This window comes from Tachyglossus aculeatus, chromosome 14 (assembly GCF_015852505.1).
Source record: "Tachyglossus aculeatus isolate mTacAcu1 chromosome 14, mTacAcu1.pri, whole genome shotgun sequence".
NCBI classification, from domain to species: Eukaryota; Metazoa; Chordata; class Mammalia; order Monotremata; family Tachyglossidae; genus Tachyglossus; species Tachyglossus aculeatus.
The window spans coordinates 4,016,795-4,160,973 of NC_052079.1; the positions used below are offsets into that span (position 1 = coordinate 4,016,795).

The 144,179-nt window shown below is 46.9% G+C and overlaps 1 protein-coding gene across 3 annotated transcripts; it reads right to left on the minus strand.

Annotated features, from left to right (window-relative positions):
• Positions 1-984: 984 nt before the first annotated feature.
• Positions 985-61,159, minus strand: FRMD6 (FERM domain containing 6). 3 transcript variants are annotated; one of them, XM_038756318.1, is made up of 14 exons: positions 61,091-61,159; positions 28,048-28,296; positions 25,925-26,015; positions 24,367-24,446; positions 23,254-23,330; positions 21,038-21,224; positions 19,131-19,286; positions 15,707-15,772; positions 14,204-14,272; positions 12,567-12,741; positions 11,372-11,686; positions 9,293-9,424; positions 8,765-8,856; positions 985-3,777 (listed from the first exon to the last, which is right to left on the minus strand). In XM_038756318.1, exons 2-14 carry the CDS (start codon positions 28,144-28,146, stop codon positions 3,493-3,495), a joined length of 1,824 nt encoding a protein of 607 aa, XP_038612246.1. In that variant the 5' UTR covers positions 28,147-28,296; positions 61,091-61,159; the 3' UTR covers positions 985-3,492. The 3 variants fall into 3 exon arrangements, with proteins under 3 accessions (XP_038612246.1, XP_038612244.1, XP_038612245.1); XM_038756316.1 differs by having other exon boundaries at positions 24,343-24,446; XM_038756317.1 differs by lacking the exon at positions 61,091-61,159 and adding an exon at positions 53,415-53,522 and having other exon boundaries at positions 24,343-24,446.
• Positions 61,160-144,179: the final 83,020 nt, after the last annotated feature.

A 144,179-nucleotide genomic window follows, 5' to 3' on the forward strand; every position in this document is an offset into this window, starting at 1 on the left:
TAAACACTTACCATCAACTTCCTTCCTGTCCTCCTCTCCATCCCCCCCATCTTACCTCCTTCCCTTCCCCACAGCACCTGTATATATGTTTGTACATATTTATTACTCTATTTATTTTACTGGTACATATCTATTCTATTTATTTTATTTTGTTAGGATGTTTGGTTTTGTTCTCTGTCTCCCCCTTTTAGTCTGTGAGCCCACTGCTGGGTAGGGACTGTCTCTATATGTTGCCAATTTGTACTTCCCAAGCGCTTAGTACAGTGCTCTGCACCTAGTAAGCGCTCAATAAATACGATTGATGATGATGATCACAGTTATTACAACAAATGGACCAACACCAACCGTGCGCTGAGCACTGACCTAAGCACCGTGGGAGACCAAGCCCGCTCAGGCCGAGCCTACCTTCGAGGCGATTCCGAGCGATAAAGCGTTTTAAAGCAGTGCGATCCAGTGCCACGTCAGCAACCGGGAGCTGACGGGGTGAGAAGTGGTGTGGCTCAGTGGGAAAAGCCCGGGCTTTGGAGTCAGAGGTCATGGGTTCGAATCCCGGCTCCGCCACATGTCGGCTGTGTGACCTTGGGCAAGTCACTTCACTTCTCTGAGCCTCAGGGACCTCATCTGCAAAATGGGGATGAAGACTGTGAGCCCCATGTGGGACAACCTGATCACCTTGTATCCCCCCCAGCGCTTAGAACAGTGCTTTGCACACAGTAAGCGCTCAATAAATACGACAATGAATGAATGAATGATATTTTCCTGATGGCCAAGAAGGGTTTTACTGAAAATACGTACTACAACCCTGATTCGACTCGCGTACCGTCTCTGACTTGACTTGGCTGTTAAAAATACTACGGTAGGCGCCCGAGGTCGTCGCGGAGTTTGCTTTGCAAGCCCCAGTATTTTCCAGAGTCATCTGGTAAGAGATCAGATGGGAAGGCAACGTTCCCCACCGCTCCAGGAAGGCCGCGAACAGAAACCAAATGCCAACAAACGTTAACTTTATTGTCATTTTGAACCGTACCATCAAAGGCACCCGACAAACTCTGTTACAAAATAATTCAGCTATGCTTTTTTTTACACACTCTTTCGTTATCCCGATATGATGATCCTTTCACAGAAAGGATGACTTGCAGTTTGTGCAGGCGTAAAGCTCACTGTTGCAAATGTATTAGTGTAGATGCAAAAAAAAGGCAACAAATCCGTATAATGACCAGCCGGGGATATGTGTCAGATGCAGCATAAATAACAGTTGAATATGTTTTGTACAATTTTCAAATACAAAAGTATAGAATACTAGGTTGCTTTTTTTTTTTTTTTAACAGGACATCACTCGGTTCAACAGTGCTGTTTACGAGAACTTTAAGCGGGTCGGATCAGAAAGCGGCACGCTTTCTTTGATGTGGGCCGGGCTGCAAACGCACCTGACGCTCAGACGGCCGGAGAAGCCGAATTGGAAATCTGGTGAGTCCAGCCCACGACACGGCTGAGAGGAACCACCCGAAGAAGGGCGATCGGGGTCCAATTCTAGAGCGATGGCCCGTTCCAATCACTGCTTGAATAATTTACCACTTAATTCCACCTTGCCCTTCTATCGAACAACGCCGCCCACCCCCGTCCCCCCACCCCGGGAATTAACGGGATTTTAATTCCCCACCTAATGTCACGGGGCTTTCCCAATTTTAGTTCTGTCACGTTTCTTTCCTTAAGCCACCTAGAATAAAGAAAACAGATGGTAACCTCTCCATATTGCACGCCGCCACTTGGGGATAAACCCCAAGGCCTCTAGATGCCCTTGTCCGATCTGATACCTGAAACTTGGGTTCGACGAAGCGTTTGGCAGCAGGAAAAGATAGTCCGATTTTGGAGCAGTTTTTCCTTCTTCGATTCAAAAAATGAGCCTCAGACGTACGCATTACGTATACACATACTGATGTACGTGTGTGGGTCCCTGGGCCCCCGACCTTGAAGGGACAGCAGTGCTGGAAACTTTAGGGCTGGCCATCTGTTCCGTAATACTGACTCCCTTCGACTGGAAACACTGATTGAGTTTTGCTGAGCCTAAGAGTCCGTCCTTTAGTTCCCCCCAACCAAGTTTTATACAAAAATAGCACTCTTCTTCTTTAGAAAATAATATAGTTAAGAAAACCTGCCGGATAGAAAAAGGATGGTATATCAAAATACGGGCGTAGGATACTAGGGTAATCGATTAAAAATACTTTCTAAAAAAGGCATTGTGCTGGGAGTTCTGCAGCTTCGGTGATGTTGTCAGAGCATGCTGGAGCGATGACCTCACTCCACTGGCTTGCTTTGATTTCGTTATGACAGCTACATAGCGGGTTCGGTCGAGACCTGCACCTGTTCTATTGACCAGAATAACATTCTCCAGGCGTCAGCTCTATTTAAAGAGAAAAATACGTCACGATTCACGGAAGGTCATCGTCTAGATGGGGGCGGCCGTCGGAAAACAGCCATGCTGACAGTGTCCCCCTGTCTCCGTGCTGCCCCACACCTTCGGACGTTAGTGCCTGGGAAGATGATTGTCTGTATGTGTCATTAAACAGAGGAGGCAGGGTCTACAAAAATATGTAGGGAAACCAAAATAAGAAGGGTCAGTAAGCTCGTACATGTATAAACATACACAGCTCTCTATATATTTATACATGTATCATAGATGCATACAGTTAAGGTACTTTGGTTGAGCAAACATTATTGCTACATCAAAATGACGTCTCGCTGTTCAACTGAAGAAGCACCGCAATAGCCCCCGCGCTTTTCTTCAGTTTTCCCCGTTCCGCTGAACCGAAGGGTGTGTTGTAAACGTCACAAGAGGAAAGGTCTGATGATCGCCGAAGGGCAAGGATCACGGGGCCTGTCCGCGGACGGCAACTGGCTTCCCGGGGCATTTAAACATGCATAGTTTTCTCGTTATTGCTGTCTTCTCGATACTGGCATTTACGACACGGATCTTTGGCTTGCCAGGACGGTCCTGGTCGTTCCTTGCCTACGCCGAGTTAGCAGAAGCCGCAGAGCTGCGATGGATAAATCGAGAGTCAATGGCATCTTCACTGGGGGCGCGGAGGGGGGAGGGAATCTCTCTGTCTTTCTCGAGGCAGCTGTAGGAACGACAAAAATGTCTAAAGACCGTCTTTTTCAGGGGGATAAACGAAGGAATCAGGCTGCGTGACGACGAACGGAAACAAAGTCGATATTCTCCGTGGAGTCTCTGTGGAGGAGAGGCAGTTTCTTTTGGTTCACTCTCAGGAACTCGGGTCCTACTGCGCTGCCTCTGTACCGACTCTACCGCGGTAGAAGCCAGACTTAAAGTGCGATGGTTTGTTTCCCGGGCCTGGACTCCCACTTAAAATCGGTATAATGTTAAAAACGGGCCGGGTGGGGAAAACAGGAGGAGGTGCGGAAGAGGAAGCAGGCCTCGGCGGTCTCTCTCACCCGGGGAAGCCGCCCCGTCCGTCCCCCTCGGCCGGCGTCGACTTAGACGACAAACTCCGGGACCTCGTCGTGGGTCAGATCCAGAGAGAAGTATTTGCTGGTTCTTTTGACGGGGAAAGCGTCTTGGATGTTGATGCACTGCTGAGCCAGGCAGCTGTTGCAATAGAGGCCCTCCTCGTCGAGCTCGTGGCCGCACCCGAACGTGAAGCTCTGAGCGGTGTCCTGACACAGGCCCGCCAGCCTCAGGAAGTCCTTCTGGTTGACCCGGATGTCATCGAGGCTCAGGCTGTGGCGGTCAGTGGAGGTCTTCGACTTGCGACATATCGTCTGCAACAACAAACGCAGATGGTGACGCCGGGGGCGAGCCCGCCGGAATTGGCGGGAGGCCAGCGAGAGGCGTGAGGTGGGTGGTCCTCATAACCGCGGCATTTGTTAAGCGCGTACTCTGCGCCGGGCGCTGTACTAAGCGCTGGGGGGCGGGGGGAGGGAAGCACAAGCAAATCAGGTTGGACACAGACCCTGTCCCCCGTGGGGCTCACAGTCAATCAATCAATCGTATTGAGCGCTTACTGTGTGCAGAGCACTGGACTGAACGCTTGGGAAGTACAAGCTGGCAACATAGAGAGACGGTCCCTACCCAACAGTGGGCTCACAGTCTAGAAGGGGGAGACGGAGAACAAAACCAAACGTACTAACAAAATAAAATAAATAGAATAAATAAATAAATAAATAAATAGAATAGAATAGAATAGAATAAAATAAATAGTCTTCATCTCCACCTTACGGATGAACTAACTGAAGCACGGAGAAGTGACTTGCCCAAAGCAGACAAGTGGCAGAGCTGGGATTAGAACCCATGACCTCCTGACTCCTGGGCCCCGGCTTTATCCACTAGGCCACGCTGCTAATGTACAGTGCCTGGCACGTAAGTGCTTAACGAATACCATAAAAAATAAAAATAAGAAAATCAAATACTATACTAAGTGCTTGGGAGAGTACGGACAACAGTTCAAGGCTTACGTTCCCTGCCCTCAGGGGGCTTAGAATTTAATAATTTTAATTTAATTTAAATTAAATTTAATTTTAGACTGTGAGCCCACTGTTGGGTAGGGACTGTATATGTTGCCAACTTGTACTTCCCAAGAGCTTAGTACAGGGCTCTGCACGCAGTAAGCACTCAATAAATACGATTGATGATGATGAATAAAGGAAGACTCTAGACTGTCAGCTCGTCGTGTGCCGGGAACGTGTCTATCAACTCTGCGGTACTGTATTCTCCCAGGCGCTTAATACAGTGCTCTGCAGACAGTAAGCACTCAATAAGTATGATTGGTCGATTGAACATAAACATAAATTAATTACAGATGCAAAAGTTACTTCCAGAACGCCAGTGGTAAATTCCAGCAAGTTCGGCTTTCCTGAGTAACTAGAAGCCGGCGAGGCATGAAAATTCTTAGAAATTCTGCTAATGCAGAAAGAGAGGCTGGGTGGCTATAGCCTAGCCTGTGTTTTGTGTGTGTGTGTGGCTGTATTGGTGATTTTATCTAACATCCGATCCCCTTTGAATCAGCTCAGGATTCAGCAGAGATGAAGTGACTTGCCAACGATAGTCTGAGGACAAGAAATTAGAAAATACATTCAAAGGATGTGCACAGTCACCAATTCCACTGTTTGACGGTCCTCTCTTTCTCAGCTCTAACAGAGGATTGAAAATCCACACTGTTAAAATCGTTAAAACATCCAGAGTTGGCTGACGGCCTACTGAGTGGTATGCCCTCCATTCTGCGTTCCTTTCCTCCTAATTCGGTACCCAAATCTCTGTTCATTTTCCCCATTTGTCACAGCAACCTATATCGCTATTGTTATTATTGTTGTTATTCTGATCTTTCACAAACCATCCTTCAGGATTTCAGATGTATTCGGTGTTTTGGTTTTTTTTTTTAGCAAAATCATCCTTAATTCTGTAGCCTCTGCTTGTATTTCTGCCGTAGTTGCTCTAAGTTCTTGTAGTTCTTACACGAGCACATATAAATATTTGTGCTTTCTTTAAACCTATTCAAAAAACCCTCCTTGCGACAGATCTTCCACAACAAACTCTCCCAAAGATCTCCTTCAATGAGAACGATCCCCTGATCTTGACCCTTTTCTGATGCAGAAGATGACAGCATTATAGAATAATCACCTCATAGGCTTTGTACCCCTACCCCGATGCTAAGCAATTCATAAGTACTTAATAAATGCTATAATCATGAATACTTTAATCTGTGCCCTAAGTCGATTTTAATAACATGTATGATTGTGGGTGGTGTTCCTGGTTTGAATAATGCCTAAGGGGATTCATTCAAAATCTTTCAGGGGCAATAAGTAGGAAAAATGGAATTCTCAATTCTGCTTTTCTGTCAGTGGTTTGATGGCATGTTCCTTGCAGAATATTTAAATTGACTCCCATGAACATCTGTACACTTGTGACAAGCCGAATGACCTAGAGTTTTTCCAAATCTACTGTTAGAATCGTTTTAGACAACTTCCAGCTTTTGATGAGTTCTATAAAATGGTGAGGTCATTCTTCCCGTAGTTTAAGGGCTTCCCTTTTCACTCTTCCACCAGGATTTCATCTAATTGCCTTCAGGATCTGGCCCAATCTAGACTGTGAGCCCGTTGGGCGGTAGGGACTGCCTCTATTTGTTGCTGAACTGTACTTTCCAAGTGCATGGTACAGTGCTCTGCACACGGTAAGCGTTCAATAAATACGACTGAATGAATGAATCATTTTCCATTTTCCCTCCCAGCCTCGACATGGCAAATCCCACTTTTGCAATCCCATCGGAAATACCATTTTAAACACAGGTGCCTGGTCCTTTCCCCAAATTTTGTACTGAAACATATCCCGGCCAGACAACTGGTATACTCTCACTCCACTTCAGTCCTGTTAGTTGAGCTTCTTTTCCTATCTGTCCATAAATGCAACTGGCCTCGACTGTTTCAATGACATTTCTTTATTCATCCTCCTTGCACTTTATCCCTCTAACTGCTCTCCTTATCTTTTCTCCTCGGGACTGCCTAGTCTTCCAGAATTATTAATTCTCCCCTTCTTGGCTACCACAAATTAGATTCCTCTTCTGGATCATTCATCTTTGTTCTCCTCAATTTCTTAATGCTCCAGTAAACAACCTCTGTCCTTCTAGTCGCTTCTAGTCGCCTTCCTGTTCTACTCTTATCTCTGATAACACTCTTAAATAATCTTCACTCACATATACATGTTCCCCCTTTCAGTTTTTTGTTTCAACTGCAGATCAGAATGGCTCAGTGTTGGCCTCAAAACTCGTTCTCCTGATGTAACTTATTGCTGTAATTCTTTCCTTGCTGCCGATTACGATGTGTGACTGGAGACATTTATGGTCGGAATGTACCTTGGGAATTGAATCTCCCATTCCGGATACCTCACGTATTCTGTGGGGGAACAGTAAAGAGTCCGGCAGTCCACAGGCAACCGAGGAATGAACCAGGGACACTGGTCCATTGAAGGGGAGGCCATTAAGGATCGACTGATTGACAGGCTTAAGCAGGAGACTGTCTGGCTTTTAGACTGTGAGCCCACCTTTTAGACTGTGAGCCCACTGTTGGGTAGGGACTGTCTCTATGTGTTGCCAATTTGTACTTCCCAAGCGCTTAGTACAGTGCTCTGCACATAGTAAGTGCTCAATAAATACGATTGATGATGATGATGATGATGAGAGAAATAACATGAGGTTGGGCTTTGTTGGCCAGAGAAATTAGAAAGTTACTGTACAATAGAAAGGAGGAGAGGGCCACTGAGGCAGCACTGGGACGATTTCAGGAAGACAGCTGTCTCGGGCACTGCATTATAGGAAATCATTCCCAGAACACTATGTCAAAGCTGCCATGTTTTTCGCTTAGCGTGGTATGCTCTGACAGACTGTTCTCCCTCTCTAGACTGTAAGCTCGTTGTGGGCAGGGAATATCATCAATCGCATTTATTGAGCGCTTACTGTGTGCAGAGTACTGTACTAAGCGCTTGGGAAGTACAAGTGGGCAGCATATAGAGACAGTCCCTACCCAACAGTGGGCTCACAGTCTAAAAGTTGTATGGTTATATTGTACTCTCCTCAGTTCTTAGTATAGTGCTCTGCACACAGTAAGCACTCTATAAATACAGATAACTTACTATCGCTGGGCATGTGCCAATTACTTTGCTTTAAAAGGCACCAGGGCAGAAAAAGGACAAGACAGTTGTCCACTGGGTCCGAGAACTGAAACCCTAGTACAGTCAGTTCTGTCCTCACATGCTCTGCACATAGTAAGCGCTCGATAAATACGATTGATGATGATGATGATGTGGCTTCACTGCCCGTTTTGGCGAGGACGCTACTGGGAATTAAGGAACGTTCTTCCAACAACCCCTGTCTACTTAACGTCAAACACAGTAGCCGGTGGGAAGACCCAGTAACGTGTGTAGCATCGATCGAGGTGCGGGTCCGACAGCGCGAGTATTTCTTATCATTAGTCAGAAATATACCCCCTGCGTTCTCGGAGAACTGAGAGATAAGATTTTGCTCCTCTTTTTTCTCAGTCATGAGGAATCGCTATGCTAGTGAAGTGCTTTCTGTAGTTTTTTTGTGGGTGCAGTGGGGGGGTTAATGGTACTTGCTAAGCTCTTACGATATGCCAGGCACTGTACCAAGTGCTGGGGTAGATATAAGCTAAGAAGTTCGGACAAAGTCCATGTCCCATGTGGGGCTCACAGGCTTAATGCCCATTTTACAGATCCCTGGGGTAGCTGAGGCACAGTAGTGAAGGGAGTGATTAGAACCTAGGTCCCGTGGTGTAGCCATGAGAAGCAGCGTGGCTTACTGCAAAGAGCCCGGGCTTGGGACTCAGAGGTCATGGGTTCTAATCCCGACTCCACCACTCATCAGCTGTGCGACTCTGGGCAAGTCACTTCACTTCTCTGGGCCTCAGTTACCTCATCTGGAAAATGGGGATTAAGGCTGTGAGCCCCACCGTGGGACAACCTGACAACCTTGTATCTACCCCAGCGCTTAGAACAGTGCTCGGCACATAGAAAGTGCTGAACAAATGCCATCATTTATTTAATTTTATTTCTTTACATTACAAACACGGATTACTTAGAATTTGCAGTACTTACTCAAAATACATTCTGAACAAACCCCAAATTCCCAAAGATGCAAAAACCTCAAAGCCATGCATTCCTAAGCCTCAAGGATTGAGGCATTTTGGCCTACGGCAAAGTCTCCCAGTCTGTTTCTTAGTCTTAAAGCCCCGGAACACTTACCTGGGGGAGGGAATCAGTGCTTTGGCCCCGCAGTTTGACCACCGTTTCCGAAGAGCTGGACGTGGAAGAACTGATTTCTTTTACAATTAAGCCTGAAGTAAAACACACAGAGAAGGGCAAGGTTTAAGCCTTCAAATCATTCAGCCTCCAACCAGCCACCTCTCCACCCACTAATTCTGTTGCACTTTTCCAAGTCTTTAGAGCAGTGCACAGCACGGTTTGCCAGATTTCCCCGGGGCGGTTTGTACATATTTATTACTCTATTTATTTTACTTGTACATATTTATTCTATTTATTTTATTTTGTTAATATGTTTTATTTTATCGTCTGTCTCCCCCTTCTAGACTGTGAGCCCGCGGTTGGGTAGGGACCGTCTCTATATGTTGCCAACTTGTACTTCCCAAGCGCTTAGTACAGTGCTCTGCACACAGTAAGCTCTCAATAAATACGATTGAATGAATGAATGGGAACTCAACACAGACACTCTGGCAGGACCAGGGTGGAGTTGGAGGTGGACTGTGCGTTTACCCGAGTGCCCGTTGAGCTTCCGTGACATCAGCATATCCTCGGTGATGTAGATGCACATGTCCGGGCTGACGTCCAAGGCCTCTTCGTTCAACTGCTCCAGGTCCCTGGGGTCGTCCACCAGCATTTCTATTTCTGACCCAGAAGAGGAAAAGGACCCATTTACTTGCATGGGAAAAGGCGCCATATTATTTCTACTTCAGAACAGATCCGCCCTCAAAGCCCTCTGGCAGAATTAAAACAAAATGAAAATGGGGGGCAGCTCTCACACGCACGAGGCAATGGATGCAGTTTGGAGATGACACGGGGAGATGACACTTCCCCAGGAGTAAAATGGACGTGTGGACCCTCCCTGGTGACTCCTCCAGGCATCTGGTTATCCTCTGCAGAATGGAGAAGCAGAGAAGCAGCGTGGCTCAGTGGAAAGAGCACGGGCTTTGGAGTCAGAGATCATGGGTTCAAATCCCGGCTCTGCCAACTGTCAGCTGTGTGACTTTGGGCAAGTCACTTCACTTCTCTGTGCCTCAGTTACCTCAGCTGTGAAATGGGGATTAAAACTGTGAGCCCCCTGTGGGACAACTTGATCACCTTGTAACCTCCCCCAGTGCTTAGAACAGTGCTTTGCACATAGTAAGCGCTTAACAAATGCCATCATCATCTGCCACTTCTGGCCTCTCTTGTTCTACCTCCATCCTGCCCTCCTTCAACTGCCCAACCTCTTGTTCACTCCCCCCCAACAGCTTTTCCAATTATTTCCTCATTTCTCTGCAGCTCCTGCACACTCTCCCTACTGTCCCCAGCCCTGTACCAGGACCCGGTGCCACAAAGAGGGTCGGTTTTGCAAAGCCAAGTCAACGAAAAGCCGAGGCCGAGGTGTCGTAAAGCTGAAAGAGGGTGTAAATTGAGAAGCGGCGTGGCCTCGTGGCCTCAGACAAGCAGAATGGCGCAGCGGATGGAGCATTTGGGAGTCAGAAGATCATAGGTTCTGATCACAGCTCCTCCACATGTCTGCTGTGTGACTTTGGGCAAGTCGTTTCCCTTCTCTGTGCCTCGGTTACCTCATCATAAAATGGGGATCGAGACGGTGAGCCCCATGGGAAGCAGCATGGCTCAGTGGCAAGAGCCCGGGCTTTGGAGTTCAAATCCCAGTTTCGCCAATTGTCAGCTGTGTGACTTTGGGCAAGTCACTTCACTTCTCTGGGCCTCAGTTCCCTCATCTGGAAAATGGGGATTAAGGTGAGCCCCCCGTGGGACAACCTGATCACCACTTGTAACCTCCCCCAGCGCTTAGAACAGTGCTTGGCATACAGTAAGTGCTTAATAAATGCCATCATTATTATTATTATAGGGACTGTGCTCAATCTGATTTGCTTGCATCCACCCCAGCGCTTAGTACAGTGCTTGGCACATACAAATACAAATTAATACAAATACAAATTGATATTAACAAATACAACAATTACTATTAGTAGTACTGGAGAGAGCCCGGGCTTGGGAGTCAGAGGACCTGGGTTCTAATTCTGGCTAGGCTACATGCCTGCTGTGTGACCTTGGACAAGTCACTTCACTTGCTCTGTGCCTCAGGAAGTTAGAGAAGCAGCATGGCTCAGTGGAAAAGAGCCTGGGCTTTGGAGTCAGAGGTTATGGGTTCAAATCCCGGCTCCGCCAGCTGCCAGCTGTGTCACTTTGGGCAAGTCACTTCACTTCTCTGGGCCTCAGTTCCCTCATCTGTAAAATGGGGATTAAGACAGTGAGCCCCCCGAGGGACAACCTGATCAGCTTGTAACCTCCCCTGCGCTTTGAACAGTGCTTTGCACATAGTAAGCGCTTAATAAATGCCATTATTATTATTGGGGATGAAGACTGTGAACCTCCTGTGGGACAGCGACTGTGTCCAACCCGATTAGCTTGGATCTACCCCAGGTGTGCTTAGTACAGCGCCCAGAACATAACAGTTGCCATATAAAAAAAATTGTCAAATTGTAATAATTTGTCCCAGATGGGCGGTGTGCCCTCCCTTCCCCTCGCCCCCCGGACGATCACTACCACCACGGCGCGGGCCGGGGAGCCGAGGCCGGTTACCGTCATCCTGGGAGTCCTCCTCCAGCCGGTCCTTGCCGCCGCTCTCCACGCCGGAGGTGTGCGAGCTTCCGCGGCTGGTCATGGAGCTGCAGGTTCTCAGCTTGCGGTGGCCGTCCGGGCCCGCCTCCCGCGGCTTGGGGTCCGCCTCGATGCCCGAGGTGTGAGAGCTGCCGTGGCTGGCGGTGGAGTGGCGAGACAGGCGCTTGTGCTTCACGCTGCCGGCGCTGCTCCCGCTGGCCCGGGATCGCTTCTCCAGCTGCTCCGTGTCCAGGTCCAGGGTGTCGCTGATGTACGATTCCCGGTACTGCTTCTTCTCTGAAAGTCCGGCATGGTCACCCGTCAGTCCGCCCGCCAGTCAATCTACCTCTCTACCGGCACTAGCCGAGAGGGCACCTCCTGGGCACGGGCACCCGGGAGTGGGCCACGGAAATAGATAAGCGTGCCCTCTGCCCTCGAGGACCTCCCGAAGGACCGAGGCAGGTTATTTGGCCAAATAAAGGATTCAGGATTTGAGGGAGCAATCCGCACTTGAAAAGAAGGCACGGTCGCCAGAGGCCCAGGCGGGGTGACTTGCCACGGCCGCAGAGCCGTGATTCCCTGATTCTCCCGATTCCCAGTCCCACGCTCTTTGCCCCGACGCCACCGCTTTTCCCTGGATGAGCCAGGCTTCCTCCCGAGACTGTATCAATCAATCAATCAATCAATCGTATTTATTGAGCGCTTACTATGTGCAGAGCACTGTACTAGGCGCTTGGGAAGTACAGATTGGCAATGCATAGAGACAGTCCCTACCCAACAGTGGGCTCACAGTCTGAAAGGGGGAGACAGGGAACAGAACCAAACATACCAACAAAATAAAATAAGTAGGATAGAAATGTACAAGTAAAATAAATAAATAAATAAAAATAAACAGAGTAATAAATATGTACAACCATATATACGGACTGTATGCTCTGTACGGGAAGGGGACGTGTCTGCTTATTATTCTATTGAACTCTCCCGTCTGTTTACCGTTCTGTCGCACCCTCCCGAGCACTCAGTACAGTGCCCCGCACACAGTAGGCGCTCACTAAACACGACTGACCGACTGGCATTCCCCCCGTCCATCTGGCAGACGAACAGGCCACGGCGCCCCGCCGCCGGGGACTCCCGGGTGAACCGACACGCTCGGGTAAGCAGCGGGCACGTGGCGTACCTTCGTTCTCTTCGAGCTTGCGGATGTGGCGCAGCACGGGCTGCAGGTTCATGTACAGGCGGTGACTGTTGCTCAGGAGCTGCAGGAGGTGTCTGGAACGCATGGGGCAGCCCGTGTAGTAGATGAGTTTCCTGGCCGACGGCAAACCGTCCGGCAAAATCTCAAATTTCTTCCCCTGCACGGATGTAAGCGCACAACCCGGATTCAGAGGGAGAGGCAGAGGGGGAGGCCCTGCTCTGGGGTCTCCGCAAGCCCTATTGGGCCCTGGGCCCTTCTAGACTGTGAGCCCACTGTTGGGTAGGGACTATCTCTATACGTTGCCAACTTGGACTTTCCAAGCGCTTAGTACAGTGCTCTGCACACAGTAAGCACTCAATAAATACGACTGATTGACTGATTGATTGATTGGGAACTCCCCTCGGCGGCGTCGACGCTGAAGCCCCCGATGGGAGGGAGGAGCTCGGCGAGAGAAGTCCCAAAGCCCCCAGTGAACATCCTCAGGCCCCAGAATGTGGGAGGGGAAGCCAACGAGCAGGAATTATAGGAACCAAGGGTTGGGGTAGGGGGAAAGGGTTGGACTGAAATTTCGGTCAGAAGGATGGGGGTTAGACACCCTGGTAAAACTTCCTCACAATGAGTAAGACTGGGAAATCTACTAAGAGACCAAGCCTAATGGTCCAAGGTCTAAAGTTTCTCCCTGGTCTTAAGTTAGGCGGGAGAAGAATGAACTTTCAGACAAACGGGAGCTCGTTGAGAGCATTACTTAAGCGTACCAACCTTTGGGAATAACTGTAGGCCTTGGGGGATTTTGGCTCGTTATTGTTAAAGACAGTTAGTCATCTGTCTGGGATTGTTTTGCCCTCACTCTTCTGCTGTTAAGTTTGGCTTCTTAAGGGTTTCTTTAGAAAGGAGGGAGGTGGTGCTCTCTCAATCTGTGGTCTGTTCCCCTCTACTGTGATATGTCTTAAGCACTTACTATGTCGTAGGCACTGTATTAAGCGCTGGGGTGGATACAAGTAGATCGGGTTGGACACGGTCCCTGTCCCACATGGGGCTCACAGAAGCTCCTCTAGACTGTAACCATTGACGGCAGGGAATGTGTCTGTTTACTGTGGCACCCTCTCAAGCGCTTAGTACAGTGTTCCGCACACAGTGAGCGCCCAATAAAGTCATCATCATCAATCGTATTTATTGAGTGCTTACTGTGTGCAGAGTCAACTGAATTGAATTAAAGTCAACTGAATTGAACTGAATGAATCCCCATTTTACAGACGAGAGAACTGAGGCACAGAGAAGTGAAGTGACTTGCCCAAGGTCACGCACCAGACACGTGGCGGAGCCGGGATTAAAAAGCGGGTCCTTTTGACTCCCAGGCACGGGCTCTATCCACTAGACCACACTGTGGGAGTCTCAGAGAGGGAGGCGGTGAGGACCACAGCCCCAGTAGACCACATCAACCCTTTCCTTTACCTATGGGGAGGGACGATCCACTGAAAACACACATGCAGAGCATGAACACGTGTGGATGTGGGCCCCCGGGAAGCTAACCAAAGAGATGTTTAGGGGAAAAACAAAGGTCGGCTCTAGTGTCTCTGACCGGTACTCTGACCCACTAATGGCGATAACACGGGACTCACCACAAACACCAGTTTTCCAACATTGGTCCATGGGAAGTCATAAAGTAACTGCCTTTCCTCCCCTGAGTTCTGTGGAAAGAGTACATGGAAACTAAGGAAAGCGAGATTGGGCCGGGGACAGGTCACACCTCACCCTTCCCAACTCCGGGGTGGGTTCTGCAGGATGTCACCCACAGACACAGAACCTCCCATCCCCCAAGCACACCAGAAAATACAATTTTCACTGACCATTCAGGGCCACCAACAACAATAAGGTATTTCTGAAGCGCTTACTATGTGTCAGTCATACTATGTGCAAAGCACTGTTCTAAGCCTTCCCCACAGCACCTGTATATATGTATATATGTTTGTACATATTTATTACTCTATTCATTTATTTATTTATTTTACTTGTATATATCTATTCTATTTATTTCATTTTGTATGTTTGGTTTTGTTCTCCATCACCCCCTTTTAGACTGTGAGCCCACTGTTGGGTAGGGACTGTCTCTATATGTTGCCAATTTGTACTTCCCAAGCGCTTAGTACAGTGCTCTGCACATAGTAAGCGCTCAATAAATACGATTGATGATGATGATGATGATAGTACCAAGCACTGGGGTAAATACAAGATAACCAGGTCGGACTCTGTCCCCCGTCCCATGTGGGGCTCACACAATCTATGTGGGAGGGAAAACGGGTCGTGAATTCCCATTTGACGGATAACGAGACCGAGGCATGGAGACGTGAAGTTCTAGGTTATCCAGCAGGTAAATGGCAAGGTCACGATTAGAACCCATTGGTCTCAGATTCCCAAGCCTGTGCTCTTTCCACCAGATGGATGCGGCAGGAGGGCAAGTCTTACACCAGTCCTTCAAGGAGCCTGTAGCCACTGGGCAAGACATATCCTGGACCATCGGTAGCCTCACATTCATCCACTACTGGTTGGATTATGCCTCCAGGAAACAATATTGAAAAATAGGTATGCACTTCACAGATGAAATTCTGAAAAAATCTGGTTCCAGCACTTCACAGATGAAATTCTGAAAAAATCTGGTTCCAGCACTTCACAGATGAAATTCTGAAAAAATCTGGTTCCAGCAACCTCCATGGATCTTGTTCACAATCATTCGGCTTACATCATATTCTGCCCCTCTTTCTCTCGTGTCGGTGAGTCTGCCTTCAAGGATTCCAAAATGATCTAAATTGTTTCTCGACTTTTTGATGGCGATACTTCTGATTTAAAAGACTTTTTCTGCCGAATGCTTTTCTCCTTTAAAATTCAGACAGCCTTCTGGTTCCTTTCTGATTCGATACGTGAACTGAAGCTCTCAGAGGAGCAGAGCAGACGGATACTCAACCTCTTGGAGGAGGGTGGTAAGTGAAGGGGAAAGGGCAGTGTGTGTCCCTTTCTCTGTGCAATTCTCTCAGGTTTTGCACATCACCCCTGGAGTTGCGGGAGTGGGGAAGAAGCGGGGCTGAATTCCGGGGAACGTGAAAGGCGATTCATTTCTTTCTACCTACCTGAAAGACTTGTATTCCCCGAGTTGTCAGTCCCAGGGTCAGCGAGGCTTCAATTTCCCTTTTATCCTAAAAAAAGGGAACAACGTTTGAGAAAAGACTTCTAATATAAGGTGCACGGTGGGCCCAGATACACACACACTCACACACACATTTCTCCCCACTAGCATGCAAATTCTGGAAGGGCCCTGGTTCCAGATAACTGTGTGTATGGTTACTGTTGGTGTGAAGGTCAGCCTGAACACCCTGAAAAGCACACCCAGGAGTAGTCTGAGGTGATTATACTGTGGATATTGGGGGATACTTGGTGTAGTGGTTAGTCAGGGCATACTGAGATACACCCAATAATCTGCATCGTATCATGGGTATTGGGGGAAAAGGCCTCCCCAGAAGTGGCAATTTTTCATAGCAGGCACGGGGGCAAAAAGAAGACACAGATTGACGATGGAAAGGGGCAGGTTTCAAAGAGTTCATAGCCAAAGCCACCATTTTGGGTCTCCAATCGGCTCTGACTGGAATTGCTCAATGGAGACCTGGGATGAGGAAGTCTCAAGAGTTCTGCTCAAACAGCTGGTGGGGACGAGGGGAGCTGCCATCGAGCCCCTCGCCCCTGTGGAGTGGATGCCTATGTTCCCTGTCGTGTTCCCGCTTAGATGTGATCTTACTTGCCATCGAAGACAGAAATCGGGCTAGACCATGAGCCCGACCAAGCGATGTCTCTGTTATGTTCGTGTGAGATAAAAGGAATGGAGGATGAAGGACATATATACATATATGTGTATACGTTTGTACATATTTTTTACTCTATTTATTTATTTATTTTATTTGTACATATCTATTCTATTTAATTTATTTTGTTAGTATGTTTGGTTTTGTTCTCTGTCTCCCCCTTTTAGACTGTGAGCCCACTGTTGGGTAGGGACTGTCTCTATATGTTGCCAATTTGTACTTCCCAAGTGCTTAGTCCAGTGCTCTGCACATAGTAAGCGCTCAATAAATACGATTGATGATGATGATGATGACCCCTCTTCTGACCTCTGGGAGAGGTCCGAGGGACGTCTCTTGACCTCAGTCTCTGAGAGACTCTGAGAGAGAAGCAGGCTAAAAACAACCCACTCCACTCAGACGGGGCTGTGACAGGCAGAGGATTGACACCTGATTCTGTGGTTGTTGGAGGGCTTGTGGGGGAATGGTGGGGACAAGAAACTGGGCCAATATGGGGATCAGATGGTCCCTTGAGCCTCCTGGAGTTAGAAAAAACCAGGAACCTGTCACAGTCTAAGCTCACAGTGTTACAGAGCCCCATTCCTTGAGCTCGCCAAACTTAGGACAACCTACTGGATGCTCATATGGAGACGTGAATGCAGATATTTAGGAGTTGATGATACATTTCTCCCAAACACTAAACCTTGCAGATGGGATTTCCATAACAGACCAAAAAAGACATCTGTTCTGCATTTCTGAACCAATTCTTCAACATTCCATCGCCAGTTTAAAAGCCTTTGCGGTACAGGCGCATTTGCTGGGCAAACCTATCGGATCACTTAAGCCAACTTAGAATATTCTAAATATTTGATAAGTTATTAAGGGTTCGGGTAAACAAATTACTCCACCCTCCTAGGGATCTATGCTAATCACTCCCAGCTGCTGCACTAGGACCGGGCATGTTCAGATGACACAAACTCAACTTTGTGCTTGTTTTCTTAGACATATTCTGCTTCATTTTCTATGTCCCAAGCCAGGCAAATCTCCCAACTCTGAACCAAACTTTTAGTCGAGTGACTCTAGATGCTGGAGAAATCTTATGAAAAGAATAATAAAGGGCTAAAAAGCTTTGCAGTAAGTTGATTTTGGAGCTAGGAGTTTTTTTTTTTAAAAAAAAGGAGTTCAATTATCACTTGGCAATATGACCTACTTTCTGCTAGTAAATCCTAACTCTTAGTGACTGTCTGAAGCAAAACAAAAAGTGTGCGTGGGGGGAAGCAAGATTAAGGATGTGCCCCCCCAAAATCAGAATATTCTGAACCAGAAGAGATCATCCAAAATCTCTTTCAGTCAAGGATAACTCTAAACAACCAATGACTAGAGAACCACTGCCAAAACTATTTACACAAAAAACAAATGAAAATGAGTTATTGTTCTGAAAATACCAGAGGACCATCAAACCACAGTCCTCCAAAAGTGCCAAATATAATCATGGATCTGAAAATATTGAACTGCAATTATTCAATTTGCTCAGAACCGCCCAGAGTTGGACAATAAGTAATCAGGATTTTTCAGAGACACCCGAATGGGTTTTAATTCTACTGAAGAAAAAAATACAGAAGGCGTAACAGAATCGAGGAGTGACAATGCAAGCAGCAAGTATTTTCCAGGCATCCCAGCCCTACCTCCACGTAAAACAACCTGAAATGGTGCAGAAATTATGACTACACGTGAATCAATCAATCAACAGTATTTACTGAACTGCGGCTGAGCATTTTGGGGAGTATGACAGAGTTAAGAAGACACAATCCCTGCCCTCATGGAGTTTTTAATCTAGGGGGTTCACCAGATGCAGAAACCACAGATGAAGGAGCTGGGCAAATAAAGCAGTTCCATTCTGTGAAATGTCCTTTCAGGGCTTCTATTATGTGAATCAACTAAAGACGCTAAAGCAATGGGCCCAGGTTGGTTTTGGCCAGGCCACTTCGTAAAACAAACACCACAGTGATTTTCCCACAAAAGAGGTCGATTCTTTTCTCATTTTTTGGCTTTTTAGTCATTCCTCAATCTCTTTAATGCAGAGAGGCTAGCTATTATTCAATATCACTAGATCCCTGAAAGTGTGGTTTTGCGTCTCCACTTCAGATCTACTCGATAACTATTTAGGTCCCTTTAGATGATTACTTAGGAGATTGTAAACAATTATATTGTAGGGAGGCAGCTTGGTGTAGTCTCTTAGACTGTGAGCCCACTGTTGGGTAGGGACTGTCTCTATATGTTGCCAACTTGTACTTCCCAAGTGCTTAGTACAGTGCTCTGCACACAGTAAGCACTCAATAAATATGGTTGATGATGGTGATGATGAAAAAGGATGGGCTTGGGCATCAGATGCCCTGAATTCTAGTTCTGACCTGGCCACTGGCCTACTGTGTGGCTTTGGGCCGGTTGCCTAGCCTCTCTGGGCCTCACATTTCACATCTGTAACACGGGGCTAAGATATCACTCTCTCCCTGTTGGAGTATGAGCCCCAGATGGGACGGAGACTGCGTCTTGATTTATTTTCCACTGTCATCTTCTCCGGGCCTGGGCTCGGTGCTCTGCCCGCCTCAGTAAATACGACCGAATGATTGAAGGCAGAAGACGACGTGATGGCCATCATTTCCTCCCCAGAGGAGAGGGTCCTGCCCGGTGGACCCTGCGGGTTTCCCGGCCCTCCATTTACCTTGTACAGTCGGTAGTAATGAACAGCCACGTCGTCCAGGCGCACCGCTTCCTTGATGTACTTCAGGTGGGCTTCCGAGGCCGTCAGGGCAAACTGGTCTTTGTGCATGTTGGGGATGTGCTTGAGGATGTAGTCCTTGCCACGCTTGGTAACCACCTGTTGCGACAAAGACCACGACTGTTCAGTGCCAGGCTCCGGGGCGAACCGCAGATGCCCAAAAAGGACTCCCCTTACCCCCCACCTCAGAGATGATGAAAAGGAAAGGGCAAGAGCAAGACACAGGGGACCAATTCCCATTTAAAAACCAAAACTTCTCCACTGATACTACCTTCCTGCCATGTGTGCCTGGATTACACTAATTCATTTATTCAATCGTATTTATTGAGTGCTTACTGTGTGCCGAGCACTGTACTAAGCGCTTGGGAGAGTACAATATGATAATAATCAGACACATTCCCTGCTCATAACATGCTTACAATCTAGAGGACTCAATGGATTCAAAAGACAAAGAACCAGTATTGGTACAATGCTGGGAATCACGGAAAATCCCAAGTTCGGGGGGGAAAAAAAAACATTCTAGTGAGGCAGCATGGCCCAGAAGGAAGAGGGGAAACAGGGGACCTGGGTTCAAATTCTATTTTAGCCACTGGCCCACTGTGTGACACTGAGCAGGTCACTGAGCCTCACTGGGCTTCAGTTTCCTCACAGGTAAAATGGGGACAAAATCCAGGCTCTTAGACCGTGAGTTCTGAGTGGGAAGGGGGCTGTGTCCGATCAATCAATCAATCAATTGTATTTATTGAGCACTTACTGTGTGCAGAGCACTGTACTAAGTGCTTGGGAAGTACAAGTTGGCAACATAACAATCCCATTACTTGTCTCAAGGACAGGGCTTGGTGCACAGTAAGAGCTGAATAAACACTATAACTACCCCAACTAGAGTTAATGCTACTTAGTTGCCTTTAAGCCCTATAGCTTTGAAACCAAAGGAGAAAAAAAAAATCAAGCCCTACGAAATCTGAGCAAAACTTTCCTGAGTCATGGTGTATTTAGACCATGCCAGCACATTTTCAGAACTGGTGTGTCACCTGGTCTCCCAAAATTCCTTTCAGAGAAGATGGGAGATGGAGAAATAACACCCAAAAAGAAATCCCTTCAAAGACTTGGCGCCTGAACTGGTAAATTTAGTCATTACCTTTCATTGCCAACAAAGCAGCCGAGTTGAACTGAGAGCATTACCTCTGTCTGCTTTGGCCACAGGGCCGAACCTGCTCCAGAGGGAGAAACTTGCCCTAACGCTTTAAAGGAGATTGAAGGGGCAGAAGGATGTGACAATTGAGTGATCTTTCAGCCCGGGTTCCCGGAGCCACAGCCTGTCGGGGAAGATGGCGAGCTTCCACTTTAGTTGATGTTTGGAAACCCCAAAAGCACTCAGGTGACAACACATTTCCATTTCACAGTGGAGTGTAAGCTCCTTGAGGGCAGGGTATGTGCATCTGTGCTTCTGATGTACTCCTCCAAGTGCGTAGTACGGTGCTATGCAGTAGTAGCAGTGCTCAGCTACTACACAGCACCATACTGTTTGAGAAGTACCAAAGATGTGACTTGTTTCTTGCCCACAGGGAGCTTACTTTCACGCCTAGAACACTTTACACACACACACCCTCGCCTCTAGACTGTAAGCTTGTTGTTTCCCAAGTGCACAGTACAGTGCTCTGCACACAATAAGCACTCAATAAATACGACTGACCGACTGACTGACCCATCAGATCCTTACAGAGGCACTTAGGGAGTTGGACAGACTCCATCTCCAAACTGCTTTCCCCACACGGAGAAAGAGAAGCAGCTCCCGGCTCCGATCCACCGTCCAGGGTCCAATCCACCTGGAGTTTGAAGAGTGAACCTACCCAGGGTGGGAAATAATCCTCGGGCTCGAAGTATTTTCCGCAGTGCTTGTTCCTTTTGAAGTTCCCAAGATCCGCCTGGAGCGCGAAGGCTGCCAGGAGGAAATAGGCCTCCTCACGCAGCACACACTGGGAATGGAGGACTTGTTTCCTCAGGTGCCAGTAATAGTAGTATCTGGCTGTTCTGTCACTACAAGAAGGGGAGAAATACAGAATGATGTCAAACGGGTCACCTCCTTCCCCTCCCCACAGCACCTGTATATATGTATATATGTTAGTACGTATTTATTACTCTATTTATTTATTTATTTTACTTGTGCATAGTTATTCTATTTATTTTATTTTGTTAATATGTTTTGTTTTGTTCTCTGTCTCCCTCTTCTAGACTGTGAGCCCACTGTTGGGTAGGGACCGTCTCTATATGTTGCCAACTTGTACTTCCCAAGCGCTTAGCACAGTGCTCTGTACACAGTAAGCGCTCAATAAATACGATTGAATGAATGAATGAATGAATGACCACAGATAAAAACAGTCCAGCACCAAAAACACCACTTCTTGCACTAATGCACTTCTTCCAGGAACTTATTCCCTACGTTCCCCCCAATCCGAGAACGAGTCGGAAGGTAATGGATGAGGGCACCTGTAACTGGCATGGTGCCACTCGTACCCTCTCATCCCTGCCTGCTCTATAACCACTCTTGATGCTGACGATGGCATGGAGGGTGACGAAGTGCAGCGGAGAAGTGGACTCCTGTTTCACGCTGCCTCCCTTGGTTTCTCCGTTACCCGAGTTTATCTTTATCTTTAGATTTACAAAATGCTCATGGAGCCGGACTGAGTAAGCTGATTTTAATCAAAGCCACGGTTACGTTTGGCATGCTGAAAAGACAGTGTCCCTATCATTTTTCCTTTTGGGGCCGAGAACGCTTTGAGTGGTTTCTCTTTCTAATGCTGACTCCTCGATGTTTGGCCTTGTGCGGCCCTGGGGAGATGTATAGGAATGGGTTAACCATTTGTGAACTGTAGGGGGTTAATTAGGGGCTAATAACATTCCTTCCTTGTTTTCAAGCATGCCACATTCCCCTCATGAACTCAGTTGCTGAAACTGAGGAAAACCGATTAGGGTTCTTAGCCAATACTGACTTGGCACACTTTTCTTTCCCGCCTTCGATTTCATCTGGATGTGACAACCATCGAAAGCGAATCCCATCTGTTTGTACAGCCTAAGTCAAATTACCTTTCTCCTCTACCTTCCCGTGTTCCTCGTCCCTCAGATATTTAATGAGCATGCCACACGGGGAAGAAAAACACTTGGGAAGGGAAGGAAGTGAAACTCCACTATTCCAATCAGAAAGGAGTTCATTCATTCATTCAATCGTATTTATTGAGCGCTTACTGTGTGCAGAGCACTGTACTAAGCGCTTGGGAAATACAAGTTGGCAACATATAGAGACGGTCCCTACCCAACAGTGGGCTCACAGTCTAGAAGGGGGAGACAGAGAACAAAACAAAACATATTAACAAAATAAAATAAACAGAATAACTATGTACAACTAAAATAAATAGAGTAATACATACGTACAAACACATATACATATATACAGGTGCTGTGGGGAAGGGAAGGGGGGGGATGGAGAGGGGGAGGAGTGAAATCCTTACTCCTCCCCTATGGGACAAATCGTTTTGGCCTCCATGGTAAACTTTACCGCTATTAACAAAAAGAGCCAAGAATTCGCCTTCTGCATTTCTAGCGCATTCCGAGTCGTGCATCACGACTTTCTGCATGAAAAACGAACAGCTCAGTTCAGCAAGCCGAATGCCCTTAATATCCTCATCCGAATCTATCACTGGGCTATCACGTAGTAGATGCTACCCAGGACAGAGGGTTTTCCAGGTAGAAAAGGGAGGTACCAAGATGAAAGGAAAGGGTATTTTGTTTTCATTTCTCGCCCCTTAGAAAATATTCTAAAAAGAAAAAAATCAACCCTCATCTACACCTACTTTAAACTTCCTGAATCGTTAAAGAAACCTAAGTTCGAGAACAGCCTTGACCAGGACCCAGTAAATCTCAGTGAAGTGGGGATGGTGAGACATAGCAATGATGGGTAGGGCCAGATAACTGGCCCAAAATGGTGCTGCCAGCCGCAACCCAACTGATTGGAGAGCTGGAGTTGGAGAGTTGGGTCTGAACTGGAGAGTTGGAGAGCTCCTTCTCTTACCTGATCAGTCGGCCGTTTTCCACGTAATATTGCACCCGGAAGTGGATGATCATCGGGGGGCCAAACTGATCGATGCCCTAAAGCAAAGACAATTCACATCACCCAGCCGGCAGCCAGCACAGAGTGAAAAGACACCAGCAGGGAACTGAAGTTACTCAAAGCGGGCTTTCTCCAGTCCCTACATTATAAGGAGAGAGCTCACACGTCCATCATTCTAAAGGGAAATCAGGTGCCCATCATACCAGAACCTCGGCGACGGCACAAATCTCGCCCTCCGAAACCATCCCTAATGTGTCCCGGGTGAACTCCCGGGATGACACGAGGAGATATAAAAACAAACACCGATGGAGGCTTCTAGCTGAGATCCCCTGCGGTGACCATTTGCTTCTTCCTGCGAGCGTCCGTTTACTGCTTGTTAACCTCCCGCGGCCCAAACGCCATACACCGATACACCGTTCGTCACTCTGACACCCAGGCCTCGGAGACTCAGGTGAGAATCCCCCTCCTTTTCCCGTCAGGGTTTGAGCTCTGACCCGGAATGGTGTTCAGAGCATCCCGGTTCGATTTCAGGGCCCCTCTGGGGAAACCACTTTGCTTCCCAGTGAATCTCTGCAGAGTGGGAAGGCCCAGCAGTCAGTCCTCGGCTGCTCTGAAGTCACGCTGGGCCTCTTGGCGTGAGACCCCCAAAAGGACTCAGAACTCACTGGAAAGAGAGCGCTTTGTCAAGAACATCCCAACAATGATATTCAAAAATATCATTGACTTCGAGTAGCAAGTCTTGCATGTGGCACCGTCAGCTTACAGATGGGAATCAATCATTCTATCCTGTTTTGTCTCCTGTAGTGAGAATCACTACAGACAGATCAATAAAGTGCTGTTAGAATTCATATCCATCATCATGACTGTCCCATCGAACATCGTACGCATCATTAATATTGAATTTACTTAGCATTTTTCATAATTCACTTCCCATTCCTCAATCGCCCCAACATAAACCATCACTTCAGCTTTTTCTCTAATGAACAGCGGCTACAATGAAACGCTACATTCTTAAAGGGGAAATAATTTGGCTTAGGAACGTAATCTCACCCAAACGATTCTGTATTCGCGTACCTTGCTGGCTTCTTTCTTCCATTCTTTGGGGCAATATTTATAAAGCTTCTGGGATAATTCCATATACACATGTTCATTATCTACAGCAAAAGGATGAAGGACAAGGTCGGGGCAGGGAGGGGAAGAGAGAAAGACAGAAAGAGGATATGAATGAGCAACTTCCAATGATTTTTCAAGTTTCTGAATGTACAATAATTCCCCCTTGCATAAAACAAAGCTAGAGACTAATCTAGGCATCCAGGGATGAATTTTTCCACCCGACGAACATGTAGGTCTTCTTTCCAGTTTCGGGCAACTGGACTCACCCAAGAGGGCAGGATTTCTTCTTTACATAGGAAATCAGGCTGTTAAACTTTCAAAGCGATTTCGCTGTTCTACGAGTCAACTCTTCTTGGCTTCCACCCACAATTTAGTCCTCTCAGCAGTTCTTAGCAATAGACAGGCCTCGAAGAAAACATCTTTTCACCCTGCCCGGAGCCCTCACAGGGGTGAAATCCGGAAAGTAGGAATCATGGGGTGGCAGCAGCACCGTTTTCCACCGTTAACAGGACGGGCCTCACATTACAAGTAAGTGTTCGTTTCCAAATGAGCAGTAGTGGGAATAGCATTTTAATGAGTGCCCAAGTGCTTAACAGGGCACAGCACTCTGTGCTCAATAAATTCAACCACTACTAATACTCTGGGAAAAAAAACCCTGCAATTTTGTGCCCTGTGTAGAGAAGTGGCGTCTTTATTCTGGAGGTGTCTGTTTAGACATGTCTGAGGGGGAAATGCAACTGTTGCATTGGGCTCCAGGGAAGGTAAGGGCTCGGGTGACTTCTTCTGGTTGATGTTACTTATTGCTACTAATTATTATTATGGTGTTAGGCACTAACTCTTTGCCACACATTGCACTAAACACTAGGTCTGAGACAAGAAAATCAGACTGGACACAGACCCTGTTTCACAGGGGGCTCACAACCTAATGGAGAGTGGGTAAGCAGCGTGGCTCGGTGGAAAGAGCACAGGCTTGGGAGTCGGAGATCATCAGTTCTAATCCCGGCTCCCCCACGTCTGCTGTGTGACCTTGGGCAAGTCAACTTCTCTGAGCCTCAGTTACCTCATCTGCAAAATGGGGATGAAGACTGTAAGCCCTATGTGGGACAACGTGATCACCTTGTATCCTCCCCAGCACTTAGAACAGTGCTTCGCACATGGTAAGCACTTAACAAATGCCCTCATTATCATTATTATTATTATTTTACCCCCATTTACAGAGGAGGAAACTGAGACCTATAGAGTTAAGTGTCACCCAAGGACACCCCAAGGCACCCACAGTCATAGCAGTTGACAGGGTTGAAAATGAAAATAAGCTACATTACCTTCATCTTTAACTGTCGGGAACCGACTCAAAGCTGCAGAGCGCTAGCAGCTTGGGCCAACAAGAGGCAACGGAGTGCTGAATATTTCCAACACCGATAGTTTAAAGGATACGTCAGATGATTTAAAACAATGCAATTTCCAATGCCCTGATGCCCGCTAACTGTTCCTCGGAGGATTGGCTCTGTCTGACACTTACTTTGTATGACACTGAGTCCGAAGAGATGGCAGTCTTTCAGCCTCAACAGGTCACACACCTGCACCAATAACTGATGACACAGGACTTTCACCTGCAGGATGATATGCGATTTGAGATCTAAGAAACACGTAGAAAAGCAACCCCACAAAAATTTGATCCTTTAGCCTAAACTGGCCCATCCAAGCTTTATTCCCTTGCAAAGAGATCCACTGTCTGTTGGAAATCGCCTTTTATTTGCTGCAGTGTCTTAATGATGGATATCACTCAAGACCGAATCTTATAGAGAGTAACATAAACCCACACAAAGTTAATACATCTGCAATGCGTAGGCTGGGCCTCACTCTCAAATCATGCGGGACAGCAAGAGAATGCCTTACAGATGAACATCTTAAATAAGCTGCTATGTTGTACTGTCCCAAGCACTTAACATATGGCTCTGCAAACGGTGCACGTTCAATAAATACTATCGATCAACAGAGGAAATTCCAAAAGATCCTCTTTCCTAGTCACTGGGACCCCAATAAACTCTGTTTTCTGTACTCATCCAGGAGACTTCCCTCTCTTCTAAAAACCACCAGAATTTATAGCCACGGAGTACACTCGGTTTTGTCAAAACATGTTTCCGCTCCGAAGCAGCGTGGCTCAGTGGAAAGAACCCGGGCTTTGGAGTCAGAGGTCATGGGTTCAAACCCCGACTCTGCCACTTGTCAGCTGTGTGATTTGGGGCAAGTCACTTTACTTCTCTGTGCCTCAGTTACCTCATCTGTAAAATAGGGGTTGAGACTGTGAGCCCCACGTGGGATAACCTGATCACCTTGTATCTACTTCAGCGCTTAGAACAGTGCTTTGCACATAGTAAGCGTTTAATAAATCCTATTATTATTATTATTATAGGCTGCGGGACTGAGAATCTGCAGGGAGGAATAGATTCTAGCCCTAGTTTGGGAGTGCTACTCAAATTTTCTGGTCCCTGCTGATCCTGTTTTCACTGTGACAAAGAAGGCACGAGTGAGCAGGCGGGCAGAGGGGGTGGAGGGGCAGCACAGAACAAAGTGCACGAAAGGACTTCACCCATGTTAGCCAATGCCAGGCAGAACCGGCACTACGGCTTAGGTCTCCTGTTTCCCAAGGCCGAGCTCTTTCCCATGGACCGACAGCACAGAGACAGAGAAACCCTACAGGCAATCCAAGTTTCTCAAAGGCTGAGTTACTGTTACCGAATTCAGCTTCTGAGACATCTCACTATCCAAAAATGCACAGGTAGGGATGGAAGCTGATTCACAACGACATGCGCTACTGCTGGAATACTGACAGTCACAAAATCTAAATCAATCGACGACATTTATTGAGGACTTATGACGTGTATTGAGTGCTTAGGAAAATGAATTACAAAAGAATTGGTAGGTGCAATCCCTGCCCACGAGGAGCTTAGTGACTACAGAGGGAGACCCAAAAAGGAGAAATAGTAGAGTGTAAAATGATGGGCGGGGCCAGCCAACTGGCTTAAAATGGCACTGACAATCCAACTCAACTGGGGTTGTCAAAGAAAAGCCCTAGAGCTCCTTCTCTTACCTGATCAATCTGCTGTTTTCTACATAATATTGCACTCATGAGTGGATGATTATTGACTGTTAGGATGGGACACATACGAAACAACTGGGTGTCAAATGTCACTCCAGATTGTAGTTCTATAAAGCGGTGATGGAGTCCGACTGGCTCTATGGGATAGCGCTGGGATCCGGCACAAACAGCGGCTCCGGCAGTGTCATCTAAGGGGCACGAAGGGCACCAAAAGGCCACTCTAACAAGATCGTCAACAATGACATGCTGGGAATACAGTCGATCTGCTCAAGCAACTCAGCTGCACTGGGTGGCCCGTCTGAGGAGATGGGAGAGATAATTAATAATAACTGGGGCATTTGTTAAGCGCTTACTACGTGTCAAGCAAGTTAATCAGGTCAGACATGGTCTCCGTCCCAGTTGGGGCTCACAGCCTAAGTAGGAAGACGAACAGGTCTCTAATCCCCATTTTACAGACGAGTAGACTGAGGCACAGAGAAGCGAAGTGACTTGCCCCAAGTCACGCGGCTGACAAGTGGCGGAGCTGGGATGGGCTTACTCACGTTTATGATGATATTCAGCGATTCGTCATTGGGGAGGAAGATACACACACTCCGGCGGTCTTGCATGACTCTATTATTATGGAAGTTCAATTTGTTCATCGTGTTGTGGGCTCCCTCTGGTTAGCTCAACGTGGAGAGCTGAGGCCTCGCAGACTCCCCCGGCTCACAGCCCTCAGCCGCCAAGCGCCCCTCTTCATCCCACACGTCACAGGAGAGACCGGGGAGCATCCGTCTCCACACGATTCATAGCTGAGAGTGAGGAGAGAAGATGTTAGGGTCAGATCCACTGCGGTACTTTCAATCAATCGTATTTATTGAGCGCTTACTGTGTGCAGAGCACTGTACTAAGCTTTGTGGGGGGAGGCATGGGAACGAAAATGGAAAGCCCGATCCATGGGCATACGGAGTTACATCTGGATCACCTGCCTGGAGTGCTTCACATCAATCAATCAATCAATCAATCAATTGCATTTATTGAGCACATCAGACTAGAGTCTAATTGCCACCCACCTCTTACCACTCATACGGTAAGACGGTACTATAATCGGTCAAGGTCCTTTCTGAGAGGGATACGAGGAACGACTTCAAACACGCGCCATTAAAACCGCAAGAGGTGAATCGTCCCTTAAATTCAAAACGTCATCACAGGCTACTAAGCCGCTGGCCCGCTGAGAGCACCGGGCAGTCAGGGAATGTGGAGACCATCTGTCTCTTACAGGATTAACAAGAGATCGACTTCCGAATGCTATTTATATCATTTCTACTCAGGTCTAATGGTGGAGTGGCAGCAACCACCGTGCAACACACACTTCATTAACCGGCATTTTGTAGCACGACAATGGATGTTTCAAATAAGCTGGCTCTCGGAGAGCGCTGCAACAGATTTAGCGAGACTTCAGAGCTGGTCCTTTGGTGGACTAAGTATCAATCAGTCAGTAGTACGTGCACAGGACTTCACTGAACACCTGCGAACGTACATTAATCAGTCAGCCAATGGTATTTCCTGAGTATTTACAGTGTCCAGAGCACTGTACTAAGTGCTTGGGAGAGTATGGTATATCAGAGTTGGTAGACACATTACCTGCCCCCCCCCAAAAAAAAAAAATGTTTTGCACACATCTCACTGTTACCCTTCTTCTCCGCATCAAGCAGAAGCTCTTCACTCTTGACTTTTAAGGCACTCAATCAATGAGTGCTAACCTTTGCTCCTAGAGACCCTCGCCTTTCCTCTCCTGACCCTCCATCCGGACCCTCATGGAGACCTGAGACCCTCCCACCCCGATCCCACCCATCCTTCTAGACTGGTAGCCCATTGTTGGGTAGGGACTGTATATTTGGCCGATTTGTACTTCCCAAGCGCTTAGTACAGTGCTCTGCACACAGTAAGTGCTCAATAAATACGATTGAATGAATGAATGAATGAATGCCCAAAGTGAGCTTACAGTCTAGATGGAGGAAGGGCCAAAATCCACGCCCTCAAGGACTTATGATCCAACCAATTTACGGTTGAAGCAGGGAGAAGGAGGTGGGAAATGTGCTCTTGAATGGCAGAGTGGAAGGAGATCTGGCCCTGTAGCTCCCCTTCTTCCTCTCGGCCCCCTAAAAACCAAGTGACTAATGTGTATGTCTAATAAAAAATGATAAAAACAGGTCAATTGTATCTTACTCTTCACTACAAAAAGGCCAGAAATTCTACTTAGGGGTGATTGTGCTTCTTCAAGAGAAATAGAGTCTGTTTCTCCATTTTAAAGATTTAATTGAGCAATAGTCTAACCAGATAGTTTTGATGTAAGTGTTTCGGTGCTTTGCTGAAAGCGGATGCACAATAAAAAACGAGAGTGGCCATGAGTAGTCAAATGCAGATCTCAGTCCTGATCTCCCCTAACCACTGGATCTGTGTGCTTGCTTCCTAAAATGCTGTCCAGAAACTATTTGCATTTATGAGTCAAAGTCTCATATTTAAATTCAAATCTTTAAATGATAATAATCGCGCACAACTCTTCTTCTGTAAATCCACGCTTTGAAATGAAAGAGGGCCTGAACTTCCTGTCCTGTAATTCTCCATGGGTAATTATTAAAATGATGGCTGTTTCCAGTGACCTAGTTTCTATTCCTTACTTCTAGCAAGATGAAGACAAAGAAAAAAAAAGTCACCTATCCCATTCATCAACTCATAATGGTCTTCAGAGCTACCCCTGGTGCAAACGTTGTGCTCATAAGGAGTCGTTTTTATTGATGATGATGATGATGATGATGATGATGGCCGGGGGAAGGAAAAAGGTGGGAGAGGGAGAGTATCCCTTCAGGAATGGCAGAGAAGCCTCGGTCCTAAAACCCTGTGCAAGGGTATTGTCTATAGACCTAATGGTTTCTGCAGTACCACTCCCATTTCTCACCCCTGTTTCTTGGGTTCTTGCAACAATAGCAAATGCAGTGAGTGAGTATGTGCTCAAGGATGTAGCAAATTGTGAAGTATCTGTGTGGTCTTTTTTATGTTCAGTAAATCGTATTGATTGAGCACTTACTGTGTGCAGAGCACTGTACTAAGCGCTTGGGAGAGAACACTAGAACACCAGGAGAGACACATTCCCTGCCCACAATGACCTTTCAGTTTATTTCTGCTATTGTACTTTCCAAAAGATGACCCCGGAACTGCCCAGCCTGTACCAGTCCCAAATTATAAATACAAATAGACTAAAAGGAAAGACTTCTCCATATTTTTTTAACAGATGATTTGAGCTTTTTTCTTTGGGGATCCCAACAAATAACCAGCCATATTGAGCTGCGTGGCTCAAAATAAGCCTCGTAAGTTCAAGGGTTATATCCCGGTTGACTTCCGGACATGTTCATACCCAGCCACACTCTACATGGCATGATGAGATAAAAACCAAAATAATGGGGGTGGGGGGGTTTTGGCTGAGCAGGTGTGTGTGCACATGTAAAGTGTGTGTGCACACATGTAAACAATGCCCCCTCCTGCACTATTGCTCTGCCCAATCAATCAATCAATCGTATTTATTGAGCGCTTACTGTGTGCAGAGCACTGTACTAAGTGCTTGGGAAGTCCAAGTTGGCAACATATAGAGACAGTCCCTACCCAACAGTGGGCTCACAGTCTAAAAGGGGGAGACAGAGAACAAAACCAAACATAACAAAATAAAAGAAATAGAATAGATATGTACAAGTAGAGTAATAAATATGTACAATCATATATACATATATACAGATGCTGTGGGGAAGGGAAGGAGGTAAGATGAGGGGATGGAGAGGGGGACGAGGGGGAGAGGAAGGAAGGGGCTCAGTCTGGGAAGGCCTCCTGGAGGAGGCCCACCACACCTACGTGCCTGATGCTGTTTCCACTTCTCCCATGTTGGTGATAATGATGATGGTTCCTCTGTTGGGAATGACTGGTTGAGCCTTTTTTGTGTTTGGGTATTTGTTAAGCACTATGTGCCAGGCACTCTTCTAAGCACTGGGGTTACAAGCTAATCAGGTTGGACACAGCCCTTGTCCCCCATGGGGCCCCCAGTCTTAAACCCCATTTTACAGATGAGGGAACTGGGGCACAGAAAAGTCAAGTGACTTGTCCAAGGTCACGCAGAAGACAAGTGCCCCGAGACTTCAGGACCGACAACCCGTACAGAGGAATTGACTGTACAGATGGTGGTTGGCGCGGTGCCCCTTGGGCCTGCTGAGGCGCTGAGTATATCGAGTGAGTAGGCAGGACCCATTTATGGCCAAAGACACTGCGGCACAATGCTAATGCTAATGGAGAAGCAGTGTGGCTCAGTGGAAAGAGCCCGGGCTTTGGAGTCAGAGGTCATGGGTTCAAATCCCGGCTCTGCCAATTGTCAGCTGGGTGACTTTGGGCAAGTCACTTCACTTCTCTGGGCCTCAGTGACCTCCTCTGTAAAATGGGGATGAAGACTGTGAGGCCCGCGTGGGACAACCCGATCACCCTGTAACTTCCCCGGCGCTTAGAACAGTGCTTTGCACATAGTAAGCGCTTAACAAATACCATCATTATTATTATTAATGCTGTGCCAGGGCTCTGGGGCCTGGCAACCTGTTGCTTTGCTAGCCACTTGAGCATTCGCTGCCCAGGCTGGTCGGCTATTTTTCAGAATTCCCAAACAGGGCTGTCCATCTCACGGTCCAGCCCAGGCCGTCTGGCGGTCATGCGCCTTCGCCTCTGTCGTTGCCTCAGGAATGGCCCAACAACGGCAGAGCTGTCCAATTACGCTAACACTCGATAAATACCACGGATTGATGAATACCGTGGGGTGATTGATCCGTATTCATATTGACTACCTGTTTGTCTCTCCTCCCCTATTAGACGATCGATTCCTTGGATATGCTCCCCGAGCACTAACTCTGACCGATGAATATCACCTTGCACCCTCTGGGGCTTGATGCCCTCCAGGCATTTCTGACCCTCCCTCTCAGGATGGCTTGAGAAACGGCCAGAGCAAGAGACACTCTCCATTTTGCCTCCACTGTACACGACAGGGGCAGACCGTGCCACGGAGAAAGAAAAACTCCCGAAAGCGAAAACGTTTAGTGTGGCTGAACGGCTTTGCCCCCACAGCCCCTTCCTCTAGCCGCGAACACCACAGAAAATAATTCAGAAATTCACGTACCGCAAACGGGGCTTATTAAGCAATTTGTCTACAACAGTAAGTTTTTCAGCTGAGATGAAACCTCTCTGCTTGAATACTAATTTGTGGGTGCACAGCATCGCATCTGCTAAGGAGATTCCAGGAGCACGCTGAATGCGCTTTTATTTGCTCTCCATTTGCAATAAATTACAAAGCTTGGTTAAAAATGCTTTCTCCGCAAACTAGGCATGTGGAAAATCCAGTTGGTCTCACTTGGGAATTTGATGTTCTGCTGCACTGGGTTGGTAACCCCAGAGACATATGAATATGTTTTTAATTTTCTACCCCCGTTCCAAGGGTGATCTGGGGGAGCTTTTATCTTGTCAGGGAGAATAAACTACTGAGTGGAAAAATGTCTTTATCCAATTCTGTATCTTGATTTCGTCTATCTCACCACCGACCTCTTGCCCATGTCCTGACTCTGGCCTGGAATGCCCTACCTCTTCATATCCGACAGACGATCACTCTCCCCACCTTCAAAGCCTTATTAAAAGAGCGTCTCCTCCAAGAAGTCTTCCCTGACTAAGCTCTCATTTCCTTTACTCCTACTCCTTTCTGTGTCATCCTGATTTGCTTCCTTTATTCACCCCGCCATCTCAGCCCCACAGCACTTGTGTACATATCCATAATTTATCTATTTATATTAATGTCTGTGCCCTCCCCCCAGACAGTAAGCTCGCTGTGGGCAGGAAATGTATCTTCCAACTCTATTACATGGTACTTTCCCAAGCGCTTAGTACATTCATTCATTCATTCAATTGTATTTATTGAGCGCTTACTGTGTGCAGAGCACTGTACTAAGCACTTAGGAAGTACAAGTTGGCAACATATAGAGACGGTCCCTACTCAACAGTGGGCTCACAGTCTAGTAATAATAATAATAATAATAATGATGGCATTTATTAAGCGCTTACTATGTGCAAAGCACTGTTCTAAGCTCTGGGGAGGTTACAAGGTGATCAGGTTGTCCCACGGGGGGCTCACAGTCTTAATCCCCATTTTACAGATGAGGGAACTGAGGCCCAGAGAAGTGAAGTCACTTGCCCAAAGTCACACAGCTGACAATTGGCAGAGCCAGGATTTGAACCTGTGACCTCTGACTCCAAAGCCCGGGCTCTTTCCATTGAGCCACGCTGCTTCTCAATAGCCACGCTGCTCCTCAATACAGTCTAGTACAGTGCTCTGTACACAGTAAGCACTCAAAAAATATGACTGATTGATTGATTGATTCTAAGCCTACTGACATAATCATTTTAGAAGGATCATTATTATTTCGGCCCTGGAGTGTGGGTTTAAAAAAAATCTCATCTGCAACATGGCTGGTAAATAAGACAAACAGAAGAAACAGGGTTTGACATGAGGGGGAAGATCACCATATCAGTCAATCAATGGTATTTATTCATTCATTCAATTGTATTTATTGAGCGCTTACTGTGTGCAGAGCACTGGACTAAGCGCTTGGGAATTACAAGTTGGCAACACATAGAGACGGTCCCTACCCAACAGTGGGCTCACAGTCTAGAAGGGGGAGACAGAGAACAAAACAAAACATATTAACAAAATAAAATAAATAAATAGAATAGGTACAAGTAAAATAAATAGAGTAATAAATACACACAAACATATATACATGTGCTGTGGGGAAGGGAAGGAGGTAAGGCCGGGGGGGATGGAGAGGGGGTGGAGGGGGAGAGGCTACTGGCTAGTTGACTACTTTCCTAGGAATGGCATTAAATTGGCCTTTTAGGAAAGGCTTTGAAGATGAGTAGGGCTTGTGGATTGGATTTTAAAGGGGAGGGAGCTCAAGTAAGGGAGAAGAGTGTGAGCAGGGCCTAGAAACTAGGACGGATGAAAGCAGCTTCTCCACTTACTATGTGCAGAGCACTGTACTAAGCACTTGGAGAGTACGATACAACAGAATTAGCAGACACGTTCCCTGCCCACAACGAGCTTTCAGTCTAGAGACATCGATACGTCATCATCCACCTCCACATCCCATCATCCATCTTCTCTTAGGGTAAGGATACAGAATGATTCACCTCTCTGGCTTAGCAAGTCCCGCCTTCGAGGTAAGGAAGCGTAGCCGGCCCTCTGCCCACTGACGGCCACTGCCCCGCATTCTGGGCCAGCACTGAGCCGATGGGCAAAAGCGCCATTGGAATGTGTGGGGTACGGCGAGGCCAGAGAACCCTCCTCCCCCCAGGATACCCACATAAGGCCATCAACTGTGTAGACAGGGGATACACATTTTGCTGACCCGAAATCAGCAACCCATCAGTAACAGCTACAGAAGGATAAGCCACCCGAGTCTCCTGTAACGCAGGGTGTCCCACTGTTTCACTAGCAAACAAGCACACTATCTTCCCATGCCTTTCTGGCTGAAAACTGGAGGCCTCTTCCCTTCACTCCTGCTCAATAAGAACACAAAACGGAGGGATGAGAAATTAGACGGTCAAACAGCTCGAATACCTCAGCAACCAGGACTGTCGGAGTTACAACCCAACCCTTCTGATAGCACAGATGCGCTATTAGAACAAATCCAGTTTGCTTTCAGATAAATTCAGCCTGACTGTCTGTCTGGGCTTTCTCGCTCTCTCTCCCACCTTCCAGAGAAGCTGCTGCTGAAACCCGGCTCAGTTCATTCACTCGTTGACCAAAAGGACGGAAGGGAATTCTAAAACTAGGATCATGCTAGACAGGAAGCTCCTTGAGGACAGGGATCAATCAATCAATCAACCATATTTATTGAGCGCTTACTGTGTGCGGAGCACTGTACGAAGCGCTTGGGAAGTACAAGTTGGCAACATATAGAGACGGTCCCTACCCAACAGTGGGCTCACAGTTTATTAACTCTATTGCACTCTCCCAAGTGCTAAGTAACAGTGCCCTGCACTTAGTGCATACTATTGATTTATTTGGGCAGCAATGAGTGCGGAAATTTTCAACAACTCCCAGGTTGCAGTTTATTTTGTAAGGCCGGGTGAGCTTGAGAGCATCGTGATTTTCAAAGCAGAGGAGCTTCACATTTTCATGGCTTCCTGCTCTCTGAAACCAGCTCAGATTTAACAAGAGGACACAAAATTCCTTTTCATTCTGTTGAATTCCGAGGGGTGATGCGGCCAAGAGAAAGTGCCGGACTCGGGGAAAAAAAAATCTTCTGCTTGGAAGCATCTGCTTCTAATTCCTACAATGAAATCTTTGATTCCGTCACGCACAGAGTTCCCTCTGGCAAAGGAACGATGCCGTTTTCTAGAGAATGATTCTACTGTGAGCGTCTAATCTGGGAGGGAAGAACCCTTCAAGTTCTTCTTTCCCTAAAATAAGTCTTTCCATTACAGCTAAGATGAAGCTGGAAGAAATGCCACCACGGCCTCACAACTTGAGTAAAAGACATGCTAAAAGGCGAAGGAAACGTTCATTCTTCCTCTGACTGGACTTGTAATGTTTCTTAAGTAAAACAGAAGCTCAAGGTGTGTTGGTGGAAAGCTTAATTGCGGAAGAACCTTGCCTTTATGCGTCACAATCCAAGTGGAAACTGACGTTTCCCCAGTGCCGACGGCACCCCATTATTGACGGTGTTCCTCCTTGGATTATTTACTAAGGTGAAGCCTAGCAAACTGTCATCAACCCCACCCTGTCACCCATCCATGTCCCGGTGGGGTGAGGGCAGCCCCAGTGAGGAAGTCGGAAGGAGTGAGGACGCAAACTAGAGCCCTGAGATTGGTTAGATGAAACTGAGGCAGATTAAAAAGCTACGTGCAGCAAAGCAAGAAATATGCCGGCACCTTGCAGTTCAAAAACAGGGATGGAGGGAGGGCGGCCTACTAAACCCTGTGCCGGAACAAGCAGACCGAATTAAGGATGCTGTGGTCCCTGGAAGCACTGTGGCCTAATGGATGGAGCACTGACCTGGGAGTGAAGAAGGACCCGGATTCGAATCCCAGCTCCGCCACTAGTCTGCTGTGGAACCTTTTTTTTAAAATAGCATTTATTAAGCACTTACTATGTGCAAAGCACTGTTTGAAGCGCTGGGGAGGATACAAGGTGATCAGGTTGATCCCAGTGAGCCCACGGGGGGCTCACAGTCTTCATCCCCATTTTATAGATGAGGGAACTGAGGCCCAGAGAAGTGAAGTGACTTGCCCAAAGTCACACAGCTGACAATTGGCGGAGCTGGGATTTGAACCCATGACCTCTGATTCCAAAGCCCGGGCTCTTTCCACTGAGCCACGCTGCTTCTCTTGGGCAGGTCACTTTGCTTCTCTGTGTCTCAGTTACCTCACCTGTAAAATGAGGATTGAGACTATGAGCCCCATGTGGGACAGGGATTGTGTCCAACCCGATTTGCTTATATACACCCCAGTGTTTAATACAGTGCCTGGCACATAGTAAATGCCTAACAAATGCTACCGTTATTACCATTATTAATAAATACCATTAAAAAAGCCAAATTGAACATAGCCAGAGCTGGGCTGAGGCTTTTATTTAATCCCTAAAAAATGCTGTCCCTCAAAGATGGTCTCACAACTCCACCACAGGGAGCAGATGACACTCTCGCCTCCTTGAATGAGCGGGAGTCATGTTCTAATAATAGAAATAATTATGGTATCTGTTAAGAGCTTACTCTAGGTGTCAAGCACTCTGCTAGGTGCTGGGGTAGATAGAAGATAGTCGTACAGTCCCTGTCCCTCACGGGGCTTACAGTCGAGGGGGCATTTCTGAACATGCCTCCCAGCCCTGAGATTGAATCAATCAATCAATCAATCGTATTTATTAAGCACTTACTGTATGCAGAGCACTGTACTAAGCGCTTGGGAAGTACAAGCTGGCAGCATATAGAGACAGTCCCTACCCAACAGTGGGCTCACAGTCTAGAAGGGGGAGACAGAGAACAAAACCAAACATATTAACAAAATAAAATAAATAGAATAGATATGTACAAGTAAAATAAATAGAGTAATAAATATGTACAAACATATATACATATATACAGGTGCTGTGGAGAAGGGAAGGAGGTAAGACGGGGGTGGTAAGATGGGGGGGAGGAGGTAAGACGGTGCGGAGGAGGTAAGACAGGGGGAACTACCCCCCAAAGCAAAGTGGCTAAAATGGGACCCCCAAGGTCTGCATTCTGTCTGGGAATAAAGGAAGCTAGCTCTCTTCCTCCCTTCAAGGCCCTACTGAGAGCTCACCACCTCCAAGAGGCCTTCCCAGACTGAGCCCCTTCCTTCCTCCCCCCCTCGTCCCCCTCTCCATCCCCCCATCTTACCTCCTTCCCTTCCCCACAGCACCTGTATATATGTATATATGCTTGTACATATTTATTACTCTATTTATTTATTTATTTTACTTGTACATATCTATTCTATTTATTTTATTTTGTTAGTATGCTTGGTTTTGTTCTCTGTCTCCCCCTTTTAGACTGTGAGCCCACTGTTGGGTAGGGACTTTCTCTATATGTTGCCAACTTGTACTTCCCAAGCGCTTAGCACAGTGCTCTGCACACAGTAAGCACTCAATAAATACAATTGATGATGATGATGGGAGCCTGGCTGTAAGACTGTCCTGGTCACCCAAAGAAATTTTCAGCCATCCCCAAACGGTGACCACGATCTTTCCGGAGACTGTAAGCTCCTTGTGGACAGGGAACCCGTCTGCCAACTCTTTTGCACTGTACTCTCCCCAAGCGCTTAGTACTCTGCACTGCACCCAGCTAAGTGCTCAATAAATGCCATCAATTGCTTGAATGACCTCACCACCACCACCCGCAGCAATGTCCTCTTTAAGGATGCAAGCCAGCTATACATCCTCATGTACATTTACAAATCCACAGACGACAATTGATTAGTCTTTATGCAGTCCATAGGAAGAGGCGACCTTTCTGCCTTTATTGCGTGCAGAGAAAACTGGAGAAAAGCTGACCGTCGGGGGCCTGCCATTAACCTCTTAGCCAAGTGTCAGAAGGAGCACATGCAATTTTAGGAAAGCATCCGATTACATAAGAGAAAGTCAAGACACAGTGGGAAATGATAAATTGAAGTGTGTAGGAAAGCGGCCCCTCATCTTTCTCTTTTCGGTCCTAGATGACCCTAGGAGAAATACAAATTTTCATTTATTCTAGGAGAGGCTGCAGAGTATGTGGAAGAACTTCAGAGCAATCATTCTGCTCTTTTTCCTTTTCCAAAATATGACAGACTATTTTCCTTGAAGATGAACAATATCCTGTTGGCTAAAGGTAACTTCTGATGGAGGCTTCAACCCTTTCCCCCATTCTGGTAGGAATGGAAAAACAGACTCTCTAATCAATCAACCGATAGTATTTCCGAACCCCTACTTTGTGTAGCACACTGACTCTCTAATCGACCAACCAGTAGTATTTCTGAGCACCTACTTTGTGTAGAGCACTGTACTAAGCACTTAAGGGAGTCGAACAGATTCGGTAGCCATCATCCCTGCCCTTGAGGAGCTTATAATCCTGTGGGGGAGACAGACACTAAAATGACGGGCAGACAGAAGGAAGGAAGCGTGGATATACACGTGAGTAGGTATTTAAATGATGAGGTGAACTGACATGATAGAAGTGCTCCAGGGAATTGAGTCCATAAATTTGTAATCTTGATTCTTTATCCTTTTATACCAACTTGCTTTCACATTATTTACCTCACTTTTGTCCTCACAACTTCTCTGTTAGATAATAATAATAATAATAATGTTGGTATTTGTTAAGCGCTTACTATGTGCAAAGCACTGTTCTAAGTGCTGGGGTAGATACAATGTAATCAGGTTGTCCCACGTGGGGCTCACAGTCTTCATCTCCATTTTATTCCTCCAATAGGTAGGAGGAAGCAGCTATTATTATTCCCACTTTACAATGGGGGAAAGTGAGGCCCAGGGAGGTTACATGACTTGCCCAAGGTCATTCATTCATTCATTCAACTGTATTTATTGAGCGCTTACTGTGTGCAGAGCACTGTGCTATGCGCTTGGAAAGTAAAATACAGCAATAAAGAAAGACAATCCCTGCCCACAGTGGGCTTTCAGTCTAGCAGGGGAGACAGACATCAAACCAAGTAAACAGGCATCAATATAAATCACTAGAATTATGGATATATGCATATATACATAAATGCTGTGGGGCGGGGAGAAGGGGGGAAGAGCAAAGGGAAGCAGTGTGGCTCAGTGGAAAGAGCATGAGCTTGGGAGTCAAAGGTCACGGGTTCTAATCTCAGCTCCGCCACCTGTCAGCTGTGTGACTTTGGGCAAGTCACTTCACTTCTCTGTCTCAGTTACCACATCTGTCAAATGGGGATTAAGCCTGTGAGCCCCATGTGGGACAACCTGATTACCTTGTGTCTCCCCTAGTGCTTAGAACAGTGCTTGGCACATAGTAAGCACTTAACAAATACTATCATTATTATTAAAAGGAGCGAGTCGAGGTGACGTGGAAGGGAGGGGGAGCTGAGGAAACGGGGGCTTAGTCTGGGAGGGCCTCTTGGAGGAGGAGTGCCTTCAGTAGGGGTTTGACGAGGGGGAAGAGTGATTGTTTGGCGGATTTGAGACTGTGAGCCCACTGTTGGGTAGGGACTGTCTCTATATGTTGCCAACTTGTACTTCCCAAGCGCTTAGTACAGTGCTCTGCACACAGTAAGTGCTCAATAAATATGATTGATTGATTGATTGATTGATTTGAGGAGGGAGGGCGTTCCAGGCCAGAAGTAGGATGTGGGCCAGGAGTCGGCGACGAGGCAGGAGAGATCGAAGCCCAGTGAGAAGGTGAGTGGCACCAGAGGAATGGAGGGTGCGGGCTGGGATGTAGAAGGAGAGAAGGGAGGTGAGGTAGAAGCAGCATGGCTCAGTGGAAAGAGCAATGGCTTTGGAGTCAGATGTCATGGGTTCGAATCCCGGCTCCACCACATGTCTGCTGTCTGACCTTGGGCAAGTCACTTAACTTCTCTGAGCCTCAGTTCCCTTATCTGTAAAATGGGGATTAAGACTGTGAGCCCCAAGTGGGACAACTTGATCACCTTGTATCCCCCCCAGTGCTTAGAACAGTGCTCTGCACATAGTAAGTGCTTAACAAATGCCATCATTATTATTATTATTATAGAAGGGGGCAAGGGGATGGAGGGCTTTGAAGCCAATAGGTCACACAGCAGGCCCGTCGATTCTCCAGGATATTCCTCCTCCAAGTCTCTGATCTCGAAGAGGGCTGGTGCGGCCGCTGGCTGGCTGTTCTGGACAAGTGGTAGGTGCCCTTTTGTAGGTGCCACAGGTCCAAAGTCAACTGCCAGTCACTGCAGCGGCAGCAATGCCTCGACCTGGTCTAGTTAAAGGGCCCCTCCTCAATAGATATGGGCAGGTGGCGGTCCTCCCCAAAAGAAACCTTAGAACGGAGAAGCAGGGTGGCCTAGTGGAAATAGCATGGGCCTGGGAATCAGAGGACATGGATTCGAATTCCGGCTCTGCCAAATGCTTGCTGTGTGACCTCGGGAAAGTCACTTCACTTCTCTGTGCCTCAGTTTTCCTGTTCTCCCTCCTGCTTAGGCTGTGAGCCCCATGAGGGACAGGGTCTGTGTCCGACGTCATTCACCTGTATCTACCCCAGCGCTAAAAAGATTACTTGAAACATAGTAACAAACCAGCATAATAATAATAAAAGGAGTCAAAGTCCCTTCCCTCCCGGGTCGAGAGGTCTTGGATGGGGAATCTGGGGGTCGGCCTTTTTTTTTTAGGTTATTTGTTGAGCGCTTACTGTGTGCCAAGCATTGTTCCAAGTACTGGGTAGAAACAAGCTTATCTGGTTGGATATGGTCCCTCTCCCACAGGGGGCTCATAGTCTTGATCCCCATTCGACAGATGAGGGACTTGAGGCACAGAGAAGTTAAGTGACCTGCCCTAGGTCACACAGCATTAGAACCCAGGTCCTTCTGATTTCCAGGCCCGTGCTCTACCCGGTAGGCCGTGCTGCTTCTCCTTAGGCAGAGATGGGATGGAGTGGAGCGTTCGAACGCCCGGTCTCGCCCAGAAGGTGAAACGAGGGCAACTGGCAGGGACTCAAGCCAGGCCCCGGCCAAGAGGGAGGGTCTAACTCTCAGAGCTGCGGTTTTCTGGCTCACGGGCTCCCGCCAACGGAGTTCCCTACGGCCGAGTCGGAGTCGAGGCGGAGATGCGGCCTTCCCCGCAAGAGCTGCTTCTCCTCTGCAGACGACATTGAGGCTACCGGCTTTTCCCTCAAAAATATTTTAAGGTCGTTAGTAGCCACGGTATTTTACCAAGCACCCACTCGGTGCGATGCACAGTAATAATAATAATAATGGTATTTGTTAAGTGCTTACTATGTGCAAAGCACTGTTCTAAGCACTGGGGGGATACAAGGTGATCAGGTTGTCCCATGTGGGGCTCACAATCTTAATCCCCATTTTACAGATGAGGTAACCGAGGCCGTGAGAAGTGAAGTAACTTGCCCAAAGTCACACAGCTGACAAGTGGCGGAGCCTGGATTTGAACCCATGACCTCTGACTCCAAAGCCCATGCTCTTTCCACTGAGCCACGCTGCTTCAGTACTAAGCGCTTGGGAAAATGCAGGACAAAGAGTGACGCGTTCTCTACCTACCAGGAGCTCACGAGGAGAGATCGGGCAGTTTTGCCGGTGGCTTTCCCCAAAGACTTCCAAGACAAGCCCCTTGTCTGCTGGGTGACCTTGGACACTTCACTTCTCTGTGCCTCAGTATCCTCATCTGTAAAATGGGGATTAGGACTGTGAGTCCCAGGAGGGACATGGGCTGTGTCCAACCCGATTAGCTTGTATCTATTCCAGCGCTGAGTACAGTGCCTGGAACGTTAAAGTAAGCACTTTAACAAATACCATTTTTTAAAAGACGAATGAAGACTCCACTTAAACTAGGCACCTCAAGACTAAAATGCCAACATGGGCTTCAAATACAAACACTATAGACGCAGATGTTCAGAACTCAGAACCCTTGATTTACATTAGCAGGAGTTCCTCCCAAACAGTTATTAGGGCAATGAAACAGCAATTTCCTAGTAATTTGGGGTCTGACTCATTAATCTAGAAATTGGGCTCTGGGCTCATTTTAGCATTTAAGGCTGGAGGGACTTAAAGGGCCCAAGAAGAGAGCAGAAAATAACCTGGAAGGAAAGTTATTTGAGTTGTGCTTGTTTGGAATGGGGAGCCTGAAGCTTTTTTGGAATTTCCTTTCTAAAAATGCTCTCGGTGCAGCAGTCGGTCACAGCCAAATCTCACAACTGCAGAACGGTTTACAGCAGCACCCGCCTGTCAATCTATGCTCGTGCCGTCGCCTACGGGATCATCAGACTGGTTTCAAGCACAAACGATTTCCGATAACGGACATCAAGTAGATTAAATACAGAGCAGACAGGCTGAAGAGACTCACTGGGGTGGGAGAAAAAGTATTAGTTCTACCGGGGAGATTGCTTGGATACACAAAATCCACTGATGATGCGAAATACTGATGAGGTCTAGCTAATAATGTCAATTTCTACCCCCCACCCACCCAACTAATTTTACCCAGATAGTTATCAGCTTTGCTATTTGCCTATACTCCCACCTCTCTCCTTATCTGCTTTCTGGCCAAGGGGTCAAAAACTCCAAAATGGCCAAATGGCCAACGACCGGGGGATGAGAAAAAGACGGGCCTCTCCGTGGTACAGGGCCTGTATCTGATCCATTACATTCGCCTCTGCCCCACTGTTTAGCACAGTGCTTGGTACGATACATCAATCAATCAATCAATCATATTTATTGAGCACTTACTGTGTGCAGAGCACTGTACTAAGAGCTTGGGAAGTACAAGTTGGCAACATATAGAGACGGTCCCTACCCAACAGTGGGCTCACAGTCTAAAGGGGGAGACAGAGAACAAAACCAAACATAACAAAATAAAATAAATAGAATAGATATGTACAACTAAAATAAATAAATAAATAAATAGAGTAATAAATATATACAAACATATATACATATATACAGGTGCTGTGGGGAAGGGAAGGAGGTAAGGGGGGGATGGACAGGGGGACGAGGGGGATGTAAGCATTAATACATGTAATGTTTACATGTAATGTAAGCATAATGTAAGCATTAATTCATGCTTAATCAATACTCTAGGGGACTTTGGTATTTCACCTACCAGGGAATCAGCCCTGAATAACCAAAGATTGTTTGGAGCTGATGAGCCAGCTGGGAGTCAGGAAACCGAGGTTCTCCCTATGCCACTGGTCTCCTTTGGACAAGTCTCTTCCTCTCTCTAGGCCTCAGGTTCCTCATCTACAAAATGGTGAGGCACTTCTTCTGCCTTCTTCTTACTGTCAGAGGACAGTGAGACCCCTATGAGGCAGACATTGGGCCCCTTTTAGACTGTGAGCCCACTGCTGGGTAGGGACTGTCTCTATATGTTGCCAACTTGTACTTCCCAAGCGCTTAGTACAGTGCTCTGCACACAGTAAGCGCTCAATAAATACGATTGATTGATTGATTGATTGCTGTACCCATAGGCTCACTTTGGGCAAGGAATGTGTCTGCTGGAAACAGCAAAGGCTTGGGGGTCAGAGGACGTGAGTTCTAATCCCGGCTCCGCCACGTAACAGCTGAGTGACTTTGGGCAAGCCACTTAACTTCTCTGTGCCTCAGTTACCTTACCTGTAAAATGAACCCAATGTGGGACAACCTGATTACCTTGCATCTACCCCAGCACTTAGAACGCTGCCTGGCACATAGTAAGTGCTTAATGAATGCCATCATTATTATTACTTCCTTTGTATTGTACTCTCCCAAGTGCTTAGACAGTGTAAGCGCTCAATAATGATGGCATTTTATTAAGTACTTATTATGTGCAAAGCACTGTACTAAGCGCTGGGGGGGTTACAAGGTGGTCCCATGGGGGGGCTCACAGTCTTAATCCCCATTTTACAGATGCGGTAACTGAGGCCCAGAGAAGTGAAGTGACTTGCCCAAAGTCACACAGCTGACTATTGGTGGAGCCGGGATTTGAACTCATGACCTCTGACTCCAAAGCCTGAGCTCTTTCCACTGTGCCACACTGCTTCTCAATAAATACCATTGACAATACCAATAAATACCTATCCTAGGGCTTAGCACAGTGGGACAGCATGTCTACTTTATCATCCTTCGTCCTCTTCTCCAGTACCTAGTACAGTGCACACGGTAACCGCTCAATAAATACGATTAAATGAATGAATGCTCTGCCGCCGGTGGGTGCACAACAATTACTACTGAGTTAATTTGTGCGACTCACCTTGCTAATTTTATCGTCTTCCAATCCATTCGTTCCCGGCCCACCAAATGTCAGCCCGGCCACGGCCAGTCCCTCCCACCATTCCGTAGCCTTAGTTTGTCCCTGGCAGATAATTACCGCAGCGTCTCTCCCAAAGACCCCTCCCTGCACCCTGAACTGTCAGCAGTAATACCTTCGGGTTGGTGGGGGACTCTACTACTGACTGCCCCGAGATGCTCATAAAGTGAACTCGGTCCAATTATGTGCTGCAGACGTGCTAAATAGTCTCAAAATCAGCACGGTACCTTTACGTGTGATGACATCCTGTTTCCCACATTTGATTTGCCCTATTTAGGCGATTGGCTTGGAAGACAAGTGGGATCTCGGACCAGTTCCCACCACTCTGAAAGGAAGCGGAGGCACCCTGCTAAAGCCTGGGTTTCTCTTTTAAATGTGGGGGATTTCTTTAAACCGTCCGCTTATTCCCCGCCACCTCCCCAAGTCTGCCCCTTCCAGTACAAGCTCTGCTCATATCACCGCTAGACTATTGGGTCGGCTTCCTTATCCCTCTCTCTGATTCCAGCCTCTCCATAATCCAATCTACATTACGCGCTGCTGCATGGATCACCCTGAAGCATCACTGGGCTCGCATTTCCCCTCTCCTAACCCCCCCCAGCCCCCAACCAGCTCCTGAGTGTCCCTCACATCAAACAAAAACTCCTAACAATCAGCTTCAGTCAGTCAATCAGATTTACTGAGCGCTTACTGTGTACAAAGCACTGCACCGAGGGCTTGGGAGAGGACGATACGACGATATAACAGACACATTCCCTGCCCAGAACGATCTTACAGTCTAGAAAGTAGGGCTTCAAGCCTCTCCGCCAACTTGCCCCACCTCACCTGTCCGCCCCCTTTGCTTGTTGTTTTAGACTGTGAGCCCACTGTTGGGTAGGGACTGTCTCTATATGTTGCCAACTTGTACTTCCCAAGCGCTTAGTACAGTGCTCCGCACACAGTAAGCGCTCAATAAATACGACTGATTGATTGATTGATTCCCCAGCTCGCCCTCTTGGTCCTCACAAGCCAAACTTCGGATGATAGATCACCCTCCCCTCTGCTCTCCCTGCTCCTTCCCCTCACTCATGCTGTTCCTCTGCCTTGGAACTCTCATCCTCCTCAAATCTTCCGGAACACAGCTCTCTCCACATTCAAAGTCCTCCTTAAATCTCACCTCCTCCAATAAGCCTTCCCTGATTAATTCCCAGCAAAAGAACCCATCACTTTTCTTATATGTCCATACAATTGTCACTCCATTATTACCACCTTGACCACTTTATTTGTAAACATTTTCACGAAGCAGCATGGCTCGGTAGAAAGAGCCCCGGCTTCGGAGTCAGAGGCCATGGGTTCAAATCCCGGCTCCGCCAATTGTCAGCTGTGTGACCTTAGACAAGTCACTTCACTTCTCTGTGCCTCAGTTCCCTCATCTGTAAAATGGGGAGTAAGACTGTGAGCCCCCCGTGGGACAACCTGATCACCTTGCAATCTCCCCGGTGCTTAGAACAGTGCTTTGCACATAGTAAGCACTTAATAAATGCCATTATTATTATTATTATTATTACTGTATAAGCTCCTTGTGGCCTGGGATCAGGTCACTATTTTTTTTAATACTTCCAAAGTGTTTAGAACAGTGCATTGCACCAAGTGGGTGCTTGATAAACATAATTACTACTTTTTCTTCTACTCTGGAGAAATGCTTCCAATCATCTCATTCTCCAACCATGGAAAGGCAAAGACCTTGGGATTGAGTAGATTCGATTTTAACATCTCCCACACCTGATTGTAAGCTCCTTGTGGGCAGGGACCATGTCTACTGATCCTATTGCATATACTCTCCCAAGCGCTTAGTGCAGTGCTCTGAGTCACAGTAAGTGCTCAATAAATGCTATGGATTGATGCAAGTACCATTTCCCAAAACAATCTCCCGATTTCTAAAAAATGAGCGGCAAAGAGCTGTCCTACAGGACCAGTGGAGAGCCACGAGTGTCTTTCAGAGCAGGACGAAACTCATACTCTAGGAGGAATAATAATAATAATAATAATAATAACAATAATAATAATAATAATGGCATTTGTTAAGCGCTTACTATGTGGAAAGCACTGTTCTAAGCGCTGGGGGGATACAAGGTGATCAGGTTGTCCCACGTGGGGCTCACAGTCTTAATCCCCATTTTACAGACGAGGTAACTGAGGAACCTTAATGTGCTGCCACTTCGACCTCCTTGAATGTTTCCTCATCAATTAATCGATGGCATTCATTGAGCACTCACTGTGTGCAGAGCGTTGTACTGAGTGCTTGGGAAAGTACAATACAAAGAGTTGGTAGATGCACTCCCTGCCTACAGGGAGTTTACAGTCTGCAGGAGGAAAGAGACATTAAAATAGACTATGGATAGGGGAAGTAGTGGAGTGTATAAATGTGCCAGGGGGTTAGGGTGAGTATTGAAGTGCTCATTAAAACAGTCCAACAAGCCAAACCCTTTCGTACTTGAGGAAGATGCCACTGGGGGTGAAACCCACCTAGGGTTTCGGAGGTGACCAAAAAGGTCAGTGCAAAACCCGTGATTCCGGCCATGCTGGGCACTCACAAAGACTATCCTTAGTTGTACCGTCATGTTTGTTGTTTACGGCGCCCGGGGCCGTTCTAGGGTTTGCCTCCCGGGCTTTCGATCCTAAGTTTCTCCTCAAAAAGAGCCTTTCCTTTCTGGATGGCAGCACGCCAAGCCGGCTTGTCCAGAGTGACAGGCAATGTCATAAATGTACCAAAGGCTCTGGGAACAGTTCCTTTCTCTCCGCATCTCAGATCCACATAGTAAGCGCTCAATAAATACGATTGATGATGGACGGCGATCGCTCTGTCAGGGTGGACGCTGTTCTGTGTACCTCGGGATGCTAAATGAAAGGTTTTCATCTACCAAGCCGGGACCTCCCTTACAGTCATCCTCAGGGATTACGATCGTGTTCGACAGGAACTCCCACCGCTTACGGGCTGAGGTAAGAATCCTGTCTCCAACACTGATTTCAAGTAAGGGCTACTTAAGGAATGTAAATTGATTTAGTGACAGATGGCAACTAAGGGTTATTATGGAAAAGAGAACCAATGAACACGACAATTCCCGAGTATCGCGCCGTGCCAAGAAAACATCCTGGAAGCTCCACTTAAGCCGAAGGATTGCTTAAAAAGCCATGGAGTGCTTTGGAAACTCCTGCCAGGTAACTTTCAGAGTACACAATGTGGGTACAGGTTCACAGTGGAAGCAGTGAAAAGAACACACTGTTTTTATTTTGCAATCCGGTGGGATCCAACACAAGGGAAATGAAAAGGTCGTGAGAAGCTTTTTGGATTTTGGTTTATTTTTATGAAGTAACACAGGAATCTAATGATGAAGGGCGTTCAGTTTTTTTTGTTTTGGGGTGGTTTTTTTGGTTTTTTTTTTCTAAAGGGAAGATGAGTCAGGTTCTTCTGCCTACCCAAATCATTCCAGTGTTCCTCTGGAGGTGGCACTTCGAACTTCTGACAGCTTTCATGATCTCCAAATGGTCTCCTGCTAGTCCAACTTGTACTTCCCAAGCGCTTAGTACAGTGCTCTGCACACAGTAAGCGCTCAATAAATATGATTGAATGAATGAATAAATGAAAGACACTGGGTACCTCCCTCATGCTGCAATCAGGCCCAGGAATGATTTGGACAAGACTGGGAATGGAGGTGGAAGTATCCTGCTTTTAACACACCCCCCATCGCTAATCGTGACTCCCAGCCAGTCACGTCAATTTTACCCCTCTTCTTGTGCCCTTGGAAATGTCTGTGTAATTGAAAATGTCATAATAATGACATGCAGCAGAGATTTCAAGTGCTTAGTACAGTGCTCTGCACACTGTAAGTGCTCAATGAAGACCAATGGCTGAGGACAACAGACAGGTTTGTGCAAGGTATCTTGAAGCTGCATAGCACTTAAAAGACAACATGTTGAAAATTTAGAGCTGTAATTGTGTTAACTTGCGTTAATATGTGTACGTGCCATCCTTCATTACTGATGTGTTATTTACACTGCCTTTTTATCAAGTAACTCTACTTATCACTGTTTAATAGGATTTATATCATGTTGATCTTTTTCTTGCATCCTGCAAATGCATCAGGGCATTCTTCATTATTTCCTTTGGGAAATAAGACTTCATTTAGTACTGTTTCGCTTTTATTACTGTTCCACAGAGCCCATAAAGCATGCTGACCAGATCCGTGCAGTCAATGTGAAACGGGGAAGACCAAAGATGAGTACCCCTCCCCTCCCTCCCACTCTCTAAGCAGACCAACTGCCTTTGCAAAAGAGTCACATTAAAAAAAAACAAAAACCTACAAGTCTCCCATTTCCTGGATAGAAAGAATAAAGATGGTCGGCAGGCTTGAGTGAGCCAGCTTTGTCATGCTATGCAGATGGTGTGACAGGCATTAGTGGCTTAAAGAAAACACACCAACACTGTGCCAACATCACCTATGCTGCATGGTAACCGACGGTGGGGGTTCCAACCCCCTTCATCTTTCAAATGGCAAAGGTTTTCAGTGCCCCAAGGGTTTTCCTCTCTCTTCGCTCGCCTTCGCCCTCTTTTATCCCTGAGAAAATGTAATTTTAATCAGATTTCTGCTTTCCCTGACCCCCCAGACCGTGAGCTGGTTGTGGGCGGGGAATGTGTCTGTTTTTTGCTGTATTGTACTCTCCCAAGCACTTAGTACAATGCTCCACATACAGTAAGCACTCAATAAATATGACCGACTGACTCTGAGCCCCTCACTAGAAAATCCAAGAAGATTTGAGTTTGCACAGAGATTAGTACCAATTACTGAGAAAGGCTAAATTAAAGGACCCAATTCTTGAAAGAATACTTATCTCAAACACATTAATCTCAAGAGTTTTAGGCTCCACAAAGTGCCTTCCCGATGGCAGTGAATTTCCCGAAGAATTATACAATAATCAATCTTCCCCTAAAATGAGCAGCTTAGTGAATCTAGGCTCTTGTTCTTGACAGGCATTTATTGTGACTGCCACCTACTGCAGTCAATGTCAACATGACACTGAACTATGTAAAAAATTATGCCCCCGACAATTAGGTTTAGATCAATGTTAAAATGGAATTTAATTATCGGTGAAATAGCGGAAATATCTTCTGTTTGAGATAATCAGAGCACTTCTTCAACCCCTTGATGTCTCACTACTCTACAGAGGCTGCATGAGTACATGCTTTGCACATAGTAAGCGCTTAATAAATGCCATTAAAACAAAACAAAAAACTGTGTGAAGAACAGCACAGACCGCAAACATATCCCACTGGAATCTGCCAATGCAAATTCCTCTCACAATTCATCAATGTTCCCTAAGCACTTCCAATTAATTTCTCTAAAAACTAAGCACAATTCTTTCTGAGCTCCTTGACTGGGCCACTCTTTTCCTCTTGCTAACTCCCCCACATAATTCTGGTGCGCAAAAATAAAGGTTCTAGTCCTGGCTCCACCACTTTCCAGCTATGGCAAGTCACTTGGGCAAGTCACTTCACTCTACTTTGCCTCAGTTTCCTCAACTGCAAAATGGGGATTCAATCAATCAATCAATCAATCGTATTTATTGAGTGCTTACTGTGTGCAGAGCACTGTACTAAGCGCTTGGGAAGTACAAGTTGGCAACATATAGAGACAGTCCCTACCCAACAGTGGGCTCACAGTCTAGAAGGGGGAGACAGAGAACAAAACCAAACATATTAACAAAATAAAATACATAGAATAGATATGTACAAGTAAAATAAATAAATAGAGTAATAAATTTGTACAAACATATATACATATATACAGGTGCTGTGGGGAAGGGAAGGAGGTAAGACGGGGGGGATGAAGAGGGGGACGAGATTCAATCTGTTTTCCCTCCTACTTATACTGTGAGCCCCACGTGGGACTTGAACTGCGTCCAATCTGAGTAGCTTATATCTACCACTGTACTCGGAACAGTGCTTGACATGCAGTAAGCACTACCAAATACCATTAAAAAAAAAGAAACAGGCGCGACCCTTCCCAGATTCCTGACAAATTTCTGTGACCGTAATGGCAACCGTGCAGTGTGAGCAGGTCATGCAGGATCCAAGGACCCATCCCAAGATTTCAAGAGCGAGAACCCGCGTTAAAGTCTTGATTGGAGCAATGCTGCCTGTCCTGTGCCCGCTGGGGATGGCAGGTGCCACAAATGACTAGGCTGGCAGAGGAGTGGCCCACTGAGAAACCCTTATGAGAATCTACTGAACAAAACCCATTCCCAGCCAAGGTGCTTCAATTCAGCTCTTTGCGCCTCCTCAATATTTCTGCCCTCCAAACACGATTGCACACGTCAGTTGACACAGTGCCATTTGCCGACTTCTACTGGAAAATGATTATATATCTACCTCTTCCGTGACACTGTAAGCTCCCTTTGAGCAGGAAGCCATGTCTTCTACTTCTCCTGGACTCATCACGCACTGCTCTACATAGAGCGGCAGTCGATCGATAAATTAGCGGTATTTCGTGAGCCCTACTGATGGTTGGATTGAGGTGGCAGCTGGGGAAGCAGGAGGTCCTGGGCCAGAAGACCAGTTGGAAGAAGAGGAGAGACGAGTTGACGGCAGCCATCCTCAGGAGAAAGTCTGAAGGGGGTTAGGTCACGGGCCGGAGCTACTGCAGGGACCGTGCACACCACAACACACGCACAATGACCTGGTCTTTCACTTAATTTTGAAAATAAAGTGAGACTCTTACCATCCTACGCGAGGAAAGGCTCTACACATCAAGCACTTTGCTAAATCGCTTAGCATTTTGCTAGGAATGTTCATGTTTCTCTTTTCTAAAGCAATTCCATCTATTTGAATAACTAGATGGTGGTTTATATTATAAGTTTCAGCTGAAAAAACATTTAACATGATATTAATAAAACAGTCTGACAAAGCAGTACTGAGGGAACGCTGACATACGTTCTACACCACAATCCACCAGAAACATGCAAATAATCACTGAAGCTTTCAACTTCTCAGAAAAATTTGCTGCACCCCACCTCAAATGAAAGGGCTCCCTATTTTAAAATACTTTCCATAATCATCAACTTTTCAGATACTAATATGTCCCCTACTGCAAAACTTCCCTGTAATAAATCTGACTTCAAAAGACTTAAAACCCACCAAATCTCTTTAAGCGCTTAACTCTTACGCATTGTCTTTTGGAAGTTTAGGAACTGTAGGTTAAGTGTTTTAATAGGCTCAAGGAAGAGAAGGTAATTAGCATCACAGACTTGAGAGGATTTGTTTTGATAATAGTGTTACAATGAGCTGACATATCAGAACTCAAAGATCATCCAGAGAGAAGGAAAGTGGTCTTCACACATTATATTAGGATATGAATCCTTAATTTTCTGATTGTCAGTACCATGCTCCCCAAAACTCTTTCGATCTAGGGGGAGATGCCAGGCTAGAAGAGACCGAAAATTACGAGAATACAAAAAATAAACCTGATCATGAGACGATTCCCGGTGTCTGTTTGGAAGAGGCCAAGGCAGCTATCTAACAACTTAGCTAGCACTCTACGGAGATCGTAACAGCAAAACTCTGGGTGTGTTGTCCCCACTTTGGATGGTGAATCCCCAGAAAGAGGAGAGGGAAAATAATTCTAGTTTGGCTCATTACTTACCACATTTACTGCATTTCCTCTGTGTGTGCAACACCCTACTAAGCATTTGGGAGAATACCATAGAGATAGAAGATATAATCCCTGCCCTCAAGGAGTTTACTGTCTAAGTGGGGGAGATGTGCAAATCCTTTTACTATGGAGAAGGAGGAGAAGTGCTTAAATAGGCCAGATTTTTGCCTTCGGGCATTTTGAAGAAATCAAAGAAGCCAGAGGCAGAAGGGACACACTTAGGCAAAAAACCGAACTGAAGTAAGAGGAGATAACTGGATTAATTAGTGGTAAATGGGGATGGGCCAGCTGTTGCCAAGGAAGCCTCTATTCGCCTCGAAGTGCTGGGTCTCCTGAAAGACCCCTCTATGAAAGAAGCCATACATCCAGCCATACAAACCCTAAATCCTTTCTTTCATACTCACTTTCCAAAATGAGTAACTGTTTCAAGGGACTTGTTCGTGGTTTCATCTGGAGTTCCTACCCTGAGTGTTAAGTATTTCTGTTTCGTTTTCAAACTCATCTGCAGAGTCTGTGAAAAATACGCTGGGTGAAAATAAGATGTTCAGATTTTTTTAAAAAATAATGTATTAGTTCTCCTGTGTCTTTTCTGCGTAAAGTCAAGATCTCAGCTTTGCCTTGCCTCTTAGAGAAGGGCTTTTGGGGAACCAACATGAAGGCAATGGTCAATTATTACCTCTGCTGCCATTTTCTGCTTCGCACGGCTTCTATAGGGAAATCACAATCCGGTGGTCTGCTATTAGTGTCCTCAGACAGAGATCACAAAGTCAGTAGCGGGACTTCACTGCAGAGGTAGAGAGGTAGTGTCGGAAAGTTCCCAGGACATAGCAGTGGGAGGGAAAAATAACAAATGAGATCCTGGAAAATATTCTGAATTACCCTATTTCAAAATAGGACTATCTTCCTCTAAAAACAGTTTTCACAGAACCACAGGGACTGTGGGACAGTGAAGGCATCTGGTCTATCCCGGCCAGGCAATTTTGGCCTCTTTTAAATAATAATGAAAAATATATTAATAACCTAATTATTTTAATTATGGCATTTATGAATGTGTGCCACAGCCTAGTATGAAGTGCTGGGGTAGATACAAGATAACCAAGCAGGACACAATCCCTGTCCAACATGGAGCTCACTACCTACTAGGTAAGGAGGGCAGGTATTTTATCCCCATTTTACGGATGAGGATACTGAGGCTCCGAGAGGTTTCGTGAGTTGCCCAAGGTCACGGAGCCGGTCAGTCTCCCGATAACCGGTCCCGTACTCTTTCCACTATGTGACAATGCCTTCCCATTCTTTAAAACCCTTGGGTCCGGGACTTTAATGTCTCATAGGATCAAGGTTGAGTGGCTCTTAGGAGATGCCAACCTAGCTAGAGAATGGTGGGCTCAGCATCTAATTACGTCTTTTGTTGAAACAGTTTCACTGGCTGACTGATCCGACGATTCTTCTAACAGTCAATCGCTTCTTCTATTATTTTATCCTACTACAAGCTGTGCACTGTTGCGTCCTTGTTCTCTCTCCTGCCCCACTGTTTGCGGATCGTTTTTCCTTGATGATCTCCCCCCTTGGATGTAAGCTTCTTGAGGGCAGGGAATGTGTACCTTGCTTCTGTCGAACTCACCCTAGAACTTAGTACCATGCCTCATGCTCAACTGCTCAGTTAACTGACTTAACATTAAGGGAATTTAGATGAGATGGCGGATGCGATGGGCTAAGTCCCGATACTAAGAACCGAGATTGCTGGTTTATTCCCGATGCTATCACTACCCTGAACCTTTAGCCACCTTGGCTTCTCAATCAATTAATCAAGGAATCATATTTATGGAGAGCGTACTATGTGCAGAGAACCGTATTAAGCGCTTGAGAGAGTACAATCCAACAGAGTTGGCAGAGCCATCCTCCGCCCACAACGAGTTGAGAGTCTAGAGTACAATGTGCCTATTTGCCCCTCACTTGCAAGGAAGATTTTTGAGCTTTCTGTGTTTCAGTTTTTTCCAAGCTCGGACGGCTCATTCTTTACTTCCTCTTTCAAAATAGCTCAACCTTCTCTCTACCTCGGCCTCTGCTCGGCCAGTCAATCCTGCAACCTGAAATTTCCCTTAGAATTCAAGGCCCGGTATTTCCTTTTGGTGCTCTAATTATCCTTTTAGCTTGCTTCTGTTTATTTTTATAGCCTTCCAGAGCTTCTTCCCTAACCAGACTGTTTAGCTCTTGAAAGCCTTCTGTAGGCTTCTTAGTCTTTTCGTTACATCGTGATGTGACCACAACAACCGGCAAGGCCATTTACGACAAGATGAACTTCATCTAGTTTCATCTGTCTTTGAAAAGCTTCCCATTTTCCCCTACCCTTGGTTTGGGCTCCATGATCCCCTGAAGCAAGGGTGTCAGTACTTATCCAACAAGAATGATACACTCATTCACCTTAAAGATGAATTCCTACTCAAACGTTACAGAGACGTAGCAGCAGAGTTGCTCCTTGGTTCATCTGTGATCCTTGTAATCATCTGGGCAATCTGTCTCAGAAGATACAGGTGTGTGCGTGTGTCTGTGTGTTTAATAGTATTTATTAATCGCTTACTATTGTACTATTGGCACTGTACTAAACGCTGAGGTAGTTACAAGATAATTAGGTTGGACAGAGTCCCCGTCCCACGTAGGGTTCAGCGTCTCAATCTCCACTTTACAGATGAGGTAACTGAGGCCCGGAGAACTTAAGTGACGCCTTCTCCAGGGCACACAGCCGACAAGTGGCAGAGCCAGAATTAGAACCCAGGTCCTCTGCCTCCAGGGCCCGACCTATTTCCACTACGCCACGCTGCTTCACCATTGAAAATTCTGAACCCATACCGTTATAATATTTAAACTGTGCTTTGAAACTTTTAAAAATAGAGGTAGTAATGGCATTTTCTGAGAGCCCATCACTGCAGTGTACTGAGCGGATTTTTCGGGGAAAAATACCAATGATATCTCCGAAACGAACAGTCATCCCACAGTGGAATGTTATTCTGTTGGTAGGCGGGAAGCTGTTCTGTTTGGCAGTTCTTAAATACCTTCTTCCGGAAGGCCTACTGAGAAGTGAGGCGGTGACGTACGACAACCCCCGACAAGGGAGAAACACCCCTGGTTGCTCATATCTTCTGCTTTATGTAGGCAACAGTCCCAAGCAACCAAAGTTGAGCATCAACACTTCGATGCTTCGATCATCTCGGCTAATGAACCCACTTTTGAGGGGAGAAGGAGGGAGAACACTTAAACACCTAAAATAATATCGTAAACCGACTTTCCAGAAAGTAAACGGGCCCCTAACTCGGAAAACATTCTAGCCATCGCCCTCCTGGGTGTCTCATCTGGAACCCAGGCCCTGCCATCATCAACAACAACAAAAATCTACTCGAGAAGGCTCAAACCTAAAGTTCACATACATTTTTCCATCTGGTCTGAATTAACTTTCCTTGGTACTGCCTTTCATGAAACAGAATAATTGCTTGCACATTTTATTCAAAACCCTCTTTAAAAATCAAAATGTGTAACTTCCAAGTTCAAAAGTATGAGGCACATCCCTAATCGAAAACATACCCGCAAGGCGATACTCCCTTCACAACCGTATAAGACAGAATTTTCAAAAAGCTGATTGATCTGAAATAGCCTTAGTTTAAAGTGACTATCATAAAAGGCTAAATAAACCCATTATGTCACCAGTTCTGAAAGCCAAGGACCTTGTGAGTTATACAGTAAACGTAAAAATCAGGCCCAGAGCCTAGAAAGAAACCACACCGAAAATTGTTCAAGTAGCATAATTCAATGTAGCGTTTTTAAACTGCAAGCAGAAACACTTGAGAAAATTATGAATTCTGAAATCCCGTCGGCAAACCAAGCCACTGACTGAACGCATGCATCAGGACTCAAAGAGAAGCCCTCGTAAATTCACCTTCTCACCTATAACACTGGTATTGACACAGAGCCTCGCTTGTCTTGTTTTCGGAAGAGATACGCCGCTCATGGATACGGCACTTTTCAAACCCGGCCATTCAAGATACGGGCAAGCAGCGAGCAAACGGGCAGCAAGCTGAGAGGAAAGTGAGAAAACAGAAGGGAAATCCTTGCCTCCTCCAACATTTCCAACAGGACCCAGAGAATTGCTGATTATGGCGGCCAATCGGTGCCGGAGCCTGAGGATTCTTAAAAGTCAATTAAAAAAAAAAAAAACCGGTTCAAATTACAGGCACTCTGCTCTCTGGAGAAGATATTCTTCAGACAACCTGATATTGGATGTCCACTGGGGGCCCTTTCATCTAATAACCCTACCAAAGGTCTGCTTTTAATATGAAATATGAACCCAGCGTGGGCAAACATATCGAGAAAAACATTCAAATGTCACACTGATCAATGATGCTGCTGAATACTTCATCCGAGTGCTTAACACGCTGGGTCTTAAAGCGTTTCTCCCAAGCATTTTCGAATGTACCGAAAGAGAAAAATCATTTAAAGCGCTAGGGAGTTTTATTGAGGAGGGGATGGCTGTCATCTGTTTTCCTTCCCCTGCTCTTTTTCCCTTCTTCCCCCTCCCCCACTCTCTACACTGAATCCGCCTCGGAATAGGCTGTTTATGGAATGTCTCGATGCTTATCCGTTACAGTGATTTTTCTAAAAGCTTCACGATCGTGAACTTCCCACTGCTTACGACTGAGTTTCTGCTCAAATTTTAAGAACATAAACATAAAGGCCAGCAACCCCCGGCGACGTGGATTATGGAAAATTTTTCCCTCAGAAAGTTTTGATGCTGTGAAATATCAACACCCTGAAATCACTGAGAGGAAATGACTAACATTCTTGGAAAATGAAGCTACTCGCGGCTTTCTCCAACAGCATTTACTAACCACCCCCACCCCCCCCAACTGCACCCCGTGGCAACAGAGAGCGATTCAAGCCATAAACAAGCCGATGAAAATAGATGCTTGCGAAGCCAATAAATAAATATCTGCGGGTCCCTCGGGAAAGACGGCGGGAAACACACCCGGAAAATCCTCAAAGAATGCACTGTTTCGACTCGACTCCAAGAATCCCACCCGGAATGCTGCAAAACACGCACCCTTCAACCCCACAGAGAGCAGAGGGGCGCGGGCAAAAAAATGCCCTTTGGCAGAGGAAAGTCCACGGCTTTGTTGGACATCATCGGGCCACATGCCCGATTTGGGCCCAAAACCAGGGGGCAGGGAGAAAAGAGAGTGGGCCGCTTTCTACGGACACTATCCCGCCGGACGGCCTCGAGGGCTGCCAGCTTTCGTTTCATTTCAAGCGCTTAGTACAGTGCTCTGCACACGGTAAGCGCTCAATAAACACAATTGAGTAATTATCGTGGTACTTGTTAAGCGCTTACTATGTGCCAAGCACTGTTCTAAGCGCCGGGGTGGATACAGGGTAATCAGGTTGTCCCACGTGGGGCTCACACTTTTAATCCCCATTTTACAGATGAGGGAACTGAGGCCCAGAGAAGTTAAGTGACTTGCCTGAGGTCACACGGCAGACGTGGCGGTGGGATTAGAACCCACATCCTCTGACTCCCAAGAACGGGCTCTTTCTACTGGGCTGCAATGTTTCTCTTCGGCTATAATATTGACGGTATTGAGGCCTGTCTTCTTGTTTTGTTGTCTGTCTCCCCCTTCTAGACGGTGAGCCCGTTGTTGGGAAGGGATCATCTCTGTTGCCGAACTGGACTTTCCAAGCGCCTAGTCCAGTGCTCTGCACACAGTAAGCGCTCAATAAATACGATAGAGCGAATGAATGAATTGTACTTTGCAAACGCTTCGTCCAGTGATTATCTCTGTTGCCGAATTGGACTTTCCAAGCGCCTAGTCCAGTGCTCTGCACACAGTAAGTGCTCAATAAATACGATTGAGCGAATGAATGAATTGTACTTTCCAAACGCTTCGTCCAGTGATTATCTCTGTTGCCGAATTGGACTTTCCAAACGCCTAGTCCAGTGCTCTGCACACAGTAAGTGCTCAATAAATACGATTGAGCGAATGAATTGTACTTTCCAAACGCTTAGTCCAGTGCTCAGCACGCAGCAGGCGCTCAATAAATACGACTGAATGAATTTGGGCTGCAAATACGCTGCTTTTGACAGCTTTCCGCCCCTCTTCTTGGGAAAGGGCCCACTGTGCCGGAGTCTGGGGGTCAGTTTTCTGGACAAGACAACACACCTTTGGTCTCGTGGCTGTCTCTCCATCCGTCCCTGTCGCCGTCACCTACCGCAGGTGATGCCCACGTCCTGCCCGTGTCTCCCAGCGCCCGGGGGCACGGGCAGTTTGCCCTCCGGCCCCTCCAGCTTCGGGTCGTGCCCTTTGGCACGGAGCCTCCCCTCGCCCGCCCATGGAGACGTGAAGAACCCCAGCTGGGGGGCCAGAGGCAGTGGGTTCTAATCCCGCTGGTCTGCCATGGGACGTTGGGCAAGCCGCTTCCCTTCTCCGTGCCTCAGTTCCCTCCTCTGTAAAATGGGGATTAAGTGCGTGAGCCCCACATGGGGCGAACCCGATGACCTCGGATCTCCCCCAGCACTTAGAACGGTGCTTGGCACCTAGTAAGCGCTTAACAAATACGATTGATTGATTGATTGATTAACAAATACCATTGCGGGCCGTATTATTCATTCATTCATTCAATCGTATTTATTGAGCGCTTACTGTGTGCAGAGCACTGTACTAAGCGCTTGGGAAGTACAAGTGAGAAGCAGCGTGGCTCAGTGGAAAGAGCCCGGGCTTTGGAGCCAGAGGACATGGATTCAAATCCCGACTCTGCCAATTGCCAGCTGTGTGACTTTGGGCAAGTCACTTCACTTCTCTGGGCCTCAGTTCCCTCATCTGGAAAATGGGAATTAAGACTGTGAGCCACCCCCCCCCCCCCCCGCCCCGTCGGACAACCTGATCACCTTGTAACCTCCCCAGTGCTTAGAACATGCTTTGCACACAGTAAGTGCTTAACAAATACCATCATTATTATTGTTATTACAAGTTGGCAACATATAGAGACGGTCCCTACACAACAGTGGGCTCACAGTCTGGGGGGGGGGGGGCGGGGGGGCAGACAACACAACCAAACATATTAACAAAATAAAATCGAGTAGTAAATATGTACAAGTAAAATAAATGAGTAATAAATCTGTACAAACATCTATACAGGTGCTGTGGGGAGGGGAAGGAGGTAGGGCAGGGGGATGGGGAGAGGAAGGAGGGGGCTCAGTCTGGGGTATTATAATAATAATAATGGCATTTGTTCATTCATTCATTCAATCGTATTTATTGAGCGCTTACTGTGTGCAGAGCACTGGACTAAGCGCTTGGGAAGTCCAAGTTGGCAACAGATAGAGACGGTCCCTACCCAACATTGGGCTCACAGTCTAGAAGGGGAAGACAGAGAACAAAACCAAACATATTAACAAAATAAAATAAATAGAATAAATATGTACAAATAAAATAAAAAGAGTAATAAATACGTACAAATGTATATACATATATACAGGTGCTGTGGGGAGGGGAGTATAAATATAAATAGAGTATAAATATAAATAGAGTAGTATTTATGTACAAGTAAAATAGAGTAATAAATCTGTACAAACATCTATACAGGTGCTGTGGGGAGGGGAAGGAGGTAGGGCGGTGGGGAGGGGGAGAGGAAGGAGGGGGCTCAGTCTGGGGGGGTATAATAATAATACTAATGGCATTTGTTAAGTGCTTACTAAGTGCCAAGCACTGTTCTAAGCGCTGGGGAGGATACAAGGTGATCAGGTTGTCCCATGTGGGGCTCACAGGGACCGTCTCTAGATGTTGCCAACTTGTACTTCATTCATTCATTCAATCGTATTTATTGAGCGCTTACTGTGTGCAGAGCACTGGACTAAGCGCTTGGGAAGTACAAGTTGGCAACATCTAGAGACGGTCCCTGCCCAGCAGCGGGCTCCCAGGGGAGAAGCAGCGTGGCTCAGTGGCAACAGCCCGGGCTTTGGAGTCCGAGGTCAGGGGTTCGAAGCCCGGCTCCGCCAACTGTCAGCTGGGTGACTTTGGGCAAGTCCCTTCACTTCTCCGGGCCTCAGTGCCCTCATCTGGAAAATGGGGATGCAGACTGGGAGCCTCCCCCCGTGGGACAACCTGATCATCTCGTAACCTTCCCAGCGCTTAGAACAGCGCTCTGCGCATAGTAAGCGCTTAATAAATTCTATTATGATGATTATTGTTACCACTCTGTCCGCGGCCCCCGGCTCCCCGGGCAGCCCCCGGGGGCGGAGGGCACGTGTCCGCGGCGCCCACCCGGCTCCCCGCCCCCCGCTGGAGACAGACCCCCGGCCCCGGCCCCTACCTGCCAAGCTGCTCCGGCCTGCGGGAGTGGGGGGCTCGGGAGGAGGAGGAGGAGGAGAGGAGAAGTGGAGGAGGAGCAGAGGAGGGGGAGGAGGAGGGGAAGAGGAGGAGAGGAGGAGAAGAGGAGGAGGAGAAGGAGAAGGAGGGGAAGAGGAGGAGGAGGGGAAGAGGAGGAGGAGGGGAGGAGGAGGAGGCGAAGAAGAGGAGGAGGAGGAGGAGGAGGCGACGAGGAGGGAAGGAGGAGAAGAAGAGGAGGAGGAGAAGAGGAGGAGGAGGAGGAGAGGAGGAAGAGGAGAAGAAGAGGAGGAGGAGGAGGAGGAGGAGAAGGGGAAGAGGAGGAGAGGAGGAGGAGAGGAGGAGGGGGAGGAGAGGAGGAGGAGGAGGAGGGGGAGAGGAGGAGGAGGAGGGGGGGAGGAGGAGGAGGAGGAGAGGAGGAGGAGGAGGAGGAGGAGGAGGAGGAGGAGGAGGAGAGGAGGAGGAGGAGGAGGAGGAGGAGGAGGAGGGGAGGAGGAGGGGAGGAGGAGAGGAGGAGGAGAAGAAGGGGAGGAGGAGGAGAGGAGGAGGGGAGAAGAGGAGGAGGAGGAGAGGAGAAGGGGAGAAGAGGAGGAGGAGGAGAACGAAGAGGAGGAGAAGAGGAGGAGGAGGAGAAGGAAGAAGAGGAGGAGGAGGAGGAGAAGAAGAGGAGGAGGAGGCGTGCGTGTTGGTGTGCAGGCAGTTTGGAGCGCCGTCCCGCTCCTCTCGCCCTTCCGCCCGCCGCGTTTGTCAGGCCCAGCGCCCCTCCGCGCCCGCCCTCGTCCCCGGGCCCGCCCCCGCCCCCGCCCCCTCCCTCCCTCGGACACGCCCCTCCCTCCCTCCCTCCCTCCCCAGGACCCTCCCACTCCCAGGCTCCGCCCCTATTATCATAATGATGCCATTTCTTAAGCGCTCACTATGTGCCAAGCGCCGTTCTAAGCGCTGGGGAGGTTACGAGGCGATCGGGCTGTCCCACGGGGGGCTCACAGGCTTCCTCCCCATTTGACAGAGGAGGGAACTGGGGCCCGGAGAAGCGAAGTGAAATGCCCAAAGTCACCCAGCTGACAGTTGGCCCAGGCTCCGCCCCTATAATCATAATAATGATGGCATTTATTAGGCGCTTACTATGTGCCAAGCACCGTTCTAAGCGCTGGGGAGGTTACGAGGCGATGAGGCTGTCCCACGGGGGGCTCACAGGCTTCCTCCCCATTTGACAGAGGAGGGAACTGGGGCCCGGAGAAGCGAAGTGAAATGCCCAAAGTCACCCAGCTGACAGTTGGCCCAGGCTCCGCCCCTATAATCATAATAATGATGGCATTTATTAGGCGCTTACTATGTGCCAAGCACCGTTCTAAGCGCTGGGGAGGTTACGAGGCGATGAGGCTGTCCCACGGGGGGCTCACAGTCTGACTCCCCATTTGACAGATGAGGGAACTGAGGCCCGGAGAAGCGAAGTGAAATGCCCAAAGTGACACAGCTGACAATTGGCCCAGGCTCCGCCCCTATAATCACAATAATAATGGCATTTATTAGGCGCTTACTATGTGCCAAGCACCGGTCTAAGCGCTGGGGAGGTTACGAGGCGATGAGGTTGTCCCACGGGGGGCTCACGGTCTTACTCCCCATTTGACAGATGAGGGAACTGGGGCCCGGAGAAGTGAAGTGAAATGCCCAAAGTCACCCAGCTGACAGTTGGCCCAGGCTCCGCCCCTATAATTATAATAATGATGGCATTTATTAGGCGCTTACTATGTGCCAAGCGCCGGTCTAAGCGCTGGAGAGGTTACGAGGCGATCGGGCTGTCCCAGGGGGGGCTCACAGTCTTACTCCCCATTTGACAGATGAGGGAACTGAGGCCTAGAGAAGTGAAGCGACTTGCCCCAAATCACCCAGCTGACAGTTGGTGGGGTCGGGATTCGAACCCACGGCCTCTGACTCCAAACCCCGGGCTCTTTCCACTGAGCCACGCTGCTTCTCTACTTCCCCCAGGACCCGCTTCTCTCCCCCAGGACAGGCCCCTCTCCCCCCAGAACACTCCCACTCCCCGCCTCCGTCCCCTACCTGCTCAGGACACGCCCAAGATCTACTTCCCAAAGCGCTTAATCCAGCGCTCTAAACACCGTAAACGCTCTATTTCTCCTCCCTTATTCATTCATTCATTCATTCATTCAATCGTATTTATTGAGCGCTTACTGTGTGCAGAGCACTGTATTAAGCGCTTACTTCAACCCAACCCGCACACTTGGCTCCACTAATATCAACAAACATACCTCAATCTCATCTATCTGGCCGCCGACCACTCAGCCACATCCCGCCTTTGGCCTGGACGTTCTCCCTCTTTGTACCTGACGGACAATCACTCTCCCCACCTTCAAAACCTTATTTAAATATGTATATATGTTTGTACATATTTATTACTCTATTTATTTATTTATTTATTTTACTTGTACATATCCATTCTATTTATTTTATTTTGTTAGTATGTTTGGTTTTGTTCTCTGTCTCCCACTTTTAGACTGTGATCCCACTAATGGGTAGGGATTGTCTCTATATGTTGCCAACTTGTACTTCCCAAGCTCTTAGTACAGTGCTCTGCACACAGTAAGCGCTCAAAAAATACAATTGATGATGATGATGATGATGATTAAAAGCACATCTCCTCCAAGGGGCCTTCCCCGACTAAGCCATCATTTCCTTTCCTCCCACTCCCTTCTGCATCGCCCTTGCGTTTGGAGGGAATGTGTCTGTTATATTGCTATACTGTACTCTCCCAAGCGCTTAGTACAGTGCTCTGTGCACTACAAGTGCTCAATAAATACAACTGATTGACTGACTGACTCCTTGGCCACTTGGTTCACTTCATCGAACCCAATGGACGTTCAATAAATACTATCACAAGGAACATCTGGCCTGGATTCTTCTAAAAAACATTACATTTGAAGTTTTTTTTTGAAGTTGAGGGATATTATTATTCTCACTGTATGAATGATATTTCTTCCATCAAAGGAATATGGGATTGGCGTGTCAGTCCTTTATACCACATAAAGCATTTCTACTTTCAGGGGTATCCGCAAATTCTAATAATTCCTGCGGCTCAAATGCTATTAAGCATTCACACCACTTAGTCCTGAGGGAGGAGGGGGCAACACAAAGCATACATACACACACATGCACACTATATAAACACAAATTTTTATAAAAGCATGTGCATATATACCATACTCACACACATACCTACACATATTATTTTTAAACACACATATTATATTTACACACATGTGCATTGCACACTATATTTATAAATACAAATTTTTATAAATGCACGTGCATATATGCCGTACTCACACACATACCTACACATATTATTTTTAAACACATAATTTACACACACGTGCATTTCTATGTCATTTCCTCCATTTGGGAGCTAAGTGTTCAGGAACTGGAACAAATGAAGGTGGGGACCCTAGTATAACTCCATGCTGTGGGACAGTTGAGGCAAAGCTTCCCTGAGTAGGGTTGCTGGGGTCCAGTGGAATGAGGATTTTGATTTCGGATCTGTACATTCTGTTTCTATTTTGCTCTGCTGGGAGAAGGGCAAAACCAACTAAAGCGTCTCAAAACCGGTTATCATTCGCTTGGGAACAAACAATGATTAGAGACGCAGGCGAAGTGGCCAAACCCGAGATTTCCCCGGCCACCTGGGACCAAGAGAAGCTGCGGAGGCCTAGGAAATGGCCTCCAGGATGTGGCCGTGGGAGTGTCGGGAATGAGCTGGAGGGGTGCTGGGGTAGTGACCCTCAGACCTGCAGATAATAATAATAATAATGATGGCATTTATTAAGCGCTTACTACGTGCAAAGCACTGTTCTAAGAACTGGGGAGGTTACAAGGTGATCAGGTTGTCCCACGGGGGGCTCACAGTCTTCATCCCCATTTGACAGATGAGGGAACTGAGGCCCAGAGAAGTGATGCCACTTGCCCAAAGTCACCCAGCTGACAATTGGCGGAGCCGGGATTTGAACCCATGACCTCTGACTCCAAAGCCCGGGCTCTTTCCACTGAGCCACGCGGTGGGGGGAGTCTGGAGAAGAGGTACAGTGAGGAGTCGAGGAGGAGTTTTGGTTAAAGGAATGAGGTCAATTCCAATATACTCTGTGATGTCAGTAATGATTGACTCCCAGTTTGGCCGCCAAGAACCAGACCACCGATGCCATTATTTTATTGATGGAGGGAGACAGTTGCGGGCTAGTGGAAAGAGCCCGGGGATGGGAGTCAGAAAACTCACGTCCTAGTCCCAGCTCTGTCCTCAGCCTTCTGTGTACGAACCTTGGGCATGTCAATTAACCTCCCTGGGCCTCAGTCTCCTCATCTGTAAAATGGAGAGGCGATGCGGCGATATGCCTGGTAGATCGTATGCCTCGTGTGGGATGAGGTCTGGGTCTGATCGGATTCAATCAATCAATCAATCAATCGTATTTATTGAGCGCTTACTGTGTGCAGAGCACTGTGCTAAGCGCTTGGGAAGTACGAGTTGGCAACACATAGAGACAGTCCCTACCCAACAGTGGGCTCACAGTCTAAAAGGGGGAGACAGAGAACAAAACCAAACATACTAACAAAATAAAATAAATAGAATAGATATGTACAAGTAAAATAAATAAATAAATAGAGTAATAAATATGTACAAACATATATACACATATACAGGTGATATACATATATACGATTCCTTCGTGTGGGATGAGGTCTGGGTCTGATCGGATTCAATCAATCAGTCAATCAATCAATCAATCGTATTTATTGAGCGCTTACTGTGTGAAGAGCACTGTACTAAACACTTGGGAAGTACAAGTTGGCAACACATAGAGACAGTCCCTACGCAGCAGTGGGCTCACAGTCTAAAAGGGGGAGACAGAGAACAAAACCAAACATACTAACAAAATAAAATAAATAGAATAGACATGTACAAGTAAAATAAATAAATAAATAGAGTAATAAATATGTACAAACATATATACATATATACAGGTGATATACATATATACGATTCCTTCGTACCTATCCCAGTACTCGGCACTTGGCAAGCACTTGCTAAATACCAAATGCAAACTGTGAGCACCAGATATAAATAAAAGCATATCTGCAGAGGGAAACGTGGTGGCAGGAACCCGTCTTCCAGGGCCCGAGTTTCCGTTCATCCCTCCGTGGCTCCCTTGTTTCCAATGTAGACCTCGTAAAGAAACTATTTCCCAGACAATGCAAGAACAAGGCAGCTCCTTTCCTTTCTTTCTAGTGCAGCTTGGCACATTATTGCATTAAGGCTTAAAGAGGAATTTCACATCCTCGTTAAAGAAAGAACAGAGATTACTAATGTGTGGCTCTAATACTAGGTATGTATGAGAGGATGGTAGGAGGCTGGGGGTGGGATAGGGAGAGAGTTGATCTCCCAAGAGTTCAGATCCAGCACAGATTTTCACTAGTTATGTGCAATTCCTGATTTTCTATTCCTGATCCTTGCCTCAATCCTTCTAAGCCCCTGCTATGCACCGGGTGTTTATTTTATTAGTTCCCTAATATTGACATGAGGAAACAGATTTCATCAGTGATCTTTTTAGAGGCAGCAGGGAGAAAGCACAGGCTGGAAGTCGGGAGATCTGGGTTCTAATCCCAGCTCTGCCACTTGACTGTTGTGTCCCTTAAATTCTCTGTGCTTCAACACCTTCATCAGAAAAAATGGGAATTAAAAACCTAGTCTCTCCTTTCATTTTGAGCCCTGTGTGGGGCAGATATTGTCCCTGATCTAATTAACCTGCATCTAACCCAGTAATAACCCAGTGCTCTTCACAAAGAAAATATTGAATATAGTCCAAAATAATGATAATGAAAATAATGCAAATCCCAATCAGGTTACTAAGTGCCCACATAAAAAGAACCCATCAAAAATGATTACTCAAGCTCCATGCTCTGTGATTCCTAGCCTGATAAATGCAAGAAATGATCACAGCGTTGGAGTGAGTTGGGGGGGAGATGAGAGGGGTAAGCATCTGAATTAAATTTCCTACCATCTAAGTGGAATAAGTAAAATGACGGATGTCGGTTGGGTCAGAGCAGAAACTATTTGCCAAAGATGAAACGATGGCACTTCCAGCCCTCTAGGAGTGCCGGAATTATATGTTGCCCCCGGAAACCTCTATTATCAATTTTACAGGCTATAATTGAATCGCTGTTTTAATGACACTAACCGTACAGATGCTCAGAGGATATCCAGGAAAAGAAAGAACATCATTGCTGGCCGAAGAGCATAGACCATCTGAAGAACCAAGTGGTTTGTACCAACCCCCATATTTTAGAAAACAAATCCAACAGTGCTCTGCACACAGTAAGCGCTCAATAAATACGATTGATTGATTGAATGAATGAAGGAATGAATGAATTCCATCACTAATTCCCTACAGTCTGTGGCAGTGTCTTGATCTACTCTCTCCGCTCACTGGAGAAGTTGGTGTCGGCCAGTCTGCTGGGACCGGAATCGATAAGATTGAGGGACAGGTGAATATCTTGGAAAGAAACTGGATTGATCAGGAGAAGGATCCGAGCTGGGTTTAAGAGAGCTCTTTGCGACATTCACCAAATGTCGAGCTCTAGACTTCCCTTTGGGTTTAATATTTAACCGCCCACCAGATATCTAACCCTATAACTTCTTTATTTGTACATCCCATTTCCAGCTGAAAATTTACACCCTCGCCTAGTGTCGGGGGGAGAATGATTGCTCCCCAACATTGTTCATTACAGCTCACCGTCATCTTGGACTTCCACCGCACCATATTGCAAATCCGAGTGAAATAGCTTTTTGCCGCTAAGCGTTCCAGATAAACACACCATTTGCTTTAGTTGGGCTTCCCCCTCCCAGCAATAACTTCTTCTAGATGGTTACATCACACCGATTTGTTACACGGCAATGAAGTGCAGGATGATATCTGTGAGAAAATGTCCTTGCAAATACAGAGAAAAAAACCCCAAACACCCACGTTTGGCATTGTTCAGTGATGGATGAAGTGGTTGGGAATCAATTAATTACAAAGTAAAATCTGTTTTCACAACATCGTGCCCAGAGCAATGAAATACGCACAGCCCCGAGTGAGACGGTGCCCCCGCCACTTAAAACGTTCAATTTTTCAGAGGGAAAATGTCTTTCTGAGAAGGAGGGATATAAATGAGTAACAGAATTTCCCCCTCTAGAATTTTAAGAGAAAAAACAAACAAAAATCGGATTCCATTATGAAGCCAAGGACGTCCCCGTCACTGCCTGTTCTGAATGTTATGCAAGGCAGCAGGGGCTGGTAGTAACTCTGGCTGACTCACCCCCCTCCACCCCCACATACCATTCTGAAATCAATCAATCAATCAATCAATCATATCTATTGAATGCTTCCTATATGCAGAGCACTGTACTAAGTGCTTGGGAAAGTACAATACAGCAGAATTAGCAGACACATTCCCTGCCCGTAACAAACTTACTTGCCACTTTTCTCCTTGAAGCCCTTGCTCTGGGCTTCTCTCCCCTCTAACATTTTCAGCATTTTCTCCCTCCCCTACTCATCAGCAGTGGTATTTATTGAGTGCCTACTGCATTCAAAGCACTGTACCCATCGCTTGGGACAGGACAATAGAGACATGATCCCTGCCCTCAAGGAGCTTACAATCTTGAGGGGCGGACGCACAATAAAATTGATTACACAGTTACTTGCCCAAATCAATCAATCAATCGTATTTATTGAGCACTTACTGTGTGCAGAGCACTGGACTAAGCGCTTGGGAAGTCCAAGTCGGCAACACATAGAGACAGTCCCTACCCAACAGCGGGCTCACAGTCTAAAAGGGGGAGACAGAGAACAAAACCAAACGTACTAACAAAATAAAATAAATAGAATAGATATGTACAAGTAAGATAAATAAGTAAATAGAGTAATAAATATATACAAACATATATACATATATACAGGTGCTGTGGGGAAGGGAAGGAGGTAAGATGGGGGGATGGAGAAGGGGACGAGGGGGAGAGGAAGGAGGGGCAGAGCAGGTATTATTATTAATAACTACTACTTCTACTAATAATATTTGTTAAGCGCTTACTACTACTGTTCTAAGCACCAGGATAGATACAAGGTTATCAGTTTGGACACAGTCCCTATCCCACATGGGGCTCACAGTCTTGATCCCCATTTTACAGATGAAGTAACTGAGGCGCAGAAAAGTTTGGTGACTTGCCCAAGATCACAGAGCAGACATGTGGCAGGGCCGGGATTCGAACTCATGACCTTTGACACCCAGGGCCACGCCCTTTACAACAGGCCATGCCGCTTCTCGTGGTCTACTACGGGATCAGGTCTTGCCCCACGTCTTGGTGAGTGGAGCCATTTTGCTTCCAGCAAGGAGCCATCTAAACTCCCAACATTCCCAACAGGTCAACACCAGCACCCCGGGGAAAAGCCGACACAAAGTAAGCTTTGTTCATTCCTGCGGTCAGCGGGGTTCACAGAGGATTAAAGAGGGAGAGTCTTCCAAACTAGGCGGAGATGAATGTTTTGGTAAAAACACGTTACATTCAGCTTGGGGGAGGCGTGTGAGCTAGGACGCTCATGGGCCATGCCAGACATGGCGAGTCCTACAGTGGAGTTTTCCTTAATGTCTCTGTTCTAGGAGAAGTGGGTGCATTTCTGCTCTACTGTTCTGATGACGTAGAAAGAAATCCCATTACTGCCGGTTTTATGGCTTTAGAGAAGCTGCACGGTTTTGTGGCTTTTTCATAATAATAATAATAATAATGTTGGCATTTGTTAAGCGCTTACTATGTGCAAAGCACTGTTCTAAGCGCTTGGGGGGATCCAAAGTGATCAGGTTGTCCCACGTGGGGCTCACAGTCAATCCCCATTTTACAGATGAGGTAACTGAGGCTCAGAGGAGTTAAGTGACCTGCCCAAGGTCACACAGCAGACATGTGGCGGAGCCGGGATTCGAACCCATGACCTCGGACTCCAAAGCCCGTGCTCTTTCCACTGAGCCACGCTGCTTCTCAATAGCCACGCTGCTTCTCAATGAGAAGCAGCACGGTGTAGGGGATAGACCATGGACCTGGTACTCAGAAGGTCATGGGTTCCAATCCGGATTTCATTCATTCATTCATTCAATCGCATTATTTATTTATTTATTTATTTATTTATTTATTTATTGAGCGCTTACTGTGTGCAGAGCACTGTACTAAGCGCTTGGGAAGTCCAAGTTGGCGACATGTAGAGACGGTCCCTACCCAACAGCGGGCTCACAGTCTAGAAGGGGGAGACAGAGAACAAAACAAAACATATTAACAAAATAAAATAAATAGAATAAATATGTACAAGCAAAATAAATAAATAAATAAATAGAGTAATAAATACATACAAACATATATGCATATATACAGGTGCTGTGGGGAGGGGAAGGAGGTAAGGCGGGGGGATGGGGAGGGGGAGAGAAAGGAGAAGGCTCAGTTCGCCACTTGTCTGCTGGGTGACCCTGGGTGAGTCACTTCACTTCTCTGTGCCTCAGTTACCTCATCTGTAAAATGGGGATTAAGACTGTGAGCCCCAGATGGGTCCAATCCGATTTGCTTGTAACCCTCCCAGTGCTTAGTACAGTGCCTGGCACCAAGTAAGTCTTTAAGAAATACCACAATTATTATTATTACTACTATTTACTTAAAAATCAATCTAGACAGTTCACATATAGACTATCTTCTTTCGAGTGAGATTGGTAGCTGCCTCGGTTTGGGCAGACCCAGGTGACCTGCCGGACAATCCCGTGCTGTTTGCAAGTCAAAAGATTCTCAGTGAAGGCCCTGCTTGCACAGATGTATCTTATTCTCACATCTGACTGTGTGTGACAGTTGTACATCAGATGGTCTTGGAATTTCCACACAAAATATGCCAGTGGTTGAAGTGGGACAAGATGGAGCAGAAGGGAGTAAGGTGGAATGGAACTGATTGTGACGGGGCAGGAGAGAGTGAGTTGGAGTGAGATGGAGCGGGTTGGACTAAGATGGAATTGCAAAAGAGTGGAATGGAGTGGGGGATGGAGAAGGACAGAACTTAGGGAAGAAGAGAGAAGGAGCTGGAGAGAGGAGTAGAATAAGGTAGGATTGAGAAGGATGGAGCGGATTGGAATGGGATAGAGCAGGGGAGTGGGATGGAGCAGGATGGAGTGGAACAGAAGAGGACCGAGCGGGATGCCGTCTCCCATATTTTGAACTTGTGAAAAAGGGGAGAGCAGTGTAGAACAAATGATCTTCTCGGCCGAATCAATATAAGAGGATCCTCAATTGGGAATGGCTATTCCCTGCTTGTCAATGTGTTTGTGCCTGTGTCCCCCATTAGAATGTAAGCTCCTTGTGGACAGGGAACGTGTCTCTTATTTCTGTTGCGTTTTCCCAAGCCCAAGTCCGTTGCTCTCAATGGGCGCTCAATAAATATCATTGCTACTGCCTTCGGGTGACCGCGGTGCCCACAGAGGAGAGCCCAGCATGGGACAGCCGGCAATAGAAGGAGCAGCAGCAGCAGATCGGGAGAGAGAAAAGTCTATCCACCTCTCCCGGTGCCTCACCAACGTAATCACCACTCCCCCGTGGGACATTTCTGGCAGTCCATTCCCCGGCGCCAGGCTCAGCAGATGGAGCCGGGCACAGGGCGGCGGCGGTGGACGTCTCTGGAGCAAGCTTGGCAGCAGGGGAGATCAAAAGGAGGGAGGGTGCTGGAAGAGGGTCCCACCCTCTGGAATCACCCACATTAACTTGGGGCTAGCTAGAGTTTTAGGCCCGATAATATATCTGCAAAGCACCTTGCAATCTTTGCTGTAAGATGGCAGAAATTAGGGAGTGGGGGACGGCGTTGGCGAGCCCTCTGAGAGGTGAGGTCACTGAGACCAGAGGGATATTAAACGGTTGGCCACGAGCCACCTAGGAACTCGCGGCAGAGGGAGGATTAAGACACTCAAACCCAAAATGTCAGAACTGTCGCTCACTCCTCTAAAGTCTCAGTAACCAGCAGGTGAGGAGCCCAACTGCCAAACCGGGCTTGTGGCAGTTTGGGTGGAAGATGAATTCCCTGACTCTTTATCTTCTTCCTTTACCCTTTGCCAAGATCATGCCCCTCTCTGCCACTCCCTCTGCTGCCTACAGTGATGGAAAATGGGTTTATGTGGCTTACATCACCTACTGTTTAAGCACTCCCTCTTCTCCATATCATTTGACTTTTCTAGCAGTAAAGGGTGTCGTGTCTGTTTCCTCCTCTGGAAGGAATCTCCTTCAAGGCGGGAGCGTGTCTTTTCCATCTCTTTCATACTCTCCCAGGGCTCTACAGTGCTTTTGCACACAGTGGGTGCTCAATATATACTATTGATTGATTGAGAAAAGAGGGGAAATGACCGTATTCCCTCTGGAATAAGCAACCCTAGGGGGTTATGAACCCTGCATTGCTGCTATGCTGGGTAGTGTCCCGTCAGTCACACCCAGAGGAGAGCAAAACAGCCTGCAATACACCTGAAAAACTAAATCTGGACAATGCTGGGAGTGTTTCATTAGATTGTAAACTCCCTGAGGGCAGGGAATGTGGGTTTTGCTTCTGGTGAACTCCTCCAAACACTTTGTCCAGTGTTTTGCACTCAGTTGGTCTCTGTAAATACCAATCAATCAATCAATCGTATTTATTGAGCCGCTTACTGTGTACAGAGCACTGTACTAAGCGCTTGGGAAGTCCAAGTTGGCAACATATAGAGACAGTCCCTATCCAACAGTGGGCTCACAGTCTAAAAGATTAATTGGTTGATTGACAGTCCTAATAATAATAATAACAATAATGGTATTTTTAAGCACTTACTCTGTGCCGAGCACCGTTCTAAACACTGGGATAGATACAAGGTAACCTGGTTGTCCCACGTGGGGCTCACAGTCTTAATCCCCATTTTCCAGATGAGGTAACTGAGGCCCAGAGAAGCTAAGTGACTTGACCAAAGTTACACAGCTGACAAGTGGCGGAGCCGGGATTAGAACCCACTACCTCTGACTCCCAACCCTGTACTCTTTCCAGTAAGCCACGTGTTTCTCAGTCTATTAGGTCCTTTAGATTGTAAGCTCCCCGAGGGCAGGGAATTTGGGTTTTGCTTCTGGTGAGCTCCTCCGAGCACTTGGCCCAGTGCTTTGCACTCAGTTAGTATTCTGTAAATACCACCGACTGGTTGAGTGACAAGTCTATTCCTCACTGCACTGTAGCATCCTACCCTGAGAAGCAGCACGGCGTAGTGGAGAACACAAGCCTGGGAGTCATAAGGTCGTGAGTTTTAATCCCTCTCTGCCACTTGTCTGCTGTGTGACCTTGGGCGAGTCACTTCCCTTCTCTGGGCCTCAGTTCCCTCATCTGGAAAATGGGGATTGAGACTTTGAGCCCCATGTGGAACAAGGACTGTGTCCAACCCGATTTGCTTATATCCATTACTCTATTTATTTATTTATTTTACTTGTACACATCTATTCTATTTATTTTATTTTGTGAATATGTTTGGTTTTGTTCTCTCTCTCCCCCTTCTAGACTGTGAGCCCACTGTTGGGTAGGGACCATCTCTATATGTTGCCAACCTGTACTTCCCAAGCGCTTAGTACAGTGCTCTGCACACAGTAAGCGCTCAATAAATACGATTGACTGATTGGTTGATTGATATACACCCCAGCACTTTATACAGTGCCTGGTACATAGTAAGCACCTAATATTAATTATTATTATTAAGGAATAGTCAGCACCCTAGGGGTAGCTCTCCACGTGCTGGTGGTTTTCTGCTGGTGGTTTTCTGCTGGGGTCCCATTTAGTTCCCTATTGCTCTCCCCCGGTTAATTAAAAAAAAAAATAATAATAATAATGGTGGTGGTATTTGTTAAGCGCTTACTATGTGCAAAGCACTGTTCTAAGCGCTGGGGGGTGGCTACAAGGTGATCAGGTTATCCACTTGGGGCTCACAGTCTTAATCCCCATTTTACAGATGAGGTCACTGAGGCACAGAGAAGTTAAGTGGCTTGCCCAAGGTCACACAGCTGACAAGTGGCGGAGCCGGGATTCGAACCCAGGACCTCTGACTCCCAAGCCCTCGCTCTTTCCACTGAGCCACGCTGCTTCCCCCGCCCCTTCTCATCCCCTTCCCCTTCAGGGAGGCTAGATTCCCTCTCATCAAGCCTGCCTCCTGCCTCTTCTATGCCCCCATTAACCAATCAATCAACCAATCAATATTTCCTGGGAATTTACTGTGTGCAGAGCACTGTATTGAGCGCTTGGGCGAGTGCAGCCACATTAGTAGGGACGATCCCTGCCCCTGCTGGAAAGAAGTAGTCCCCTGGAGGCAGCGTGGCTCAGTGGAAAGAGCGCGGGCTTTGGAGTCAGAGGTCATGGGTTCAAATCCTGGCTCCGCCACTTGTCAGCTGTGTGACTTTGGGCAAGTCACTTAACTTCTCTGGGCCTCAGTTCCCTCATCTGGAAAACGGGGATTAAGTCTGTGAGCCCCACGTGGGACAACTTGATTACCTTGTATCTACCCCAGCGCTTAGAACAGTGCTTTGCACATAGTAAGCTCTTAATAAATGCCAAAAAAAGGTACATCTAATGGGAGGGTGAACTGCAGACTAAGGGGGTGGGGGACGGAGGCTCCAGCTCCGCTCGTAAGGTCGAGGAAGGAGAGTTGGCTGCGGACCAGGCCTCTTTTCCGGCCTCTCCCTAGTTCCCTCGCCCCGGCCCCCAACCCCCATTTCTCCACTGCTCTGTGGCAGTCACGATCCTGGAGGATGGTGAGTATTTTTCAGGCCTGGACATCTGGTTCACTCCCTTGTCCTGTCAATCAATCAATCAATCAATCAATCATATTTATTGAGCGCTTACTGTGTGCAGAGCACTGTACTAAGCGGTTGGGAAGTCCAAGTTGGCAACATCTAGCGACGGTCCCTACCCAACAGTGGGCTCACAGTCCAGAAGGGGCAGACAGAGAACAAAACCAAACATATTAACAAAAGAAAATAAATAGAATAGATATGTACAAGTGAAATAAATGAATAAATAGAGTAATAAATACGTACAAACATATATACATATATACAGGTGCTGTGGGGAAGGGAAGGAGGTAAGGCGGGAAGCAGCAGAAAGGCACGCTGAGCTTGCGTAGCGTGACTGGCCCGCAGAAAGGAAGCACAGTCAATGCATAGTCCAGCCAGATAAACAGGCACTTTAAATTGCCAGGTTTTTAGAAATCCAGTTGACCGAACGCTGTGTGACTTAGTGCCCTAACTGCACCCCTCTGGTCTATTTTATAATAGTAAACAAGCCAGACGCCTTCCTATACACAGGCGTCAGCTTTGCGAGTGCTATAGCAGCATCACCATTTCCTCTCTGCAGTCAGTGAGACACGGAGTAAATATTTAAAATTCCAGAGATGATGAGGGCCTTTACGGTGAAATCCGTAAGGGTGACTTTGGCTTCCCTCTGGAAACACAAGCACCCCGGATCGTTTGAGAAATGCCAAGCTCGATCCGACCCAGGGCCCTCTGGACCGCCGGGCCCAGAGAATAAGCAACCCTCGTGGTCGTGGGTGGCAATGTTATCTCACAAAATCCCTTCTCACAGCAGCGTGGCTCACTGGAAATCAATCAATCAATCAATCAATCGTATTTATTAAGCGCTTACTGTGTGCAGAGCACTGTACTAAGCGCTTGGGAAGTACAAATTGGCAACATATAGAGACAGTCCCTACCCAACAGTGGGCTCACAGTCTAAGAAAGGGCATGGAAAGGGCATGGGCTTTGGAGTCGGGGGTCATGGGTGCGAATCCCCATTCTGCCAATTGGGCAAGTCACTTAATTTCTCTGTGCCTCAGTTCCCTCATCTGTAAAATGGGGATTAAGACTGTGAGCCCCCTGTGGGACAACCTTGTAACCTCCCCAGCGCTTAGAACAGTGTTTTGCACATAGTAAGCGCTTAATAAACGCCATCATCATTATTATTATTATAAAGATGCCCAGCTACTACTCAGAAAATGCATGCATGTAGCTTTGGAACTTCATAGCTCCACATCATCATCATCATCATCAATCGTATTTATTGAGCGCTTACTATGTGCAGAGCACTGTACTAAGCGCTTGGGAAGTACAAATTGGCAACATATAGAGACAGTCCCTACCCAACATTGGGCTCACAGTCTAAAAGGGGGAGACAGAGAACAAAACCAAACATGCTAACAAAATAATCCACAAAATAATCCACATCTCATCTTATGCTGTAGAAATGCCTGTGGGTTTTCTCTGTCCTGCCTGGGCAAGCATTCCCCATGACAATTTCTTCTTGGCCCTGAGAAAATCAAAACGCTTCTTCCTCAACAAGCCGGGACACCTTCTGGGGTTGCCAATTTGGCAGGCGAGGCTAGGGTTGGTTTACTCTCTGAGGCTTACACTGAGCCTACGTGGCCACTTCGAGCATATGGTCATTTCAAAAAGCCAAAGCGAGTTGACGTTTTAGCACAAACCAATGTTTCTCTCCAAATTTCCAGCGGCCGCTAAGAACGCGGCCACGTTCAGGGCGGGTGCCCACCAGAGAACCTGAAGAACCTGCGATGCGAATGAACCCATGGGATAGCTGCACATTTGGCATGCAATTAGCCTAGTTAAGAATGCAAATGCTCCAGCAGCCCTACCAGCCAAACAAACATTGGCTTTGGCATTTATCAGATGCTGTCCTACTCAGAAGCTAAGAAGCCTCTACGAAGCTGAGGCTTGCTCATTTTCAGTTTCGAATGATTTGTGTTTACCAAAATGGCCCCAATTTTTCAAACACTTTGGTCCTTTTTTTTCCTCTCCTGAATTTTGCCCGTGTACAAGATAAAAGAGGACTGATTCTCTCTGAAAGATCTGGGAATTTTCGGTTTACTTGGGAGCGGGATTGAGGTTCCCAGCGTTCATTTTAGGTGGGGCTTCCAGAGGGTGGCAGAGAAGGGGATCAATCAATCAATCAATTAATCAATCGTATTTATTGAGCGCTTACTGTGTGCAGAGCACTGTACTAAGCGCTTGGGAAGTACAAGATGGCAACATATAGAGACAGTCCCTACCCAACAGTGGGCTCACAGTCTAGAAGATGTGAGTTGCTGATTTCAGCAGCTGAGGGAGGCTCAGAGATACTTTGGAGAAAAACGCAGCTGTTTCCATCTCTGGAAAGTCAGCCTGGCAGCAAGGAGGAGTCTGAGTACGGCCCTCCACACACCACATGACGGCAGGTACAAGGCCCTGCTGACCGCACTAACTGCCCACCCCGTTCTAGGACGATGACAATCATTTTCAAGCCAAGTTGGAAATCTGCAGTGACTTTCCATGCACCGACAAGCCCAGACGTAGTTTGAGAGACTGGAGGGAAGAAAAGAAGAGCCCGGAAGGAGGGAGAGAGAAAGAGAAAAAGGGAGTGCGGGAGAGAAGGAAGCAGAGAGAAGGCAAGAGAAAGAGGGTCAGAAAAGAAGACTAGGGAGAAGGGATAGAGTCTTCATCACACTCCACTCTTTTACCAGCACCCTCCATACCCCCACAACTTGGACCGAAATGGTGTCAGGCCCAGACGCATGGCCTACAGTGGATTAATCCGCTCTCGACTCCCTAGGGGCCTTGGTGGCAGCCCTGACAGTGGTCTCAGTTGAACGGATCCACCCTGAGCCAGTGCTGAGAAATTCCTGGCCCGGGATAAACCAGGGGGGCCAGGGCACCTGCCACAACAAAAGAAGAGGAGGAGGAGGAAGTGGAGGCCTCACCTGAGCCCAAAATTCATTCATTCAATCGTATTTACTGAGCGCTTACTGTGTGCAGAGCACTGGACGAAGCGCTTGGGAAGTACAAGTTGGTAACATATAGAGATGGTCCCTACCCAACAGCGGGCTCACAGTCTAGAAGAATATGTATATATGTATATGTATATATGTTTGTGGTACTGTCTCTATATGTTGCCAACTTGTACTTCCCAAGTGCTTAGTACAGTGCTCTGCACACAGTAAGCACTCAATAAATATGATTGATTGATCGATTGATTGATCAGTAAAGAAGTAGGATCTTGTGCCATCTTGTCTTACATAAAAGTTTTCTCCCAGCTTGTTGCCAGCTTTAAACCCGAGCACAGCATGATCATACAGACCATAGTCTCTAAACAAGACACGTTTGCCTGGTTTGAACACCTTATATATATTTTGTAAAACAAGGTGCATCTTGTCAGGATGAATAGCTGAAAGCCCACATATTAGGGTGACACCATCTACTGAGTCCGCTGGTATATCATCATCATCATCAATCGTATTTATTGAGCGCTTACTGTCTGCAGAGCACTGTAGTAAGCACTTGGGAAGTACAAATTGGCAACATATAGAGACGGTCCCTACGCAACAGTGGGCTCACAGTCATCAGTAAAGAAGTAGGATCTTGTGCCATCTTGCCTTACATAAAAGTTTTCTCCCAGCTTGTTGCCAGCTTTAAACCTGAGCATAGCATGATCATACAGACTCTAAACAAGACACATTTGCCTGGTTTCAACACCTTATATATATTTTGTAAAACAAGGTGCATCTTGTCAGGATGAATAGCTGAAAGCACAAATATTAGGGTGACACCATCTACTGAGTCCGCTGGTATATCGTCATCATCATCAATCGTATTTATTGAGCGCTTACTGTGTGCAGAGCACTGTACTAAGTGCTTGGGAAGTACAAGTTGGCAACATATAGAGACGGTCCCTACCCAACAGTGGGCTCACAGTCATCAGTAAAGAAGTAGGATCTTGTGCCATCTTGTCTTACATAAAAGATTTCTCCCAGCTTGTTGCCAGCTTTAAACCTGAGCACAGCATGCTCATACAGACCATAGTCTCTAGACAAGACACATTTGCCTGGTTTCAACACCTTATATATATATTTTGTAAAACAAGGTGCATCTTGTCAGGATGAATAGCTGAAAGCACAAATATTAGGGTGACACCATCTACTGAGTCAGCTGGTATACCGTCATCATCATCAATCGTATTTATTGAGCACTTACTGTGTGCAGAGCACTGGACTAAGCGCTTGGGAAGTACAAGTTGGCAACATATAGAGACGGTCCCTACCCAACAGTGGGCTCACAGTCATCAGTAAAGAAGTAGGATCTTGTGCCATCTTGTCTTACATAAAAGATTTCTCCCAGCTTGTTGCCAGCTTTAAACCTGAGCACAGCATGCTCATACAGACCATAGTCTCTAGACAAGACACATTTGCCTGGTTTCAACACCTTATATATATATTTTGTAAAACAAGGTGCATCTTGTCAGGATGAATAGCTGAAAGCACAAATATTAGGGTGACACCATCTACTGAGTCAGCTGGTATACCGTCATCATCATCAATCGTATTTATTGAGCACTTACTGTGTGCAGAGCACTGGACTAAGCGCTTGGGAAGTACAAGTTGGCAACATATAGAGACGGTCCCTACCCAACAGTGGGCTCACAGTCATCAGTAAAGAAGTAGGATCTTGTGCCATCTTGCTTTACATAAAAGTTTTCTCCCAGCTTGTTGCCAGCTTTAAACCTGAGCATAGCATGAGCATACAGACTCTAAACAAGACACATTTGCCTGGTTTCAACACCTTATATATATTTTGTAAAACAAGGTGCATCTTGTCAGGATGAATAGCTGAAAGCACAAATATTAGGGTGACACCATCTACTGAGTCCGCTGGTATATCATCATCATCATCAATCGTATTTATTGAGTGCTTACTGTGTGCAGAGTACTGTACTAAGCGCTTGGGAAGTACAAGTTGGCAACATATAGAGACGGTCCCTACCCAACAGCGGGCTCACAGTTATCAGTAAAGAAGTAGGATCTTGTGCCATCTTGTCTTACATAAAAGTTTTCTCCCAGCTTGTTGCCAGCTTTAAACCTGAGCACAGCATGATCATACATCATCATCATCATCATCAATCGTATTTATTTAGTGCTTACTGTGTGCAGAGCATTGTACTAAGCGCTTGGGAAGTACAAATTGGCAACATATAGAGACAGTCCCTACCCAACAGTGGGCTCACAGTCTAAAACGGGGAGACAGAGAATTATGACTATGATTATAATATCATATATATTATGATATCATATCATAATCATACAGACCACAGTCTCTAAACAAGACACGTTTGCCTGGTTTCAACACCTTATATATCTTTTGTAAAACAAGGTGCGTCTTGTCAGGATGAATAGCTGAAAGCACAAATATTAGGGTGACACCATCTACTGAGTCAGCTGGTATACCGTCATCATCATCAATCGTATTTATTGAGCACTTACTGTGTGCAGAGCACTGGACTAAGCGCTTGGGAAGTACAAGTTGGCAACATATAGAGACGGTCCCTACCCAACAGTGGGCTCACAGTCATCAGTAAAGAAGTAGGATCTTGTGCCATCTTGCTTTACATAAAAGTTTTCTCCCAGCTTGTTGCCAGCTTTAAACCTGAGCATAGCATGAGCATACAGACTCTAAACAAGACACATTTGCCTGGTTTCAACACCTTATATATATTTTGTAAAACAAGGTGCATCTTGTCAGGATGAATAGCTGAAAGCACAAATATTAGGGTGACACCATCTACTGAGTCCGCTGGTATATCATCATCATCATCAATCGTATTTATTGAGTGCTTACTGTGTGCAGAGTACTGTACTAAGCGCTTGGGAAGTACAAGTTGGCAACATATAGAGACGGTCCCTACCCAACAGCGGGCTCACAGTTATCAGTAAAGAAGTAGGATCTTGTGCCATCTTGTCTTACATAAAAGTTTTCTCCCAGCTTGTTGCCAGCTTTAAACCTGAGCACAGCATGATCATACATCATCATCATCATCATCAATCGTATTTATTTAGTGCTTACTGTGTGCAGAGCATTGTACTAAGCGCTTGGGAAGTACAAATTGGCAACATATAGAGACAGTCCCTACCCAACAGTGGGCTCACAGTCTAAAACGGGGAGACAGAGAATTATGACTATGATTATAATATCATATATATTATGATATCATATCATAATCATACAGACCACAGTCTCTAAACAAGACACGTTTGCCTGGTTTCAACACCTTATATATCTTTTGTAAAACAAGGTGCGTCTTGTCAGGATGAATAGCTGAAAGCACAAATATTAGGGTGACACCATCTACTGAGTCCGCTGGTATATGCGCCAGAAGGTCGTCTTTAGTCAAATCTCACTGGAATACCTTACACCTTTCAGGGTTGTACAAAGAATTGTGCTTAACGTAGTCGACTGCTCTTGGGGAAAAATCACAGGCATAAGCGAAGATATTCAAATGCCACCCCACTGGGCCCTGCCCTACACCTCTTAAGGAGCAGGCTAAAATGCCCCAAAGCTTGGCTGCCCGGACTCCTGCAGTTACTTTGGGTTTTCTCTCCGCACCGAAGGGACCTGTGGATTGCAACGACCGTCTCCTCCGGCCCAAGTAGGCTGCAAATGAGGGAGCTCACCTGAAATCCACCGCCGGAGTATCCGGGCAGTCGGGTCATCTCCAGCTCTTCCCAGAGTGGAATTCAGAGGAGGGCTGAAAGAAGAGAGAATGTTTTCACTTGAGACCGCTGTTCTGCGCTGAGAAACCGACCCCAATTTTGGTCGGGTGCCTTCTGAGGTAATAATAATAATAATGATAGCATTTGTTAAGCGCTTACTATGTGCAGAGCACTGTTCTAAGCGCTGGGGAGGTTACAGGGTGATCAGGTTGTCCCAAGGGGGGCTCACAGTCTAAATCCCCATTTTACAGATGAGGGAACTGAGGCCCAGAGAAGTGAATCATCATCATCATCACCATCAATCGCATTTATTGAGCGCTTACTGTGTGCAGAGCACTGTACTAAGCGCTTGGGAAGTACAAATTGGCAACATATAGAGACAGTCCCTACCCAACAGTGGGCTCACAGCTGAGGGGGAGCAGGCCACTCACCGCGCCCAAGATTGGATGCTTACCTCCTTCCCTTCCCCACAGCACCTGTATATATGTATATATGTTTGTACATATTTATTACTCTAGTTATTTATTTATTTTACTTGTACATATCTATTCTATCTTATTTTGTAGTATGTTTGGTTTTGTCTCCCCCTTTTAGACTGTGAGCCCACTGTTGGGTAGGGACTGTCTCTATATGTTGCCAATTTGTACTTCCCAAGCGCTTAGTCCAGTGCTCTGCACACAGTAAGTTCTCAATAAATACGATTGACGATGATGAATAAGCTGTTTTAGCAATGCAGCAGCGAAGGGCAAGTGGAAAATGTTCCCCTTGGCAGGAGGAGAGGGAAAGAGTAGACCGAGGACTGCGGGAAGGAATAGCTTTTGAGGTGGCGGGGGGACAGGGGCCCCTGAGAGAGAGAAGCAGGTGTTTTACGGTCCCACTGACCCTTTCTTCTCTTTCCATTTCTACCATTCTCATCTCCCGCCTTGCCCAGTCTGATTTGTGCTGCAGGCATCTTCCCTCCTCTCTCCTGTCACCAACAGAGCCGATGTTCCAACGCTCGCTGTCCAGAAAAGCCGTCTGGAGCCATTACTGGGACCATCGTCATCATCGTGGATGGTATTTATTGAGCGCTTACTGTATGCAGAGCACTGTACTAAGCCGTCAATTGATCAGTGGTATTTATTGAGCACTTACTGTATGCAGGCAGCGCTGTACTAAGAGCTTGGGAAGGTACAATGCGACAGCTCTCTAGACTATAAGCTCGTTGTAATAATAATAATAATAATAATGATGGCATTTATTAAGCGCTTACTATGTGCAAAGCACTGTTCTAAGCACTGGGGAGGTTACAAGGTGATCAGGTTGTTCCACGGTGGGGGCTCACATTCTTAATCCCCATTTTACAGATGAAGTAACTGAGGCACAGAGAAGTTAAGTGACTTGCCCAAAGTCACACAGCTGACAATTGGCGGAGCTGGGATTTGAACCCATGACCTCTGACTGCAAAGCCCGGGCTCTTTCCACTGAGCCACGCTGCTTCTCTACCAAGAAACGTGTCTGTTTACTGTCCCAAGCGCTTAGTACAATTCCTTATACACAGTAGGTGCTCAAGAAATACATTTGAATGAACGAATGAATGAATGAAGCCTACACTTCATTCATTCATTCATTCAAATGTATTTCATTAGATGGGGGGTATTCTCTATGACCAGGGGATGTTTTGGGCTGCTGTTGTACTTTCCAGTTTCATTCATTCAATCTTATTTATTGAGCCCTTACTGTGTGCTTGGGAGAGTGCAATATAACGACAAACAGACACATTCCCTGCCCACAACAAGCTTACGGTCTAGAGGGGGAGACGGGCATTAATATGAATGACAGATCATCATCATCAATCGTATTTATTGAGCGCTTACTATGTGCAGAGCACTGTACTAAGCGCTTGGGAAGTACAAATTGGCAACATATAGAGACAGTCCCTACCCAACAGTGGGCTCACAGTCTAAAAGGGGGAGACAAAGAACAAGACCAAACATACTAACAAAATAAAATAAATAGAATAGATATGTACAAGCTAAATAAATAGAGTAATAAATATGTACAAACATATATACATATATACAGGTGCTGTGGGGAAGGGAAGGAGGTAAGACGGGGGGATGGAGAGGGGGACGAGGGGGAGAGGAAGGAAGGGGCTCAGTGTGGGAAGGCCTCCTGGAGGAGGTGAGCTCTCAGCAGGGCCTTGAAGGGAGGAAGAGAGCTAGCTTGGCGGATGGGCAGAGGGAGGCCATTCTAGGCCCAGGGGAGGACGGGGGCCGGGGGTCGATGGCGGGACAGGCGAGATTGAGGTACGGTGAGGAGATTAGCGGCGGAGGAGCGGAGGGTGAGGGCTGGGCTGGAGAAGGACAGAAGGGAGGTGAGGTAGGAGGGGGCGAGGGGATGGATGGACAGCCTTGAAGACCAGGGTGAGGAGTTTCTGCCTGATGCGCAGATTGATTGGTAGCCACTGGAGATACGAACATACATGCCGTGGGACTGGGATGGGGGATGAAGAAAGGGATCAAGTCAGGGCAATGCAGAGGGGAGTCGGGGAAGAGGAAAGGGGGACATGGTCAGGGATGGCCTCTTAGAAGAGATGGGCCTTCAATAAGGCTTCCCAACTGCCTAGTACAGTACACCGCACTCAGCAGGTGCTCAGTCAATCCCATTGCAGCAACTAGGAGAACGACTCCACCTGAAAGGATTGTATGGTGTGAGGCCGAGTTTATGATCCTTCGTCTGTCCCCGCCTGCCGCGTGACCCAGAGCACGCCACCGACCTCGGCGGGCCTCCGTTTCCTCATCACCGAGTGGAGATAATAGCACTGACCTACATAACCAGGGTGTTGTTCGAATGGATTCATGTTTGGGAGGTGCTGCGCGCTCCCCGAAAGAAAGGTGTTACTAAGACGGATGTGCAATTAAAGCGTGTTTTCTTTTACGGGATGCTAGTTTCAAAGGCTTCCCCTCTAAAAGCGGAGGGCACGGAGTCTCCCGTCTGCGTTCATCTTTGGTCGGTTTCTTCTTGGAAGGGAGGGTTCCATGCCGGGCTCTTGGGCGACCCATTTGGCCCTGTGCCCGATGCCCGGGAGGCGGTACGGGCAGAAGGGCACGGGGCCATGCCGGGACCTTTCTGAACCCGCGTCAGGGTCTGACTGCCCGGATTTTCCCATGTCCTCCTGGGTGGGCAGGAAGACCGCACCAGGAGCCCCTTCCTTCCTCTCCCCCTCGCCCCCCTCTCCATCCCCCCATCTTACCTCGTTCCCTTCCCCAAAGCACCTGTATATATTTTTGTACATATTTATTACTCTATTTATTTATCTATTTATTTTACTTGTACATATCTATTCTATTTATTTTATTTTGTTAGTATGTTTGGTTTTGTTCTCTGTCTCCCCCTTTTAGACTGTGAGCCCACTATTGGGTAGGGACTGTCTCTATATGTTGCCAAATTGTACTTCCCAAGCGCTTAGTACAGTGCTCTGCACACAGTAAGCGCTCAATAAATACGATTGATGATGATGAGGAGGAGGAGGTGTGTGCCCAGGGCAACAGCAGGACTGTGTCTATGTGTTGCCAACTTGTACTTCCCAAGTGCTTAGTATAGTGCTCTGCACACAGTAAGCGCTCAATAAATATGATTGATTGATTTATTGATTGACCGCCCACCGGACGGCCCCGCCCCACCGCCGCTTGCCGGCTTGGTGACCGAGGCCCTACTGACACCTCACCTCCTCCAGGAGGCCTTCCCCCCGCCTCCGCCTCACCTCCTTCCCTTCCCCACAGCACCTGCATATACGTATATATGTTTGTGGGACTGTCTCTATATGTTGCCCACTTGTACTTCCCAAGCGCTTAGTACAGTGCTCTGCACACAGTAAGTGCTCAGTAAATACGATTGATTGATTGATTGACACCTCACCTCCTCCAGGAGGCCTTCCCACACCGAGCCCCCTCTCCATCCCCCCGCCCCCACCTCACCTCCTTCCCTTCCCCACAGCACCTGCATATATGTTTGTGGGACTGTCTCTATATGTTGCCAAATTGGACTTAGTACAGTGCTCTGCACACAGTAAGCGCTCAATAAATATGATTGATTGATTGATTGATTGATTGATTGATTGATTGATTGATTCACCAGCCTGAGGGAGAGGGGGGATGGCAGTGGAGCTGGGGGGTGCTCGTATCCTCTACACTGTAAGCTCTTTGTGGGCGGGGAATGTGTCTGCTTACTGTTCTACTGTACTCTCCCAAGCGCTTAGTACAGTGCTCTGCATAGAGTAAGCGCTCAATAAATATGATTGAATTGAATGAATGAATTCCATGGTACTCTCCTCACTCTCCCAGTGCTCTGCTCCTCCTAGGCATTCAGGAAATAGTGTTGATGGACTGATCGCTGAAGACTGCACACCACCTCCTGCCCCAAACCTACCCACGTGCCCCAGACAATTGTCACACTTTTTTTATAGCATTTATGAAGCGCTTACTATGTGCAAAGCCCTGTTCTAAGCACTGGGGAGGTTACAAGGCGATCAGGTTGTCCCACAGGGGGCTCACAGTCTTAATCCCCATTTTACAGATGAGGGAACTGAGGCACAGAGAAGTGAAGTGACTTGCCCAACACCACACAGCTGGCAACTGGCAGAGCTGGGATTTGAACCCACGACCTCTGGCTCCAAAGCCCGGGCCCTTTCCACCGAGCCATGCGAGACGGGCCAGGCCTCGGCTTCAGAGGTCACCTAGGGGTGAAGCCCGGCTGACCGCCATCAATCTGAATAATAATAATAATGATGGTATTTGTAAGCACTTACTATGTGCAAAGCACCGTTCTAAGCGCTGGGGAGGTTGCAAAGTGATCAGGTTGTCCCACGGGACACAGTTTTCATCCCCATTCTACAGATGAGGGAACCGAGGCCCAGAGAAGTGAAGTGACTTGCCCAGAGTCACACAGCTGACAGTTGGCGGAGCCGGGATTTGAACCCATGACCTCGGACTCCAAAGCCCGGGCTCTTTCCACTGAGCCACGCTGCTTCTCTGAAGGCACCGGGCAGCGAGGAGGAATATTCTGCCTCGGTGGGTCACATACCTGGCCCGGGGAGATGAGCAGCCGGGAAGAGGATAGAATTTGGCCCTCTAAGTCAGGTCACATCATCGAGCCCATGAAGGGCGTCACGACAGTGCAGGGGTGGGGAAGAATCTACGCCCACGGTCACCCCTGTTTCGATTCTTTTAGAAGTCTTTTAGAAGTCTTTTAAGTTCTTTTAGAAGTTCGAGTCTTTTCGACTGTGAGCCCACTGTTGGGTAGGGACTGCCTCTACGTGTTGCCAATTTGTACTTCCCAAGCGCTTAGTACAGTGCTCTGCACATAGTAAGCGCTCAATAAATACGATTGATGATGATGATCAAGGCCCTGCTGAGAGCTCACCTCCTCCAGGAGGCCTTCCCAGACTGAGCCCGTTCCTTCCTCTCCCCCTCGTCCCCCTCTCCATCCCCCCATCTTACCTCCTTCCCTTCCCCACAGCACCTGTATATATGTATATATGGTTGTACGTATTTATTACTCTATTTATTTATTTATTTTACTTGTACATTTCTATCCTATTTATTTTATTTTGTTGGTATGTTTGGTTCTGTTCTCTGTCTCCCCCTTTTAGACTGTGAGCCCACTGTTGGGTAGGGACTCTCTCTATGTGTTGCCAATTTGTACTTCCCAAGCGCTTAGTACAGTGCTCTGCACATAGTAAGCGCTCAATAAATACGATTGCTGATTGATTGATTGATTGATGATGATGATTCCGGCGGGAAGCCCAGATGGAAAGGCGTATTTTCCCAGCTGAGGTCGCGTGGGCTCCGGAGGGAACATGGGGGAGCTGAGGTTGAAAAGGCGGTTTCCTCTGACTGCTCTCTGATTTGGGCCTGTGCAAACAGCGGCGTGGTCGGATGTCACTCTGTGTTTAAAATAATTGGAGCGCGGCCCTGGGACGCGGCACCGAAAACGTAACGTACAAACAAGGCGCAGTCTCCCGGCACGTCTGGCAGCCACCATCTCGGCCTACAACCGGTCCAGGGAAGAAGCCTCGCTCTTTCCTGCTCCTTGAGCCGTCTGATCCAAATGACAACAGAGGGCCCGGGAATCCCGTTCCCAACTCTGCGCGAACGCCGGACGAAGAGCCCTCCTATACGTTGGCTCTGTGGCTCAAACCTGCCCCCCTTTTTATTCATCAGAGAAGCAGCGTGGCTCAGTGGAAAGAGCCCGGGCTTCGGAGTCAGAGGTCATGGGCTCGAATCCCAGCTCCACCACTCGTCAGCTGTGTGACTTTGGGCAAGTCACTTCACTTCTCCGGGCCTCAGTTACCTCATCTGGAAAATGGGGATTAACACTGTGAGCCCCACGGGGGACAACCTGATCACCTTGTAAATTCCCCAGCGCTTAGAACAGTGCTGTGCACATAGTAAGCGCTTAATAAATGCCATTATTATTATTATTATTATTATTATTATTATTATTATCCCCTCTTCCCACTCGTCCCCCTCTCCCCCTCATCCCCCCTCCATCCCCCCCATCTTACCACCTTCCCTTCCCCACAGCACCTGTATATATGTATAGATGTTTGTACATATTTATTACTCTATTTATTTATTTATTTGTTTATTTATTTATTTATTTATTTTACTTGTACATTTCTATCCTATTTATTTTATTTTGTTGGTATGTTTGGTTCTGTTCTCTGTCTCCCCCTTTTAGACTGTGAGCCCACTGTTGGGTAAGGTCTGTCTCTATGTGTTGCCAATTTGTACTTCCCAAGCGCTTAGTACAGTGCTCTGCACATAGTAAGCGCTCAATAAATACGATTGATTGATTGATTGATTGATTGATTATTTATTTATTTATTTTACTTGTACATATCTATTCTATCTATTTTATTTTGTTAGCATGTTTGGTTTTGTTCTCCGTCTCCCCCTTTTAGACTGTGAGCCCACTGTTGGGTAGGGACCGTCTCTATATGTTGCCAACCGGGACTTCCCAAGCGCTTAGTACAGTGCTCTGCACACAGTAAGCGCTCAATAAATACGATTGATTGATTGATTGATTGACTGGTTCCAGGAGTTCACGTTTTCTCCTGCAGGAAGGTTCGGGGGGGGAGGGCTGGTCTCTGGGCTAGGATCCAGGCCTGCAGAGGGGTCAAAGGTGGGATGTTCTGCCCTGATGCACTTTTTCGGGCTGGGGCGGGCGGGGGGAGGCCGACGGCTCCAATCTTGCACCCGGAGCCGAGGTGTGTAATTGAAGCCCAGGGTAGATCAAGGTCCCCGTCATTCTCAGTGTCCCGCCCTCTTTTCAGCCCCCCGTCCCATGACTGTGAAGCTCTCAGGGTAGTGAAAAGGTAGAGGAAGAAAGAGGGCTCCTACGAGGAAGGGCAAGGGAGTCTTTGGTAATAATAATAACTGTATTTGTTAAGCGTCAGGCACTGTACTAAGCGCGGGGGTGGATACAAGCAAATCAGGTTGGATACCATCCCTGCCCCATGTGGGGCTCACCCTCCCCATTTTACAGGTGAAGTTATGGAGGCCCAGAGAATAATAATAATAATAATAATAATAATAATAATAATAATGGCATTTATTAAGCGCTTACTCTGTGCAAAGCACTGTTCTAAGCGCTGGGGAGGTTACATGGTGATCAGGTTGTCCCACGGGGGGCTCACAGTCTTCATCCCCATTTTACAGATGAGGGAACTGAGGCGCGGAGAAGTGAAGTGACTTGCCCGAGGTCACACAGCAGACAAGTCCCGATTTGAACCCATGGCCTTCTGCCTACTAGGCCCATGCTACGGAGAAGCAGCGTGGCTAAGTGGAAAGAGCCCGGGCTTTGGAGTCAGAGGTCATGGGTTCGAATCCCGGATCCACCAATTCTCAGCTGTGTGACTTTGGGCAAGTCACTTCACTTCTCTGGGCCTCAGTTCCCTCATCTGTAAAATGGGAATGAAGATTGTGAGCCCCCTGTGGGACAACCTGATCACTTTCTGACCTCCCCAGTGCTTAGAACAGTGCTTTGCACATAGTAAGCCCTTAATAAATGCCGTTATTATTATTACAGAGGCGGTGGGCAGGACCCGGCTCAGACAGAGTCCTGGCTCCATATCATCTGTTTTCCCTGGTGTGGCTCCTTTTGTTGGGTCAACGGGGTCAGGGAATTGGCCTTTCTTGACCTTTCCCCTCGGATTCTCATTACCCTCTGAATAGGATGACCAGCCCGAGACCTGTCAAACAGTCACACTGGGGCTCGTCCTGGGAGTTGGCATGTCACCGGCGGCGCTGGCTTTGGCCCTCTCCTCTTTGGTGGGGTGCTTCAAGGCCCTACTGAGAGCTCACCTCCTCCAGGAGGCCTTCCCAGACTGAGCCCCTTCCTTCCTCACCCCCTCATCCCCCTCTCCATCCCCCCGTCTTACCTCCTTCCCTTCCCCACAGCACCTGTACATATGTATATATGTTTGTACAGATTTATTACTCTATTTATTTATTTATTTATTTTACTTGTACCTATCTATTCTATTTATTTTATTTTGTTAGTATGTTTGGTTTTGTTCTCTGTCTCCCCCTTTTAGACTGTGAGCCCACTGTTGGGTAGGGACTGTCTCTATATGTTGCCAATTTGTACTTCCCAAGCTCTTAGTACAGTGCTCTGCACATAGTAAGCGCTCAATAAATACGATTGATGATGATGATGATGATGATGATGTATATATGTTTGTACAGATTTATTACTCTATTTATTTCTATTTATTTATTTATTTATTTTACTTGTACATATCTATTCTATTTATTTTATTTTGTTAGTATGTTTGGTTTTGTTCTCTGTCTCCCCCTTTTAGACTGTGAGCCCACTGCTGCGTAGGGACTGTCTCTATATGTTGCCAACTTGGACTTCCCAAGTGCTTAATACAGTGCTCTGCACACAGTAAGCGCTCAATAAATACCATTGATCGATCGATTGATTGCCCAAGATCACACAGCTGTCCAGCAGCAGAACCAAGAGGAGAACGTGGGTCACCCAGCTCTCAGAACCATGTCCTTTCCACTGAGCTGGTGCTCTCTGACGCCGTCAAACCTCCGAGGATGTGACGACGCCAAACGTTGAAGTTTCGAGGTAAACGGTGGTATTTATCATCATCATCAATCGTATTTACTGAGCGCTTACTGTGTGCAGAGCACTGGACTAAGCGCTTGGGAAGTCCAAGTTGGCAACATATAGAGATGGTCCCTACCCAACAGTGGGCTCACAGTCTAAAAGGGGGAGACGGAGAACAAAACCAAACATACTAACAAAATAAAATAAATAGAATAGATAGGTACAAGTAAAATAAATAAATAAATAAATAGAGGAATAAATCTGTACAAACATATATACAGGTGCTGTGGGGAAGGGAAGGAGGTAAGTTGGGCAGGATGGAGAGGGGGACGAGGGGAAAAAAAAGGACAATAGTGAGCCAGGCAGGAGTCGAACCTACAATCAGACGCGTTATCCATTGCGCCACTGGCCCCAGAGTTGGTAGACGTGATGCCCGCCCACGAGAAGCTTACAGTCTACAGTGGCCTAAGCAGGGTAACAACTGTACTGTAGCACTAACAGCAGGGCCGGGAAATGGGAGGGTGGAATCCCCGTCCCCAGAAGCCAGGCAATCGTGTGCGGAGCTTCAATCCCCTAGCAGCTGCAGCAATGGCAGCAATTACTCCTCTAATGTTACCACTCGGCAGACTCAATAGGGCTTCTGTATTTGCCTGTTTTTCCGACAAAACACCTTTCTCGTGGAACCTGCCGGGGAGGCAGCCAGCATGCAAGACGGCACCAGACAGAGGCGGGGAGAGGTGGGAGAGGGGTGAGTTAACGGGGTATGTCTGGCCCGAGGCCAGAGCTCCAAGGACAACGAGCCCACTGTTGGGTAGGGACCGTCTCTATACGTTGCCAACTTGTACTTCCCAAGCGCTTAGTCCAGTGCTCTGCACACAGTAAGCGCTCAATAAATACGATTGATGATGATGATGAACAAGCGGATCGGAGAGAGGTCTGGAAAGTTAGAGCGGGAGGAGGGTTCCGGGGGGCCTTTGGGAAAATGACAAGGGGTGCTCCGAAGACTCGGGAAAGCTGCGTTCGGGGTTCCCGGGTTCCCGAAAGGTCGGAGGTGGGTTTACAGGAAGGCATGGGAAACCTGGGAATAATAATAATAATAATAATAATAATAATAATAATAATAATAATGGCATTTGTTAAGCGCTTACTATGTGCAAAGCACTGTTCTAAGCGCTGGGGGGGGATACAAGGTGATCAGGTTGTCCCACACGGGGCTCACAGTCTTAATCCCCATTTTCCACCTGAGGGAACTGAGGCTCAGAGAAGAGAAGTGACTTGCCCAAGGTCACACAGCAGGCATGTGGCGGAGCGGGGATTCGAACCCATGACCTCTGACTCCATTCATTCACTCAATCGTATTTATTGAGCACTTACTGTGTGCAGAGCACTGTACTAAGCGCTTGGGAAGTACAAGTTGGCAATGTATAGAGACGGGAGCCAGAAGACTGATTCCAGTGTCACCAGTTAGACCAAGGAAGGTCTGGAAGAGTTCAGAATGCCAAGAAGGGAGGCCTCTGGGAGTATCGAAGTTAAGAGTGAGCAGCGAATGTGTCTAGAGCTTCTGTTGTGCTGTCTCAAGAGCTTACTACAGTGCAGTACATGCAGCGGATGCTCAAAAAATACCATCGCTACTAGAAGGGGACTTCAGGGGTTGGGAGAGCACGAAGGGCCCTGAGGTGTCAGGAAAAGAAAGAGGAAATGAGGCCAGAAATAAAGACGAGAGCAGGTCGAGGAGAATCAATCAATCAATCAATCAATCGTATTTATTGAGCGCTTACTGTGTGCAGAGCACTGTACTAAGCGCTTAGGAAGTCCAAGTTGGCAACATATAGAGGTGGTCCCTACCCAACAGTGGGCTCACGGTCTAGAAGGGGGAGATAGAGAATAAAACTAAACATATTAACAAAATAAAATAAATAGACTAGATATGTACAAGTAAAATAAATAAATAGAGTAATAAATCTGTACAAACATATATACATATATACAGGTGCCGTGGGGAAGGGAAGGAGGTAAGACGGGGGGATGGAGAGGGGAAGGAGGGGTAGAGGAAGGAGGGGGCTAAGAAAGGAGAAGGAAAGAAAGCTGAGAGCTCAAGTTAGAGAAGCAGGGTGGCCTAGAGGATAGAGCACAGGCCTGGAGCCAGAAGGACCTGGGTTCTAATCCCGGCTCTGCCATTTGTCTGCTGCGTGAACTTGGGCAAGTCACTTCACTTCGCTGTGCCTCGGTTCCCTCATCCGTAAAATGGGGATCAATACTGTGAGTCCAATGTGGGACATGGACCGTGTCCAACCCGATTAACTTGTATCAACCCCAGCGCTTAGTAAAGTGCCTGGCACATAATAAGCACTTAACAAATACCACAAGAAAAAGAAAATGTTCCCCACAAATGCTTTGCAGGATTCAGTTGCTAATGAAATATCCTTTATGAAATGGATGCAAACCAGAGAACTGTTTAAAAACGAAAATATGTATTCAATTCCTACTAAACAATGCTTCTGTGGAGTTGGTATTACTTTGTGCAGTTGCCACAGTGGGAAAGTCAGCAGTGAGTTCTGGAGAAAAGGCAGCAGGCTCAAGCGAAGACACACACAGAAAAGGAAAAAGCAGCGCACCAGTCGATGGTAGAGAACGTGACCAGTTGTATTTTTGTTGGCTTGGCGAGCTAAGCCTACATTTGCAGTGCCCCATCTGCACCCTTAGTACAGTGCTCTGCACATAGTAAGCGCTCAATAAATACGATTGATGATGATGATGCACCCATTTATCATTTTCACCATCTTTGTGCCATACGCTTATGCTCGATCTTTCTCTGAGAAGCTCAGTGCGGGACTGGTCCGAAGCAGGACCAAGCAGGGGACCCAGGTTCCTCTGAATCCCTGCGGAGACGAATGCCCACTCCCCTTAAATCCTGCACCCCCCGCAGACCCCCTGTGCAGAAATAATAATAGTAATAATAATAATGATGGCATTTATTAAGCGCTTACTACGTGCAAAGCACTGTTCTAAGCACTGGGGAGGTTACAAGGTGATCAGGTTGCCCCACGGGGGGCTCACAGTCTTCATCCCCATTTTACAAATGAGGCACAGAGAAGTGAAGTGACTTGCCCAAAGTCACACAGCTGACAATTGGCGGAGCCGGGATTTGAACCCATGACCTCTGACTCCAAAGCCCAGGCTCTTTTCCACTAAGCCATGCTGCTTCTCTAATAGTAATAATAATGGTACTTGTTAAGCACTTACTAAGTGCCCAGCACTCTTCTAAGCGCTGGGGTAGATACCAATTCATCAGGTTGAACACAGTCCCTGTCCCACGTTTGGTTTTGTTCTCTGTCTCCCCCTTGTAGACTGTGAGCCCACAGTTGGGTAGGGACCGTCTCTATATGTTGCCAACTTGTACTTCCCAAGCGCTTAGTACAGTGCTCTGCACACAGTAAGCGCTCAATAAATATGACTGATTGATTAATCCCTGTTTTACAGATGAGGTAACCAGGGCCTGGAGAAGTAAAATGACTTTCCCATCAATCAATCAATCAATCGTATTTATTGAGCGCTTACTGCGTGCAGAGCACTGTACTAAGCGCTTGGGAAGTACAAGTTGGCAACATATAATAATAATAATAATAATGATGATGGCATTTGTTAAGCACTTACTATGTGCAGAGCACTGTTCTAAGCGCTGGGGGTGGATACAAGGTGATCAAGTTGTCCCACATGGGGCTCCCAGTCTTAATCCCCATTTTACAGATGAGGTAACCGAGGCTCAGAGAAGTTAAGTGACTTGCCCAAGGTCACACGGCAGACATGTGGCGGAGCTGGGATATAATTATTATAATTATATAATTATAAGTACTACAATTATAATCATAATATAACTATCATAATTATATAATTATAATTATCACAATTATATAATTATAATTACCATAATGATAATAGAATTATAATTATATTAAAATATATTAATTCTGTAATTAACATATAATTAACATATAACACATAATTATATCATAATTTAATAATTAACATACAATTATAGCATATAATTAACATGTAATTAATAACATATAATCCCATGACTGCACAGCACACGTGGCAGAGCCGGAATTCGAACCCAGGTCCTTCTGAGTCCCAGGCCCTTGCTCTATCCACTAAACCATGCACCCCTGTCCTGCTCCCCAACTCACACACACACACACACACACACACACACACACACACACACACACTCTCTCATCCCGTCACGGAGTTGCAGTATCAGCATGGCTGGCTCGCCGGCTTCCCATTTCCCATTTTCTTTGCGAGAGACAGGGAGCGGGAATACCGTCCTGGAAGCCTGCCTCTTCCCCTCTTCCCGTTTTGCCTGCCTTTGTTTGTCTTGTCCCGGAGTCAAGCTCCTGACCGGGTTGCCTTTCCTTCCCGAGTTTGTTACTCGCAAGGTCAGTGTTCCCGCATTCCGAAGGAAGGAGAGGAGAGACTTCAGCCGGCCCGACGGCTGCCTCCGCCGGCACAACGCGAGCGGATCGCGGGCCAAGACCACCCTGAGAGGACCCCTCAAATGGGGACCTTCCCCGCCCCAGCCCCCCAGCTCCGCCGCTCTCCCGCTCCATGCTCTCCCACCACTTCGCCCGAAGAACCAACCCGACAGCCAGGATAAAGCGTTTGGCCCACGGAAAACCGCAGTGAACTCCGTGAACCGAAACCCTGCGACGGAAGAAGGCCCTGTCGTACAATTCATACAATTCTTTTAGACTGTGAGCCCACTGTTGGGTAGGGACCGTCTCTATATGTTGCCAACTTGGACTTCCCAAGCGCTTAGTACAGTGCTCTGCACACAGTAAGCGCTCAATAAATACGATTGACGATGATGATGATGAATTCTGCCTAGTGAAGGTGAGGGAGCGTGGCTTCGTGGCTAGATCACGGGCTGTGAGCCAGAAGGCAGTGGCTAGATCACGGGCCTTTTAGACTGTGAGCCCACTGTTGGGTAAGGACTGTCTCTATATGTTGCCAACTTGTACTTCCCAAGCGCTTAGTACAGTGCTCTGCACACAGTAAGCGCTCAATAAATATGATTGATGATGATGAAGAGACAGAATGGAGTACCTGGGGAACTTGCACAGGATTTGGCTCCAGGTATTTCTCAGCCCTTCCTAACCAAGTCTTATCCCCCATTTAGTGTCACCTCTGTGATTTCTGGCCTTTGAGCTGCCTCAGGGGAAGATAGGATGCTCAGAGCAATGACAGAGACTTCTACATCTCCGGCTCTTATTGCTTTTATTGTCCCTTTTTCCGCGCTTTTGTTCTATTTATCATTTTTAAGTCTCCACAGGAATCCTCTACCAACCTGGAATGCCCTCCCTCTGCCCATCCGCCAAGCCAGCTCTCTTCCTCCCTTCAAGGCCCTACTGAGAGCTCACCTCCTCCAGGAGGCCTTCCCACACTGAGCCCCTTCCTTCCTCTCCCTCTCGTCCCCCTCTCCATCCCCCCCATCTTACCTCCTTCCCTTCCCCACAGCACCTGTATATATGTTTGTACATATTTATTACTCTATTTTACTTGTACATATCTATTCTATTTATTTTATTTTGTTAGTATGTTTGGTTTTGTTCTCTGTCTCCCCCTTCTAGACTGTGAGCCCGCTGTTGGGTAGGGACTGTCTCTATGTGTTGCCGACTTGTACTTCCCAAGCGCTTAGTACAGTGCTCTGCACACAGTAAGCGCTCAATAAATACAATTGATTGATTGATTGATTGATCCTCTCCATTCTTAGATTGTGAGCCCTCTGTGGGCCAGGGCCTCTGTGTAATTATCATGCTCGTACCTTTTCCCAATCCAGTATTTCTACTTGCTTCTTTTAATCGGTAGTATTGCAATGTTCCGCACACAATAGGGACTCAATAAATACTACTGAATGAACAAATGACTGCAGGGATAAGAAACCATGGAAGGGCTGCTAGAATTTCTTTCCCCGGGGATTGAAGCAGCGTGGGCTAGTGGATAGAGTATGGTCTGGGAGTAAAAAGGACTTGGGGGCTAATCGCGGCTCCGCCACTTGTTTGCTGTGTGACTTTGGGCAAGTCACTTAACTTCCCTGGGCCTCTGTAACCTCATGTGTAAAATGGGGATTAGGACTGAACCCCAGGTGGGACCATGGACTGTGTCCAACCTGATTACTTTGTATTTACCCCAGCGCTTAGTACAGTGCCCAGCGGCTCATAAGCGCTTGACAAATACCATTTAAAAAAGAAAGATTTTAACCTGAACTGTGAACTTTTTACGGTGAGGGATTGTGTCTTTTACCTCTCCTGTACTTTCCCAAATGTTTAGGATTAGTGCTGTGCATACAGGAGGTTCTGAGTAAGTATTTTTGATAGAAAGGATATTCCTTAAAAGTTCAAATTCTGCTAGATCCCTGGGATAATAATGATAGCATTTATTAAGCACTTACTATGTGCAAAGCACTGTTCTAAGCACTGGGGAGGTTACAAGGTGATCAGGTTGTCCCACGGGGGGCTCACAGTCTTAATCCCCGTTTTACAGATGAGGGAACTGAGGCCCAGAGAAGTGAAGTGACTTGCCCAAAGTCACACGGCTGACAATTGGCGGAGCCGGGATTTGAACCCATGACCTCTGACTCCAAAGCCCGTGCTCTTTCCGCTGGGCCATGCTGCTTCTCACGCTGGGAATTAAGTGGGGTACTGTAACTGCAGAAATAGTAGTTGTAGTAGTAGAAATAGTAGTGATAATGCTATTTACTGAGTACCTACTGAGAGCAATAAACTTTACTAAGTAGCTGGAAGTGTACAACAGAAACCAAAGGCAAAGTTGGCTTACAATCTAATATTAGTAAACGTTGTGTCTGTTAAGAGCTTATTGTTTGCTGACCACTGTATATTAAGCCCCAGAGTACATACAAGACCATCTGGTCGCACACAGTACATGTCCAACATGAGGCCCGACATTTAAGTAGGAGAAAGAACAGGTACTGAATCCCCATTTGGCAGATGCGGAAACTGAGGCATGGAGAAATAAAATGACTTGCCCAAGTTCACGCAGAAGGCAAGAGGTAGCACCAGGTTGAGAACTCAGGGCTTCTTACCCACCAGCAGTGTGGCTCAATGGAAAGAGCCCGGGCTTTGGAGTCAGAGGTCATGGGTTCAAATCCAGGCTCCGCTGATTGTCAGCTGTGTGACTTGGGGCAAGTCACTAAGCTTCTCTGGGCCTCAGTGACCTCATCTGTAAAATGGGGATTAAGAATGGGAGCCCCACGTGGGACAACCTGATCACCTTGTAACCGTCCCAGCGCTTAGAACAGTGCTTTGCACATAGTAAGCGCTTAACAAATGCCATCATTATTATTATTATTATTATTCTGATTCCCAAGCCCATGCTCTTTCCCTTAGGCAGATTGTTTCTCATTCATTCATTCAATCGTATTTACTGAGGGCTTACTGTGTGCCTAGCACTGTACTAAGCGTTTGGAAAGTACCAATCGGCAACATATAGAGATGGTCCCTAACCAACAATGGGCTCGCAGTCTAGAGGGGGAATAGGGGATCAATCTGATAGGGGAGATCAACTGACAAACGCAACATTTAGCACTAACTGGGGACAGTCAAAACGACAAGAAGCAGATTCATTCAAATTGAATGTTGTTACTCTGCCCTAACTCGGGTCAAGAAACCAAGCCCGAGGTCAGTTTTTCAGCAGAGTTCGGTGCTGCTCACCGCTACCCAACTAGCAGACATGTCTGAGGATTCCCGCTTGCCCTTAAGCACGATATTTTTCTCCCTTTCCCAGAAAATACGGCTTGTGGGGGAGACTAAATAGTTGACTATTTGGTATAATTGCTTGCTTTTCCTCTGCCATGGTGGATTTGATGTGTAAAAGACTAGCCAGAACCTCTAGCAATTACAGAATGGCTAACCTACTTCCGCCATGTAGCCACAGCAGACAGGCAGGGACCCAGAGAAACTCCGGAAAACAAACTCCTCGGATATGGAATTAAAAAAGGCAAGTCTGGGTAAATTCCACTGTAAAGAGTTTCACGTGTTCTATAGGAGTGAGTATGACATTATCTTTAATGTAAGTAAATGGGGCTTGATTAGAATCATGACTGAAATTGGTCATATTTCCATAATAATAATAATAATAATAATGGCATTTGTTAAGCGCTTACTATGTGCAAAGCACTGTTCTAAGCGCTGGGGGTGGCTACAAGGTGATCAGGTTGTCCCACGTGGGGCTCACAGTCTTCATCCCCATTTTACAGATGAGGTAACTGAGGCCCAGAGAAGTTAAGTAACTTGCCCAAAGTCACACAGCTGACAATTGGCAGAGCTGGGATTTGAACCCACGACCTCTGACTCCAAAACCCGTACTCTTTCCACTGAGCCACGCTGCTTCTCTGTAATTCCGTCAGTATTTATAGAGAGAACCACATGACGAACCACATTTTTTTTCCAATTTAGACTGGGAAACAATGGTTTTGGTCTTAAAACTCTAATGCATTTTCTTTCCCCGCTTTCCAAACTTTCCTGCAAATGCCTACATTCCACCAGAAGTTAAGTGACTTGCCCAAGGTTACACAGCAGACACGTGGGGGACCGGGATTCGAACCCATGACCTCTGACTCCAAAGCCCGGGCACTTTCCACTGAGCCATGCTGCTTCTCTAATAATGGCATTTATTAAGTGCTTACTATGTGCAAAGCACTGTTGTAAGCACTGGGCAGGTTACAAGGTGATCAGGTTGTCCCACAGGGGGCTCTCAGTCTTAATCCCCGTTTTACAGATGAGGTAACTGAGGCCCGGAGAAGTTAAGTGACTTGCCCAAAGTCACACAGCTGACAATTGGCAGAGCTGGGATTTGAACCCATGACCTCTGACTCCAAAGCCCGTACCCTTTCCACTGAGCCATGCTGCTTCTCTGTAATTCCATCAGTATTTATAGAGAGAAACACATGATGAACCACATTTTTTTCCAATTTAGACTGGGAAACAGTGGTTTTGGTCTTAAAACTCTAATGCATTTTCTTTCCCCGCTTACCAAACTTTCCTGCAAATGCCTACATTCCACCACTAAATACTAAATACCAACCACTTATTTTGGTAGGTGAGTAGAACAACTCTTCCTCTCTGCCACTAAGTTCTCTAAAGTGAGATGAAACATCAAATCCCGCAAGTCCCTTACCTCTCTGGTAAGTGGCATGAAGGTTCTGGTCACCTGCTTCTGTCGGGGTGAAGGACGAGGGGTGGGGGAAACAGGGTGGGGAAGGGAAGCGATCCAGAGGTATATTTGTCCCCGGTCCCAGAAAGAGTTGGTAAGGGGTTATTGTTCTTCATCATCATCATCATCAATCGTATTTATTGAGCGCTTACTATGTGCAGAGCACTGTACTAAGCGCTTGGGAAGTACAAATTGGCAACATCTAGAGACGGTCCCTACCCAACAGTGGGCTCACAGTCTAAAAGGGGGAGACAGGGAACAGAACCAAACATACTAACAAAATAAAATAAATGGAATAGATATGTACAAGTAAAATAAATAGAGTAATAAATATGTACAAACATATATACATATATACAGGTGCTGTGGGGAAGGGAAGGAGGTAAGATGAGGGGGGTGGAGAGGGGGACGAGGGGGAGAGGAGGGAAGGGGTGAAGGACGAGGGGTGGGGGAAACAGGGTGGGGAAGGGAAGCGATCCAGAGGTATATTTGTCCCTGGTCCCAGAAAGAGTTGGTAAGGGGTTATTGTTCTTCATCATCATCATCATCATCATCATCATCATCATCATCATCATCAATCGTATTTATTGAGCGCTTACTATGTGCAGAGCACTGTACTAAGCACTTGGGAAGTACAAATTGGCAACATATAGAGACAGTCCCTACCCAACAGTGGGCTCACAGTCTAAAAGGGGGAAACAGAGAACAAAACCAAACATACTAACAAAATAAAATAAATAGAATAGATATGTACAAGTAAGATAAATAAATAAATAAATAGAGTAATAAATCTGTACAAACATATATACATATATACAGGTTCTGTGGGGAAGGGAAGGAGGTAAGATGCGGCGGGGGATGGAGAGGGGGACGAGGGGGAGAGGAGGGAAGGGGTGAAGGACGAGGGGTGGGGGAAACAGGGTGGGGAAGGGAAGCGATCCAGAGGTATATTTGTCCCTGGTCCCAGAAAGAGTTGGTAAGGGGTTATTGTTCTTCTTCATCATCATCATCATCATCATCACCATCATCAATCGTATTTATTGAGCGCTTACTAGGTGCAGAGCACTGTACTAAGCGCTTGGGAAGTACAAATTGGCAACATGTAGAGACGGTCCCTACCCAACAGTGGGCTCACAGTCTAAAAGGGGGAGACAGAGAACAAAAACAAACATACTAACAAAATAAAATAAATAGAATAGATATGTACAAGTAAAATAAATAAATAGAGTAATAAATATGTACAAACATATATACATATATACAAGTGCTGTGGGGAAGGGAAGGAGGTAAGATGGGGGGGATGGAGAGGGGGACGAGGGGGAGAGGAGGGAAGGGGCTCAGTCTGGGAAGGCCTCCTGGAGGAGGTGAGCTCTCAGCAGGGCCTTGAAGGGAGGAAGAGAGCTAGCTTGGCGGATGGGCAGAGGGAGCAGGGGATTCCAGGCATTCTTGGGTGTCCAGTCCTGCTGTTGGTCCAGTGGGAAAAGCACTGGTCTGGGCCTCAGAGGACCAAGTTCTAGTCCTGGGACTTCACTTTTCTGTACCTCGGTTGCCTCATCTGTCCTCAAATCCGACAGACATTTACTCTCCCCACCTTCAAAGGCTTATTGAAGGTCTATCCAAGAGGCCTTCCCAGACTAAATCCCATTTTTCCTCATCTCCCACTCCCTTCTGCATTACCCTGACTTGCTCCCTTTGCTCTCCCCCACCCCCAGCCAGCCCCACGGCATCTATGTAATTATCCGTCATTTGATTTATTTATATTGATGTCTGTCTTCCCTCCCTCTAGACTGTGAGCTTGTTGTGGGCAGGGACTGTCCCTGTTTATTGTTGTATTGTACTTTCCCAATCAGTACAGTGCCGGGTTGACGTCGGTAAAGATCGCACATGCCCTTTGTGATGGGCCGCACCCCTGTCCCCTACTCGTCCGTTGCACTCCGTAGTCCAACAAGACCAGGACTGGCAGATATGAGTTGGGGTAGCCCTGTACACATCACTAGCACTTTAATCAACTCCTCTGTACAATCTCGTTGCGGGCAGGGGATGTGTCTGTTTGTTACATTGTACTGTCCCAAACAGTACAGTGCTCTTCACACCGTAAGCACTCAATAAATATGACTGAATGTATGAATGAAAGGTCCCCGGTTCTGAAGTCTCAGAACCGAGAACCATTCACCATTCTTAATGGGAGACTCCATCATCCTCAGGCTCACCATATTTTCACCAATAATTGCCAAGGCACCTCTAGCCAGAGTTCTTTTTTAACAGGCATGTTTGGCTCAAGGAGAAATCGTGCACCATGTACATTTTTCAGGGGAGACTGTTATTGATTCAATCTGACTTCGATATTTCAGGCCAGAAAGAGGCCTCAAAGGGAATGATTTATTTCCTTTGTTTGATCTCCCCCAAAGTCAGAGCAAACCAACCTAAAATTAGAATAAATGGCATGGTGGAAAGGAATGTGAAGAAACCTGAAGCGAAATGAGTAGCGCAGAAAACAAACTAATGTTGGGCAATATGGGGAGGGGGGTGTTTTCACAAATATCTGATCCTCTAGGCTCTCTGAAGCCAGATCAGGGTGGCATTGGGAGATTGGAAACCAACAGCTCAAGAATAGAGCCCAAAGGCCGGAAGATATTCTTATCCTGCTGTTCTGCAGGTGTGCAGGGTGAAGCGAGTGTGCAAAATTCAAGAAGGGACTACTGAGGGAGAAGATGATTTCAGGTGAACACCCCCTCGCTGAGTGAGATAGGGGGTGGGGAAGGAGAGGGACACTCAGTGACCCTAAGTTGCGGTTTGGCTGGGTCAGTGCCCACTGGGAAGGAGTTCTGGGTGGCAAAGTTCCCAGAAATTTCTTTCCAGAACTTGGAGTTCAAAACTCCACGAGTGCAGGGACCTTGCCTCTTCCTTCTGCCAAGCTAGCTCTCTTCCTCCTGCCAAGCCAGCTCTCTTCCTCCCTTCAAGGCCCTACTGAGAGCTCACCTCCTCCAGGAGGCCTTCCCAGACTGAGCCCCTTCCTTCCTCTCCCCCTCGTCCCCCTCTCCATCCCCCATCTTACCTCCTTCCCTTCCTCACAGCACCTGTATATATGTATATATGTTTGTACATATTTATTACTCTATTTATTTATTTTACTTGTACATATCTATTCTATTTATTTTATTTTGTTAGTATGTTTGGTTTTGTTCTCTGTCTCCCCCTTTCAGACTGTGAACCCACTGTTGGGTAGGGAAGGTCTCTATATGTTGCCAACTTGTACTTCTCAAGCACTTAGTACAGTGCTCTGCACACAGTAAGCGCTCAATAAATATGATTGATTGATTGATTGATTCTACTGTAGATTCGCAAGTGCGTGGGACAATGTTCTCACCACAGCGGACCCTCATTTGGGAAGAGGCTGCTTCTGGGAATCTGGAATCCTTGGCTCTAGTCCCAGCTTCGCCAGCAGAGGAATGCCCGCTGGGGCTACATTATCAGGGTGGAGATTCCTGACCAAAGAACTACTTATGACATGCTGCAAGATGGACACGGTTAGCAGAATCCTGGAAATAGCCGGTTAATGTGGGCAGTGACAATTGCAATGACTACTGAGGCGACTGCCTGCTGGGAAATGGTAGAAGCCTGCTAGCTGCATTTCTGCAGACTCCTGTGCTACCCCAAAAATCAGCTTGTCACATGCAATCATTTCCATGCGAAATAAGGGCAAGTACCACATGGCTCCTGTCATACCGGGTGAAATTCAACCAGCGGCACCAAAATTAGATTTCAATTGCACCATGAATCTGGAAGGAGAAAAAGCTTTTTAAGTGAAGTGAACATCTGTACTTCCCTTGCTTCTCTGACATTCCGGTGGTCATTAGCATACTACACAAGAACCAATCTGCACTGCTCAAAATCAGTTTCTAGTGTATAATGAATTTTAAGTACTTGCATTTGGCTTCCCTTGCCACGCTAATAAAGGAATGATAACAGAATTTCCACAGGATTCTGAATCTGACTGGGAGAACCCTGTTTGCCCTATAACTCATTCACAGCCAATTCATAGCATCTTTAAGAAGCAGCCCCGCCTAGGGTTCTAATTCAGGTTCCACCCCTTGTCGGCTGTGTGACCTTGGGGAAGTCACTTCACTTCTCTGGGACTCAATTACCTCATTTGTAAAAGGGGGATTAAGACCGCGAACCCCACGTGGTACAAGGACTATGTCCAACCTAATTAGCTTGAATCTACCCCAGTGTTCAGTACAGCGCCTGGCACATAGTAAGGGCTTTAAAAACACCATTAAAACAAAAACTAAGTTCCCCTAGTTGTCCATTGTGTTCCAACCAAACCGTGTAATGAAAACACATTTCAGCAGACATGACCGTACTTATTAAACACTTGCTTCAAGCAGTCACCTAAGGGTGAGTGAATCTCAGCAGTTGATCAAGAATCCTCGCAAATGAGGTTTAACTGTAGACAAAGATGCCTGTTGTATCTGAATTATTAAATAGATGTTTGAGCTTATTCATTCATTCATTCAATCGTGTTTATTGAGCGCTTACTGTGTGCAGCACACTGTACTAAGCGCTTGGGAAGTAGAAGTTGGCAACGTATAGAGACGGTCCCTACCCAACAGCGGGCTCACAGTCTAGAAGGGGGGACTAGACAGACAACAAAACAAAATATATGAACAAAATAAAATAAATAGAAAAGTCTGGTTACTTCCAATAATTTCTATTTAATTACAATCCAAGTGATGCAGTTTGAGGGAGGACTTTGGTTTCAACGTTTCTCCCTCATAAAGGGAATTAACTGAGGAAACCGTTGCTGGAAGTAGCGCTTTGGCTAGGAGGGAAAAGATCCCCAACTCCACTCTCGGATGCCCACCGGTCCCTGGCTGTTGGGTGTTTTCCGGGGCATGCGAGGGCAGCCTGCATGGGGGAGGGAAGGGAGAGGAAGGGTGGTGGGTGAGCACTGAGCCGACTCTAGTCACTGGACCCCAGGGCCCCTCACCCCAAAACTCTGTCCGGAGCACAGAGGGAGTCTGAGAACCACCAGGCCAAGGGCAATGATAGTTGAGACAGACCAACCGGACGCTGCCTGTTCTCTCACTCCGATCAATTGTATACCCATCCACACTTCTGAGTGGAAATATATGACTGTATATATATAATAATAATAATAATAATGGCATTTGTCAGGTGCTTACTATGTGCAAAGCACTGTTCTAAGCGCTGGGGGGATACAAGGTGATCAGGTTGTCCCACGTGGGGCTCAAAGCCTTAGTCCCCATTTTACAGATGAGGGAACTAAGGCACAGAGAAGTGAAGTGACTTGCCCAAAGTCCCACAGCTGACAATTGGTGGGGCCGGGATTTGAACCCATGACCTCTGGCTCCAAAGCCCGGGCTCTTTCCACTGAGCCACGCTGCATCTCCATATATATATATGTATATGTGTGTGTGTGTGTGTATATGTGTGTGTAAATATGTATAAACACACACATAAAATTGTACACCCCTCCTAAGCAGTTACGCATATATGTATATTCATTCATTCATTCAATCATATTTATTGAGCGCTTACTGTGTGCAGAGCACTGTACTAAGCGCTTGGGAAGTACAAGTTGGCAACATATTCAATTCTCTGCTGTGCGACCATGGGCAAGTCACTTAATTGTACACCATCTCCAGTATTTCTGAACATATGTATAATTGTTGTCCATTCCATGACTTATTGAACTATTTCATCTTTACATTCTCATGTCTTATACTTGTTCTTTCGCCTGCTTCCCCTATTGATAAATAATGTATGTCCTCCTCAGTCATCAAAATGATAAGAAGATCAGGGAGCCCAGATTTTCTGGGACTTGTCTGATTGCCTGGACTTGGGCCATGGGCTAGTAGTAATTGCTTGAACTAGGAGTTTTTAATTACCAGCGAACCAGAAACTGCAAGAATGAAGGCTGTGTGGTCTAATGGAAAGAGCAAGGCTAAAATCCACTCTTTCCACTCCATCCAAACTACTACCTTGTTAATCGAAGAACTATCCTATCCCACCTTGATCACTGTATCAGCCTCCTTGCTGACCTCTCTGTCTCCTGTCTCTCCCCACTCCAGTCCATTCTTCACTCTGCTGCATTTTTCTGTATATATGTATATATGTTTGTACATATTTATTACTCTATTTATTTATTTATTTTACTTGTACCTATCTATTCTATTTATTTTATTTTGTTAGTATGTTTGGTTTTGTTCTCTGTCTCCCCCTTCTAGACTGTGAGCCCACTGTTGGGTAGGGACCGTCCCTATATGTTGCCAAATTGTACTTCCCAAGTGCTTAGTACAGTGCTCTGCACACAGTAAGCGCTCAATAAATACAACTGAATGAATGAATGAATTAGAGAGGACTCACAGAAGAATTTTGCCTGATACGGCCCAAGGTCTTGTACCAATGGCTACTCAGAAATTACAACAAGAGTATCGTTTTCAAACAACGTGTGCTTGCTAAGCTTCCCTTAAACTGATACAAGATGATTTCCAGGGACACTGAGTCTCAACCTATTTCTAACGATTCAGCGGCCGATATTTTAAAATGGTTGGAGAGAGATATCAGTAGAAACTGCACTCTTCCAAATGACTTAGACTTTCACATTATTGTTGCAGAAAATTGTGGGTGGGAATGACTCTGAATCTCCAATTCCTCCGACTCCTACACAAGTTTAAATAAAGTACTACTTCTGAGCAAAGGTTAGAATCTGGATTTTTTGAGTCTCAAATGCGACAGGGACTGTGTTTGATCTGGATTTTTTTTTGTTAGTGCTTGGCATGGAGTAAGTGCCTAATAAATACCATAAAAATGGTATTTACTAGAGAAACAGTGTGGCCTAGTGGATACAATGAGAGCCGTGGAGGCCGAGTCTGATCTCTGCCACTTGTCTGCCTGTGAGACCTTGGGTTAGTCATTTCACTTCTCTGAGCCTCAGTTACCTCATTTATAAAATGGGGATTAAAATTGTGAGCCCCACGTGGGACAGGGACTGTGTCCAACCTGATTATCTTGTACCTACCCCAGCACTTAGAAGAGTCCCTGGCACATAGTGCTTAACAAATACCATAAAAAAATAGTAATTATTATCATTGGATAATCTGAGAAACATGAATCGAACATTTCAGAATTGTGATCCTTGTTTCTCACTCATGAGGAATCTCTACACAGTCCATGACCGTGACAGATGAGTCATTTAGCTTTCTGATGGCAAGTACTGCCAGTGTTAGATGATCCAGACCAGATTTTTTGAGTTCTGGATGGTCTAAACCCTTTGTTTTTCCTCTTGCTATCTGCCTTTTAACATCTCCACCAGGAGTAGGTTGAGGAGATGAAAAGGTGAAACTCAAAATTAATTCATTTAATCTCACTACCTGGTATCTACCTCAGTGCTTAGCTCAGACAAAGCATTTAACAAATACCATTATTATTAATATTGTAGTTGAGGAAAAGGTGACAGAATCCAGTATACTGTGTATACGCTGGAAGTATTTCTATCCTAAGCATAATTTGACTATCTGGAAACCTCATGGCTACTCTCTATCTGGGATTCTTCAATTTACATTTGTTAAAGATGAACGGTTTGCTAAATTTGGCTCTTCAAAGTGTGACAGCGATTGAGTCCCTACTCTGTGCAGAGCTCGGGAGAGTGCGAGAGAGTGAGGAGACACGACCCCCGCCATCAAAGAGCTTACAGTCTAGCGAGGAGTAGTGGAAGAGATGTTCAGGAAAAATGATTTTTTAAATGAAAATTATTACTTAAACAGCCACATTCAGCCAGAAGACGTACATTAAGACTCAACTGACCCGTCAATAACCCATCTTCTAGACTGTGAGCCCACTGTTGGGTAGGGACTGTCTCTATATGTTGCCAGCTTGTACTTCCCAAGCGCTTAGTACAGTGCTCTGCACACAGTAAGCGCTCAATAAATACGATTGATTGATTGATCAATAATACTTTCTGACCCAAACTTAGCAGAGTCTGCGTTGACTCGGGGTGACAGCCAGGACCCTTTCAGCTGAGTTGCTCTGCCACTGCTGCTTTGGGAAGCAGCATCAACGGAACTAGTTTGCCTTTAAGGCACTTAAAGTCTCATCCATTATGTGAGAGCTTTTTTTTTGTATTAGCAAATAAAGTGATGTAAAACGTGGCAATTACGGAATTTACCCTGTGTGCTCCTCAACTATTAGAACTTCAAAGGAAACGCAATTTGTTCCTGGACTTCCGTGTGCTGGGATGTTTCGGACAGGGCCTGACGGAGGCTCGTGGGAGACTCCTGAGAGACTTGTGATGCTCTGCACACAGTAGGCGCTCAATAAATACGATTGATTGATTGATTGATTGACTGGGAGCCCCACGTGGGACACCCCGATTACCCTACGTCTACCCCAGCGCCTAGAACAGTGCTGGGCACATAGTAAGCGCTTAACAAATATTCCCTGGGCCTCCTCTGTCTAATTTCCTCCTCTGTCTAATGGGGATGAAGACTGAGCCCACTGTTGGGTAGGGACTGTCTCTATATGTTGCCAACTTGTACTTCCCAAGCGCTTAGTACAGTGCTCTGCACACAGTAAGCGCTCAATAAATGTGATTGATTGATTGATTGATTGTGAGAGCGGGCCCCTGGGGCCGAGCTCACACGGAGCGCCCTAAAACAGGGCCGCTCACTCCAAGGTGCCCATCCCCAGGGAAGATCCCGGATCTCCGGCAAAGGGAAGCAGCATGGCCTAGTGGATAAGAGCACGGACTCGGGAGTCAGAGGACCTGGGTTCTAATCCCGGCTCTGCCCGTTGTCTGCTGTGTGACCTTGGGTAAGTCACTTCACTTCTCTGTCCCTCAGTTTCCTCATCTGTCAAACGGGAATTACATCCCTGTTCTCCTTCTTCCCTTAGATTGTGAAAACTGTCTGGGACAGGGATTGTAACCTGATCATCTTGCATCTACCCCATTGCTTAATACAGTGCTTGGCACATAGTGTGTGTTTAACAAATACCATAGAAAAGGGGCCGTTGCAGGGTGATGCCCTCAGCCCTACCTGCTCCGTTCCATCAGAGCACTATGCTGACTCTGCTTTTTGGCAGGGGACGGCATTCATTCATTCATTTATTCAATCGTATTTATTCATTCACTCAATCGTATTTATTGAGCATTTACTGTGTGCAGAGCACTGTACTAAGCGCTTGGGAAGTGCAAGTTGGCAACATATAGAGACGGTCCCTACCCAACAACGGGCTCACAGTCTAGAAGGGGGAATAATAATGATGGTATTTGTTAAGCGCTTACTATGTGCCAAGCACTGTTCTAAGCGCTGGGGAGGTTACAAGATTCATTCATTCAATCGTATTTATTGAGCGCTTACTGTGTGCAGAGCACTGTACTAAGCGCTTGGGAAGTACAAGTTGGCAACATATAGAGACGGTCCCTACCCAACAGTGGGCTCACAGTCTAGAAGATGATCAGGTTGTCCCACGTGGGGCTCACAGTCTTCATCCCCATTTTCCAGATGAGGGAACTGAGGCCCAGAGAAGTGAAGTGACCGGCCCAAGGTCACACAGCAGACAAGTGACGGAGCCGGGATTAGAACCCACGACTTCTGACTCCCAAGCCCAGGCCCTTGCCACTAAGCAGGCAGAGTCGGCTGGCTCGTCCTCTCCCAAGCAGCAGAGGACCAAAGGAAGAAGTAGGGGTTTGGCCAGGAGGAAAAAGCCTGAGACTAGGAGGCAGAGATACAGGCTATAGTCTCAGCTCCACTCCTGGCCCGATGGGTGGCCTTGAGTAAGTCATTGAACCGCTCAGGGTCTCAATTTCCACATCTCTCAAAATGAGAAGGTGCTTGCTCTCTCTCCCTAATGGACTACGGGCCCTAGAGAACACGGGAACCGCAGCCAATTCTCTTGGATCTACCCAAGTACTTAGCCCAGTGGTTTGGCACGTAGTATAGCCCTCCATCGATCGGTTGACTTTGAACTTCGTAGCCATCCCCCTCTGACCGGTATTTTTGCACGGACCGATGTCTTCTAATAGGAAAAATGCCCTCCAGAAAGCTCCCCCATCCTTCCAGCAGAAAACCCATTTGGACACCAAGTTTATCCATCAACATGCTGTTTTGCAGATGTCTTTGCACATACGATGTCTGTGTTCTTTCACCGTGAGATTGTTTTTTTTTGACATAAAGTCTTTGACAGCCTTCTCGAGGAGGCATCAGACTGTTTTTTTAGAGAAGCTGCGTGGCTCAGTGGAAAGAGCCCGGGCTTTGGAGTCAGAGGTCATGGGTTTGAATCCCGGCTCCGCCACACGTCTGCTGTGTGACCTTGGGCAAGTCACTTAACTTCTCTGAGCCTCACTTACCTCATCTGTAAAATGGGGATTAAGACTGTGAGCCCCACATGGGACAACCTGATCACTGTATCCCCCCAAGCGCTTAGAACAGTGCTTTTCACATAGTAAGCACTTAACAAATGCCAACCTTATTATTAATAAACAGCCTCGTTAAAGGAATAGGAGGACATTGGTGAGTAGTCAGAGTTCGAGACAGGGAGTCTGGAACGGTGAACCGGCTTCCTGACTACGCCATTGCCTCATCGCTTGAAATGGAAAGGCCTTTCATCTCTTCCTGCCATCACTCACATGGGCAGTCCCCCCGCCTCATAAAGCCATAATCCCATTGGCGGAGGTAAGAGCTCTGCGGTGTCCAACATCATCATCATCAATCATATTTATTGAGCGCTTACTATGTGCAGAGCACTGTACTAAGCACTTGGGAAGTACAAATCGGCAACATATAAAGACAGTCCCTACCCAACAGTGAGCTCACAGTCTAAAAGGGGGAGACAGAGAACAAAACCAAACATACTAACAAAATAAAATAAATAGAATAGATATGTACAAGTAAAATAAATAAATAAATAGAGTAATAAATATGTACAAACATGATTAACTTGTATCTACCCCAGTGCTTGGAAGAGTGGAAGAGCACACAGTACCCGCTTAACAAGTACTATTATTATTATTAATCATCATCAATCGTATTTATTGAGTGCTTACTATGTGCAGAGCACTGTGCTAAGCGCTTGGGAAGTACAAATTGGCAACATATAGAGACAGTCCCTACCCAACAGTGGGCTCACAGTCTAAAAATTAAAAAAAAGTAATGAGGGAGCATCTGATCAAGGGCCTCGCTTGGCAGTCAGGTAAAATGGGATCACTGTTTTGCCCAAGAACGGGATGGCTACCTCTCTGCCCTTCGGGTTCTGACCGGAGGGAGAAGGAACTGGTGCTTTTGCGGAAGGTTATGGGAATCTCAGGCTGATGGGAAAGGGCGGGTCTCATCCCGCCATTGGAGGGGATCGGCGGGAGGGTGAAGCCAGCTGAGGGCTGAGGATGGGGAGATCGTGAATAATAATAATAATAATAATAATAATAATAATAATAATAATAATGGCATCTATTAAGCGCTTACTATGTGCAAAGCACTGTTCTAAGTGCTGGCGAGGTTACAAGGTGATCAGGTTGTCCCACGTGGGGCTCACACTCTTCATCCCCATTTTGCAGATGAGGTAACTGAGGCACAGAGAAGTTGAGTGACTTGCCCAAAGTCACACAGCTGATAAGTGGCAGAGCCGGGATTTGAACCCATGACCTCTGACTCCAAGGCCCGGGCTCTTTCCGCTGAGCCACGCTGCTTCTCTAATGCAGCAGATGGGAGAGAGGGTTCAGATATTAAGACTGACATACGAAAGGGAGGGTAGCTTAACATTCTGATCACTACTCTCAGGGCGGTCCATGAAGACAGATGAGGAATAGTTCCTTCCCCGAAAGAGCCTCGTTAGGAGAAGTAAATATGTCTTTCTCTGCTAATTACTGGACGGAGAACAGGAAATAGGCCTCATAGAGGAAAAAGACGGCTGCAAAGGACTCTCTGCTGTTTCCTGATCAACCAATCAATCAAGCAATGGTATTTATTGAGCACTTACTGCAACCAGAGCATCATCATCATCAATCGTATTTATTGAGCGCTTACTGTGTGCAGAGCACTGTAATAAGCGCTCGGGAGAGTACAACACAACAGAGTTGGTAGCCACATCCCTGCCCTCAAGGAGCTCACAGTCTAGTGTGGGAAGCAGGTGATCAAATTAATAATTTCTGGCTCCCATCTTAGCAGTGCCTAGGCCTTCATGTCAATAATCATCATCATCAATCGTATTTATTGAGCACTTACTGTGTGCAGAGCACTGTACTAAGCGCTTGGGAAGTACAAGTTGGCAACATATAGAGACGGTCCCTACCCAACAGTGGGCTCACAGTCTAAAATCTGCTCAGGGTCACCGTCCCCGTAGGTAGTGTCCGGATTCTCATAAGCCAACTGCTCTGCACACAGTAAACACTCAATAAATAGGACTGATTAATTGATAGACATGATTCCTGCCCTCCAGGAACTTACATTCTAAGAGAGGAGACAGGCATTACTAGATTACAGGTAAGGGAAGGAAGTGAGTACTATTGTACTCTCGCTGAAAAGCTATTTGGCAGGAGTCCACCAAGCAGTTTCCTTAGCCAAGCAAGAGAGGTTCTACAGCTCTCAATGCTGAAATAAAAGAAGGGCCAGAGAGACAATGAGGTACGTAGTACTTTCCAAGAGCTCAGTACTGTACCCTGTACCCAAGGGGAGCCCAATAAATACTATGGCTATTACTCAAAGTCATGAACTCAGGTCTTGGGATTCCCAGATCCAGGCTCTTTCTGCTAGGCCACACTGCCTCTTTTCTTCCTTGTCAAAAAAGAGCCTTAAACGGGTGTTTCGTCTCCAGCGGGACTGTGATCAGTCCATTTGCCTGAGCCTTGGGGTTATTCATTGGATTTGACCGGTCAAATCATCAATAAATACGATTGATGATTTGACCGGTCAAACTACATCATTGTACCACAACTACTCCAGCTGACATTGCCCAATTAAAATCTCACCCTTTCCAACAAGCCTACCCGGGTTAACTGCCAACCCCCTGAGTCATACCCACCCACTAGTCACGTCCCACACTCAACGTATTTATTTACCTCCTTCTTCAGCAGCACTTGTGCATGAATGCACAATTTCCCGGTCAATGATTTATTATGATTATTCGATCTGTAAATTTCTTCACGCCTGTCTGACCCGTTGGAGTGTAAACTCCTTGTGGGCAGGGGATAAGTCTCATGTGTCTTTGGCAGGGAGCGGGAGAGGGACGATTTCCAAGCAGGAGCCGGCCAGAAAGCTGCCATTTGGTCTCTTCAGCCTTGATTGGAAACTCTCAGGTGTTTCCCAAGCCCTGATACGGATAAGGGTGGGAGTCCAGCTCAAACGGCTGTGGGGTGAACACCCCCTGATCCCCGTGGAGTTGGCACCAAGGCCCCGAGTGACCCCAGCTTTGTCCCAACCGGCAAGCACTTTCCAAAGGTGAAGTGATCCTCGTCTGCCCCGCTCGGGGATTTTTGATAACTTTATGGTCTCCTTAACTGAAAGCATTTCCACGCGCAGTCCATCTGCCTGGGTATTTCCAGCCCAGCAAATCCTAAAGAACAATTAGCATTTCCCGGCCGGAAGGACAGTAAGTTCACCCTGACCCTCCCGCCAGGCATCATCATCAATCGTGTTTATTGAGCGCTTACTATGTGCAGAGCACTGTACTAAGCGCTTGGGAAGTACAAATTGGCAACATATAGAGACAGTCCCTCCCCAACAGTGGGCTCACAGTCTAAAAGGGGGAGACAGAGAACAAAACCAAACATACTAACAAAATAAAATAAATAGAATAGATATGTACAAATAAAGTAAATAGAGTAAAAAATATGTACAAACATATATACATATATACAGGTGCTGTATATACATATACAGGTGCAGACGGACTCTACTCCGAAGTTGGGGCTGTGCACATGTCATCAGCTCCGGAACGCATCCAAAGAACCGCCTAAGCTTGTTGTCTACATTTTCGTCCGTGTCACGCATAAAGGTGAACGGAGAGGATTCGGGCCTCGTCAACCCCCTGATTTTGCTTTTACAAAATGTATTCGTTGTTGCGGGGGGCTGGGGGAAGGGCCTAGGGGTGACCTGATGTTTGGCTCTGGTTGCTTCGATTTTTCCCTGTGCCACAGGCATACACCCAGCTGCTTCTGGAAAACCACAGGGCCATGCCTGGACCCGAGGTCAGGGATGAAGGGAGTTTGAGGACTTCCCTCTGCCTGCCTCTCCTCATTTCTTCTCTCTCCACTGGGCCCCGACATCTTCTCTAAGCTCTTTTCACGGAAGCAATGTGGCCTAGTGGGAAGAGCACGGGCCTGGAAATCGGAGGACCTGGGTTCCAAACCCAACTCTGATATTTGCTGGCTGTGTGACCTCGGGCAGGTGACTTCACTTCTCTGTGCTTCAGTTTCCTCAATCAATCAATCAATCAATCAATCAATCAATCGTATTAATTGAGCACTTACTGTGTGCAGAGCACCGTACTAAGCGCTTGGGAAGTACAAGTTGACAACATATAGAGACAGTCCCTACCCAACAGTGGGCTCACAGTCTAAAAGGGGGAGACGGAGAACAAAACCAAACATACTAACAAAATAAAATAAATAGAATAGATATGTACAAGTAAAATAAATAGAGTAATAAATACGTACAAACATATATACAGGTGCTGTGGGGAAGGGAAGGAGGTAAAATGAGGGGGATGGAGAGGGGGAAGAGGGGGACAACAGTAATATGGGGACTCAACACCTGTTCTCTCCCCCTCTAGACTGTAAACTTGTTGTGGGAAGGGAATGTGTCTACTGACTCTGTTATATTGTACTCTTCCAAGTGCTTAGTACAGTGCCCTGCACACAGTAAGCACTCAATAAATAATACTGATCGACTGAATGTTCTCCCTCCTAGACTGTGAGCCCCATGTGGGACGGGAATTGTGTTTCCAACCTGATTATCTTGTATCTACCTCGGTCCTTAGAACAGTGCTTGACACAATCAATCAATCAATCCATCAATCGTATTTATTGAGCGCTTACTGTGTGCAGAGCACTGTACTAAGCGCTTGGGAAGTACAAGTTGGCAACATATAGAGACAGTCCCTACCCAACAGTGGGCTCACAGTCTAAAAGGGGGAGACAGAGAACAAAACCAAACATACTAACAAAATAAAATAAATAGAATAGATATGTACAAGTAAAATAAATAAATAAATAAATAAATAGAGTAATAAATATGTACAAACATATATACATATATACAGGTAAGTATACATAAGTAAGTGCTTAGCAAATAACATCAAAAAACTACCAAAAGCAGATGTCCCACCTTCTCTCTCAGCCCCATAACTTGATTGGAGGAGGGACTGGGGGTGGGGAGGAAAAAAAAGTTATGGTATTTGTTAAGCGCTTACTATGTGCCAAGCACTGTTCTAAGTGCTGGGACAGGTACAAGGTAAACAGGTTGTCCCATGTGGGGCTCACACTCAATCCCCATTTAACAGATGAGGTAACTGAGGCACAGAGAAGTTAAGCGGGAGTTTGCCCAAGGTCACACAGCAGACAAGTGGCAGAGCTGAGATTAGAACCCACGGCCTCTGTCTCCCGAGCCCATGTTCTTGCCACTAAGTCATGCTGACTAGGGTAGTGTAGGGAGGTCACTTTAAGGCAGTGTTTGTTTGTGGTTTTTTTTTATAATGGCATTTTATTAAGCGCTTACTATGTGCAGAGCACTGTCCTAAGCGCTGGGGAATTTACAAGGTGATCAGGTTGTCCCCCATGGGGCTCACAGTCTTAATCCCCATTTTCCAGATGAGGTAACTGAGGCCCAGAGAAGTGAAGTGACTTGCCCAAAGTCACACGATTGATTGATTGATTGATTGGTGGAGCTGGGATTTGAACCCATGACCGCTGACTCCAAAGCCCAGGCTCTTTCCACTGAGCCACGCTGCTTCTCTAATAATAGAGAACAATAATAGTGTTGCTTCTGCCCATCTTCCCCCAGGATGTTGTTAACGGCAAGTGGGGTCCCGGCCAACGTCCCGAGCTGCTGGCGTGTGGAGGGCCTCAGTGTGGCCCTTCGTCAGCAGCCGATCAAAATGGGCACAATTTCGGCCCCAAACCCTCCACTGCCCCTTCCCGAGCTGTCCGGCTGAACTCTTAGGTTGAGCAGCTGCGTCCTGTGAGGAAAGACCCTGGGCTTGGGAGTCGGAGGTCGTGGGTTCTAATCCCGACCCCGCCTCCTGGCAACTGTGTGATCAGTCAATCAATCCCATTTATTGAGCGCTTACTGTGTGATTTGGGGCAAGGCACTTCACTGGGCCTCAGTTACCTCATCTGCAAAATGGGGGTGGAGACTGTGAGCCCCACGTGGGACAACTCCTCTCCCCCGCCTTACCTCCTTCCCCTCCCCACAGCACCTGTATATGTGCATATATGTTTGTACGGATTTATTACTCTATTTATTTTATTTGTACGTATTTCTATTTATTTTATTTTGTTAATATGTTTCGTTTTGTTCTCTGTCTCCCCCTTCTAGACCGTGAGCCCCACGTGGGACAACTCCTCTCCCCCTACTCCCCCTCCCCATCCCCCCCGCCTTACCTCCTTCGCCCCCCCCCCCACAGCACCTGTATATGTGTATATATGTTTGTACGTATTTACTACTCTATTCATTTTATTTGTACATATTTCTTCTATTTATTTTATTCTGTTAATATGTTTTGTTTTGTTCTCTGTCTCCCCCTTCTAGACTGTGAGCCCCACGTGGGACAACTCCTCTCCCCCGCCTTACCTCCTTCCCCTCCCCACAGCACCTGTATAGATGTATGCACGTATTTATTACTCTATTTATTTTATTTGTACATATTCTATTTATTTTATTTTGTTAATATGTTTTGTTCTCTGTCTCCCCCTTCTAGACCGTGAGCCCACAGTTGGGTAGGGACCGTCTCTAGATGTTGCCAACTTGGACTTCCCAAGCGCTTAGTCCACTGCTCTGCACACAGTAAGAGCTCAATAAATATGATTGAATGAATCCGCTATTGATTTCGCAGGGTAGCGTGGGGTGGTCACTTTAAAAAACGATCAGGGGAAAAGCCAAGCCTGGCCTAGTGGACTGATGGGATTTGCCTTGAAAACAGAGGAGAAGGAGATGTGGGAGCGGCAGGGAGCGGAGGCCTTTGCAGGCCGTCGTAAAGTCGGGCACTGTTTAGCCACGGGTTCTGCTGTTCCCTCCGACTCGGGCTGATGGAGGTTTCGCCCTGTTCCTCCACTTTGCCGCTGTATCAAATGGGAAAACTGTCTTCCTAAGCCCTTTAACTGAATGAAAAGGGACCGAGCCCCCTGCCCGCCAGTTGCCAGGGACAACGGACTAGCCAACGAGAGGGAGCAAAAAGGCTCGGTCACCCTCCAGTCATCCCTGGAAGCAGCAGCAGCATCCCTGGAAGAGGGGCAGCGTGGCTCGGTGGAAAGAGCACAGGCTTTGGAGTCAGAGGTCATGGGTGCAAATCCCAGCTCTGCCATTTGTCAGCTGTGTGACTTTGGGCAAGTCACTGCACTTCTCTGTGCCTCAGTTACTTCATCTGTAAAATGGGGATTAAGACTGTGAGCCCCACATGGGACAACCTGACCACCTTGTATCTTCCCCAGCGCTTAGAACAGTGCTTTGCACATAGTAAGCGCTTAACAAATACCAAAATTATTATTATTATTATTATCCCTCCTTCCCATGGCCAGAGCCGGGGCCGAGTCTGAGGCCAGGCAGGGGAGGGAGTGGACCACCCTACCCCTAAAGAGCTGGCCCCACTCGGCCCCTTTGGGGTGTCCAGCGAGAACGTCCCCTACGCTGTGCTGTGTGTTTGTTTCCCACCCTGGAGCCCTTCCAACCCCAGTTTTCTCTTCCTTCCTTAGAGAAGGATTAGCAGGAAAAGTCTTGTGGGCTTGGCAGGCATGACGGCACACCAAGACTTACGCTGGGACCGATCTGGTTTAGCGAGGTGTATTAATATTTCATCACAATCTGCACAAATAAGCTTAAGGAGTGATTGAGGAGCGATCATCCTCTCCCCAGCACAAGCGCCTCATCCATATTTTATGACAATTTTTATTTACAAGCCAGTCTAGATGAGCATGGGGCCGGGCAGCCATTAAGCTGACGGAATGTAGAAAGCGATTACTGCCCTGGCGTGTCATCCCATGAACGAGAAGCAGGCCGTGTTTAGAAGGCTAAGGAGGGCTGGGTTGGTTGAGTGCCTACAACCGAAGTTTTTTTAAACTCTAGACTGTCTCTAGTCTGTCAGCTCCTTTTGGGCAGGGAACACGTCAATCAACTATTGTATTGTTCTCTCCCAAGCCCTTAATACGGTGCTCTGTACACAATAAATACAAATGATTGATTCCTTAATACGGGTCTTGAGGTACCACCACCCCTCGATCCAAGAGAACTAGGTGTACCTTGCGTTTGTAAACATCTTTTTCCTATGGGCTTTCACACCCGTCACCCCATTTCATCTCCACAAACTCATTCGGAGATGGTTAGCACCCTCCCCATTTTACAGAGGAGGAAACTGAAGCCCAAAGATGTTAAGTGACTTGCCCAGAGTAACACAGCAAGCCAGGGCAGAGCTGGGATTTGCCAGTAAAAATACTAGCATTAAGAACACCAACCAAGTTTTGGTCATGTCCCTCTGCTAGGATTTTGTTCTGCATTTCTGCTAAACCATTGGGTGCCCCAAGTTAGATCCTCCTCACCCAATTTCTTTTCTCCAGCCAAGCCTTTGACTCTAAGACAACCGACAACTTTTCAATGTCCACGCTAAAATCATCTGTGTGCCACGGTCCCTATGGCCAACTGGCCATCTTCTTTGCCTGGCTCCAGCCCTTCAGGATGGAGTTAGCCTAGAAGACAGCAGTTGCATCTGATATCCTGCTAGATTTTAAGTTCCTTGAGGGCAGGGATTGAGTCTACTCGCTCTATTATACTCTCTAAAACACACAGAACAGCGCTGTGCACACAGTAGTTTCCCAATAAATGCTCTTGATTGATTGATTGATTGACTGACTGAAAGGCCATCTTGGAACCAAACAACGCCCAGGTCCAAGACAGATCCCAGATCAATCAATCAATCGTATTTATTGAGCGCTTACTGTGTGCAGAGCACTGTACTAAGCGCTTGGGAAGTCCAAGTTGGCAACATATAGAGACGGTCCCTACCCAACAGTGGGCTCACAGTCTAGAAAGTGGGCTTACTGTCTAGATGCCCTTTGTGAAATCCCAGGGGCATCGCCAGGACTTCTCAGGAATTGCCTCAGAAATGACACATTCAGCCACACATCCCCACTGTGACTGTGAGCCCACTGTTGGGTAGGGACTGTCTCTATATGTTGCCAACTTGTACTTCCCGAGCGCTTAGTATAGTGCTCTGCACACAGTAAGCGCTCAATAAATACGATTGATTGATTGATTGATCCCCCGCACCCCCACACTCTCTCCCCACCCCCGGGCCACTCCATATTTAAGATAATAGAGCAATCTGGTCTAAAAGCCCCTATTCCACATCTTGGAAGGTTTGGGCATCGAGCCCCACTCCGGCTAGCTTCAGCCCAGGCCATCACGAGACTTTTGAGCAGGCTGCAGCAGCTTCCTGAGGACAGGGCATGCCTGCTTAGTCTCCTAAACCCAATTCGAGCAGCGCATGCATTCCCTTTTTGAGGCCTCCCTCTGGGTATCCACAGTGTTTGCCTTTCAGGGCAGCGCCAGAGGAGGAGAAAATACGTCCCTCTGGAAAGTGCCCTTGGGCAGGTCTTGCTCACGGAAAGATGCTGCTCTCTACCCTTGAGTCATCCTGCTTCACCTTTGCTCCTTTTGCGCTTTCCAAAGGACTCCAGGATCGCTTCGTCCCCTGTGGTTTGACCCTAGCTCCGTTTGAGCTAAGGGCCAGGACCATAGCAGGATATCTGCGAGCACTCAGGCGGCACCAGAATCAGAATTAACGATTGGGCATTTATTATGAAGTAGTAGTAGTAGTAATAGCATTTATTAAGAGCATACCGTGTGCGGAGAACTGTACTAGCGCTGGGAGGGGCGACACAGACACGATCCCTGGGGCGAGTACTGTGCTAAGTACTGGGATAGATACAAGTTTCAGGTGCCACGGCTCTGTCAACGGTTCCATCTTTGCGGCTGGGAGGGAGGCAGAGAAATTCAACGGTCGTTTCTGGCTCCTCATGGGGGCTGATACCAGAGGTCAAGCTATATCCAAGCTATATCCAGGCAAGTCACAAGCTTCCAAGCAGTGTGGCTCAGTGGCAAGAACCCGGGCTTTGGAGTCAGAGTTCATGGGTTCGAATCCCGGCTCTGCCAATTGTCAGCTGTGTGACTTTGGGCAAGACACTTCACTTCTCCGGGCCTCAGTTGCCTCAACTGTAAAATGGGGATTAATATTGCGAGCGCCCTGTGGGACAACCTGATCACCTTGTAACCTCCCCAGCGCTTAGAACAGTGCTTTGCACATAGTAAGCGCTTAATAAATGCCATCATCATCATCATCATCATCATCATCATTCCAAGGCTTCCCTGTTTCTCACCTCCCCTTGCCCGTCTCTGGTTTCAGGAGACGAGAAGTACGCTTTCCACCCATCCTGTCCCAAGCAAGACAGGATGAGCGCTGGGATTCAGGAGGTGAAAACTGACACTGCCCTCGCTCCCCTGTGCACTTCCTCCTTTCTCTAACCAGACGACAGGCCACTCGTTGGTGCGGTTGGCGGGTTGAATGAGGCTCATTGTCTCTCTGGGGTCCCCTTCGGTGTTAGGCAGGGAGACAGGCCCCACGCAGTCTGTTCCAAGAATGATACGTTGAACTCATCACTCTCTTGCCTCAAGTTTCCCCCCTGGAAGAGGTCTTTGGTTTGTCACCCTGTTCCCCGGGCCAAGGGAATGGTTTCCCAACCTCAAACCAGCCATCATGACAAGGGGTTTCAGAGCAATAAGGGCCTCAGAACAACAAGCAGAGAAGCAGTGTGGCACAGTGGAAAGATCACAGGCCTAGGAATTAGGGGGTCTGGTTTCTAAACCCAACTTCTAGACTGTGAGCCCATTGTGAGCCCATCTCTATATGTTACCACCTTGTACCTCCCAAGCGCTTAGTACAGTGCTCCGCACACAGCAAGCGCTCAATAAATACGATTGATTGAATGAATGAATGAACTCTGCCAAATGCTTTCTGCGTGACCTTGGGCAAACTTCTCCATACCTCAGTTCCTCTGTTCTCCCTCCTACTGAGACTGTGAGTCCCATGCAGGACAGGGATTGTGTTCAACCTAATTCACCTGTATCTACCTCAGAGTTTAGAACAGTTTTGACACATAGTAAGCGCTTAAAAAATACCATTAAAAAAATTAAGCAGACAAAACTTTGTGATTGTGTGTGTGTGTTTGAGCGTGTGTGTGCATGATTATGTTTCCTCTAATCTGCTGGGAATGTCCTAGACAAACTGGCCAGCTTGTACATGTGCTACTTTGGGGATGAACACCGTGTGAGTGGAAATTTGTGAACGTATGAGTACGCTAGGGAGTAGGCAATCTGGGGATCGACTGGCCAACTGGAAGATTGGCATGTCTCAGTCTTAATGTGATGGTGAACGCTGGCACGGGGGTGCGAGGCTGCACGCGGGCGTAAATGTAACACGGGCGTCGGTGCCCGTCTGTGTATGTGTGTGCAAGCCAAAATAAAGAGGGGTGATTTCTGACATGAGGAATGCATTCCTCAGAGGCAGCGAGAGGGAATGACAACATCAACCTGAGCCAGACCAGGTATTGCACAAGCAAACTGTGGTGTTGAAACAAACGCCCATTCATAAAGCCTTTTGACCTGAATCCCTTACAAAGTCAGGGCTGCCCCATTTCAGGATTCATAACTGCCCCCACACTCTGCCTAAGATGAGACTTACGCGAGGACGTTCTGACTCTGAGCAGCCGCTGTCTTAACATCCCAAAACAACTCCGTCAATCAAGAGTGTTTATTACGCACCTAGTGTGTGCAGAGCACTGTGCTGAGCATTTGGGGAGAATAACAGAGTCAATATATGTGAGCCCTGCCCTCAAAGAGCTGACCATCTAGTGGGAGAGGACGCTAAAAGAATTAAGTCCAGCGGCCTTGCCCATCCAACCAACATGCCCATCCTGTGTAACGTGACCTCACTGGCCAGACGATCCATATCCTCCTGTTAGAAGGAACTTCTCCCCTCTTCGGGGGAAGCAAAGCCTTTTTTTCCCCCAGCTCCAAAGCTGGCTTACCTGCTTTCCCCGCGGTTACCAACTCCTTCTGCAGTTGTTCAATAACACGATTGCGCTCAGTAGGCTTCTGGAGCTGTGCTTCCAGAGGCTTGCCTCCGTGGTTCTTCTAGCCTGTGAGCCCTTTGTTGGGTAGGGACCGTCTCTATATGTTGACGATTTGTACTTCCCAAGCGCTTAGTACAGTGCTCTGCACACAGTAAGCACTCAATAAACGCGATTGAATGAATGAATGAATGAATGAATGAATGAATGAATGAATGGCTGCCACATTGGTCCGCCGGCAGGGAGAGGGAGAGGGGGAAGGAAGGGCATAATTCCCTCCTCTCACTTTGTTCTCTTTTGCACCCTTCTGGATTTACCCCCGTCTATGACCGTCTCTGCTCTTCTGATGCCGGCCCCTGGAGCCTGCCATCTTAGGATCTAACAGCTCGAGAATCCTTGGCCCATTCTCTACACTTCTTCCAGTCATCATCATCATCAATCGCATTTATTGAGGGCTTACTATGTGCAGAGCACTGTACTAAGCGCTTGGGAAGTACAAATTGGCAACATATAGAGACAGTCCCTACCCAACAGTGGGCTCACAGTCGCACAGGTTGGACTGACTCACAGATTCCCTCCTGTGAGGACTGCTGGATCCAGGAATGTCTTTAATCGATAGCCCAAGACTCATGTAGGCTTCATATAGTAGCCACCTACCTCGCTCTGATTCTGGCAGTGGGCACCTAGTTGTCAGAACTGTCGCCTAATTGAGCACCCCTAGAACCTTGAGAGACAAGAGAGCAAGCATACCCCCATCAAAGGACAAATTGGTATTTTTCAACATGTGACTTTCCAAAGGCAGATGAGTTTTTCATCAGTGGCATTCACTGAGAAACTGAGCTCAGCACTTAGAGCAGTGGTTTGAACATAGTAAATGCTTCATAAATGCCATTATTATTAAATTGTGTGCAGAGCACTTTATTAAGTGCTTGGGAGGAGTACAGCAGTAGCCAGACACAAGTTCCTTGCCCTCAAGGAGCTTATAATAATAATAATAATGGCATTTATTAAGCTCTTACTATGTGCAAAGCACCGTTCTAAGAGCTGGGGAGGTTACAAGGTGATCAGGTTGTCCCATGGGGGGGCTCACAGTCTTCATCCCCATTTTACAGATGAGGTAACTGAGGCACAGAGAAGTTAAGTGACTGCCCCAAAGTCACACAGCAGACAATTGGCAGAGCCGGGATTTGAACCCACGAACCCTGACTCCAAAGCCCGGGCTCTTTCCACTGAGCCTCGCTGCTCTAAGAGGGGAGGCAGGCTGGCAAAAATCGGCTCCAAACGGTAGGAACAGGAGTAGGATTAGAGGCTATGGGTCTGGGTTACACGGCTCCTAGGTTACAGGGACAGGTTACACGGGTTATAGGTTGGTGTCACATCCAGTGCTCTGCACATAGTAAGCGCTCAATAAATACGATTGATGATGATTGGATGTCACAGGTTCTAGATTACAGGCCCAGGCTCCACAGGTTCTAGAAATGGATTAGGCCCGGGCTACGTGGACTCTAGGTTACATTCATTCGTTCAGTCGTATTTATGGAGCGCTTACTGTGTGCAAAGCACTGTACTAAGCACTTGGGAGGGCACAACAACAAATAGATGCATTCCCTGCCCACAAAAGGTATGTGTTACCAAGTTTCCCCCAGGTTCTAGACCATGGTCCGGGCTACCCCAACTCTAGGCCCCGGGGCCAGGATGCAGCAGGGCCTGGCAAGTCAGCCTGGGGAGGAGAGGCTCTCAGTCAGGAAGTCGGGCTTCGAGAAATATGTCACTGGCCCGGCTAATCTGCACGGGGCAGAAAGCTGCCGGACGAGTTTTGTCAAGTGTTCAGCCCACAGACTTCCATTTCCTGCGGTCCAGCCCCCTCTCCCTAGGAGGGGTGGAGAACAAAGGACGGTGCTCAGCAGCAGCCGAGTTTCACAACCAGCCTCCGCGCGAGGTCCAGGTTTGGGACAATAATGCGCTGCCGTCCAGGCGAGCAGATTTATGATGCTCCCAGAGACTGCACAAACAGGCCCCCGGTGAAGGGCAGCTATCTGGTCAGCTTCACGGCCCAAACACCTTCATATCCAGAGTTTTAACATTTTCACCTTCAAGCGGCTTGGAAGCGCTGCCTGTGCTCGCAGGGACCTGGGAGGAGAGTGAGGAAGTTCTGGAGCAAGAGGGGGAAAGGAAATCCAGATTCGCCAGACCTTAAGCTCCAGGCTCCGTGGATTTCTCCACCGAACCCTTCCGCGGCGCGGTTGGCTGGCAAAACTGGTGCCCGTCCAGATTGAGAAGCAGCGTGGCTCAGTGGAAAGAGCCCGGGATAGGGAGTCAGAGGTCATGGGTTCGAATCCCGACTCCACCACTTGTCAGCAGTGTGACCTTGAGCAAGTCACTTCACTTCCCTGGGCCCCAGTTCCCTCCTCTGTAAAATGGGGATTAAGCCTGTCCCACAGGGGACAACCTAATTACCTTGCATCTCCCCCAGCACTTAGAACAGTGCTTGGCGCATAGTAAGTGCTTAACAAATACTATTATTATTATTATTATTATTATTATTATTATTATTATTATTATTATTATCCCAGCGCCATGTTTAGAGCCCAAAGGGAACATCCGGTCTGAGAAAACTGGACAGATGGGATGTCTGCTGCTTCCCTGGGCTGCTCTGTTGGCTTTTGCTTCACAGAACCCATGTTTGGAGAGGAACGATAAGAAGAGGAATAGTATTTGTCTTCTGCCTGGCTGCCCCCTCCAGGAATATCATTTTCATTATAAATCATGAGTAACGACAGTGTTTATTAAGCGCTCACTCCGTGTCAAGGATTGTGCAGGGCACCAGGGTAGAAATGGGATTATCAGATTGGAGACCGTCCCTGTCCCACATAAGGGCACCCGATCTTGAGGGAGGGAGAGGCGGGTATCTTATAGAAGCTCAGAGGGGTTCGTATAATTAATTATCATTATTGATATTTGCGGTATTTGTTGAGCCCTTATTATGTACCGAGCATCGTACTATAAGCACTGTGGTAGATGCAAGATAATCAGGTCAGATCCAGTCCCTGTCCCACATGGGGCTCGCAGCCAAAGTAGGAGGGAGAATAGGGGAATTTTACAGAGGAGAAACTGAGGCACAGGGAAGTGAAGTGACTTGTCCACAGTCATCATCATCATTATCAATTGTATTCAGCGTGGCTCAGTGGAAAGAGCCCGGGCTTTGGAGTCAAGAGGTCGTGGGTTCAAATCCCAGCTCTGCCACTTGTCAGCTGTGTGACTTTGGGCCAGTCACTTAACTTCTCTGAGCCTCAGTTCCCTCATCTGTAAAATGGGGATGAAGACTGTGAGCCCCACGTGGGGCAACCTGATTACCTTGTATCTACCCCAGCGCTTAGAACAGTGCTCTGCACATAGTAAGCGCTTAACAAATACCAACATTATTATTATTATTATTATTATTATTATTATTATTTATTGAGCACTTACTGTGTGCAGAGCACTGTACTAAGCGCTTGGGAAGTACAAATTGGCAACATATAGAGACAGTCCCTGCCCAACAGTGGGCTCACAGTCTAAAAGGGGGAGACAGGGAACAAAACCAAACACACTAACAAAATAAAATAAATAGAACGGATATGTACAAGTAAAATAAATAAATAAATAAATAGAGTAATAAATATGTACAAACATATATACATATATACAGGTGCTGTGGGGAAGGGAGTCCCACAGCAAGCCAGTAACAGAGACCAGAATCCAAATCTTCTGGCTGCCAGATCCGTGCTTTCCCCTGGGCTGTGGTTTCAGTGGGATGCCTAGAGTGGTTTCCCTCCGCTCCGCCATCCCATCTGGAAAGTGAAGGAGGGGATAGCTCAATAGCCACATTACTGGGATGTGCCGGGAACGGGATGGGAGTGAATATGTGTGTATGCATGAATACATTGGTGTAGGGCATGCATGCATGTGTGGGTGTACATGGGCATGTGCATGTACATACGGGCATGCATATGTGTGAGGTCCAGCAGGATGCCGCTGGGCACGACCATGTTTTCCTCCCGAAAGCCACATCCTCTGCCCCTTACTGCTTTCTGAAAGTCAGTGTTGACTGTATGATGAGCCAGCATCCTTTAATAGACCACTTCCTGTTTGCCTGGAGTCGCGCTCGGCTCTGAACCCTGTGGGCACTTGGTACTCACCCCACTCAGTCCACAGCACTTACGGACATAGCGGTAATTTGTTTATTTATATGGCCTAGTACACAGAGCACGGGCCTAGGAATCAGAAGGACCGGGGTTCTCATCCCCGCTCCGCCACTTGCCTGCGGTGTGACCTTGAGCAAGTCATTTCACTTCTCTGGTTCTCAGTTCCTCATCTGTAAAATGGGGATTAAGACTGTGAGTCCCATGTGGGATAGGGACTGTGTCCAAACTGATTACCTTGTATCTACCCCCTGCGCTTAGAATAATGCTTGACACATATTTTACTTGTACATATCTATCCTATTTATTTTATTTTGTTAGTATGTTTGGTTTTGTTCTCTGTCTCCCCCTTTTAGACTGTGAGCCCCCTGTTGGGTAGGGAGTGTCTCTATATGTTGCCAATTTGTACTTCCCAAGCGCTTAGTACAGTGCTCTGCACATAGTAAGCGCTCAATAAATACGATTGATGATGATGATGATGATAAGTGCTTAATAAATACCATCCTCATCATCATCATCAAGAGCCCCAGGATGGAAGGAGGCAAGGGATGTTGAGATGTGCACCCACTTTACACTGGCTGGCCGAATCCCCCGTGACCACAAATTGTTATTCCCTTGTGATAGAGTCAATAATAAAAATAATGATATTTAAACACGTGCAAGGAACTGTATTAAGCACTGGGGTGAACACAAGCAAATCAAGTTGGACACAGTCCCTGTCCCCTGTGGGGCTCACAATCTTAATCCCCATTTTACAGATGAGGAACTGAGGCCCAGAGAAGTGAAGTGACCACGCCCAAAGTCACACGGCAGACAAGTGGCAGAGCAGGGATTAGAACCCAGTTCCTTCTGATTCCCAGGCCCATGATCTCTTTCCACCAGGCCTCCCTGCTTCTTAATGTGTCAGTGGGCTTGCCACAAGCTGTTGTCACCTGATAATAATAATAATAATTTATTATGGTATTCGTTAAGCACTTAACTATGTGCCAGGCACCTGGTGACTTTCCCTGCAACCTCTTGGGAAGAGAGAGCTCCCACAGCATGGTTCCTTTTGATTGCTGCACACCATCCCAGCCTCGGGTTGAATCATTGAAAAATAATAACCCAGACCCGCCAACCCCTGCGCACTGCCCATTTTTTATTTGCCTAGAGCTTTGTTGCTTCTATGCGTGATTCGTGGCTGAGGATTGCTTTGTCTCCAGTGCATGACTTTCCCATTCCCTCTGCCTTGATGGTTCACCACAGTTTTATGGTCCTGGGCCAAAGCAAAGTCAGCGAGGCACCTCGATCATCCAGGACTAGGACGCCACAAGGAATCACCTGTCTTCATTTTGCCACTCGGCCGGAGAAATCCCAACAGCCTACAAATCAGAAGCGCTGGGAAATCCACAGATGGAGGATACAGGCCCAGGGATTGCAAGGGAGGGGGGTCCTTGAATCCCATTCCCTCCACTGAACTATTCCGCTAACCCCAAAACGAAGCCTACTTACTCTGTAGTCACTAGTGCCTTCCCCCCATGCAGTGTATTCTCCAGGATCGGAGTGACTGTTACAAGTTAAATCAATCAATCAATCAATCAATCGTATTTATTGAGCGTTTACTGTGTGCAGAGCACTGTACTAAGTGCTTGGAAAGTACAATTTGGCAACATATAGAGACAGTCCCTACCCAACAGTGGGCTCACAGTCTAAAAGTTAAGTATCCACAACGAGGTGATGCCGGCTGGAGAAAAAAAGCTCCTCTCTTATAAGAGGCAATGGCTTCTCATTAGCCTGTGCCCAATTCTGGCAATAATAATAATAATAATAATAATAATAATAATAATAATGAAGGTATTTGCTAAGCACTTACTATGTGCCCGGCACTGTACTAAGTGCTGGGGTGGATACAAGCAAGTCAAGTTGGACACGGTCCCTGTCCCACGTGGGGCTCACAGTCTCAATCCCCATTTTCCAGATGGGGTAACTGAGGCCTAAGGAAGTGAAGCGACTTGCCCAAGGTCACATAGCAGACAGGTGGCAGGGCTGGGATTAGAACCCATGGCCTGACTCTCAAGCCCACGTTCTATTCACTACACCACGCTGCTTCTCTCTCTGCACTCCAGACCGCGGACTTGAGTCAACCATTAGGGATAGAAAGCAGGATAGGACAAGTTGCAAGGGCTGAAATTTGCAGGGGGATAGAGCAATCAATCAATCAATCAATCAATCAATCACATTTATTGAGCGCTTACTGTGTGCAGAGCACAGTACTAAGTGCTTGGGAAGTACAAGTTGGCAACATATAGAGAAGCAGCGTGGCTCAGTGGAAAGAGCCCGGGCTTTGGAGTCAGAGGTCATGGGTTCGAATCCCGGCTCCACCACTTGTCAGCTGTGTGACTTTGGGCAAGTCACTTCACTTCTCTGGGCCTCAGTTACCTCATCTGGAAAATGGGGATGAAGACTGCGAGCCCCCTGTGGGACAAACTGATCACCTTGTAACCTCCCCAGCGCTTAGAACAGTGCTTTGCACATAGTAAGCGCTTAATAAACGTCATTATTATTATATAGAGACGGTCCCTACCCAACAGTGGGCTCACAGTCTAAAAGAGCAGCTTGAAAGCAGAAATGGTTTATAATCTGGCCCTCCCTCCCCTGTATGTAGAGAACCGAATTGTTCATTGCCGAGTGAAGCCCGTAGGAATGAGCCTGATTTTTGTATAGGAGTTTTCCTAGTGCCAACTGACAGACCCATTTATTCATGCAGTCGTATTTATTGAGTGCTTACTGTGTGTAGAGCTCTGTACTAAGCAAGCACAGGCTTGGGTTCTGATGCGCAAGAAGTATTAACTGAAGCCACTGAGGCCACCGGAGTTAAAAATAGGGCTTCGTTTGGGTCCCAGGAGAGGTGCCAGGGCTGGCTCCTCTTCCACTGCCATCCCCTTTGGAGAGGGATAGATGGCGGGGGAATCGGAGGGAGAGTTAAGTGAGAGGAGAGGCAAACGCGTACTCCTCTGGCACTCATCAACATGGTCTCTCTGGTCTGGAGGCTACTGGTGCCCGGACTCTATGCCTAGATCATCATCATCATCATCAATCGTATTTATTGAGCGCTTACTGTGTGCAGAGCACTGTACTAAGCGCTTGGGAAGTCCAAGTTGGCAACATATAGAGACAGTCCCTACCCAACAGTGGGCTCACAGTCTAAAAGGGGGAGACAGAGACCAAAACCAAACATACTAACAAAATAAAATAAATAGAATAGATAGGTGCCGAGAATTGGGCTTGGGGCTCTGCCTCTTCCAGCATAAAGTAAGGTCCGGGTGAAAATTTTAGATCGTTTTTTAAGAGGCGAACTATTTCATCCTTGAGAGACAAATGTGAAAAATTAATATTGCTCATGAAAATGCAATCGGGTTGGTTATTCTCAAGAGAGAGTCTGAGGCTTTCGAATTCAGGACGAAAAGATGACAGGCATGAAATATTAGCAGCTTCCTGTTAATATTTTATTCGTCTGGTGATTGATTCACTTATGCCTATTAAAAATGTCTAGTCTCTCACTTTTAACTACGGACTAGAGGGGAGGCTCTCCTTGAGCAAAGTCTCAAAAATTGGGAGGCTAAGAGACAAAATCGAAGACGGACTTGGGCCCCGAAGGGGGTGAGCCTATTTAGCCCGGCAAGGGCTAGCTTTACACATGACCAACGTGGAAGAAAATGTCGGTCACATATCATCCCTTCAACCCCACTCACCCACGTGTGAGTGAAGGGAAGGTAGACCCATCGTATATAGAAGCAGCGTGGCTCAGTGGAAAGAGCCCGGGCTTTGGAGTCATAGGTCGTGGGTTCAAATCCCGGCCCCACCACTTGTCAGCTGTGTGACTTTGGGCAAGTCACTTCACTTCTCTGGGCCTCAGTGACCTCATCTGTAAAATGGGGATTAAGACTTTGAGCCCCATGTGGGACAACCTGATCACCTTGTAACCTCCCCAGCAATTAGAACAGTGCTTTGCACATAGTAAGCGCTTAATAAATGCCATTCTTCTTCTTATTATTATATACCTTCAGTTCTGCCATCATATGAGCTTTACACTATAGGTTTTGGCGAAGGTCACTGATGGGATTTGTGGAGCATTTGCCTGACAACATGAGCCTGTTTGGGTACAGTGTACCTTGGTGCCAGAGATAATGGTTGCCTTGCCTGGGGCATGAATCTCTGGACTGTAATTTATTTTAATGTCCGTCTCCCCCTCTAATCTTTGTGGGCAGGATCTTGTCTTCCAACTGTATTGCATGGTACTCTCAGAAGCATTTAGTACAGTGCCCTTCTAATCCCGGCTCCGCCACTTGTCAGCTGTATGACTTTGGGCAAGTCAATCAATCAATCAATCAATCAATCGTATTTATTGAGCGCTTACTGTGTGCAGAGCACTGTACTAAGTGCTTGGGAAGTCCAAGGTGGCAACATATAGAGACAGTCCCTACCCAACAGTGGGCTCACAGTCTAAAAGGGGGAGACAGAGAACAAAACCAAACATACTAACAAAATAAAATAAATAGAATAGATATGTACAAGTAAAATAAATAAATAAATAGAGTAATAAATCTGTACAAACATATATACAGGTGCTGTGGGGAAGGGAAGGAGGAAAGATGAGGGGGATGGAGAGGGGGATGAGGGGGAGAGGAAGGAAGGGGAGTCACTTAACTCCCTTAAGGAAGGAAGGAAGTCACAACTTCTCTCTGCCTCAGTTTATCTCTTCTGTAAAATGGGAATTAAGACAGTGAGCCCCACATGGGACAACCTGATTACTTTGTATCTCCCCCAGCGCTTAGAACCGTGCTTGGCACATAGTAAGCGCTTAACAAATACCATTATTATTATCATTATTATTATTAATAAATACCACTGATTGATTGATAATCATTTGCATGCAGGCACATAGATGCAGGGTGGGGCCTGCAAGTTTTCTTAACATGACCCCCATGTCCTCCATGTACTAGGAGAACTGGGTGTTCAAACACACACACACACACACTCTCTCTCTCTATGTATGTATAGCTCCCTCAGGAAAGGGATTTCTTTTCAAATTTCTCCTCACTCCCACTGACATCCTCCTCAGAACCAAAATGGCTCAAAAAAACAAAAAGTTTGAAAGAAAAAAGTCTCCAGGCCCAATAAATCCCTTCCAAGTGACTCACTCTGATGCTTTTATGACTTTCTTTCTCATCTAATTTAAAATCAAAACCCACCAGCCGGTGTCTGTGTTGGCTTGTCTTTCCTGGGCGTCTTCCGTGAACACCAGAAGAGACCATGTGGAAAGGAAAATGTGAGACATTCCTGTTCCCTTCTCCTCCCCTTCCCTCCACTCCCCAAAAAGTGAATACATCTGAGACACTGGAGTTCTAGGCTAATTCCAGCTCGGCTCCCACAGCCGAATGCGGATGACTAGGCTTTTAGATCTCTCTCTCGGGAGTTTGGCGGGATTACCTTGAATGAACTACTTCCTGCTATTCCCTTGTTCTTTCTCCCGTCCCCCCTGTTTGTAAATAGCAATATCTCCCCGTTCAGATGGAAAGCTTCTTGAGCTCAGGGTCCGCCACTTGTCTAATGTGCGACCTTGGGCAAGCCACTTAACTTCTCTGTGCCTCAGTTACCTCATCTGCAAAATGGGGATTAAGACTATAAACCCCATGAGGAACAACCTGATTACCTTATATTTATACCCCAGCGTTTAGAACAGTGCTCGGTCCCTAGTGAGTGCTTAACAAATACCATTATTGTTATGATTACGCACATCTGGCTGCTGTTGTACTCTCCCAAGTGTCTAGTTCAGTGCTTCGAACAAAGTGAGTTCTCCATAAAGACCCAGGATAGTGGATGCTTGTAAAGTTCTTCTGAAAATGTGCCAAGGATTATCATCCCTGAGGGAGTGGGCTGCGTCTCAAGATGGGGCACTCGCATCGCTTCTGAAATGTGCCTCGACTTCTCCACGGAGATGCTCCACAAAGCTTTGTCCTCGGCACATTAATTAAACCAGCAGAAAGGATGTCTTTTAGATCGTGAACCCCCCTCCCAAGGGACGGGGACTGTGTCTACTTCCCACTTGCATCTGCTTTCCCAGTGCTAAATACACTGCTCTAACAAAGTAGGCACTTAATGAATGCCATTACTATAACTCGAGCTGTTGGGGGATTTTTTTGTGTTGTTTTTTTTGGACCCTGGGTGTTCCTCGGTATCCAGGAAGAGATTGTTCAGATTCAGCATCCGGCCAGCTGTAACTCACTTTCCAGTTGACGGAGGCGATTCAAGGAGTCAGCGGGTCCTTCCATCTGAATGGAAGTTAGTACCGGAACAGAGTTGTCATCAACTTTCATCCATCTAAAGACTCCCTGCAGGAGCTGTTGCAAATCTAGATCTTGTTTACAAGGAAGACTGTGGCTTGTGCAGCCTATTAGGGCAGACCACACTACAAGTGTGTGTTGTGGGGGGGAGGAGTGCACACACGTGTGTGCAGGGTGTGTGTGTGTACACATGCAGGCCATTGAAGATGCTCCACAGTTTGTTCTTCAGCTGTAAGTCCCAGGGTACTTGGCATAAGGGAGCAACACATTTTCATTTCCTTACTTCCCCACTACCTTAGTTAATATGTCCACAGGAAGCATAACCCAGACTTTCTGTGAATGCTGAGGAATTAGCGCCAGATAGGCACCTGCAAAGAGCCCCAGATGTGTGAGGAATCTTAAACTCACAAGGAGGGCCTCACAAAGAACAATTTTGTCTGCCTGTGTTTGAAGCTTTGTACCGGAGTTTAGGGCTAGAGGAGAAATGTAAACAGAGCATAGCTATTAAACTAGCAGCTATATTGTATACACAGCCTGCATGAGTTTCTTTACTGTCTCTTAGAGTTCTTTTAGAACCTCAGTCTGCACCTGGAATCCTGTAGGGAGGTCTGCTCACCTCGGGATTTATGAGAAAGGGAGAAGGGCAAGCAACCAAGATGATCAAGGGGAGATGAAGCTTCTTATAGGCGGATAAACTGAAGAGATTCCTGTCTGGAAAGCAAGCTGAGAGGGGAATAGGAAAGAATAGTTAAGTGACTTGCAGGCAAACGGCACAGCCAAGGCTAGAACCCACATCTTCTGACTCCTAAAGCCCGTGGGCTTCCACTAGGACTGTGCTGCTTCTCTGAAAGGTCGTGGCTATTACCGGGAGCTCAAGAGACATCGACGGTTGAGTTGTGATTGTGATGTGAGGCAGGGCTGTGGTCTTGGCTACCCATTCTTCCCTTCTTTCCCCGCCCTGCCCTTCTCCCATGACTGGAGCCAGCAAGATCCAATTCCGGGGAGCCGGGGGAGAAAGAGAGGTGGATTTGTTTATTTCTGGCTGGTTGCCTCTGCAGAGTCTTCCCCCGTGACTGCAGCTCATGCCTCGGTCTGTCTTCCTTGCAATTCCTCCTATAATTTTTGGACCTCGGTCTCTCAAAGTAGCTGAAGAATCCCGGTCATTTTTTTGTAGCCCACCGGTCGCTGCTTTAAGTCTGGATGTCAAACTGTGAAAACCAGAACTACCGCTGTGCTGGGATACAGTTGCTATATGACAGTGACCAACTTCACACGCTTTCCATTGCTGTGAGATCATTCCTCAGAAAATTACTTGGGCTCTCGCCCACACACTCACATACCCACACAAACATACGCTCTCACACACACACACACACACACACAGGCACATCCACCCCCACCCCCCCACACACATACAGAGTCACCCATGCAAAACTGAAAAGAGGGAAGCTTTAGTCATAACTTTCTCTTTTCCTGGACCCAACTCAATTTTCTCTCAAGCAGCAGGCAGAACACAAAGCCCTCTCTCAGTCCAGGCAGTGCCTAGTTTTAGAAATCTGTTGAGAATTGGTAACACTTCTGAAACTAGAAGGGGATCTATGGCTAATTGCCTCTAAGCCAGCCAGGCTGCATTAGGAATGCCTAATGGTTATATTGGTAGCTTTGTGACGGACGCACCAAGACATCTGCAGTTAATTCCAATAGCTACAAGCCACGGGGCACCCACCAGCCCGAGGGGAGGCTAGGAACGAATTGAAAATCTGTAGCATATGTTTTCATCGTTTCTGAGCTTTGAAATCTGAAACAGCTCTTATTTATTTATGAGAATGTCCCTTTTTCTATTTTTCCACCTGGTATTTCTCCTTTTCCCCCCCCATGAATTTCTAGTCAATTGCTCGATAGTACGTTCTGGGCCTTCTTTGTTTCTAAGGTTCAGTCATTTTAGAGTGTCCTTTCGAGGGGAAAAGAACAAGGGGCAATCACTCCTCCTTACTAATCCTGGGCATACGTATGCTTCATTTACAAGTGGAAAACAGTTTCAGCACACGTAACTGAAGAAGTTCCTTGGTATTTCAAAAGGAATGTATGCGTATGCGTATGGCTCAGTGTGGCAGAGTGGCCTTGTGGAAAGGCACAGGGCTGGGAGTCAAGAGAACTGGGTTCTAGTCGCAGCCCTGCCACTGGCCTGCTAGGTGACCTTGGGCAAGTCAGTTTTCTCCTCTATGAAATGGGAATAAAATAGACTGTGAGCTCCATGCAGGACAAGAGCTGTGACCATTCTAATAACCTTGTGGCCATCCCGGTGCTTCACAAATGTTAAGTGCTTACTGAATATCGTTATTATTAGTATTAGCAACATATAGAGACAGTCCCTACCCAACAGTGGGCTCACAGTCTAGAAGGAGGAGACAGAGAACAAAACCAAACATACTAACAAAATAAAATAAATAGAATAGATATGTACAAGTAAAATAAATAAATAAATAGAGTAATAAATCTGTACACACATATATACATATATACAGGTGCTGTGGGGAAGGGAAGGAGGTAAGATGGGGGGATGGAGAGGGGGACGAGGGGGAGAGGACTCTATTGTACTCTCCAAAGTGCTTAGTACAGTGCTCTGCACCAGTAAGCGCTCAAAAAATACAATTAACTGACTGCTTTAAGGCTTCTGGTCCCACTGGCAGGGGGGTAGTGTGTCATCTTAGCTGTGGGGCTTTCGAAAGTGTTGGAAGAGCCAAGTGTTGCTAGGCCAGATATTCTTCCCATAGACAACCTCATGTACCTGAGCCGTGCCCTCTCGAGAGTCTGTGAAGTGCCTTGTGCAGGGCCACGCAGATGTGGACACTCCTGAAACATTCATCAATGATAACGCCGATTGTTGCTTTCGGAAAGTGTCGGTGAAGACTACGGTACTGCTCCGAAACCAAAACAGGTTTTAATCTGTTTTGAATAACAGAAACTAAGCTCTTGTCATAAAAAAATGACTTAAGCCAGGGCTGTTGGGTACCTTGCTACCTTGCCTGGCGCTGCCGTCATGACGTTAAGTAGGGGCATCAGAGATCTGATCACGTTAGACTGAGTCATGCAGGGCTGGGGGACGTCCGAGAAAGAGAAAGGAAGGAGAGAAGGAAAGGGGAGGGAAGGAGAGGACATGAGGAGCGGGAATGAAAGGGTGGAAGAAGAGAGGGAGAGGAGAAATGAGAGAAGAGAGGAAAGGAGAGAAGGGGAGAAGATGGGAGAGAAGGAGAGAAGAGAGGAAAGGAGAGAAGGGGAGAAGATGGGAGAGAAGGGTAGAGGAGGGAAGGAGGAAAGGAGAGAGTGGAAGAACAGAGCGGGAAAGGGTTCTGCCACTTGTCTGCTGTGTGACCTTAGTTAAGTCACTTCATTTCTCTGGCCTCAATTACCTCATCTGTAAAATGAGGTTTAAGACTGTGAGCCCCATGTGGGACGGGGACTGCGTCTAGTCTGATTAGCCCGTATCTACCTCAGTGCTTAGTACCTTGCCTGGTACATTGTAAGCACTTAAAAAATACTGTTTTTTAAAAAAGCCCGGAGAGGAAGGGAAAGAGGAAGTGAAAGGAGGGAAGAGGAAAGGAGGGGATGGTAGAACAGTGCGGGAAGAGGGCAAGGGAGGAGAAAAAGGAGGAGAAAGAAGGAGGCAGGTTCTCTCTGTCGACAGTCACCCGCTGCCATTCTAGGAAGCAGCGTGGCTCAGTGGCAAGAGCCCGGGCTTTGGAGTCAGAGGTCATGGGTTCAAATCCCAGCTCTGCCAATTGTCAGCTGTGTGACTTTGGGCAAGTCACTTCATTTCTCTGGGCCTCAGTTACCTCATCTGTAAAATGGGGATTAAGACTGTGAGCCCCCTGTGGGATAACCTGATCATCTTGTAACCTCCCAGCGCTTAGAACAGTGCTTTGCACATAGTAAGCGCTTAATAAATGCCATCATTATTTTTTTTTTTTTCTGCCCAGTCTGTGAGGACTGTTGGGGGTTGGCTCCTAGCTGCAGGCTCTGAACATTCCCAGTGGCTCCAGCCCACTGAGGCAGGGTTCCTAGAGTACAACAGTTGTCCCTGCTGGTCTCCGTGCCGGGCCCAACTTCCCCCTAAATCCTTCTGAGTATAGGCAGCGTCTCCCTACCTTCCTTTGTACAGTGCTAAGCGCTTAGTACAGTGCTCTGCACACAGTAAGCGCTCAATAAATACGATTGATTCCTCTGAGACAAGCACACATCCCCACCAACTGCTTCCTTTCCAAAACAATCTATGGAATTTATTGTGCTCCTACTGTGTGCAGAACACTATACCACGTGCTAGGGAGGGTACGACAGAGTTCCATGTCCCTATCCTTCCTTTCGAGGAACTTACAAGTTAGCAGATACGAAGGTGTGCTGGAGGAATGGAGGGGGAAATTTCAGACTGTTCCATGTAAATCAGGACAACTCGGCCACCATCCTCAAGGAAGGAGCCCCGAATCAATCAATCAATCAATCGTATTTATTGAGCGCTTACTATGTGCAGAGCACTGTACTAAGCGCTTGGGAAGTACAAATTGGCAACACATAGAGACAGTCCCTACCCAACAGTGGGCTCACAGTCTAAAAGGGGGAGACAGAGAACAGAACCAAACATACCAACAAAATAAAATAAATAGGACAGAAATGTACAAGTAAAATAAATAAATAGGGTAATAAATATGTACAACCATATATACATATATACAGGTGCTGTGGGGAAGGGAAGGAGGTAAGATGGGGGGATGGAGAGGGGGACGAGGGGGAGAGGAATGAAGGGGCTCAGTTCCGGTACCTTAGTGATCTGGCCTCCAGACTAGTGAAGCTGCCGAGAATTTTGGGAAAGGGAGAGGAGCAAGGAAAATCAATCAATCAATCAATCGTATTTATTGAGCGCTTACTATGTGCAGAGCACTGTACTAAGCGCTTGGGAAGTACAAATTGGCATCACATAGAGACAGTCCCTACCCAACAGTGGGCTCACAGTCTAAAAGGGGGAGACAGAGAACAGAACCAAACATACCAACAAAATAAAATAAATAGGACAGAAATGTACAAGTAAAATAAATAAATAGGGTAATAAATATGTACAACCATATATACATATATACAGGTGCTGTGGGGAAGGGAAGGAGGTAAGATGGGGGGATGGAGAGGGGGACGAGGTGGAGAGGAAGGAAGGGGCTCAGTTCCGGTACCTTAGTGATCTGGCCTCCAGACTAGTGAAGCTGCCGAGAATTTTGGGAAAGGGAGAGGAGCAAGGAAAATCAATCAATCAATCAATCAATCGTATTTATTGAGCGCTTACTGTGTGCAGAGCACTGTACTAAGCGCTTGGGAAGTACAAGTTGGCAACATATAGAGACAGTCCCTACCCAACAGTGGGCTCACAGTCTAAAAGAGTGGGCTCACAGTCTAAAAGTGTTGTATAGGTCCTAGAATCACACACACCAAGTAGGTGGTGGGACTGACGGTGGATGCGGGTCTTTTTAGACTCGGTCCGATTGTCACCACCCACTCACACAACTGCTACAACTTAACATTTTTCCCTGGGGGAAACAATGGAGCAATGCGGTCGGCTGATAGCAGTAGCGATGGTCCTTCCTGAACTCTCACCACATGCAGGGCTATGCGCTAGGCGCTTGAGAACATCCAGCCCAAGTTAAAGGTGTGATCCCTGCCCTCGAGGAGTTCAAGTCTTTAGTACAGCATTCTGCACACAGTAAACGCTCAATAAATGCCACTGATTGATTTTAAATCCAGCCTGCTAGGGCTCAACTCTGTCGATTTTGCCCTGCCCCCTTCATGGTAGAATCCCTTAGGTGATTTTTGGCCTCTTCTCTAAAACGCCTACATCCTCTTCCCACAGAGGGGACAGAAACAGGTCCGGCTGGAGCTCACCCTCTGGGATTTCTCAGCCAAATCCAACAGGGCAGAGTTGTTTTGTGGCCAACACAAATAGCTCTGGAATGGAGGAAGGGACTTTCCACAAGCTGAAACAAGCCAAAACATTTAACCTGGGGTCCAGGCTGAGGTTTGTGCTCAATCCTGGAAGGTTCAGCTTCAGAGAAGGATTCTGGGGGTATCTTCTGATGGACTAAAGAAAATATACTTGGTTCTCCTAGGACATGGGAGTCATATTCCATATTCAATATGGAATATTCTATATTCCATATTGAGAAGCAGCGTGGCTCAGTGGAAAGAGCCCGGGCTTGGGAGTCAGAGGTCATGGGTTCGAATCCCGGCTCTGCCACTTGTCTTCTGTGTGACCTTGGGCAAGTCACTTCACTTTTCTGAGTCTCAGTTACCTCATCTGTAAAGACCTTGGGCAAGTCACTTCACTTTTCTGAGTCTCAGTTACCTCATCTGTAAAATGGGGATTAAGACTGTGAGCCCCACGTGGGACAACCTCATCACCTTGTATCCCCCCCCCAGCGCTTAGAACAGTGCTTTGCACATAGTAAGCGCTTAACAAAATGCCATCATTTATATTCCTAATGAACCCCTCCTTCTGCTTGGAACTCCCTTCTTCAAAACCACCAGAACAGAGCTCTGCCCATCTTCAAAGCCCTCCCGAACACCCACCTCCTCCAGAAGGCATTTCTTGAACATTTTTCTTTCCTTTAGGTCATATTTCCCAATCAAGAACGCGGTCTTTCGGTATCAATTACCCACTTCCATACATCTTGACCTTACGGACTCTATTATTTAAGCATTTACACATATCTGCTTTTCTTTTCCCTTTTCTATCCATAAACTATTTTGTGTCTCTTTCCCCCGCCAGATGGTAAGCTCCTTAGGGGCAGGCATCGTGTCTTCTAACTCAACTGGACTCACCTAAGCACTTAGCTCAGTGCCAGATACATGGAGGGTGCTCAGTAATTGCCACTGCATGACTGAACCCGCAATAAGTACAGTATGTGCTCTCTTAGCGATGCACTGCGTTGTACTCTCCCAAACACTTAGTACAGTGCTCTGCACATAGTAAGTGCTCAATAAATGCCACTAATTGATTGCAGAGCACACATGCACAGAAGTTTCTTTGGACTCCGCAGCACGTTTGATCCAATCAAGCGTCTGTTGTCAGAAGGGAGTTCCCTAATTCCCCAAGAGCATCCTATCCAAAACATGCTGTGAGAACTCATGTTCCAGAAGAAAGTGCATCGTGTAACTCTTGTACTCTCCCAAGCGCTTAGTACGGGGTCTAGCACTCAGTAGCGTTCAATAAATACGATTGGTTGATGGTGTCAATTGAGGGGCTCTCGTGTACCTAGTACTTACTCCTCTCAAAGGTCAAAAAATTTACTGTCTTACACCCAAACTGGGTTCTTTAATCCAAATCTGGTTGGGTTGACTCCCTTCCCATTGGTATAGGGCTTGTTTGAACACTACTCTAATGAGTAGCTTGGACTTAGCCAGGTGGGTGGGGGAAGATTTTACAACAGAAAGAACTTAATAAATGGGAATTAGGTGTATCTGAACGGGCTGGGTTGATCAGGTAATTTACCCTATCCCACTGGGTGAGGCCATTTCCCCAATGTGGTCATCGGACTGATTTTCCGGAATCCTCTGTGATGACAGCGAGCCTAGGGACCAGCGGTAAAGTGGTTGATTGATCTAACTTGCGCTAGGCCCTTTCGGAGGGTACTTTCATTTTTACTTGGCCACCTGCTAAGCCTGAGAGAGGGCCGGGGTGAGGTCAGTCCTCCCTCTCCAGGCCTCCATGCTTCTCCACATTCCTCTGGTGAGGAAACATGGCAGGAAGACATCTTGCCCTAGCCTGGGCCCCGTATCACGGCCCCAGGAGCAGAGAGAACAGCAACTCATCATCATCATCATCATCAATCGTATTTATTGAGCGCTTACTGTGTGCAGAGCACTGTACTAAGCGCTTGGGAAGTCCAAGTTGGCAACATATAGAGACAGTCCCTACCCAACAGTGGGCTCACAGTCTAAAAGGGGGAGACAGAGAACAAAACCAAACATACTAACAAAACTCCCAAGGGAGGCGTCCTTGGCGACATTTGGGGGCAGGCGATCCTGTTCTGCTTTTGTCAATCAGTCACTTAGTCAGTCAGTCGTATTTATTGAGTACTTACTGTGTGCGGAGCACTGTACTAAGCCCTTGGGAGAGTACAATATAATAATAATAATAATGATAATGATGGCATTTATTAAGCACTTACTATGTGCAAAACACCGTTCTAAGCACTGGGGAGGATACAAGGTGATCAGGTTGTCCCATGGGGCTCACAGTCTTAATTCCCATTTTACAGATGAGGGAACTGAGGCCCAGAGAAGTGAAGTGACTCGCCCAAAGTCCCACAGCTGACAAGCGGTGGAGCCGGGATTTGAACCCATGACCTCTGGCTCCAAAGCCTTTCCACTGAGCCATGCTGCTTCTCTAGACATATTAATAGACATATTAGGGGCAAACGAGCCCTCTTCTCACTCTCCCCCAAAGTAACCGGGCAAAACCTGACTAGAAATCAAAGATGTCAACCTTTCTTGGCAGCATCTCACTGGGTGAAACAGTCCAGAAAATCACCATCTTACGTCTGAGGATTTTTAGTCTCCCAAACGATTGCTTCACAAGACCAAAAACTAATAATAGTAATAATTACGGTATTTGTTAAGCGCGGACTATGTGTCAAGCACTGTTTTGAGCATTGGGGTAGAAACGAGTTAATCAGATCGGACACGGTCCCTGACCACTTGGGCTCAAAGCCTCAGGAGAAAGGAAAACGAGTACTGAATCCCCATAGTACAGATAAGGAAACAGAGGCACAGAGAAGCCAAGGGAATTGCCCAAGGTCACACAGCCGTCAAGTTGGGAGTCGGGATTAAAATCCAAGTCTTCTGGCTCCCAGTCTCACGCTCTTTCCAGTAGGCTATGCGGCTTCCCAAACTACTTGATAAATCAATCAATCAATCAATCAATCAATCAATAGTATTTATTGAGCGCTTACTATGTGCACAGCACTGTACTAAGCGCTTGGGAAGTACAAATTGGCAACACACAGAGACAGTCCCTACCCAACAGTGGGCTCACAGTCTAAAAGGGGGAGACAGAGAACAGAATCAAACATACCAACAAAATAAAATAAATAGGATAGAAATGTACAAGTAAAATAAATAAATAAGTAAATAAATAGAGTAATAAATATGATAAATATGATAAACCCTAAACAACCCTTCATACTGGACCCTTCTGGGTGGGATCACTTCAGAAATGGTTTGGATAAAATACCTTTTCCTTCTTTTTTTCCCTCCCCTTTCTTTTCTCTCCCTTGGCAGAATAACTTCCTAACAAACTGGTCGGAAAACAAAGCTACATCAGCATTTTCAAAGTGGCTGGAGAGAACAACCTCAGAGGGAGGGTTCTCAGTACAGTGCTTAGGCCACGGTAAGCGCTCAGTGAATATCGCTGATTGGTTAATTGATTGGCAGCTCTGCTTCAATCCCACGTTGGCCATCTTTCCTTCCAAGAGCCAATTTATCCATCAGGCAAATGCTCGGAGCCCCTTGTCCTCTGAGACCCCAAGGCCTATTGAACTCATTGTGCTTAAGAGAATTTCAAGTGAATACAGAGGAGGAAAGACAGCGTTCCAACCTCTGCAACGGTCATATTTTGCTCGTTAACCTGCCCGGACGGTCTGGAGCCACACTTCGTGAAAAACAGCTTAGGGAGGACGTGTTCGACTTCGGGGGAATATTTGTCTGGAGAATCAGTGTAATCATCGGTAGGGGATTTTCCATCTTCTGATGCAGTGAGTTAATCTGACAGGAAAAAGAGGGATATATCTCTCCATCTCTCCCCGCCTGCTTTCCCCCTCCCTGTCCAGACACAGAGAGCGGCGGGGGAGATGGAGAACACGTGGGAGTGATAACAGGGAGTTACTCATCGGCAAATGACTCAGACATCTTCTGCTGCCTGGAGAGCTCTCATGCCTCCAGATCTGGCACTTAGAAAGACAGCTCCAGCTCTCCGAAGACTTCTTCTACCCTGTCAGGTGTTTAATCCCAAACCTCCTGGGGAATCGTTTTTGTCAAAACTGCGTGACAAATCCGTCAATCAGCAGTATTTACTGAGTGGTGACACGGTGCAGAGCATTCTTCTGAGCGTTTGGGGGCATGCAACGGAGGTACAGTAAAACCCGACCCCTTGTCCTCGAGGAGTTGACAATCTAATAAGGAGTTTACAATCTTCACCTTGAAAACTCTCTATCGAAGCTCCCGATAATACCGATGGCAAGGCCGACAGGCAAGGCCGTAGCTCACCCCCATTCTCTCCCAACTTATTCCAAAGAAGCAGAGTGGGAAAGAGCTTGGGCCTGGGAGTTAGAGCACCTGGGTTCTATAATCTCAACACCACCCACTTGCCTGCTGTGTATCCTTGGGCAAGTCACTAAACTTTTCCGTGCCTCAGTTTCCTCATCTTTAATATGGGGTTTAATACCGTACTCTCCTTCCTACTTAGACTGTGAGCCCCATGTTGGGCAGGGACTGTGCCTGATCTGCATATATTCCATTTACCTCGGCACTTAGTACAGTGCTTGGCACAGAGTAATTTAAGCTCTGAATAAATACCATAATTAGTATAATTATTACTAAATCCAGGGCCTCACTAAAAAATTCAACCGGCGAGCAGTTTATGCCGTTTCCTTGGTTGAAGAACAATTTCTTCTCCTATTCCCCAACTATATAAAATGCAGCAATCATGCCTATTGATTCGACTTTGTATTCCGTACACAGAATACACTAATGAATACTACTTGAAAACCTTGGTTTTCCTGGGCTGGAGCGATCCTGGAAATCACTCACTCTGCAACGGGGGTTGGTCCCAGTTGCTCATATTTATTAAACGTTCACTGAGAGTCGAGCACTATGCTAAGCGCTGCGGAAGAAGCAGGATAATCCGATTGGACATGGTCCCTGTCCCACACGGGGCTCTTTATCTGTTTTGCCAACTTGTACTTCCCAAGCGCTTAGTACAGTGCTCTGCCTTCCCAGACTGAGCCCCTTCCTTCCTCTCCCCTTCGTCCCCCTCTCCATGCCCCCCATCTTACCTCCTTCCCTTCCCCACAGCACCTGTATATATGTATATATGTTTGTACATATTTATTACTCTATTTATTCATTTATTTATTTATTTTACTTGTACATATCTATTCTATTTATTTTATTTTGTTAGTATGTTTGGTTTTGTTCTCTGTCTCCCCCTTTTAGACTGTGAGCCCACTG

What these genes read in the sequence shown, in the direction of transcription:
- FRMD6 (XM_038756316.1), bottom strand. Translation starts at nt 28,146, where the DNA reads ATGAACAAATTGAACTTCCATAATAATAGAGTCATGCAAGACCGCCGG. An exon ending in CGCTGAATATCATCATAAAC is followed by an intron (nt 26,016 to 28,047) that starts GTGAGTAAGCCC and finishes ATCATCCTGCAG; the next exon opens with GTGAAAGTCCTGTGTCATCA. An exon ending in GGAGGACTCCCAGGATGACG is followed by an intron (nt 9,425 to 11,371) that starts GTAACCGGCCTC and finishes CTTCTGGGTCAG; the next exon opens with AAATAGAAATGCTGGTGGAC.